At 41.8% G+C, this 144,179-nt stretch overlaps 1 protein-coding gene across 2 annotated transcripts; it reads right to left on the bottom strand.

Moving 5' to 3' along the window:
* Positions 1–97,008: 97,008 nt before the first annotated feature.
* Positions 97,009–143,478, bottom strand: PPP4R2 (protein phosphatase 4 regulatory subunit 2). Of its 2 annotated transcripts, XM_089519640.1 has the most exons (9): positions 143,177–143,477; positions 141,494–141,575; positions 111,595–111,765; positions 107,978–108,071; positions 106,587–106,624; positions 103,175–103,249; positions 101,874–102,017; positions 100,000–100,268; positions 97,009–98,688 (listed from the first exon to the last, which is right to left on the bottom strand). In XM_089519640.1, the coding sequence occupies exons 1-9, from the start codon at positions 143,208–143,210 to the stop codon at positions 98,375–98,377; spliced, it is 1,221 nt and encodes a 406-aa protein (XP_089375766.1). In that variant the 5' UTR covers positions 143,211–143,477; the 3' UTR covers positions 97,009–98,374. The 2 variants fall into 2 exon arrangements, with proteins under 2 accessions (XP_089375766.1, XP_089375776.1); XM_089519650.1 differs by lacking the exon at positions 103,175–103,249 and having other exon boundaries at positions 143,177–143,478.
* Between the last annotated feature and the right edge of the window lie 701 nt (positions 143,479–144,179).

Genomic DNA, 144,179 nt, shown 5'->3' with positions numbered 1-144,179 from the left:
AACTATCCTTTGGGGAAATTCATATATTAACTTTACCAGATAAGAGTGTGCCATTGTAGAAACCTTCCATGCTTGGAAAAGGCAGATGTGGCCACCATTTAAAGGACATTGGGGACCTTATGACCACAAATACAAATACAATCTGGTATTTGCTTTTCAGCAGCATCCTTTCACATGGACAGATGAAATTAGAATGGTATACCAAAACTGACTCTTCCTTCAGGTTCAGAAGAAGGCAGTTGCCATTTTGACATTATTAAACTGACAAAAGGCATATTTATAAAGAAACATAATTCACACGTTGTGATACAATTAAAGTTAGGCCTTTGGTTAAGCTTGACAGCAAGGTGTTCTCTGTTTCTTTGTTTGTAACAAAGAAGGGAAGAGCTGTAGCTCACTGGAATAGTCCCTGTTTTCTACGTAGAAGGCCCCAGGTTCATGCTATCAAGATAGTCATAAGGATCGGCTCACAGCTGCCCATCTACTTCAAAAGGTTTTGTACAGGTCTGAAGATAAAAGATTTAGGTCTGACTTTTTTCTTTGACTTTCTTCATTGTTTTTTCTGCTATATATATATATATATATATATAAAATGTTATTCATTTGTAATATTTTTATCCTGCCTCTCAGCCAAATAAAGGAAATCCATTGAGACCATACTTTCTGGCAGGTTTACAGTCTAAAAAGTAATGATATGAAAGGAAAAGGAAATGGGGAGGAAGGAACCAAAAAGCATAGTCTTTCAAAAGGGGGAGTGAGATGATGCTTCTACCCAGCTCATCTCCCTGTGCTTCAGCTTGCTGGATGGGCTGCCAAGAGGAGCTTAGAGGTAGTCTTTCAGCAGCGCCCCAGTTTCCATCTCATCTCTCTCTGCTGCAGCCACACTTTTTATACAATTTGGTGTTGTAATATGCATACAAGTTATTTCCGACTTATAGCTGAGAGCATGTGACTTGCTCAAAGTCAACCAGTGAATTAGTATGGCTGAGCAGGGATTCAGACCCTAGACTCCCACAATCCTAGTCCACCACTGAAACCATACACTGTGCTGACTCTCTTTTTAACCATCATTCACTTATATTCTCACAGTGCTTCATAAACGAGAGCTAGCATACATCTGCATGATTTTTGAGAGCTTATTCCACATTTATATTACTCTTGACCTCATCATTTAAAAAGCATTGAGAAAATGGCCAAAGAGGCGGGATTCTGCATTGCTGGAAAGGTCAACTATTACTGTGGGATACATGAATTAGGAACCAAAAGGTGAATCTTGCAGCCACATCTGGTAAGTGCTTAAAAGGTGAGTAGGGGAAAAAATGTAATAAATGAAGTGGCCTTTAAAAGATAAACAAAGATGTATGAGAGACATTGAGCTCAGCTGTGTAGCAATTGCTAAAGAAAAGAAGGAAGAAACAAAATATTGCAGAAAAATGGCAGCTGGTGCCTTGAAGAAGTGGAAGTTTAAAAAAAAATTGAGAAAAGCCCACAGGCTGATAAATCTACCATTCTGTTCCCAGAATAGATCTAATCAGCACATCTATGGAAACCCACAAACAGAATACAAGACTATCCCAGCAAACCATGACCCAGTTTTTTTAAAAAAAAATACTTGAAGAGTCCTAGTGCACCTCCAAGAAATCCCTATTAATAGATCACAAAAAAGGAATGGAGCCAAAGGATGACAAGGCAAGAACAACCATCAAAATCCCGCACAATCCAAACAGTTATATCACATGAACTCTCACAATGGACAATTAAAAGCTGTCCAAAACTGTCACTATATCTTTTCGTAGCAAAATAGTTCCTTTTATCTGTTCCAAATCTTCCACATTTCAGTTGCAGTGAGTGCCCCTGGATTCTGGTATTGCAGGATGAGTCTCCCTTGTCTGAAATGCCTGGGACCAGAAGTGTTTTGGATTTTGCAGTTTTTTCAGATTTTGCAATGTCTACATATACATAATGAGATATCTTGGACATGGGACCCAAATCTAAATATAAAATTTATTATCATTTCAGATACACCTTATACTCATAGCTTGAATGTAATTTTATACAATATTCTTAATAATTGTGTGCATGAAACAAAGTTTGTGTTTGGAGCAGAAAGCAAAGGTGTCACTATCTCAGCCACCCATGTGGGCAGTCTGTGGTTGTTTGGCATCACCATCATTCCTGATTTTGAATTTATATGCTACCAATAAGCAGTCATTTTCTCACACATTTTTTCACTCAGTGCTTTGGCATCTCATCTGGAGCACTGTGTTCAGTTATGAGTGCCTCGTTTTAAGACAGATATAGACAAGCTGGAGTGAGTTCAGAGAAGGGCAATGAGGGTGATAATAAATATGGAGAACAAAACCTACGAGGAATTGGGCATGTTTAGCTTGGTGAAGAGACATGACTGCACTCTTTAAATATCTAAAGAGAGGAGGTTGCAGGTTTGTTCTCTGCTGTGCCAGAAGGCAGGACCAGGTCCAATAGTTTTAAGTTACAGTAGATAGATTTTGGATTAACATTAAAAGGAACTTATTGACAGTAAGAGCAGTTTAGCACCGGAACCAGTTGGTGAGATGTCCTCAAAAAGAGACTGGACCTGCTCGAGTTTGAGTTCCTCCACTGAGTTGGGGGGTGCAGGGGAAAAGGGGTGAGATTTGATTTATGGCCTAAGGAGGCCCTTCAAATGCTATGAGGCTAAGACAAAAACACATTTGGAAACACAGAGTAAAAGTGAGTCTGTCTTGGCAGGGAGTTCCAGAAATGTAGAATTTGCAGGAAATTCTCCAAAGACTTCCCAGGGAAGCCTCACATCATGGGAATTACGGCAATCTAACCTCAAGATTATGGCCATGGACTACAGTTTACTATTTCTTGTTTACTAAAGGCTTTGAGACTAATTGATTTCCCCAAAATGTTTATGCACATCATTTCAGATTGTTGTGACCTCTTTAACCCATTTTAAATTGTTAATCTGTTTTTAGTATATTTAAATAATTTCCATTGATTTTTTTTTTTAAAAAATCTATTTATATTGATTTTATATGTATACCCTTCCAAAGATCTCATGATATAGGGCAGGATATAAATACTTTAATAAATAATAAAATAAAAATAATATGTGGATGAAATGGATTTCTTAGAACCTCCATGAAGTTGAAATAGGAGTCACCACGAATTAAGCGCCATATCACATCTAACTTCTTTCATAGGACATGATCCAGCCAAAGATAAGTACATTATTGCTATTTGAACATGTACTTAACTAATTCTCATCGAAGCCAGTGAGGCTTAAACTGCTTTATGTTGGACAGTTGCAGTAAACAAAATCTTGGATATTTTGATCCTCAGAATGCTACATATGGTAAGGAGGTAATTGTGTTCTATATTTAGAATACAGTATGATTCTTACATATGCTCCACTGCCTTTGGTTATTTATTTATTTAAGGGACAAATATGTATGCGTTTGAATGTCGACCACCCACGTTATAATATAAAGGGCCACTTGTTTGTAGAGTTTTCTAAAAGGGTAATAAAAATGGCATGGCCCATTTGCTAAAAATAAAACTAGTGTAAGTTTATTCTAGGCAATGCTTTGGAGCAAATGTTTCCCTATGAATGCTTCTATTGTGTCCTTTCCTTGCCGTCCTCCTATTGTGATATGCTTTCATAATTACATGCACTCTTTTCCAACAACACTTGGTTCTCAAAAATAGCTTTGCTTGAAAGAAATCCTAAGCCAAAAATGTGTTTCATTATACCCACTAAAGGTTTTTTATGAGCAGTCCCTTCAAAATTAAACTAGCTTTTTTATTTCCTTTTCTTCTAAATTATGTCAGAGATTTTTCCGCCTTTGATGGATGTTTTCCCTCTCAGAGACCATTATTATTACTTTTTTTATATAACAATACAGACAACAGGGACCTGTGGTTTATTAGAACCAATGCTACATCTGCCACAATTGCCTCAGGCCAGAATATGGGTGTCCAAGCCAAAACTTATTCTTTTCATTTCTGGTCTGTGGCACTAACCAGGTATACTCTCACACAATATGATTTATGCTCCATTGCTTCATACTATCTCAGAGGAAGAGTTGTCTGTCTGTGGCAGAGTTTAAGCCATACTATTGATCACCTTGATCTGGTGTATACCCTGATCCTGTGTCTCATCCTTTCCTTCTTTTCCTCCCTGAAACCTACGTCTTGTTTTCTGCACTATTCTCTTTGTGTAGTGGGAAGAATGAGAAACAGGCATCAAGAAACTCTAAACCCTTTTCTATAGAGCCCACATAGTTGAAAAGTATACCCATACCCTCCAATATTTCACATGTGGAAAATGGGGTGCATGTGGCCAAACAACATCAGAATGTGGTCAAGATGGCAAAAGTTATTAGTGAGAAAGAACACATAAGCTAGGAGAGGCTACATCAGTTTGCTATTGCTTGAGCCTGCTGGGGAGGGTAAGGTTCTGCCCCCTCCTCTTTTACCTTTCTGCTGAGTTTTTGAGTTCAAACTACTTTGTATTTTGAACTCAAGGGGGAAAGTGGGAGGAGGAGAGAGAAACACTGACATTTTAAAAGAAACTGAAAAAATGGAACACAGAGGTCTAATGGGAATTGTCCCTGCTAAATCAGGACAGTTGGAGGATATGCCATTTCAGATGCTGAAAGGACTGTCTGGTTCTTCCAACAGCGAGAGCAAAGGATGAGGTTCATTCTTTAAAGTAGCAATTTATTATTATGTTTTTCATAGTATTTTAGACATAGGTTGGTGTATAGACAGGGGTAGGCACAGTGTGGCCCTGTGGCCGCATGCAGTCCCACAAGCCTGGTTTTTGTAGTCCTCAGCCCTCCCAGGTTCCCTGCACTCTGCTGGTTCTAGTCAAAACAAGGTTGAACTGCTGTTCTCAGTAGTCTCTTGAAAGTATTTTGCTGGTTACAATCTTCTGGGCTGGTGCATGAGAGGAGCCAAATCACTCCAAATCCAAACTTTGCCCATTCCAGAAACACGGCAATTATGCTATCATGAAGGTAGACTGGCGTGAAGCTACTACTAAGAACTAAGTACCTAGAGCATTTCTAGGTAAAGATGTTTGGCTTCAGAAAAGCTTCAGTTACAATGGTACTAGCTCAGATGGCCCTTAGCCAATTGGGCCAATTAGGATTACATTCAAATCCACTAAGACTTCCACTCAGCTAGAATCTTTTAAAAGATTATAAAACCCAGCAATGTTGATTTCATGAAGCCTTCCAATTCCTTACATACCACTTGTTCAACTTCAAAATACCTGTCCATATCATAATTGTATATAGTTTTATCCACTTGCATGATTTACACAAAGCAAAGCAAAAAGTTCATGTATGATGCATGCAAGGCCAGCCCTGTCGGAGTGCGGTGGCTGCTCCAAGTCTTAAAATCATAGAATCATAGAGTTGGAAGAGACCACAAGGGTCTTCCAGTCCAACCCCCTGCAATGCAGGAACTCACAATCAAAGCACCCTCGACAGATAGCCATCCAGCCTCTGTTTAAAAGACTTCCAAAAGAAAGAGACTCCACCACACTCTGAGAATGTGTTCCAGTGTTGAACAACTCTTACTGTCAGGAAGTTCCTCCTAACATTACGGTGGAATCTCTTTTCCTGTAGTTTGTATGCAGGGCTCCGGGTCCTATTCTCTGGAACAGCAGAAAACAAGCTTGCTCCATGCTCAATAAAACATCCTTTCAAATATTTAAAACAGGGCTATCATATTGCCTCTTGCTAAACATACCCAGCTCCCTAAATTGCTACTCATAGAACCTTTCATTTTGGTTGCCCTCCTCTGGATATACAAATGTCAATATCTTATTGCAAGTCTGAGATGTACATGGTACCTGCTCTATAAACCCTCAGTTGTCAGCATAGTTGGCTTCTGTGCATAGAATAAGAGAGGCACTGTTTTGTACTTCATCTCAGGTAAACAAAGCATTGGGCTTGTCTTTGCGAAAGTACTGGCAATCTCACTGACTATGAGGGAGGAGAGGAGAGGAGAAGAAGGCGAAATCATGCTCACTCCCCCTACATGACTGCCCCATAGAGCAGAACTGCAGCACAAGAAACCTATCACACAAAGGCAGTAATGGGCTAACAGCGAGATTGAGAGCCTATTGGTGGGTTTTCCCCATCAGTGAAAAGGTGCACAACAGTAATGAATGGGATCCAATACAGCAGTCAGACAGACACAATATCATAGAATCAAAAATCATAGAATCGTAGAGATGGAAATAAGAACTGGCCAAAAAAAACATTTTATTCTGTTAAAATCCCATTTATTAGGCTCATGTGATAAAGGCCTTAGACAGAGGACATACAAACCTTCAGCAACACAATTGGTCCCAACATCGACAGGGGAAGCGTGTCCCTGTTGGTGCTCTTGGACATCTCAGCGGCTTTCGATACCATAGACCATGGTATCCTTCTGGGGCGTCTAGCAGAGGTAGGAGTCGGTGGCACTGCGCTCCAGTGGTTCCGCTCCTATCTCTCTGGAAGGTCCCAGATGGTGCAGCTGGGAGACGTGTGCTCCGATGAGAGGGCCCTTAAAACTGGGGTCCCTCAAGGAGCCATTCTGTCTCCCATGCTATTTAACATTTACATGAAACCGCTGGGAGAGATCATCCGGAGACATGGGGCGCGGGGTTATCAGTACGCTGATGACACCCAAATAATCTTCTCTATGTCTCCGACTGATGCAGTGACTGAGGATGGCGTCTCTCCTCTCATGGCCTGTCTGGAGTCAGTAATGGGCTGGATGAGGAAAAACCGACTCAAGCTGAATCCAGAGAAAACGGAGGTACTCGTGATAGGTTCCCCTGGTCCAGGAATGGCGGTGGTTCCACCTGTCCTGAACGGGTTCACGCTCCCTGTGAAGGACTCCGTGCGCAGTCTGGGGGTGCTTCTTGACTCGTCCCTTCGCCTGACTACTCAGGTGAATGCGACGGTCAAGAGCACCTGTCATCAGCTTCGGCTTATTCGCCAGCTGCGCCCATACCTGGCCCAGAGGGACCTTGAAACTGTGGTACATGCTCTGGTAACCTCGAGACTGGACTTCTGCAATGTACTCTACATGGGGCAACCCTTATACCAAACCCGGAAGCTACAAATTGTGCAGAACATGGCAGCCAGGCTGGTCACTGGTACTTCCAGGGCCAGCCATATAACACCGGTGCTAAAAGATCTCCATTGGCTGCCCATTCGCTTCCGGGCGCAATAAAAGGTGTTGGTGATGACCTATAAAGCCCTAAATGGCTTGGGCCCAGGATACCTGAAGGACCGCCTCTCCCCATACATTCCGCCCCGCACCCTCAGAACATCTGGGCAGCAATTACTTAGGGTTCCCGGGGCGAGGTTTGTCTCCACTACTAGGAGGACATTTTCCATCGCCGCCCCGGCCCTTTGGAACACGCTGCCCATAGAGCTCCGCTCAGCTACCTCCCTGGCCCAATTTAGACGGGATCTAAAGACCTTCCTGTTTGGGATTGCATTCCCTGATTAAAGTCCTTTAGGCCTCCTTCCTCCGCACTGGCAAAGGGATCGGCTAACCCAGGGCTTTTTTGTCTTTGTTTTATGGAATTGTTGTATGGTTTTACTGTTCTTGTATTGTTTTTAACCTGTTGTAAACCGCCCTGATCTGTTGGAAGGGCGGTATATAAATAAAAATTTTAATTTTAATTTTTTAATTTAACTTATTTTTATTGCCATTCTGTGATTAAGGTGAATTAATCCATGGGCTACTTAGCAGCTCTTGTTGAACATGGTTGTTAGCATTGCTACACCAGGTCTTCGAAGAGTGAAGAGAATTTTTGTTTTGTTTCTTTGCTTTTGCAGACCTGTTAATCCATCCCACCTGTATCAAAACAATAGTTCTACACAGGTGACTTTGGAAGCAGACATTCAGAATTTTCCACAATTTTCTATCAGTATAATTTTTTAAGGCTTCTTAAATGACAGGTTGTTCTAACAAGGGCATGAAGCCAAGTCATCACAAGGCATTGTTTAAAATAAACCCATGCCAGTATCAGATTATGCCATCAAAGTACCACTCATTGACTGAAGTCATTTAAATTCAAACAGTATTATTCTTGGAAGTGATCCATGATACACATTCAACACTCATCAGTCAAAGCTAACTTTTCACAGTAAGCCAAGTGGATTGGCTTTCTCCGTTGAAATGAATGGGGAAGAGATTCTGGGCAGGGATTTCTGGATCAGAGTATTAATGAGTTCTTTTCTGAGCCAACTAACAACACAAAGGACTCTTATTAAGATTAACTGGTATGTGGAATGGCCCTGCATAGACTTTTAATCCATTTGTTGTAGTTATATATTTATTTATTTTTTAAAGAATCACACCTCCAGAAAAATACTTGTTTTAAAGCGCCTGCCTTCTTAAGAAAGTGTGAAATAAACTTCTGAATAAGAAATCATGCTTTATAACTACCATCTTCCTCCCTGCTCTTTAAAAAGATATTTAAGATTTTTAGAAGCTTGGTGAATAATAACAACTATTTAATTAAATAACCCAGATGAAACCAAGGGGCCAGCAAAGATGGCTTGGAACACATAAACACACAAAAGACATGCTTCATAAATCATGATTACAACCCATAAAATCTTTGACCCTGACACACGCTACTAAGTTCAAAGGTGATGTTGCATTATGTATTTATGGCTCGCGCAAGCCATTTTTCACTCTGCTTTATTTTAAAAGATATATATAGGGAGCATGCCCATATATAAGCATTATTGGGAACAACTTTGGCTATGAAAAATGTAACACAGAATTTGCTTTTCACTATCACAGTTTCTGATTTGTAACTTGATTGGCCTTCTGGATTTAGAGTCCTCCAAATGAAAATTTACAACAGCCTAGAAAAGCAGGCCAAAAGGAAACAAAAGTGTGACACAATAAAGCGAGAGTGTCCTTTACATCCTTCAAATTGTGTATATACATAGGCAGAATGTTATAGCATTTAAGTAATAGAGTGCCATGACACTTTTAATTTAAGTGGTATTTTGGCAACATTTGAGTATAGAAAAAGAAAAGACCTAGAAAATTATTCACACATCACTTAAACAATCAGCTTTTAACAGGGCTTAGAAATGATGCCCACCACAGTTGTGAATGTCTGAACTATGGTAGGTTCAGCTGCTTAATAAATCACTGTCTTTGTTCATTAGATGCCTCATAAAAGAAGAATAGTGGTAAGGCAGGACAAAGTGTGACCCATAAACCACATGCAACTCTAAGCCCTCTTTGTGGTTTCCCAGAATTCTCATCTTTAAAAAAATATTGACATATGACATTCATAGAATCATAGAATCGTAGAGTTGGAAGAGACCGCCAGTTCAACCCCCTGCCATGCAGGAAATCACAATCAAAGCATCCCTGAGAGATGACCATCCAGCCTCTGTTTCAAGATCTCTAAGGAAGGAGACTCCACTACACTCCGAGGGAGTGAGTTCCACTGTCAAACAGCCCTTACTGTCAGGATGTTCCTCCTAATTTTGAGGCGGAATCTCTTTTGCTGCAGTTTGCATCCATTGTCCTGCGTTCTAGTCTCTGGAGCAGCAGAAAACAAGCTTGCTCCCTCCTCAACATGACATCCCTTCAAATATTTAAACAGGGCTATCATATCACCTCTTAACCTTCTCTTCTCCAGACTAAACATCCCCAGCTCCCTCAGCCGTTCCTCATAGGACATGGTTTCCAGACCCTTCACCATTCCAGTTGCCCTCCTTTGGACATGCTCCAGTTTCTCAATGTCTGCTGAAATCTGTTGGCAACCAACTAAATTTCGAATCCAGGAGCTTTACGATTTAAGAAAATGGCCGCAGGAGCGGCTCTGCAAGTGGGGACGGCCCTGGGATGTATTTGGGCAGCAATTTTGGCGGTAAAAAGTGTGTGATAAGATCAGGGTGCCTCCTGAAATAACCCTTAAACTGGATAGAGGTACACTGGTTTAATAATACATGTGATAAGCTCCATAGTGACTTAGTTCCTTTTAGTTCCTGTCTTATTAAAAAAGTCTGGAAAACCTACAAAAAACTATGTTTGCCGGCCATGATAGCCTTTGACTTCACAATTAATAGATTCCCTTAGACCTATTTTTATGAAAAAGATACATTGTTACAAAGCATCAAATTAAATGGAGTAACAAATGGTTTGCTGAGGACTGCAGTAAACTGAAAAAACAGATGACAAAATCAGTAAGCTCTTATCATAAAAGTGGTTCTTTTTCATGAAATTTTATCAAAAGCACAAAAGGTACAAAAGAGAGAAAATTTGTTATGAGGAACAGTGGAAGGAATTAGACGTTTCTCTTGGGGGTGGAATCCATGCAATTCTGGAATATACTTTCAAGGCTGTTCTACGAAGCTATATTGTTAAATCTGAAAAAGAAAGCCATTTTAGGAAGATATTTAATGAGCCAAAATTCCTAGCTCCTCTTTTGATTTCTATATTGATTGTAATTGGGAACACTGCTGAGAAATAACTTTGGTGGATAGGGCCAAGCCATTAATTTCAAGATTAAAAAATGCAAAGCTTCTTGGATGAGATGGATGTGCACTAGACCTTTTTACCACATTCTCTGGACGATATCATATGGGAAGAATGTCTCCCAATTTCAGAAAAAAAGAAAGTAGGGCCAACTCGAAAATTGACGCTATTACGTGAATGGTTGTCAAACGCACAGAAGAACACAGCGCCCACCCCAAAGCCAAAGTAGTGTGAATGCAAAAGAAGTTATGATATGAGTACATACCCTTCCTAGTCTAGAGTTCGAATTAATGTCCCTGCACATGTGCAGTGAGGGCAGAATTGGATTGTGACCTTTTTACACTTCTGACGGGGCTTGCCTCCAGTTCCCATGGTTTTGCCTTGTTTCATGTTATTTGTTCATTCATTACCCTTTATTTCACGATATTTAGGCAATTCATGTTATTTAGTTATTCTTTACCCTTTATTCCAAGTTGTTTAGGCAATGCACTTTATTTTTGCATTCATTACCCCTCATTTCACGTTATTTAGGCAATTCACCAACTCAAAATCAGTCCAAAGCAACCTTGTGCTTGTTTTGAGCATTGGACTATGACTCTGGAAGGCAGGGATGGAATCCCACTGGGTGACCTGGTGCAAGTCACATCTTCTCAGCCTCCTCAGAAAATGGCAATGGCAAACCCCATCTGAATAAACTTGCTAAGAAACCCCAAAAAGTAGGGTGGGAGGGGGTCTCCAGATGGTTGTGTGTGTGAGAGAGAGAGACTGTGTCTGTGCCTTTAAGGGGTCGTTCCCACTTACCTATAAAGTGGGTCATGATCCGAATTTAGGGTGCATCGTTCCCACTGAAGCTCGAATTTAATCTCCATTACCCCTCATTCGTTCCCACAGCATCTCGAATTAGAATTGAATTAAAATGTTTAAACTGGATTATCAGCCTATAATTTGGTGTTAAAAAATAGTAGTTTATAAAGTGAGTTATTTTTTAAAGCGGGGTACGATTCACTGTATCCGAATGGGAATGAAAGGGTGTCTGATTCAGGAACCTGGAGATGGGAGGAGCAGCGCTCAAGGGGCTGGCCTGGGGGTGTCACCCTCTTTGGTCTCTTTCTGCATCACCAGCACCATTTTCTTCAATTTGCATAGACTTTCCCCCGGTGGATTGCAACCTCCCCTCTGCTCCTCATTCATAGACCGATGTGCGAGGAGAGCCATTGAACACCATTTTAAACTTTTCTTTTTTCTTTTTTCACCTCTGCCTGAGCAGCAGATGGGCTTTGCAGTACATCCCTGCTTGATCACCCCCCAGACAGCCCAGGGAGCATTGGGGGAGGCAAAGCGATTTTGGGAAAGGAGGCTCATTCCAGAGGAACTATGGGATGGGCATTGCAGGACATCCCTGCTTGATCACCCCACAGACAGCCCAAGGAGCATTGGGGGAGGCAAAGCGATTTTAGGAAAGGAGGCTCATTCCAGAGGAAATATGGGATGGGCATTGCAGGACATCCCTGCTTGATCGCCCCCCAAACCGCCCAAGGAGCAATGGGGGAGGAAAAGCGATTTTGGGGAATGGAGAACCTGGACACCCAGGGATCTGAGGGGGGGGGATCGAGCCTTATCTTCTCTCTTCCCCAAAGATTCTCTCCCCATTAATGAAGCCCACTGCCTTCTCCTCCTTAATCCGATTTGCCAATCCTCCTTCTAGTCTGGGGGACACAACAGAAGAGCCTTGGATGCAGTCAATTTTCATTGGCTGCCCCCTCCCCCCAAAAAAAAAACAACCCCAAGACTTGTGACGTCTGGAGCCTACGCACTTGATTGACAGCTTGTGGACACAAATGGGAACGGGAAGCAAGTTAATCCGCTTTAAAATAAAGTGATTTTAATAAATGGGAAAGAAAACAAGGTTTAAATGAATCGAGGTAATTTGCCCCTTTTGGTAATGGAAATGATGGGGAAAAATCGAATTATTCCCAGAACATAATCTGAATCAGAATCGCTCCAATATAATCCATTTTATTTGCCAAGTGGGAGATATGTCTCCAGCTATGGGGAGAATGGGGAGGAGAGAAGGAGTCCCTCCCATTTGGGAGAGCCTTGCTGCAGTGAGGTTGTGGGTGGCCTGGGTCCTCTCTGGTTCTAAGCTGGCCCATTGAGAGTCACATTGAAGGCAATGGTGCTGCCTCCTTGCCATGAGTCGGAGGAGGGGGAAATGGGAGGGGAAGCTATGCAGGAGCCAGAGCTGGCGACTAAGGCTATATCCACACTGGAGAAATAACCCAGTTTGACACCGCTTTAACTCTTTGTGGCTCAAGGCTATGGAATTCTGGAAGTTGGAGTTTGTTGTGAGACCAGAGCGATGCCCCTGAGGGGAGGAAAACAGACCCCCATTCCCTAGGCTGCCCCACTCCATCCTCCCCCAAAGGAAGAGGAATGAGGAAGAAGAAGAACTCTTTGGGGCTAATCAAAAGGAGGTTTTCTCTATTTTTGAAGCCCCCTGGCCCGGGAGGGAGGGAGGGAGGGAGGCAAAAAGAGAAAGCTTGCAGGACCCCTCATGGAGAGCCACTCTTTCTTGTCAAAAACAGCTGCTTTTCCTCCCAGCTGCCAGGGAAGACCTAGGAGCCCCGGAAGCCAAAACGAAATGGAGGATCATGGGAATTGATGGGGGGGAATACCAGGGCCACAGCAGACATGCATGTCACACCAAATGACATTGCACTGAATGCAAAGTAGCCTGGGAAAAGGATTTGTGAATTCCCTAGTTCACCAAATTTACTTAAGTGTAGATTGATGCATGATTGCATTCGGAGTGCGTTCGGAATGCCAGCGAATGCATCTGATAACCTTTTGTGCAATAACGTGAATACGCATGATTGCATTCGAGATGACACTGGATTATACTTCCAATTTCAGTCATGTGATAGCAACATCTATCTGGTGGGGTCCAAGATTCACATTATTATTTTCCTTAATTAACATTTCACCCTTAATTGACATCTCACTCAGGCATTTCACCACTCTAGCTGGTCTACAACTATTGTAGTTCCAGTTTATAAAAAGGGACCTAGAAATGATCCAGCAAACTACAGAGCAATTAATCTATTAGATGTACCAGAGAAGATCTGTGCTACGTCTCTTCTTTTAAAAAATTGGAGGAGAGGATCAAAGATCATGCTCTGCTTGCTGCAGAACAGGCTCAACACCTAGGATGATCAACTCTAGAAAACTGCTTCCTGAAAAAACATATGATTGGTAAATATTTGACTGGAGTTGTAAAACCTTTATTGATTCATAAGCTGCTTTTGACTCTATGAATCAAGAACTCCTCTGGATCAAACAGCAACATCAGTCCACAACTTCTGAAATGTACTTGGACCATCCCTCCAAGTTAGAATCCATGGCAGACATATATCAGATTTGTTCTGTACCAGTAACAAAGGGAGTGAGACCAGAGGACTTACTTGCACCACTTTAGTTTAACCAATTAATTATAATTAGTTGATTAATGCTGTAGCAGAATTCTTAAAAGGCAACTGTTACTTTCCTGTTAAAGTGGGAAGTATGTTTCAAAGTATGATAGCCTCAGTTTAGTCATTTACAGGCTAAACAGACCGGCCAAAAGGGCTGGAGTGGAGTGGCTGGATTGGGGGTGTGGAGGCCACATGCCCCGACTCCACCCCCAAGCTGCCGTCATGCCAACCAACCGCATGGCAGGTGACGTTACAGCCTCCTTTCGGGTGGCATTCAGATGCCACATGCCAAAAGGAGTGTTCTCTACCACTTAGTATTTCATGAGAAGACAACTTGGGAGAATGTAATTCTTAATGATATGCTATTTTCTAGAATAGACTCAAGTTTAAAGAAAGCAGGAAAAACATGCTTACTTGAATGTAAGCTCTGCTAATATAAAAGGAATTTGCTATCAAGCAAATGAATGTTAAGCCAAAATATAAGAGAACTAATTTCTCATCTTGATTTGCTAAAGCATAATTACTTATAATATTTCTGGGAAGGAAAAAAATGTCTGAGTCTTGAAGGTGATCTATCATATTATTTTTATGCTACTCACTAGAAATTACAAGCTTGGAGTAAATTCCTACTTACCATTAAAGAATAAATGAACCATACATTAGATAAATGAAAAATTAGTCAAAACACACTGGTGTCCCTAAGGGCTTTTCTTAATGAAAACCAATAGAGTGTGTTTTCTCATTTAAAAAAAATAGTGGCATTGGAATTATTTTTTGGAGTGGAACATTATATGTCTTAGTGTCTATTATAGCCTCAGTTTAGGATTTAATGGTATTCCTTCTAAAACAGAAAGAGAATGCTTTGGTCTAGAAGTATCCATCTGGTAGAATTATTCCAGAGCAGATAAAGAAATAAAAATTGGCTGCTTCTGTTCCCTAATTTTATTTTGCATAGAATCTTTCAAAACGGGTTGACACCGGGCCAATGGTTTGATTTCATTTGTTATTTTTTCCCCTACTTGACTAATTAATTGTTCTTCTTTGCTCCGAGATTAGCAAGTAGGCAATTTAAAATGTGCACTCATTTAAATTAATGTATGTAAATTATTAAAGGCCATTTTTCCCATGAAGGATAAATGATTAGAGCAGATTCACAGATGCCCTTCCCCACTAAAATGTGCAGCAGAGGCTGAGTGCCCATCTATCAGCATTGCTATAGCTGGATCCTACACTGTACAGCCCATATTCAGCCGCTGGGTTAATTCTATCTCTTTGCTTCTTTGATTCCAGCTTTCCTGATGGATATGAAACTCTGGCTCCCTCTCATTGTGTATACCACAGTGGCTTGTGGACTGATGGTAGTGTATGAGCAGTCAGTCCATGGAGAGTTTCCAAACTATCTCTGGCCCCATACAGACAGGCCAAAATAAAGCTGCTTCGGGTCACTTTGGAGGTATGTTGTTTAAATGTTGCATGCTTCCTAAGACTCTGGAAGCCACGCCAAAGCCACAATCCAGTCCTAAGGACTGGAGCATAGCTTTGGCACAGCTTCTGGACTCTTAGGATGCATGCATCATTTAAACAGCATACCTCCAAAGTGACCTGAAGCAGCTTTATTTTGGCAGTCTGTATGGGGCCTCTGTGAATGTGATCTCAGTATTCTTCAAGCAGTCCTGTGTTTATAAGTTTTCCAAAGCCATTATCTAATTCACATAGTGAAGGAACAATGTCAAACCCATCCTAGATTATGTGGTCTTCAAGGACAGAGCACAGAATGCATGTGAGTAGATTCTGTGCATAAACCATAGTGTATGGGTGGAGGTCATGTGTAGGGCTTATTTCTATTGCTCTGTAGCTTATCTTATGACCTGTTTCCATTCATATGAACAGAGCTCTAACTCCTGTATTTGGTCTAATGTATGTATGTATGTACAGCCAGAGTGGCATAGTGGTTTGACTATGAATCTGGAAACCAGGGTTCAATTCCCAGTTTGGCCATGAAACCTACTGGGTGACCTTGGGCAAGTCACATGCTGTCAGTCTCAGAGGAAGGCAATGGCAAACCTCCTCTGAACAAATCTTGACAAGAAAACTCCATGATAGGTTTGCCTTAGGGTTGCCATAAGTCAGAAATTACTTGAAGGTACACAACAACAATTGTATGCCAGTAATATTCTGTATTATCTCAACATTTTATAATGGCTGTTCTGGCACAGACAAATAAAACTTGATTGATTGATCTCATACGATTTTAGAAGATAAGGAAGCTCAGACCCAGTTTGTATTTGGGTGGGAAGCCACAGGGAAGAAATCTCCAGATGGCCCTAAGAAAGAATCATATTTGAAACCCTGGAAAACCACTGCCTGTCAGAGTTGGCAGGACTGATCTGGATAGACCAGTGCTCTGCCTCAATAGAAGGATCCTTCGTAGGTTGGCTGGCCAACCAAGCTGACCATATAAAGTGTCCAGTGCTGCTCCTCACAGTGCAAAATGTTCAGATGATCAGATGAACAATTTCATTGGGTCTGGAGATCAAATTTGGGACATGAATAAAAATGGAGAGAAATAAAAACTGGCCCGAATGTTTCTGGTTTGAAAAACCTATTCGAAAGTGAATCACTGCTCTCAGAGGATTTGAGAGAAAGGTAATCTGCACTTCTTTTGCTAGAAAAATTGTGATCTGGGGAAAATGGACTTTGGTCCATTTTGTAGAGCCATACAGTGTGAAAGGGATGTCCTGGGAGGCCTGATCTCATGGTGTCATGCTGTTCTCCCAGGCAATTTCCTTGGACACAACTCACAATGCTTTCCTTTAAGGAACCCTCAGAACAACACATCTGAGACCTGCTCATTTCTATGCCCCCGACTGCTGTGACAGGAAAGGAGCTATGAAAAACAGTTTTCTAGAATCCACCAGTAGCCAGCTCTGCAAAGCGTCTACTTGCCTTCTCTAGACATAGGAGTTTATCGCATGAAATTTTCACGCTGACTGGGCAAGGGACAGGATTGGGTTGGAACAGATTAAAATTGACTTTACCACATGCAAAATAGCTGCTGTGCTACCACCCAACCATCACATGTCCTCCAGCAGTGCTCTGGCAGCCAATTTTGATACTACGAAAGCTTTCCATAGTACCAAAGTCAGCCGTCAGAGCACTGCTGGAGGATGGATGATGGTTAGATGGCAGCACAGCAGCAATTTTGCATGCTGTAAAATCAGTTTTAACCCATTCCAGCGCGATCCCGTTCCGTGCCCAGGTCGGCATAAAAATTATATTCGATAAACTCCATAGTATATGCCCTTCAACTATCATGATCTGATAGGGACAGTCCTGAATCATCCTTTATAACCTCACTTTCTGAGCTGCTTTTAAAATGTCCCAGTTTCTTTCTCCTCCTTCCACCTCCCTCTTTTTTATTCAGTTTATTCTACTTGCTGCAAACTGAGTTCAAAGAGCAAAAGTAGTTTGCACTCAATTAAGTGAGCAAGGAGAGGTGAGGAGGGGACAGACTCTTACCCTTTTCTGTATTTTAATTTTTTATTCATTTATATCCTGCCTTTCTCCCAGCATAGAATTCAGTAGGTTCCCATTAGATGTAGGCAAAAGCAAGCTGCTGCAACTTCTCTTACATCATATGTTCTTCCTCATACAACTTTTGTCATCTTGACCATACTGATAATGTCTGGCCACATGCATCTCGCTTTTCACCTGTAACATGTCAGAAAGTATGAGGCTGGGCCTTGCAGCCAGGTATGTTTTCCAGAATGCCAACTATATGAAGAGGAATTTAAATGGCATCCAGCTCCACCCTCCTGGTCACCCAGGACACACCCAGCAGCTTGTAAAAAAAATAACCTCAACTTGGTTAGAATCACAGAATCATAGAGTTGGAAGAGACCTCAAGGGCCACCAAGTCAAACCCCCTGCTATGCAGGAATACACAATCAAAGCACAAACCATTTGGTTAACAAACAGCAGCTTCCATTTGCTACAAAATGCAGAAGGCTCCAGTAAGCTGTACCAGTTCTGGATTTAGTTTATGTGTAAACTCTTATTTTATGCTTCAGGGTGCTGTTGACATATCTTCGCCCTTTTAAGCAATACTGACCCTATGGCATTTGTAAAGGTTCTCCCTTCTTTTCCAAGGAGCAATTAGGCCGACACTGGCTCCTGGTTAAGACATTAAATGTAAAAGAGAGAGTTCATCCTTATGGCTCCAAGCTACTTTCATGTACCTGGTATATTTCACCACTATGAAAGATGTATTTCTTGTGTATTTCAGAGAATTTACATCATCTACTTTACATCATCTACTTTGAAAAAAACTATTTTGAACACCTGTGCCAAGAGTATGAAAAAGACCAAATAAAACAGGGATTCAGATTCTGTCATCTTAGGTTGGAGAGAGGGAGCAGAGACAGAACATGGTTGACGAAAGACATTGGCTCCAATTGTTTACACACATTTACTGGCTGTGCTCCCACTGTTTTTTTTTTCTTTTTTCAGACAAATGGAAATTGGACACAAGGTAAAACCTGAAGCAGGCTGTTTTATCAGAGGTGTGAATAACTGTATACAGCACAAATTTTTTTCAGACATTTTCAGCTGTTAAATTAATCAACTGTCTCCACAGTGTTGACATCTAATAATCAAACATTCATCCCCATTTGTATATGCTGAAGTGGGCAACGTTTTGGGATGAAATGCCATATTGCCAGCTGCAGAAAACTTCAATGGTCCCATAAGTGGGCAAGGCATTTTTAAAGACCTGATTAGACTACTGCCGATGTACGCTATGTGGGGCTGCCCTTGAAGATTAAGAAGCTGAAGCTAATGCAAAATGCAGCAGCTTCTGCTGACTAGCATACCATATAGGAAGCATATAATGCTAGTCTTAAAAGAATTACATTAGATGCCAATATAGTTCCAGTCTGAATCCAAGGTGCCTGTGATGACATTTAAAGCCCCAAACAGCTTGGGACCTCAGTATTTGAGGAAGTGCTTTCCTATATGTGTGTCTGTCCAAGGACTGAGGCAAAAGGCTCCTCTGTGTCCCACTAACGAGGTGGTTTATTAGTAGTAGTAGTAGTAGTAGTAGTATTTCTTAACCACCTCTCCACGTCGATTGAGGTGGGGGATAACAACAATTCACAAACAAACAAACAACATCAGTTAAAATACATTGGTTAAAACACACATCAGTTTAAAAGGACAAATAAGCTGTGCACATATTAAAACAATCCACATCTAAAATTCATCATTTAAAATTCAAATTTAAAAATCATCTGGGCCTGCTGGAAGAGACTACACTGTATTGTATATTTTATTTATTTATTTGTTTGTTTGTTTGTTTTACACTGTGTTTTGTCAGGGGAGAAGGGGGCATCTTTTGTGATAACCTGGTCACTTTTTGCTAGGCTGCCTATCTTTAGCATAATGGGACAACAGTAAATTGTGTCTCCAGCCTCAGTGAGGCAGTGAACCTATTCTAGGTTTCTTTTATGAGGCATCCAAGCTGCTGAAAACTGTTTTCAGAAAGCACCTGGGATGGCACCTATAACCTATAATACCCAGAATGGATTCACTGCCCCACTGACCTCAGAGCCACCAGCTACCTCTGAATTGGGAGACAGAATCTAATGTTTTTACTAGACTTGTTCTGTTCATACATCAGGAAGACACAGGATGTCTGTTTAGTAAATTTCAATCCACTTGCCACCAGATTTGTCACCACAGGCTGCTTTGTGCAAGTGATTGGTGAGCAGCACCTGCCATGGCTTCAAGCCAAGGGTGTCATCAGTCCATGTTGGGCATTACCAGCTGTGTTTTGTCTGCAATCTGTACTATGAGGTCCAGTCTGCCATATGCCTCTGGCAGACAATGCACTCAGGAAAGACAGCTATCCTTATGCTTTGGCTGCTGGATAGTATCTGCAGGACCCTGGCAAGCACTGCCATGACATTGGCATAGCACTCTTTGAAGTATCCATCAAATCAAACTGTAATTCTCATTTTCTTTTACACATTCAAAAATCCAAGGCAAGATTCATCTTGCAGCAGCCTCCCACTTCCCCAGCAACTGCTGCGCAGAAGCATATTCCCTCTTATTGCTGGGGCTTTTTTTCAATTGTCACCAAGATGACATTGACTTGTGGTGACTTTATGAAGAAGAGACCTCCAAGTCACCCTCTCATCAATTGCCCTGCTCAGGTCTTGCAGACTCAGAGCTGTGCTAAATTGAATGAGTCTATCCATTTGGAATGTGGTTTTCCTCTTTCCCTACTACCTTCTACCTTTCCAAACAATATTGTCTTTTCTCCTGAGACATGTCTTGTCATGAGATGGCCAAAGTACGATTATCTCAGTTTAGCCATCTTGATTTGTAGGGAGAAATTACGCCTTATTTGCTTCAGAGCCCACAGATGACCATCTTTTAGCAGCTCATGCTATCTATAGGACTCTTCTCCATCACCACATTTTAAAGGGTTGATTTTCTTCCTATCAGCTTTCTTCAGGTTTCACAACTATGGATAGAAATTGGAAATATGATGCCATAGATAATGCTAGTATTCAGTTATATATCTTTATATTTCACAGTCTTCTCTAGTTCCTTCATTGCTATTCTTTCAAGGCCCAGTCTTCATCTGATTTTTGACTGCAGTCTCTATTCTGATTCATGACTGAGGCAAGGTATGGAAAATCTTGAGCTATTTCAGTGTTTTCATCATCTACTTAAAAGTTAAGTAAATCATTGTGGTTCTTATTTTTGTTTTTTAACGTTCACCTGTAAACTCACCCTTGCACTTTCTTCTTTGACTTTCTTCATTCATCATCATCATCATCATCATCATCATCATCATCATCATCAATTTGTATAGCACCATAAGTTTACATGGCTTTTTACAGATACAATCAATTCAAAACATTAAATCCTGCCAGAGGCATACAATCTAAGGAATAATAAAATGTATACAATAATTGTAACAAATTATACAAGTAAAGCACATTACTATAAAAGCAACCAATAGATGTAATGAAATATAAAAGTAGAAAACAGTATTGAAATAAAGATCCAAATGCTTTTGAAAACAAGAACGTTTTTAATTGAGATTTAAAACTAATAAGAGAAGAGGATGTTCAGGGAGGCAATTCCACAAGTACAGTGCAGCGAGTGAAAAAGGATGAAGATGAGCCAAGGGAGAGGAAACCCTTGGCTTGGTAAGAAGCCCAGAACTCTTGGAACGTAGATCTCAAATAGGTAAAAGGAAATAATGTTTTAAATGTTAAAACAAGTCATTACTATTTTCTTATACTGTTGATGCTCCTTCCTCCCATTTTACACCTCCTTCCCCCAAGTCTAATCCTGCTTTACACATGATATGTTCAGCATACAAGTTAAACAAATAGGGTAACAAAATCCAACCTTGTATGACTCCCCTGCTTATTGGAAACCATCCCATTTCTCCATATTCTGTCCTAAGAAAAGCCTCTTCTCCAGTATTCTTGTTAACACATCAGGGCAATCAAATGTTGTGGCACATCCATTTCTTTAAGTGATCCATAGTTTTTCCATGATTTACACAATCAAAGGCTTTGCTATAATCTATAAAGCACAAACTGATTTTCTTCTGAAATTCTTTGGTGCACTCTATTATCCAATGCATGTTTGTAATGCTACCTACATTCCTTTGCAATATGTTCCTTTGCTGAACTCAGCTTAGACACCTGGTGTATCTTGTTCCATATATGGTAAAAGTCTTTGCTGTATAATTTTGAGCACCACTTTGCTTGCATGGGGAATTAATTCAATAGTCCTGCTGTTACTGCAATACCTAGTGTTCCCTTTCTTGGGGATTAGAATGAATATTGAGCATTCCCAGTATGTAAAATTGTTGTTTTCCATGTTTGATGACAAATTTTAATTAGAATTAGAATAGATTCTTTCTCTGTAGCTTGAAGCAGCTCTTTTGGGAAGCCATCTGCATCTGCTCCTAGTGATTTATTTCTCCCAAGTACCTGAAGTGCAGGTTCCACATCACTTTCTAAAATTTTAGAGTGCATGACTTGCCCAAGTTCACCAGTAGGTTTACATGGCCAGGCTGGGATTCAAACCCAGGTCTCCAGAGTTGTAGTCCAATGTTCAAATCGCTACAGCATGCTGACAGTGATTATTTATTTATTTATTGTAGTGTTTCTGTCCTGCCCTTTATCTGAAGATCTCATTTTTTACATTAAAATCAACTTAAAATAATAAGTAATTATAAAAGTTTTAACAGATTAAAACAATGTATTAAATAGTTTCTGAATAAGATTATTTCAGAGGTAGAATATGTCAACAGAAAAGCAGCTAAGCACAAGTACACCACTCAGTTTAGAAAAAGAAAAGGCAATGAAAGCATTGGCTGAAGGATGAATACTTTTGCCCAGCAACATTCCCCCTAAGCATTAATTGCCTTTGGTCACAACAGAAGGACAAAAGTTGACTCCTCTAGTGTGCCTGTTTGGGGTTTTTTTGAAAAAAAAAATATCGATCCACACATTCCCTGTAGAGCTGTTTGCACTTTCTCCCAGACAAGTGTCAGCTAAATAAGGAAGAGTGAACACCTAAGGTCTACACTGAAATGAAATGCTACTTAGAGGGGAAATATCAGAAGCAGCTAGGAAAGGCTACATAGTGAGTTAAGTGGGTTTCTGAAAGGCCGAGAAGAAATATAAGAGATAGAGAAAGGGACATTTAAAAAGAACACAATTGTCATTTGAAATAATCAATATGTGTCAAGCCAGACTACTCTCCTATCTGCCAGAGTTACAGCCATCTTTGGAGGAGCCAAGGAAGATGTAGGCAAGCAAGGCAGATATATGCAAAAATATTGGTAGTTTTCTATGGCTGCTTTCTCTGTCTGAATTCACTTCTAGTCAGAGCTTTCCAAAACATGTTGCTTTGCATATTTTACATGCTGACTGTGCAGGGAATTAAACAAGATTTACAAATTTGGGCTAGTATGAAGCAATCATTGATGGGATGAATTTCAAAAATGAAAATGAATGTCTTGCCAAAGATGTTGTTTTTATTTCAAACTATTTTTGTTTTAGCTAGTGAATTCTCTTTTGTAAAATGGCAGAAAGTGTTACCTAAATTTATTTGGCAAGACAGGAAGCCAAGGATTAGACTGAAAGTGTTACAGGAGTCTGAATAAAAAGGAGGTCTTGGATGAAAGAAGGGATAACTCTAAAGGAAGATAAATTGTTAAACCTAGAGAGTCATGATCTGAGATTTAGCTGGCATGCCATTTCACAGTATGATAAAATTCAAGTAAATAAAGATTTTGATAACCATTTTATAAGGTGAGCTAATTTAAGAATATGGAATAAATAGAAATTAAAACTGTTGCCAAAAAAATCCACTTTGGCTCTCCATTCATGAAACTTTGTTTAGAAGAGATACAAGAGATAAAAGAAAGGAAGAAAAATTGATTACTTATAAAGATTACTTATAAAAAGTATGACCACAAAAGAGATACATAAATTCAATTTAGAGAATGAGGAAATCAAAATAGCAATAGCAATAACATTTCTATACTGCTTATCAGTGCACCTAACCACTCCCTAAGTGGTTTACAAAATGTAAGCTAATTGCCCCCAACAATCTGGATACTCATTTTAACAACCTCAGAAGGATGCAAGCCTGAGTCGAGCTTCAGCCCTTTCTCTGGTATTGAACTCACAACCTTATAGTTTTTGAGTGAGTGGGTGCAGTATAGGCATTTAACCACTGCACCACCATTCCTGTGTTCAAGATCAGGTGACTGCAGTCAAGAATTAAGAAGAAAATTAGGAATGGGAAGGGCAGCTATGAAAGAACTAGAAAAGATCCTGAAGAGTAAAGCTATACAACTGAGCACAAAAGTTAGAATTGTACAAGCCATTGTACTCCCCATCACCATGTATAGATGCAGGAGCTGGACAGTAAAGCAAGTAGACTGAAGGAAAATCAACTCATCTGAGATGTAGTGCTGGAGAAGAGTGCTTAGGATACTGTGGACAACCAAGAGAGAGAGAGAGAGAGAGTGAGAGAGAGAGAGACAGAGAGAGAGAGAGAGAGAGAGATGGGTCTTGGAACAGACCAAGCCAGAAATCTCCTTAGAAGCCAGAATGATTAAATTGAGACTGATGTACTTGGCCATATAATGAGAAGGCATGGATCACTGGAAAAGACAATAATGCTAGGAAAGGTAGTAGAAGAAGGAGAGGAAGACCGTGTGCCCCATGTATGGAATCCATCAGGGCAGACACATCTATGGGGAAGGAGGCAATTTTTACTTATTTTCTCTCCTCTCTTCAGCCTTTATAGTTTATACCATCCTCAAAATTGCTCCGGAGGGTTGGTGAGAGCAACATCTGGGAGGAAAGGAATTTGTGGGCAACACTTCAATCCTCATGTTCATCATGCTTCTTGAATCAAGGAGCCTTCTAGAAATTCAAGACCCTGGAGTGCATAAGGTCTTTTTGGAGTGTCTGATGCTGCTTCCAGGCCATCCTTGAAATAGAAGGATTGATTTTATTGTTCTGAAACAGTGGAGGCAGCATAGTTACCAAGCAAATGGGTTCTTATTCAGTCTCATTATTGTCACACAGAATTGAGGATTTATAACTAACTGAAATATCACTGAATTAAAAAGAAAAAATAGTGGCAATTTTTTTAAATCAGCGATATCCTTTTTAAAAAAAAAACTTGCATTTTTATGAAGGAATGTGAGCTTTTTGCCTTTTTATATGGTACCTAACTCCAAAAAAGAGCAGTCTTCATGGGGGAGGGGGAGGGGATAGCTATTCTTTATTATTCCTAGTGTAGTTACCAAATCTCCCTTCAGGCATTTTCTTGTAGTATTTACATTTTTTACTAAATTATCAAGTCAAAATCCAATTGTTCCTAATGGCATTCATTCTGTGTATCTTCCATTCTCGTACATAAGAAAGGGTTTATTATCCATTTGGAGTAATTAAAGTGCTGATGTTATATGGATCCATAAAAAACAACTTCATTAAAGCCAGCAGAGTGGATATGATCAAAACTACAGCTGGAAAATATTTATTTAAAAAATAAAAGCCAAATTCAGAAGAGGAGCTAAAGATGGTTTGAAGCTGCAACATGAGTAAGTGAAGTGTTTATATACAATCTGAAGGACTCTATAGTGAAAGGATGGACCAACCATCCAAAGGGGGTGCATCCCCCCACTACTATCATCAAGCGCCAACCCATCACTACACTGACAAATGACTGTTGCTGTTTCTACTCAGTTGCAACAGAAAATAAAGTGCAGTTCTACTAGAAGGCATGTGTCTTGTGTCCCAGAAGAACTATACTACCACCAGCCCAGTAAGAACACGATTCTGCTGAAAAACAAGGTGCACACTCACCATACACTTTATTTACCACTGAATTCCTTGCCACTTGTGTTCACAGTGAGCAAGAGAAGGGAGCCAATACACATATCAATATGTAAATCAATATGTACATTTAGAGCTTTTCCGTAGAGGGATCCTCCATCAAACATTCCTATTTTTAAATAATTTATCTACTAAATTAAATTAAATAATATTAAATAATATGCTTTTCAAAGGGAAAAAAAAAAACCATATCCATTCTTCCTGATGGGACTCAGAATCAGAACAAGGTAAATTACTTAAAAACCTAACCCTTAAAAAGATTTTTTAAAACCAATTACATAAACTACGATATTAACATATCAATATTTTGAAACAATACAAAATTATTTTAAAACATGACAGTAATAATAATAATGCAACACACAGAGACACCATTAAGACCTCTCTGTATAGCCACTTAGATCCAAAACATACTGCAGAAACAATCCAGTCTGAGACAGCTTTAACTGCCCTGGCTCATTCCTAGGGAATTGTTGTTGTTGTTGTTGTTATAGTTTATTTATATAGTGCTGTAAATTTGCACAGTGCTATACATACAAATAATAAAATCGATAAAAATTAAACCTGGCAATGACATACATTCTACAAAATGCATATAAGACAATAGGTAATAATACAGGATAGAATTAGACAAAATAAGCAAGCAACAATTTAAAAACATCAAATCAAATATCAGATAAATAATCACACAATGCCTGGGAACACTTCCCTGAACAGGATGGTCTTCAACTCAGTTTTAAAACTGGTTAAAGAAGTGGGGGAAGAAGGTTCCAGGAGTGAGGGGCAACAAGTAGACCACAAGTTGAACATGAGTCAACAGTGTGATGCGGCAGCTAAAAAGGCCAATGCTATTTTAGGCTGCATCAATAGAAGTATAGTGTCTAGATCAAGAGAAGTAATAGTGCCACTGTATTCTGCTTTGGTCAGGCCCCACCTAGAATATTGTGTCCAGTTCTGGGCGCCACAATTCAGAAAGGACATTGAGAAACTGGAGCGTGTCCAAATGAGGGCGACAAAAATGGTGAAGGGTCTGGAAACCATGCCCTATGAGGAACGACTTAGGGAGCTGGGGATGTTTAGCCTGGAGAAAAGAAGGTTAAGAGGTGATATGATAGCCCTGTTTAAATATTTGAAAGGATGTCATATTGAGGAGGGAGCAAGCTTGTTTTCTGCTGCTCCAGAGAACAGGACCCGGAACAATGGATGCAAGCTACAGGAAAAGAGATTCCACCTGAACATTAGGAGGAACTTCCTGACAGTAAGGGCTGTTCGACAGTGGAATGCACTTCCTTGGAAGGTGATAGAGTCTCCTTCCTTGGAGGTCTTTAAACAGAGGCTGGATGGCCATCTGTCGGGGATGCTTTGATTTGGATTTCCTGCATGGCAGGGGGTTGGACTGGATGGCCCTAGTGGTCTCTTCCAACTCTATGATTCTATGATTCTATGATTCTATGATTCTAAGTGAGAAGGGACAAATCTGGGATGGGACAGTGGAGATCCTAGGCTATCCCGTCCCGGATTTGTCCCTTCTCACTTGCTGCCCCTCATTCCTGGAACCTTCTTTCCCCACAATAAGTAAAGAGATAGTAGAGGAATACCTTGTTAATCTAAATGAATTTAAGTCTCCAGGACCAGATGAACTACATCCAAAGTATTAAAAGAACTGGCAAATGTAATATCGGAGCCATTGGCAATAATCTTTGAAAACTCCTGAAGAACAGGAGAAGTCCCAGCAGACTGGAGGAGGGCAAACGTTGTCCCCATCTTCAAAAAGGGGGAAAAAGAGGATCCCAACAATTATTGTCCAGTTAGTCTGACATCTATACCAGGAAAGATTCTAGAGCAGATCATTAAACAGAGAGTCTGTGAAAATCTAGAAGGTAATGCCGTAATAAAAAAAAGTCAACATGGGTTTCAGAGAAACAAGTCATGCCAGACAAATCTGATCTCTTTCTTTGATAAAATTATTAGCTTGGTAGATGAAGGGAATGCTGTGGATATAGTACATCTTGATTTCAGTAAGGCCTTTGACAAGGTTTCCCATGACATTCTTGCAAACAAGCTTGTAAAATGTGGTCTAGACAAAGTAACTGTTACATGGATTTGTAACTGGTTGACTGGCTGAACCCAAAGAGTGCTCAACAATGGCACTTTTTCATCCTGGAGAGAAGTGACCAGTGGGGTCCCACAGGGCTCTGTCTTGGGGCCAGTGTTATTCAACATCTTTATCAATGACTTGGATGACAGAATTGGGGGTATACTTACCAAATTTGCAGATGACACCAAATTAGGAGGAGTAGCTAATACTCCAGAGGACAGGATCAAGATTCAAAATGACCTGAATAGACTAGAAAACTGGGCCAAAGCTAACAAAATGAAATGCAACACAGAGAAATGTAAGGTACTGCACTTAGGGCAGAAAAATAAAATGCACAGATATAGGATGGGGGACACCTGGCTGAATGAAACTACATGTGAAAGGGATCTTGGAGTCCAAGTAGACCACAAGTTGAACATGAGTCAACAATGCGATGCGGCAGCTAAAAAGGCCAATGCAATTTTAGGCTGCATCAATAAAAGTATAGTGTCTAGATCAAGAGAAGTAATAGTGCCACTGTATTCTGCCTTGGTCAGGCCCCACCTAGAATATTGTGTCCAGTTCTGGGCACCACAATTCAAAAAGGACATTGAGAAACTGGAGCATGTCCAAAGGAGGGCGACTAAAATGGTGAAGGGTCTGGAAACCATGCGCTATGAGGAATGACTTAGGGAGCTGGGGATGTTTAGCCTGGAGAAAAGAAGGTTAAGAGGTGATATGATAGCCCTGTTTAAATATTTGAAGGGGTGTCACATCGAGGCGGGAACAAGCTTGTTTTCTGCTGCTCCAGAGAACAGGACCAGGAACAATGGATCCAAGCTGCAGGAAAAAGGATTCCACCTCAACATGAAGAGGAACTTCCTGACAGTAAGGGCTGTTCGACAGTGGAACAAACTCCCTCGGAGTGTAGTGGAGTCTCCTTCTTTGGAGGTCTTTAAGCAGAGGCTGGATTGCCATCTGTCAGGGATGCTTTGATATGGATTTCCTGCATGGCAGGGGGTTGGACTGGATGGCCCTTGTGGTCTCTTCCAACTCTATGATTCTATGATTCTAATTCTGGGAATTGTGGTTTTGTGTGACATTTAGCCTTTTCTGTCAGAGAGCGCTGGTGCCACAATAAACTACAATTCCCAGAATTCCATAGCACTGAGCCAGGCAGTTAAAGCAGTATCAGAATGCATTATTTCTGCAGTTTGTTTTGGACTTTAGTCATCAAATGCCTGTAACAATAAAAAGGTGTTTGTTAGTGGAAGGAGAGAGGAAGGAAAAAATTAATTTCCTGCAACAGAGTTCCACAGCCTGGGAGCATCCACTGAAGTCTCTCTCCTATGTCTTCACCAAACATGCCTGCGAAGCTGGTGAAACCAAGAGAAGGCCTTAACCCAAAGATCTTAAAACCCAGGCTGGCTCATATAGAGAAATAGTCTGGAACTATTTCTGGAACCCATACAGGGTTTTTTAGGTTGTAACCACCACTTTCAACCCCAGTCAGCTCTGAAGTTTCCAAATAATTTCTAAAGGCAGCTTTATGTTAGGTGTGCTACAGTAAACCAGACAATATGTAATCAAAGGATGTGTAACTGTAGCCAAATCTGACATCTCCAGAAACTGGCACAACGAGAGCACTAGTTTTAACTATGTAAACCCATTCTTGGCCACTGCTGAAAGCAGAGCATCCAAGCTCAAGCTGAGTCCAGAAATAAACCCAAGCTATGAACCTGAAACCCACACAACAGGGACGTAGCCAAGGGGGGGGGGGGGTTCTTGGTGTCTGGACCCCCTCTTCCATTAGAAAAATGAATGGTGCGTGCTGCTGCGCCGCCGCACCCAAGCCCCAATATAATGGTGGCACTTAGTCTGGGGCCCCCCTTCCTAAAATCCTGGCTATGCACACAGGCTGAACCCCTGTTCCTTGATTTGCCTTTTGACTGGCCAGAAGCACCTCAATCTTGTCTAGATTAAGCTTCAGTTTGAAGTCAAAGGCTTTCATGGCTGGCATCCAAAGTTTTGGGTGGGTTTTTCGGGCTATGTGGCCATGTTCTAGAAGAGTTTCTTCCTGACATTTCGCCAGCATCTGAGGCTGGCATCTTCAGAGAAAAGATGCAAGCCACAGATGCTGGTGAAACATTGGAAAGAAACTCTTCTAGAACATGGCCACATAGCCCAAAAACCCCACAAAAAAAGCTTCAGTTTGTTTACCATTACCAGTCCTTATCAAGTACCTGTTCAGGACCAAGACAGATTCTTTGAAACTAAAGAGAAAGATAGATAGATTTGGGTGTTGTCAATATACTAGTGATAATGCACTACAGAACTCCAGACAAACTTGTCCAGCAGTTTCATGTATATGTTAAACAGCATAGTGTGTACAAAACTGAAACATGGGGGAATAAACTAGAATCTCCCACCAACACCTTTTGAGTTTACCCATTCAAGAAGAACAAGAGCCTAATTCCCACTATGGTTTAAATCGGATCATGTTTTCAAATGATTCGTTTTAAACCACCATGGTTCCCACTTAATTCAGATCACTGAATCAATTTGGAAAGGGAAGGGCATGGTTTTTACCCATTTGACCCATGTTTTACCCCTTTAACCTGTGTCAAAAATACACTGGTAAAATGGGATATTTTGGGGGCTGAATCGGTTTATTTAGAAATAAATCGATTCAACCCAAGTGGTAACCAGGTGGATTCAAATCGGATTCAAATCTGCCCTGGTTCCCATTGGCAGTGGCTTTTCCCTGGTCTCTCCACCCCGGCCATGCCCCCCTTCATCTCTGACTTTCTCCCATTACTGGCCTCTTGCCTGTTCTGTCCCCAGCTTCTCTGTCCCTGGCTCCTTGCCTTCTGGTCCCCACAGCCTACTTACTGCCCCACCCCCGGCTTCTGTGCAACCTCCTTACTGACCTCCCCTTGTGGCTGTCCTGAACCGATTCCTAAAACAGGGAAACACTGTGTTTGCTGAACCAATTTCAGGAATCGTTTCAGGAATTGGATCTAAAAGTAAGTGGGAATGAGGCCCAGAACTACCATAAAACAGAGTCCCTTGGTCCCATCCCTCAGAGGCAGGTCAGAAGGACATAATGGTTTGTGGTACCAAAAGCCACCAAAAGGTCAAGAAGAATCAACAGGGAAACTCTTCTATTGCCCAGTTCCCAAGGTAAATCATCCACCAATGTGACCAAGTCTGTCTCTCTCCCATAACTAGGCATGAAGCCAGATTAAAATCAGTCTAGATAATCTGTTTCATCCTGGAGCTGGAAGGCCACAACATGCTCCAGTACATTTCTCAAAGTGGATATTGGAGATGTGCAGATAATTCTCTAGTGTACTGAGGTTCAAGAAGAGTTTTTTCAGTAACTGTCACCAAAGCCTCTTTTAGGGAGGATGGAAACCTGCCTTGCTTCAGTGAGCCATTCACTACCCCTTCCCCATTTAGCTAGTCCCCCTTTGGCTGCTTTTATAAGCCAGGAAGGGCAAGTTCAAATATACCCAAAGGTCTCATGCATGTGTTGTTGTTCTCACCTCTCAAAGGATCCTATTCACCTCCTCAGGGTTTACAAACTAAACTATATCCAATAATATGAGGCAAGCACGAGCCAGTTACATCCACTGGACCTGTATCAACTACAGCATCCAAGTCAGAGAGATCAGAGCAATGTTCTCGGCAAAGTGCTGTGCAAATTCTTCTTAATGGGATGTTTAGCATTATATAGTGCTGAACATTTACTCAGAGCCCCTGCATGTTCATGTAGCGACTGGGGATCATGACCATTGGGGTGGGTGTCTAATCAGTAGGGCCATGCCTCAGCCTTGTCTATTCTTTTTGGCTGTGGAGTGATGTCTTAACTCCCACCCAAGAAGGAGTACTACACTGTGGAGAGACAAAAGAAGGGAAACTTAACAAAGCTGTATTCAAAACAAGCAATCATGGTGAAGAGAGACAGAGATAACACACACTATGGTACATCAAGAGAAAAAGTTAGTTTATAAAGCAGTCATTTGAAAAGACAAAAATCCAGCATAAATGCACTTCTGTGTTTGATGTCACACTGAGGCTTGAGTTAGTAAAAATGTAAAAAATGTGCTGTATCCATAAGAAACTAAATTTTTTGAACTTCTGTTTTAAATCAAGTTCAGTCATCAACCTAACCAGTTCTCCACTAATTTACAGTGTGATAATTGCAGGGCAATTATACTGAAAACCACACTGACAAACAGATAGATCTTGTCTGAACCAGCTTGTAAACTCTAACGTGATATCAATTTGATAAGTTTATAGATAGTGTATAAATTCTAAATGAGAGCTTGTGCTCTTTCCCTGTTCATTTCCACAGGATCAAGTTACACCATATGCTTGTTTACCAAGATCTGTCCCATCCCTTTTCAATTTATTTTTGCCTTGACTATGGAACAATATCCGATGTTTAATGGCAAATTTCATGGTGCATATTATGCTGTCCAAATTGCATCACTAATTATCTCCTTAATTTATATGACTTTTGCTTCTATAAAGCAAATTATTTGCATATACATTAGTCGCAGCATGCATTTATACAGGACTGCTGAAAGTGGCACACATTAGCTCCCAATAATAGTGGGTCCAAGGGGAAAAGCCAGTGGGGGACTCCTCGATTATGTCTTTTTTAACAGTGCCTTGCTCAAATGGGTTCCCTCCTCTCCTCTCCCTTTCAACAGAAAAAGAACTGAGGTAATAAGCAGGTAATAGACTTAGCCATTTTTATGTGCATTGTTGTTTTGTTACATACCATTTGGCTCATCAGCTGCAGTGGTTTGAGCTCTAAGGAAATACAATTGCACTTTGTTTCTGTTTTAATTTTTGTTTTGTTTTTTAACTATTTAAAGTCATTTTCCATCTATGTTGGCCATGGTAGAAATGAGCTGCTTACTGCCTTTTCTGCTAAGGGCCAAGGTTTATTAAATCTTCAGAATGGGCCTGTGAAATGAAATGCCTAACAAGGGATGGGCAATCATGGCTCTTTCGAGGTCAAAGGACTGCAGTCCACACCAGCCCTACCCATCACAGGCAGTGTTGGAGGATGATTAAAACTGCAGTCCAGAAACATACGGAGGACCACAGTTGCTCAGCTGTTCTCCTTTAGAGCATTTGCTCTCATCATTTATTGGAAATGGCAGACATTAATTTATTTTGCCCTGCCAGAATTCTTACCATTTAACTCCATGAAATGGAGTGAGGAAAGTATAGCTGTGGACCACTTTTGCATCCCTGAGCCCCCCACTCTCGCCCACGTGATCTCCAAAGCTGTCCACCTTTTGTAAAAATTGTTTTAAATTACTACTGGGTTTTTTAGTGATTTTTGACCCAAAAACCAGCAAAATGACCCAAATCTAGTCCAAACAATCCCAGTGTGATGGTTCACTTCTTTCATCACACTCAATCTCCGCCCACTAAAAAATAAACACACACGCACACACAAATTGCAGAAAAACAGTCAAAATGCTGTTCATAACTAATACATCAATTTTTGGTGAGCCTGCAGGGGAGGAGGCACAGAAACTATGATTTCAGTCAAGGAAGGAAGACTTCAATCCCATTGTCCCCAACTACAAGGACGTAACTAGGATTTTAGGAAGGGGGGGGTCCTGACTAAGTGCAACCATTATAATGGGGCTTGGGTGTGGTGGTGCAGCAGCACATACCATTCATTTTTCTAATGGAGGGGGGGGGGGTCCGGACCCCAAGAACCCCCCCCCCTTGACTACGTCCCTGCCAACTATGGCACGGCTGTGTGGCTGTGCCACCATTGGGGGTCAATGGGACTTGAGCATCCATGGATGTTGATATCCATGAGAGGGGGGGTTCAGAACAAATCCCCCATTGATACTGAGGGCCAACTGTACTTAGGAGTCCTGTCTTCACCTAAACTCGTGCTTAGGTTGTGGTCTGCTAAGCCCCATGGAACAAGGGGTTGGCAGGTTTGATCCACTAGGGATTTGAAACTCCCATTCCCTTTAGCATTGGCTATGCTAACTGGGGTTGACAGGAGCTGCAGTCCAACAACTGGAGACTTCCCCACCTTCTTCTAAATCCTTTTCACACAGAAAGGTCTCAAGCCTGGTGTCACTCCATCCTGTATCTGCATACCTAATTTTTCCTACTTAAATGCAGAACTTCACACTCAGTTGTTACTTTTGGCCTAGATCTCCATCCTGTCAAAAGCATCATACAACCTCTGTCAGTTGCTACTGATAATGTCCAGGTGAGAAGAGCGAGAATTTTTTAAAAAAAATTCAAAGGATTGCTAATACACATGCTACCTGTATTATCTATAGGTAAGTCGGTATCAAATTATCTAGGAGGCTGTCAGAATGTTCACCTAAATGGGAGAAAACAGTAGGGTGACCAAAATGTTGTCTTCTTCCCAAGCTGAAAATACCTACTCTTAGATGCATGTGTTTTTCTCCCCCAACACATATCCCCTGCCCTGCCTGGAGGACTCAAAAGCTTGCTTATTCCAGTGATGAAGTGAGGCATGATCCTACATGATTCCAATATCATGAAGATGGTGGACCCTCCTCTGGTGACAACTATTTTAGGACAGGGAGACTTACTTTTGCAGACTGAAAACCATGATTGATTCAGGTGCTCAGTGCTAACAAAACTTTTTGCTCCTCTGTTAGAAGGATCAGTCATGCAAGCAACAGTGGTCTGATCTAGCAATTCAGCAACTGAAGTACTTTTCCTTACAGTCCACAGTTATGGAGTTTCCAGCTACTGATAGTTGCTGATTTGGGTAACATATGCATGAAGGGTAAGCTTATGAAAGACCACTCGTCAAGGATGTGCATTATCTCTAGTATCAAATGCAGTATGTCTCTGAATTCTAGCTCCTAAGGAACAAGACTGAGGGAGTGCTATTATTCATGATTGTTTGTTTATTTCTGTCCCACTTTTTTCCTAGTTCAGGATTCCAAGCATCTTACAACAAATTAAGAACATATCATTTAAAAAAAATCACAAGGTACAAAAGTTAAAACTAGAGTAAACAATAAAAAATATAGAACCATATTAATATATACATCATGAAACACACATACACAGAAGAGTCTGTCTGTGTTTGTGTGTGTGTGCACGTCTATGGAGATTATCACACAGTGAAGTCCTACGAGGATAGAAGCCGGCTGCCTACTGCCCGGCTACAGAGCAATGTGATAGGATCCGTCTTTGAGTTTTAGATCTCATGTCTATCCTGACGGGACTCTGCCGTGAAATAATCTCCTTCAAGTCACTTGTTGAGTTATGTCAGTCCCATAAATTTCATAGGGTTTTCTTAAGAAAGGCGCACTCAGTGTTCCTTCCTCTGAAATATAGCCTCCAGTTCCAGGTATTCGTTGGCAGCCTCCCATCCAGGTACTAAGCAGAACTGATCCTGCTTAGCTTCCAAGACCAGATTGGATCTGGTGCATTTAGGATATTTAGAAAAGTCTTTGGTGCAAAAACAAAGTAAGGAGGGTGCCCATCTAACTTGAGGTAGTTTCAGAGCCTAGGAGCAGCCATCGAGAAAGCCCTGTGCCTTGTTCCCATCAGATGTACCTGTGAGAGTGGTAGAACAGACTGAAGGGGCTCCTCAGCAGATCTCAAAACATAGGTGTGTAAGGGAGAATATGATCCTTCAAATAACCTGGACCTGAACTATATGAGATATTATCGGTCAAAACCAGCACTTTGAATTGTGTCCGGAAACAAACCAGTAGCTAGTGGAGGTATTACCACAAAGGGATTGTGTGTTCCCTGTAGCCAGCCCCAGTTAGCAATCTGGGTGCTGTTCTTTAGACCAGTTGAAGTATCCAAACACTCTTGAAAAGCAGCCCTACATACAGTGTGTCACAATAATCCAAAACAGTATATAACTAAAGCATGTGTTATCATGGCCTGATCTGACATTTCACAAAACTGGTGCAGCTGTGGACAAGTTGTAACTGTGAAATGCACTCCCAGCCATCACATAAACTTGAGCTAACTTGAACAGCATAAAACAATAAAAAAAAAAACCTACATCCCTGCCAACCACTTTCAGGAAAACAAAGGCCAAATACAGGGAGATATACTCAGGGCAGACATCATAGAGATAAAATTAAAACAAAGTTCCAAAATCATTGGGGGGGGGGGGGGAGTTTTAACTAAGATTGAGGGAAGGGTATGCAAGTATCTAAGAAGACAATCCCAAGAGTATGGAAAGATGAAACTGAATTAGACAGCAGGAGCTCCATGGTTGGGTTAGAAATGATGAATTCACAGAACAGAGGTCCATGCAAAGTGGTAATAACAGACAAGGGCTGAAAGGGAGGGAGGAGCCGGATCATGTAACTCTGTAAAAGTTAGGACAAGAAGTTTGTATTGAATCTTAAGGGGGAGACAGTGGGCCAGTGATGGATCTTCAAAAGTGGAATAACATGATCAAAGAAGTGAGCCAAATAAATGATCTTAGAAGCAGAATGTGGAACAGAAACCAAGGGACTAGGTATGTTAATGGAAGACCTGTCAAAAGAAAGATCACAATACTCAAGATGAGAAATGACTAAAGTGTGAATTAAAACTCTTCCCAGAACAAACAAACAAGAAAGGTCTGATTCTGACAATGTTATAAAGAAAAAAGCAACAAGACACCTCCCATTTTATTTTATTTTTTGAAGAATATACTTTTGGGGAAATTTTTTTTAAAAAAAAAATATCTCTAGGAAGTTGCAGAGAAAGCTTTGCTAGGTTTTTTGGCCCCAGGGATGCAAAAGAAGCCGTCTCTTCAGCGCCCCATGAGAAGGCCAAAAATATGACAAAAATACCTCCCCATATTCCCTAAAAAAATGTTGGGGGAGCATTTGAAGGCAAAAAAAAAATTGAAAGTGTAAAAATGTTTTCTCAGGAGCAGGGTATAGTGAGAAGGTATCCCCTGGTGTTTTCTGGAGGCGGGGGGGGGGGGGGGTATGTGATCCATTAAGCCTTACAGTTGCCCACCATCACTACTTTCTGTATTTGTATGTTCTGGTTGAGTCTCCCTTATCCAAAATGTTTGAGACTAGATTTGTTTTGAATTTTTGATGGTTTGGATTTTGGAACATATGCATTTTCATAATGAGATATACTGGAAATGGGACCCAAGGCTAAACATGAAATTCATTTATATTTTTAATACACCTTTTACACATAGCCTGTAATATTTTCAATAATTTTGTACATGAAACAAAGTTTGTGTACACCAAACCACCAGAAAGCAAAGTTGTCACTATTTTAGCCACCCATGTGGGCAACTTTGGGTTTTGGAATATTTTGGATTTTGGAATTCTGGCTAAGGGATACTCAACCTGTAATTATTGCAAACCATCTTGGGATGTATGTTCCATCCCACTGTGGGCCTTTTTGTGTGTTTTGCTAGTCATAACTTGATCCGCTTTCGGATACAGCAGGGGAGGTAAGAGACAGTATGGCTAAGTACCTCTCTGGGCCATTTGTGAGAATCTCCTCAAAGGATTTAGAGGTAATGTCTTCTGGGACATTCTTCAACATTTCACAGATGAAAACTGGGACACATGTGGACAAGCAATATTTTTTTGTTGTTAACTGCCCCCAAGTTGACCTTGACACATGGTGACCATGTGGATGAGACATCTCCAAGATTCCATGTCCTCAACTTAGGTCCTGTAGACTCAGGCCCATGGCCTCTATGATTAATCTAACCATCTGTGGATGGTCTTCCTCTCTTTTACTGCCCTCTACTTTTACCAGCATCATTGTCTTTTCTAATGAATCAGGCCTTCTCATGATCTAGCCAAAGTACGACAGTCGCAGTTTAGTCATCCTGGCTTCCAGGAAGAATTAAGGCTTGATCTGTTCAGGTTTGATAGTCCCATTTGTTTATTTTCTTGGCCATTCATAATATCCTCAGCACTCTTCTCCAGGACCACATCTGAAATGCATTGACTTTCTTTCTATAATGTTTCTTCACTGTCCAGCTCTTACATCTATCTGTACATGGTGATGGGGGGATACAATGGTTTGGATGATCCTCACATTAGTGTTCAGTTATATCTTTGCACTTATGCTCTTGTCCAGTTCTTTCACAGCTGCCAATCCCAGTCCTATTGTTCTGATTTCTTGACTGCAGCCTCCAGCCTGTTCTATGTTTGATCCAAAGTATAGGAACACTTTGACCATTTCAGTTTTCTCGCTATCTAGGATGAATGCTTGTCGATCTTCCATGGTCATTATTTTTATTTTCATAATGTTCAGCATTATGCCTACCTTGGCACTTTCCTCCTTAACCTTTTTTAGTAATTGTGCCAGGTCCTTGTTGGTTTTTGCTAGTAGTATTGTGTCTTTTGTATATCTTAGATTATTAATATTCCTTCCTCAGATCTTCACTCCTCCTGCCTCTGCATCTAAACCTGCTCTGCAAAGCATAATAATGTGGAAAAACAGATAAGCTAGGAAAGGCTGTAGCAATTTGCTTTTGCCTGAATGTACAGGGAAGAAAATGAGTCTGCTCCCTCCTCTCCTCTCTCCAATGCTGAGTTAATTCAGGATAAATTATTTTGCACTTTGAACTCAGCATCTGCAGCAATTGAAGTAAGATGAGTACAAAGGGGGTGATGGGAGGAGGAGGGAGAAATTGACATTTTAAAAGCAGCTGAGAAAGTGGGGGGACAGGACCATTCTGGTCAAATCAGGACAGTTGGGTATGATGCCCAGTTTGTGGAAAGTTTGCAGGGGAACTGTGCAGGAGCTTTTTCCCATGTGAGATATCACTTACTGTTGTTCCCTGTCTTCCCTGACAGGCAGGTGCAAGGAGAGAGAGCTGGGGGTGCATTGGACATCAGGTAGGTCATCCAGTGCTTTGACTTATATCCATGCCAGTGCTCTACAATGATGACCAATACAGCTAGGGTCATTGTTATTACAGCTAACCTTGTGCCCACTCTGCTGTTTGCACCACTAGATCTGCAAACCTTGTCATAAACACAAAGCAAGAATTCCATTGTTAGTAGTGTTATTCCACATTCATAAATGTAAAAATCAAAGCAAAATTGTCTCCTAATTCAATGACAGACACTTGTCTATACAGAATTAAAGAATCGGCAACTTTCTATTCATCTTTCTCTTTCCTGCAGGTTTTACAATTATTATTAAGTCTTCTTCTTTTTTTAAATGCATTACAATTTCTGGGCTTTGTCTTAAGATGCATCTTCTGAAAGAGGAAAGAAAAGCAAATAACCCTGTTCTTAAGGCACAAATAAAAATCACACCTGCTTTTTGCCTGAACTGCTCAGCATGGTACTTACTACTTAGGAGCATAACTGCTCAAATTATTTCCTATAATGGTACTGCTTTATGGTCCCCAATAGAATTGGAAATGCTGAATGTTGCAGTCTTCCCAAAGAAAGATATGCTGGGATGGTGCTTATGTAAAAATTCACTGTGCTTCGGCCACCAAGGGAATAGTTCCCCTCCTGTGATAATGCAAAGCATAAAGCATGTTGAATTTTAAGACTGCAAAATAAAACCTGCGTGAATAAATGATTATTTATATAAAAATGCATAGTCAGAACATCTGCTGTGAGGAGATCCATGAAACTTAACCCATTCACCACATTTGCCATCTCTACCTTTTCCCTGGTAAATTGTCAAATAGCTCAGCTGGAAGTGGAAGATTTGCTAATCAACTCTTGCTGGTCCGATCTGCTTCCCCTGAATTGGAAAAAAAAACAGTCTCAGACATGCACCAGGATTTCTACGCTCATTCCACAGCAACTAAAAAAATAATAATCATGATATCCATACAAAATTCTACTCACAACTCTTTAAATGACAGCCTTTCCTTAGCAGAGCTCAGAACGTTACTTTTAAAAAACAATTCATTTTTTGTTTATTTGTAGCCACAGCTAGATTGTTAACTGGGGCTGGCAGAAAGGAGCACACAACTCTCTTGTAGCAACATCTCCACCAACTGCTGCTATATTTCCAGGCATAATTCAAAGTGCTGGTTGTGACCTATAACACCCTATATGGCTCACATTTTAAAGGCTATATGCTCCTTTACAAACCTGACTGTGCTTTGAGATCTTTGGGGGAGTCCTTTAGATTCAGAGAATCATAAAGTTGGAAGAGATCACAAGGGCCAAGTTCAACTCCCTGCCATGCAGAAATACACAATCAAACCATTCCCAACAGATGGCCATCCAGACTCTGTTTAAAAACATCCAAAGGAGGAGACTCCACCACTCTCTGAGGCAGCATATTCCACAATGCAACAGCCCTTACTGTCAGGAAGTTCTTCTTAATGTTGAGGAGGAATCTCTTGCCCTATAGCTTGAATCTATTGCTCCATGTCTTAGAAAACAAGCTTGCTCCATCCTCAAAATGACATCCCTTCAAATATTTTCTCTTCTCAAGGCTAAACATACCCACATTCCTAAGCCACTGCTCATAGGGCATGGTTTCCAGACCTTTCACCATTCTGATCACCCTACTCTGGATATGTTACATCTTTTCAATATCCTTCTTGAATGGTGGTGCACAGAACTGGACACAATGTTCCAGGTAGGTGAAATAGCTTTGGTACCCTTCTCTCTGTTCCTCCACCCTCACAGGTACATCTACAGGTCAGTGTAGACTGACCATACATACCATTTTAAATGGGACAATATTGTTTTTCATATTTCAAAAATGTCCTGTTGCTTTAATATAAAGGTCAATTTTGTCCCATTTTCAAGGAAAATGGGCCTATGTTGCGAAGATGGTTTGAAGATCCGTATTTGAAATTGTGGTGGTCATTTGCAAGAGATCCAGTGTCTATACTCCAAACATACATTAGTTTCACTGAAAAAGATAATATTTCAGCTACTGCAGTAGCCATCAACATTGAAAATCATGTGGACAATTTAGAGTCCAGAAAAAGTGAGGTGTTTGTAACTAGCAAAACAAAATTGTGTTATGGAGTGTGAGAAGTTTTATGATAAGACTGAAATTTGCTGCCTAAGATGACTTCATTGGAGAAATATTCATGGTATGATTGTGGTGAAATACAGTCCCTCTCTATGGCTGAAAGCAGAAGGCCCTTGAGGTGCAGCGTCACACCACCCCTTTGTACACTGGATCGGGGCTGTGACAACCATGTACCATGACCCCAATCTGGCCTTTTCCCAGTGCAAAAAGGAGCATCAGAAAATCACTCTGTTTTGCGCCGGGGAAAGGGTGCCCCTTTTGCTGTTGCTGCAGCTCTTCTCCACTCTTGTGGTGTGTGGCATCTAATTGCTACACTGCAGGAGTGTTCCCACGTTGCCCACCATATGGTTGGGTGGGCGGCATGACTCCAGGTTGGGGGTGGAGTTGGGGCATGTGGCATGTGGCTGCCACCACCCCCCACATTACTTCCAAGCTGGCGTTTACTGACAGTCTGTTTTGCCCCACGTCTACCTAAATTTTTGTATAAATTCTGTCAATGAAGAATAAATGTTAGCTCAATATATCCATGTAACAAAACTTTTGTTATTGTCTTACTTTTTCATGAATATGGAATATTACATAACTCCATCCCATTTTTGCCATCCCAATGTCCCACTTTTGTCTGAAGGAAATATGGTCAGCCTAATTTGCTGAGATGACAGCAAATTGGCTGAGACTGGACATATTTCCTTGAGACAAAAAAAAGAGATGTGGTGTCTTAACGGTTAAGACACTGACTCTGACAATTGCAAGGTCAGTGGTTCGAGATCCAAGTGCTGCATGATGGAGTGAGCTTCCATCACTAGTCCCAGCTTCTGCCAGCCTAGCAGTTCAAAAGCATGTAAAAGTGCAAGTAGATAAATAGGTACCACTTCAGTGAGAAGGTAACAACGTTCTGTGCAGTCATGCTGGCCACATGACCATGGAGTCATCTTTGACAACACTGCTTAGTAATGGAGATTATCACTGCACCTACAATTGGACATGACTAGACAAACACATTAAAGGGGAAACCTTTACTTTTTTTAATCTTGCAAGATCTGGGGAGATGACCTTCCCAACAGCTGCCCCCAAGCTCTGGAACTCCCTTCCCAGAGGAACTGGAGTTGCACCCACTCTATTCTCTTATTTTTCTTTCATCAGCCCTTGGGAATTGATTGCTTAGAGGAAGGGGCCTACCATTTTGTGCTGGATTTTCTGTTTGCTGCTTTCTTTTTAATGGTTTTGTGTTTCAATAAGTTTTAAATCTTTGATAGTTTAATTACATTTTTAACTTTTGGATGCTGTGAATGTTTAGATGTTTGGTGTTGTTGTCTTAATTGCTGTAAACTTCCTTGAATCCTGAACTGGGGAGAAGACAGGAGATAAATAACAATAATAATAATAATAATAATAATAATATTTATTTACTTAAATTTATGTCCCTTCTTTATCACAACAAAGTTCAGCTGAAATTGAATTACACAAAAGTTTTTTAAAATATATAATTCTGTTAAGAGCACAAAATTAAAACACTTTAAAACTTATTTTAAAAGATGAAAACACAGTCCACCACATTAAGTGACCCTCCTGTCATGCCAGTGAAGAGACAGAGACTCTTTTAAACACTGAGTTATTCTTGTCACTCCTTGCAAGGTTTTTTTTTTTAATAAGTGACTTGTTAATGTTAACTCATGTTGCTCACTGCTTCACATTACAGTATGCCTGTGTCATACACAGATGTGATATATGCAGCTTTCAGCATACACTGAAAGCCAAGCCAAAAGAAGCCTCGGCGTGCCCCGGAAGCGGTAATGGTGTGTGCATACCCATGGCGCTCACTGGGATGCACCTCAGGCAGGAGCCCCATTATTTTTAATGGTGCTTCAGCATACATGGAATTCCCCTTATGCGAGGGGGTCCGGAACGAATACCCTGCATAATGGAAGGGTCCATTGTATTTTAGAGAAGTCCCATGGGGCTCTGAAGGGCATGAGGGGGAGAGGTCTTCAGACTTATATGGGGTAGAAGCCCCACAAGACTCTGAAGGGTGTGGGGGGGAGAGAAGCCTTCAGAGCTCCATGGGGCAGAAGCCCCACAGGACTCTGAAGGGTATGGGGGAGAGGAATCTTCAGAGTCCCATGGGGCAGCAGCGGTGGCAGCGAGGAGGAGGAGAAGGAGGAGGAGGAGGAAGAAGAAGAAGAAGAAGAAGAGCCAAAGGAGGAGGAAAGGATGCAGCCACCCATCATGGCAAGGCAGGCTTTGGAGCTGTGTGATGGGATGATGGTGGGCGTGCCCACAGAGAGGGTTTTGCATGCCTCCTGTGGCATGCGTGCCATAGGTTCTCCACCGCTGCTCTAAGGAGACCTTTCTGTCTTGGCCCCAGTCTCCCTTTCTGTCTCCCTTTCTGTCTTGGCCCCAGTCTTGTTAAACACAGTATGTTTTTAACAGGACTTGAAATTGACAGTTCTGTGGCAGGAATTGGAATTGCCAGATAGGAACAAGTAAGTGACTCACTTGACCAAGAGCACCTCCTGACTTATTCCTTCTGATCTCTACCCAGATCTGCATATATATTTTTTCGACCACTTTTTTCTCAACATGTGGTCGAAAATCACTGAAGTGATTTTCCTCCCACCCTCACCATCTCCTCTACTAACTCAAGACCACTCCAAATATTTTCATTCCCCATTGCACACATTATTTCTATATTCTACAGTATTTCTAATTTTCTAATTTTTAAAATATTTTTAAACAAGTGAAGCACTAAAGTGAAACAAAACTATACCATTTTAGCACTAGAACTCTAAAAGGAAACTGGGGAAGAAATGCTCCATCTGGGTTCCAGAACTATAATGAAGAAAGTCAGAATAAAATATCACATTACCAACTGCGGTAAAAATAAAAATAATAAAAACCCTAAGCAACACTTGGTAGGGCATGGAGCAGGAAGGCAGGGTTGTGGAAGCTGGTATGTGGAATATGATATGGGAGAATATATCACCAGAGCAATGCCTTCATGCTATTGAAAAAAAGTGTGATAATGAATGTTCCCAATGGGTATGTTTCTATTTCCTTACCTAACACAACTGCAGTGAGACAGTAGGTTGGTGTGAGAATCTCCTGGTCAGCATGATGCAAGTAATATCAAGCAATGGCTACAATCCAGCATTCCCTCAGCATAGCATAAATATCCACATGCAGAGATACACTGCACCAACACTACACTATCCCATACAGATGTGCAACATTGTGCTACATATGTCAATGACCGTGTACAGGGGCATTATTAAGGGATGTGGGGGATGCAGACCACACTGGGTGACACCCAATCAGGTCCTCCTCCCACTGAGGGAAAGAGTGCAGTGCTGCTGCCACACTTAGGCAGCAGACACATGACCCTGCCAGCTTCTCTACTGTCCTGCCTCTCTCTGATGAGAGAGTCACAGCAATGGGGAAGAAGGTGAGGGAAGGAGGAGCATGCTCTTTCCAGCTTTCTCCCTGCCCTGGCTCTCTCCAACAATGGAGCCACAGCAGGCACACTCCCACTGTCCTGGGTCTCTCTGCTGAGAAAGCCACAGCACCAAGGAAGCCCAAACTAAAAGACCCATCCTCTGTCCATCCCTCCCCCTGCTGCCTTGTTCACCTGGCCATCTGCTCCCCAGCAGCCCTTTCTGGGTCTTCCTGGAAGGAGCCAGCCAGCCTGCTAGGACACAGGTTAGTGAAGAAGTGGGTGGTGAAGAAAGAGGGTTCACCACCTCCATCCCCACGTGGCAGCCCTTTCCAGGCACTTGAACTGGGTGACATCAACCATAGTGACTGTGCTGTCTGGGTGTCATTGTACAAGGAGCAATGTGCAAGCACAACCACAATGTGCACTGTGTAAAAACAATGCATTATTTTGCTGTATGTGCAGCTCTTCTTCTGCCACTGCCAGCAAACAACATCAGCTACACCATGGTGATTCTCCCCAGAGGCATCACTACGGGGCATACAGGGGATTCAGATTGCATTCTCATAGAATGCTGAATAACCAAAAGAATGGTCACTCACTGTCCATCCCAAGACACCCCCTCAATTGACCTATCTGCCAGTTTTTAATTCTTCCCACATGTGTAGCACAAATTATGGATGCATATAGCCCAGGGGTAGGCAACCTTTTTGAGCCAGGGGCCGGGTTGCTGTCCCTCAGACAACTGGGGGGCCGAAGCCAAAAAATAAATAATAAATTTTTTAAAAAAAACCAAAATTAAATAAATAAATAAACCGGGACAAATGTGGGACAAAATTTTCAAATGGAGGACACTTTTTTTAAAAAAAATGGAGGACACCTAAAAAAATTGCTGATTTTAAAAAAAAATGTTAATATAAATGCATGTTTCGGAGGCTTCTATAGACAATTGCCCCCCTCTCCCGCTGCTTGCCTCCTTGCCTGCCACTTGCCCCCCCCTTGCCCGCCTCCTCCTGATAGGCCAAAGGCCCCACGCCCTCACATGAGAGGCCAAAGGCTCCGGCGGCAATCGGCAGCAGGACCGGGTGGGGGCCGGTCCCAAGGCCTTGGCAGGCCACATCTGGCCCACGGGCCGCAGGTTGCCTACCCCTGATATAGCCCTTACTGAATGTAGGCCAATAGTTGTTATGATTGAAATGTATGGTTTACTTTTTTAAAAAAGTTTTAAAATTTAAAAGAAAAACTGCATCAACCAGTGTTTGATCAAATGGCCCACCACTACCTCCATGCCTTGTCTTTGGCTCTTTCAAAGTCACCTGGCTAACAGCTGGAAAAACAAGAGACCATTGTCTAGTCCAGCTCTCCTTGTCATCCATTGCATTTCTCAAATATCCTATAGTAGTCTAAAATCCATTTTATACCACCATTTTAATTGAATACTAACAAATAATAGTTTGGTGAATGCAAGATTTAGTACAGCACATAAAAAATAAAGCAATAATAAAAATCTTGCACATAAACAAACAAAAAAACCCAGCAACCCTAAACTTTAGCTGTCATATTTTTCTCTTGTCAATTTCTTCTTCCTCATGCCCTTAAAAATGCAATAAATTACCATTATTGGTAAACATTTGCATTCAGTCCTGCAAAGCAGAGATACCGATAGCAAACATAACTCTCCCCTGTCAAAAAATATTCCCATTTTAAAGATGTTATTTATCATGTATGACTTTCCAGAGGTTTACAAGCAGCATCTGCAGAAGCTAATTTAGGGGAACACCTTCATTCTGACCCCAGGGGCTTTTGGTAGGGAAAAGTAAAACAAATTAGAACTCAGATATTCACAAACATACTGGATAAAATCAATAGCTTTAATTTTCACATTTAAACCCACAATTTCCATCTGACAGGCTCAGCAGGTTTTAATGGACACAATTTACTTTTACTGTTTTAATTGTTTTTAGTCAATCACTTTTATTGCTTCCCTGCATCTGACTAAACAAATTAATAGAGCTATGTTCATAAATGATTACTTTGTAAAACTGCTTGATACATGCATTTGACAATTTCACCTTCAATTACTGCCAGCATTAGTAATATTTATACCAATAGATATCCTTATCACGTTTTATAAATTATAAACAGCCCCAGAAAGCAAACAGGTAAAAAATTGGAGGAAGCAGGTATGCCTCAGTTTACAAACAGAGACCTGCTGGAAACATCTATGTGTTCACATTTTAAACAATACCAGATAGAAGATCAACCGGCAATAGAAATAAGTTGCAGCAGAATTGTTTTAACATGCAAAAGCCCCAAGAGATAATAAGAGGGCCAGGCCTATCATTAGGCAAAGTAAGGCAGCTGCCTCCAGTAGGATATGATAGTAAGGGATGTGTGTGTGGTTTATAAATAGGGTAACCAAAGTGAAAAATTGACATGGCTCTAGTACCTTTAATAGTTGTGTAGAAGAAGGACTTTCAGAAGGTGTTGCTTGTGGCACAATCAGGTAACAAGCAACCCCTGTTGAAATTCCCTCTTCTACACAACTATTAGGACTTCATCGTATGAGCTTCATTCTCACAGCAGTCACACTAGTAAAATAAAAAATGGAAACATACCACTTGTCGAGTAGTCATCATAGCACCTCTTCTCAATTGCACAATTGCAGCTGCTACCCTCATTGCAGTCTCTCCCTTAACCCTGCCTCCTTGCTATAACCCAGCATCACTTTAGGCTTTTTTTTTTTTAATTCCCATTTTTTTCACATGGATCTGGAGCTCTGCTACCACTTTCTTTTTTAAAAAAGAAAGAAAAGGAATAGATAAAATAAAGGTACTCAGGTGCTTGAGAATAGTGAGGTGGAGCAGGGACAGGGGGGATGAGGGGACACAGACGCCACATGACTGGCAATCGCACAACTGCCTCGGGAGCAACATGTGATCAAGTCCCCAGATATCCATGCAAGTATGCTAGCAAAACTTTAGGCCCTGGGATGTTCAGCTAAGATATTGGCCAAAAGTGGTGTAGAAATCTCTCTCTGGCTTTGCTTCACGAACGAAGATTCAGGAAGGACTCATTCCGCGCTTTGTACAAGCGCATTGGTGACTAAAAAGGCCAATCCGGGACAAACAAGTCCGGTTGCAGAAAGCACAGCGGAAAGTCTCCTTGGGTGATGTTTCCGGGTTGCGGTTCTTTCTGCATTGTCGTTTTTTTTCGAGACTCGTTCGCCATGAGCTTTCGAAAAAGACTGCAGCATTGTGGATAGTGTGTCTCCATGCCTCCCGATGCGAGGCCAGGGCAGACCATTGTTGGTGATCTATCTGGCCAAGCCTGAGATGTTGTTTCAGGGAGTCCTTGTATCTCTTCTTTGGGGCGCCCCTCTTACACTGACCCGTGGCGAGTTCACCGTAGAATACTATTTTGGGGAGGCGATGGTCCTTCATCCTAGAAACATGTCCTGCCCAATGCAGCTGCGTCCTCAATAGCATGGCCTCAATGCTGGTTATCCCTGCTTGCTCAAGGACAGCAACATTCGTCACATAGTCAATCCAGTGTATATTTAGAATTGTGCGTAAACAACGCTGATGAAAGCATTCAAGGAGTCGTAGGTGTTGACGATAGGTGACCCATGTTTCAGACCCACAGAGGAGAATAGACAGTACAATGGCTCTATACACACTGATTTTTGTGCTTCGCCTCAAGTGTTTGTTACTCCAGACTCTTTTGTGAAGCCTTCCGAATGCACTATATGCCTTTGCCAGTCTGTGATCGATCTCTTTATCAATCTTGGCGTCTGAGGAGATTATGCTTCCCAGGTAGGTGAACTGCTGGACGGACTTAAGCACAGATGTGCCTACGGTGATGTGGGGATGGTAGTGTTCTTCCTATGGTGCCGGCTGGTAGAAAACTTCCGTTTTCTTCAGATTGACTTCCAGTCCAAAGAGCTCTGCAGCTGTTGCAAAACAAGATGTTAGGCGCTGCAGAGCTGCTTCCGTATGGGCAACGAGGGCAGCATCGTCAGCAAAAAGCAGCTCACGGACTAGATAGTTTAGAGTCTTAGTGCGGGCCCTCAGGCGGCTTAAGTTAAACAGGCTACCATCAGTACAGTAGCGTATATAAATGCCATCTTCTTCTGTGAGATCTGCCGTAGCCCTTTGGAACATCATGCTGAAGAAGATTGTAAATAGAGTTGGAGCGAGAACACAACCTTGTTTCACACCATTAGTTATTAGAAAGGGCTCCGAGAGAGCGTCACCATATCTGACTTGACCTTGCTGGCCTTCAAGTAGCAGGATGATCATTTTGAGGAATTTGGGGGGGCATCCTAGTCGTTCCAGGATCTGCCACAGACCTTTTCTATTCACAGTGTCAAAGGCTTTGGTGAGGTCGACAAATGTTACATAGAGTCCTTTGTTCTGCTCTCTACATTTCTCTTGCACTTGTCTAAGGGCAAATACCATGTCTGTAGTGCTCCTTTTAGCAATAAAGCCGCATTGGCTTTCAGGAAGAAGTTCTTCTGCAATAGCAGGGACTAATCTGTTCAGCAGTATTCTTGCAAGGATTTTTCCAGCGATGGAGAGCAGTGTTATACCTCGATAGTTTGAGCAATCCGATTTTGCTCCTTTTTTCTTGTACAGGGTGATAATGACTGCATCTCGGAGATCTGATGGCAGTTCGCCTTTTTCCCAGCAACTCACAAGGAGCTCGTGGAGTTTAGCATGGAGTACATGACTCCATGCTTCCGAGCTTCAGGTGGAATTCCATCAATCCCGGCAGCTTTGCCATTTTTCATCTGCTGTATGGTCTTAACGGTTTCTTCCAAAGTGGGAGCTATGTCCAATTCCTTCTTCATCGGTTGTTGTGTCATATGTTGAATAGCTGAGTCTTGGACTACACGGTTGGCACTAAAGAGGCTTTAGAAATGTTCAGCCCATCGGTTCAGAATGGAAGCTTTATCTGTGATTAGTGTTTGGCCATCTGTACTGTATAGGGAGCTTTGGATCTGATATGTAGGTCCAAACACTGCTTTAAGAGCTTCATAAAATCCTCTGGAATCACCCAGATCTGCACAACGTTGTGTCTTTTCTGCTAAATTGATCCACCACTTGTTCTGAATGTCTCGGAGTTTTTGTTGGAGTTGACTACATGCGAGGCGAAAGGCTGCTTTTCTTACATGGCAGGATGGCTGGGTGAGGTGTGCCTGGTGAGCAGTTCTCTTCTTTGCCAACAGCTCCTGGATCTCTTGGTTGTTTTCATCAAACCAGTCTTGGTTTTTCTTGAGGGAGAATCCTAAGGATTCTTCCGCAGATTGAAGGATGCTGTTTTTGATATGTTGCCAAAGCACTGTAGGAGAAGAGTCTACAGGATGGTCTTCAAGTTTTGTTTGCAAATTTGCCTGGAAGTTGTCTCTCATGGTAGCTTGTTGAAGACTGTTGACTTGGAGTCTCCTCTTAAGGATGCCACCCCTCTTAGGTTTGAACTTAAAATGAAGATTTAGTTTGCATCTTACGAGGCGATGATCTGTTTGACATTCTGCACTGGGCATCACTTGGGTATGACGGACATCGCGAATATTTCTCTTGCGCACTAGGATATAGTCAATGTATATTGTAGAAATAGTCTGAAATAAAACAGACAAATATGTAAGGAAAATTGTCCCCATCTCCCCACATATTTCCACTGCTCTCCTGAAACAGAGAATAACTCTTTGAAGAAAATGTCTTCATCAATGCATGGAGGGTTGAGTGCCACCACTGAAAAGGCCCCTTCTCATACTTTCCATGCAGTTCAGAATGATGATTTTCCACCTCTGTGAATGTTCTATTTTCTCTACAAGGATTGAGCAGGCTTATGATAGTGGGCATGGATAGCTGAGAGGTAAAACACATATTTCTTTATAAGCCTGGGTAGGTAGGATAATACAACTAAAATGTAATAGAAGTGAAGCAGTAAGTTATCAAGTGGTCGTTTTACCCCTAATCTAGTGCTCTCCACATAACAGCAGTAGCGACAGATGCCAAACCTAACATGATCTCTCTCCTTGAACATTTCTTTAGCCTACATGCAGAACAGATGAAAATGGGTAAGAATGCTTCAAAACTGGGAAATTCTACTAGGTCAGGGAGAAAATCACTACTTTAAATATGTAATTTAAAGCGCTTCCATAAGCTTGTTCTTCACACACACACACACACACACACACACACGGGGTCCCATGTTTAGAGAAATCCAATGATTTTCTATGAGGATACCATGAGTTTCTTTGCCATTCAGAGTGTTCTCTTTTATAGCTCAGGATCATAAGCAGAGACAGCACACAACATAATCGAGTAAACTTAGCAAGATAAGTGACTACTATGTTCAAAGAAGCACTACAAATGGCTTTTCATATGCCTGGAAGAGTTGAAAGGTCTTCATCAAAAAGATCGTAATGTAAGTGCCTGGTGAACCTCTCTGAGGAGGGCATTCCTAGGGCTGAGTGCCACTGCTGAAAAGGCCACCTCTTCATCTTCTACAAAGGGATGGATACATGGGCTTCCTACTCTGGTATTAGCTACATGACCCAGTCATTCAGGAATAAGAGCTATAACCTTCATCAAAATGTCTATACTGTTGCCTTCTTGTCATTTCAATGCTTTCTTCAACAATGGTATTACATGTCTATTCAGCTGTTCACGTAAACATGAAACTTGGTTGGTTCCCACAGGATGAGGCACAAAAAAAAGGTAAAATAATCAATATTATGGGACCCCAACCAAAAATGCAGAGGAACAGGAACAAGAATCTCTCTCCTTTTCTTCTCTGTCTAGAAGGATCCAAAAGCTAGGTTGGTGCATGAAGTCCATCTACTCTACCAAGACATTGCCTCCTGCAGTTTAGCAGTTGTCCACATGGGACAGTTGCTGATGATAACTCATAAGTCTTATTACATAATTGTGGTTATGCCTGTTGCCTTGCATCTTATTTCATTCTCTTGACTACTGCCAGTTGGGTGTTTAGAACTTTATCACACCTTCCTTGTGTCCTGCCACAATTGCACTAGTGTAAACATGGAAGCATACCAGTTTGGCATTATTCTTATCAGTCTTTCTGCTTCCCTGATAGTGCTTTGGTGATCTATGGTCATGTGTTCTCTTTTCTGCATTGCCAAATTCCATTCTATGGGAGGAAGGGTGGGAACAAGCAATCACAGCTGCCAACCATCTCCTAAAGCCAACTGCTGTGTGAATGTGCACACAGCAGCCAAATTCAGGAAGGTGTTGGCAGCTGTGATCACTGTGGGGGAGAGCAGGGAAAGGTAGAGAGGAGCAGAATCGTGCCCATTCACACCACATGACTACCTGAGAAGTGGAAGTGCAGTGGAAGGGACCTATCACAAGAAAGCAGGAATAGAATGGCAGCAAGATTGAGCCTATTGATGGGTTTTGTCCATCAATGAAAAGGGATGCTACAATAATAAATGAAATGCAGCAGGATGGACACAACATTGTGTGATAAGTACCCGTCAAAGAAGTGTTTATCCTGTTAAAATTCTGCTTTTCTACCCTCATGTAATAAAGTCCTTAGTTGCTACACACTCCTTATGTAGGACTTAGAACTAAGAGGGGAGGAGAAAGGTACAGCTGCTGTGTCTTGGTAGATATTTGCATATGAAGGCCAGGATGAGGCAGTGGTTTGAATGTTGCAGTAGGGCTCTGGAAAATCAGGATTTGAAGCTCTGTTTGGCCACAGAAGTCCACTAAGTGACCTAGGGAAAGTCAGGCTCTCTCATTCTCAGAGGAAGACAATGCCAAACCATCTGTGAGTAAATGCAGCCAGGAAAACCCTAGGACAGTGTTTCCATATGTCAGAGTCTAGTTGAAGGCACATAATAACAACAAGAAATTGCATATTTCCATAGAACTCTGTAGAAAGAAGGGATTCCGTGGGCTCAGTGAGGAAAGCTGTGTATTAAATACACAAAGCAGTTAAGCCCCCAGCATCTAATATAAATAACTTCCCATTGGCACATTCTAGTTAGGCCTACTGTGGGAAGAATAAAATATGCTAGATTGTGGCCTGTGTGTATTTCCAATATAGATATGCAAACACCAAGATTGGTTAGAAGCAGAAGGTTTGTTTTGTAATTAAACTAGGGGCTTATGTGCACCCAAACAGCCATGTGAAACACTTTAAAGGAGAAAGAGAGCGAGGCCTGGTTCTCACATAGCATGTTGCTGCACTTTAAAATAAAATTATCTAAATATAATTGCTGCAACTTGATGTTAGACATGTCATATTACAGCAAGTTATCGGTGAGTAAATCTACATGTTATAAACAGTTTTGTCAATATGCTATTTGCTATCATACTTTCTCTGTGCAAAGCCACAGGCTAAGTATTCTAATTTTGGCATACCATAATAGAACACTTGAGTAAACCATCTATCCAAGGCAATAGCTGTGTTGGGACAGGATCGCTGCAACTGAAAAGTGGCGGGGGGAGTGGAAGGTGAGAAGAGACCAGTACCTTCCTCCAGCTTGATCAAACATTAGAGTACTGCATCCTGCTGCAAGATCTGTTGAGGATTAAAGTTTCAAGAAGTCCTGACCCAGATCTAATCTGACAACTCTACTCAGTGGGCTGCCATGCCATCCTCACCAAGTCATTCCTTAAAATGACATTCTGCTATAAATGTTCATGAGTTAAAAGACAAACAAGCAAGCCACAAGGCACAGAAAGTTACAAAGCAAAATGTAATTGCAGGTAGATACTGTACAACATGGTATTTGAAAAATGGACCATCTTCTGTCCTAATCACTTGGACAACTTCTCAATATTTGATGAGAAATGCATTTTTGTAAGTGTACAGTTCCAGTACGTGCTCAATCGAAGCTTGCAAAAAACAACAACAAATCCTAATCAACAGATACCTTAACATCATTTTACTCCATATGGATAACACCCTATCATCCTTGATAATCATTCTGGGTGGGAATGATGGAAGATGTAGTCCAAAATTTCTGGAAAGTCCTAAGTTGCTTATTACTCCTAAAGAAGTAGTCAGTTTAGAGTTTACAGAACGCTCACTTACGAGCTGAATCAGGGTCTGGCAGCAGCAAGCTCATTCTGTCTCTGTCTCCTGGTACACATTTGAGATTCCAATGACAGGGAGAAAGGAGAACTTGAAGACTAGAACCTAGTGCACAAAAGAAGCCATAGGTGACTCTCCTGTTGCATCAGAGTGGCATCTATTAGTACAATGCAGCATCCTGATTCCCCTGATATTGTCTCTCAGGTAGACAGTGATGGCTGGTTGCTTCCCTGTTAGTGAGGGCAAAGAATCGATACCAGGTTTTAGCCTGAACTTTAAATGAATTGTCAATGGTGCTAAACTTCTTGATTTCAGCACCTTGAGTGTTGTTTGAATATTGGACCAGTCCTCCCAAAATGTTTAACACTTTGGATAACTTGGGCCCGTTCCACACAGGCAAAAAGTACGCGCTCTGCACGTACTAGGCTTACAAAGGGGCATCACTTCCTGATGCCCCTAATCCTAATACGCGCAGAGCACGTAGAAAATGGCGGCGCCCTATACAGATGGGCGCTGCCATGACTATGTCACGACTGCGCCACCTCCAAATGAGGCAGCGCGGAAGTGACGTAGTTGTGCCGCCCAAGAGCACCTGGGGCGCTCTTTTGGCGGTGCAGGAAGGAGCTCCATTTCAGAGCTCCTTCCAGGATTTGCGTCACTGGCGCAGCCTCTACGTGGCTGCGCCAGCGACGCAAATGAGAAAGGGGCCGAGCAGCCCCTTTCTCTTTGTCCCCGCCATTGCCAGGTGTCCTTGGGGCTTGAAGCCCCAAGGACACCCATTTCCAGGCCGTGGGGAAGCGGCCTTTTGCTGCTTCCCCGCAGCCTGGAAAGTGGCGGATCGGGGCCTCAGAGGCTGCTGTTGTGGCAGCTGAGGCCCCGATCCAGCGGGGAAAGGGCCAGTTACAGGCTGCCTCAAATGGGCGGTCTGTAACGCACCCAAGTAAAAGTTCTAACTAAAACTCAGAGTGAATTCATCACTCAGACACTGTCACTGGTCGAAGGACAGAGTTGTGTGTATCACCCAAATCCCTAAACAATGCTGTCCCATTGCCAATGCTGTATTAAGTTTGGTTTGTTTGTATGGAAGGAGGCAAAACCATCCCATCAATCTACTATACCCTCGGCCTGTCCGCCCACCCTGAAATAGTTATGAATTGAACAGGTGTCTTGTTACTTTTCTTTAAAAGATACTCTCACAAAAACTGTCACTGAATATAAACAAATCTTCCCATTACTTAATGATATGAATTACTCTTGATTAAATGAATACTCGCTTCTGAAACATATTCCACCTTTTTTCAGTGCATGAATACACACAGCTGTTCAAAAGCAAAAACAACCTCGCCTTTTTACCATGAGATTAAGTTTGTGCTGATATGTCAAGTGTTTAGGAGCAATCTGCTTTGAAAAGCATCTCCCCTGCATATAGCTAAGCTAAGAGCCTCTCATTAATAGCTAAATCTGAGGAAAGATAGTCAACTAATAATATGTAAACCTTTGCACTTTTGGTCAAAGTCCAACTTTTCCCACTTTAGAGCTGCAGCAATAATCTGGCACCACAGTAGGCTGGTGCCTCAACAAACTACGCTTCCCAGAATTCCATAGCTTTGAGCCATGGCAGTTAACGCGGTGTCAAACCGGATTATTGCTGCAGTTCAGATGCAGCCTAGGTTAAACCGAGGGAAAGATCTAAGAACCAACACATTTAATGCAATGTGGAAGTAGACAATCTTTGGAAAGTTCCCTCCTCCCAAAAATATAGCAAGAGCAATTGCGTATTTTTCTTTTTCTAGCTTCAGAAAACCTTCTACTCAGTGGAGGATTACACTAATATAACAGGCTAGCTTGTGACAAAAAGAATCATCTGTATTTTTATAGTACCCAGTAGTATTATAATTTTGGTAGAAAGCCAGGTCTTTTCTTGGTGTGTCACTACAATGGCTGGGAAAGGTTCCCCTGCTGACTTTCTGTCTGTCATGCAGCTGTCAGAGACAAAACACTGTCAGTGTACTGAGCTCCTCCAGCTTTCAGTGTGTAGCATACTATAAGGCTGACATAATCAGTTTAGCTCCAGCAGATATTGTCTTGGTTGATGGACAGTAGCTATAGTAAAATGAGGACATAGGCCTTCCTGAATAAGGATTTTCCCCATTGAAATTTTCTTTCAACTCCCAAATTTTTACCATTGCAGTAACTTATTTTATGTATTTACTTACCGTACTTACTTACTTACTGGATTTATATCCTGCCTGTCTTCCAAAATAGGATTGAAGGCAGCTTACAATAATTTTAAAAAGTTAAAACGAAAACATTGTTTACAAAAGTTGAAATATAATTAAATAACACTAATATTAAAATGTAAGTTTAAAACAGCAGAGTTAAAGCCATTTTTTAAAAAAAATAAAAATTAAAAATCATTAAAACAACACACAGCTAAGCATTTAGAAATAGAATTTAGGCATCCAAAGAAAAGAAAAGAAAAAAGAAAAATTGCCAAAGGAATGTGAACACAACAAATCTGAGCATTTTAAAGTATGAACAACTTTCAAGGTCTCACTCTTTTCAATGCTAAAAATTTGGAGTCTGAATGAAAATTTCTTTGGGGAAAAATTCTTATTTTGGGAGAGCAATGCTTTCATTTTGTGCCCCCCCCCCCCCAACTACACTCTTGCACAGCATTGAACACTATAGTTTACTGAATCACAATAGTGTTTTTGCACTGAGGAGCAGATTGATCCTAGGGCCAGATGTTGCCAGCTATGTTTCAGCAATAATAATAATATTGCTGGGATCTAGGATCTAGGTGGGTAACAACAGTCCAATAAAACAGATATACAGACAATAATAAAATTTCCCTAATTCCCTTAACCCTCCCTCCTTCTGCAAAAATTGCACATAAACATCAAGATACAATACAATATCCCTAGTACAGTATACTTAGTTACAAATTTTGTAACTAAGGATTGACACAGATCGAATTATTCCAAGAGACCATCAGGAGAGGCGATGAAAGAGTGAATGGATCAATTTGGTTAATTCAGCTGGAGGTTAGTCTGGAAAGGCCCGCCGGAAGAGAGCCATCTGGGCATCATTCATCTAGCGTTACTAATGCATACACTGCTTAAATTCTCTTTTCCAGTCACTCAAACACCGCCTTTACATCTTGTTCACATGGAAATCACCCATTCAGACATGCATACAGGTTTAGCATTGTTCACCAAGTGTGCCCCATAAGCTGCATGTGGTCATCCAAAGGGCCCCACTGCACACCACCACAATCCCCTCTTCTCCATATTGTATTTAGATATTTCGTGCGTATATGTGTGTGTGTGTGTGTGTGTGTGTAAAGTTGTGTGTATATGTATTGTGTATGTGTGTGTATATACATATATTGTGTGTGTGTGATTTTACCATATATATATTTCTAAAGCCATTACAAACAAGTTCTTATTAGTCTTTATATTCAACCAAATTTTCTCATCATGACTTCCTACTCTTTGAATCCTTTATATAGCAGTATATATTTTTGTTGACATCCTCTCAGCTAATTATATGTTGTTTGTTTATACACTTAAATCACTTAACATTCCTTCTCTATCTTCTAAAATAATAATACAGTAAAATAACTTCTAAAATAATAATTCTGTGCCTTCAGATTCTATGAGTAAACATTGTTCTTGCATGTCTCTGCTTGTTTGTATTGAATTTTACTCCCATATTCTTTATAAACTCCTTTAATTTTCTTTGTTTTTATATTCATGTATCTGTTTTTCCCCTCTGGATATCTATTACTGTTATTTTTGTTTGATTTGCAACTTGGCCTCTCTCAACCTCTGGGAATGTAATAGGCAATTTCAGTATGTTTTCTGCCAGCCCCCATGTTTTAGGCCTGGAATTTCGAAAAAGCACTGGTGGGGTGCAGCTGGAACCCAGCTTGGACCCAGGCTGATGGCGGCTAGCGATTAGGTGGCAATTTAGCATGTGATAATACCCGCCTCCACCCCATGTCCCGACTGCAGCTTGGGAAGCTTGAGCTGGTTTTAAAGTTCATGCAATAAGCTCCGTAATACCTTTAACGGTTATGTGAAAGAAGAAATTACAGTAGGTATTGCTTGTCATGCAACCAGGTAGACAACAACACCTGCTGAAATTCCCTCCAATGTACAATCATTAAAGGCACAAGTGTGCTCTCCATCCTGGCAAGCCTATCTCAGCCCCAGCCCTCAGCTGATCCATGCAGATGAACATTTTCCCTACTCACCACTACTCACCCCTAGCACAGGAAATTACTTGTCTATGTGCTGTGTCTATAAGAGGAAACCCCTTTTCTACTGATGAGAGAGATGTGTTGGCTCTGTGCTGGAACAGAGAAAGGATGATCGCTCATCTGAAGCAGATGGGTAATAAGACATTTATTCTCATTTTGATCCTCTCTGTTTCTCTTTCTCTAAGTGATCAGTGAAGCACTATGCTTCATGGACCATATTTCTGGAAGTGAGAAATGTGCAATCACCCTTGTAAATATAACTATGCACCTACAGGAGCCACTGAAGTAGAGACAGGCATAGATAGACAGATGTATTCCCTCTGATTTATCTCATCTGATTCATGACTATAAACTGAAATTCTTAGGTATAACCTCTCTTCCTTTAGTAGTCTTAAGACCAGCACAGATTGCCCAATCCTGCATTTTTCCAGCCCAAAAAGGAGTGGCAAAATGTTGCTCCTTTTTGGGGTGGAAAAAGAGTGCCATTTGTGCCACCACCACAGTGGCTCTTCAGCGCTCCTGTGGCATGCAGCATATGAATGTTGCGCTGCCAGAGTGCTGCAATGCTGCCCACCATCTGGGAGGGTGGGCAGTGTGACACCAGCTTGGAGGTTGCATCAGGGCGTGCATCATCTGAAGGCCACACTCCCATGTTGCCATGAAGCTGGCAGAAGTTGCCAGTCTGTTTTGCTCCCTAGTCATCTACCCTAGCCAGCAGATCCCATCTTTCTCTGTCAGACACCTGGTCTCCTTAATAGAGCATGGCTTAGTAGTTTGAGCATTGGACTATGACTCTGGAGTCCAGGGTTCGATTCCCAGCTTGGCCATGGAAACTCATTGGACAAGTCACATGCTCTCAGCTTCAGGGGAAGGCAATGGCAAACTTCCTCCGAACAAATCTTGCCAACACATATCTGGCCTATGAACCCTATTTTAACATCATTCCATTCTATGGAAACTAACTACCTGGACACCCTTAACCTCTTTCACTCCACATCTGCTTAGCCCTCGAATTAGTACAATAGCGAGTACTGCCAAGACTTAATTTAAGGCCTGATTCTCAAGAGGTTTTTTTTATGTACTTGTGACACTAGAATGTGACATTTTTACTTGGTGATTAATTCTTCTAAAGACTCTTAACTTTTTTAGAAATAAGTATGAAACTAAACTAAGCCAAGGTAAACAGGGCCATCCCAAATCAATTTCCTAATGAAGTGGAACAGCACGTGGTGCTACCCACCAATCCAAGGTAAGAAGATATTGTCTAAACCTAGCCAACCTTATATTAAGCAGAGGAATCCAAAAATCCTTCAAGCACCTCTACCCATCTATAGCAGTAAAACTATAACAATTGAATAACATTGGCTGGAATTCTCTGTCGTGATCTACTCTATGTAACTTTACACATTCTTAACTTTGTAGTAAAGGCACTGTTGAACCCTTCTAGTGAATTGGTTTGAGTGCTGGACTATGATTCTGGAAGGTTTGATTCCCAGCTCAGTCATGAAACCAACTGGATGACCTTGGACAAGTCACATGCTCTCAGCCTCAGAGGAAGGCAATGACAAACCTCCTCTGAACAAATCCTGCCAAGGCAATCCCATGATAGGGTTGCCATAAGTCAGAAACAATTTGAAGGCACACAACAACAAACAACAAAGTGAATTGTGAAGATGCATATCAGGGCACAATCAAGAATGTCCTGATGTGCATTGGGCTCTACTGATGTGCTTCGGCACACGGTAGTACTTGTTCAGATGGGCATCAGGAATGCCAATGTGCATTGGTGCCCATTGTGCATCAGTCCCAATCTGCAATGGTCACTTCAATGGTTCCCCTAAGCAGTAACATCATAGGAGCCTCTTGCTGAATAAAGAGGATATGAAACCAATTCCTGCAGACGTTAAATCCGCTTATGAAGACCTAAGTCCCATAGTGAATTCTGGTCATTAACTATTTTAAAAAATAAGATTTAATAATTAATAACTAAACAATTAACAATCTGCCAATTTTTATGACTCACCAGAACTGCTGCCTGAAGGTGCTCATTTCACTCTTCCTAATGGTACAGCCAGCTCCAAATCTCAGCCCATAGAAGCAAACTGAGGAGACATGCTCCAGTAAACTACTGGAAACAGTCACCACATTACCTTTACCAGGTGAACAAGAATGAATCAGCAACAAGTAACACATTTGTTGTTATTTTAACTTTAGGATGAGTCTGTGAAATGGCATATTCAGACCTTCCTAATCCTTAGGAATTTGGGATGGCTTTTAAAGATGACCTTACAATATCTGAAAGTTCACTGTGATTACCATGCATGAAACTACTATACTAGAGAGTGCTAGTATCTGCTCTGAAGGAGCGACAGCTATCCCTGGCAGGAGGATTCCTCTATTGGTGGATCTTGGCAGGTTAACCTGGCAGTAGAATATGCAGCAATGCTGCAAACTATGCTGGGTGGCCAGGAGCTGCCATTTAACATCTCCTACAAGTAGGGCAGAGATAGATAAACTTTCAACACTACTGAAGGAGAAATTGTTGGATAACCTTTTAAAGACTCAGGCGGGTTACAGACGGGCAGGGGAAGACGTCTTGAAGGTGTCTTCCCCTGAATACGGAGCCTCCAGACTGCCCGCCCTGGGGGCGTGGTTCAGGTGTATGGGGCTTCCACACTGGGGACAGTGAAGACGCCTCACCTGGGGCCGTTTCTGACCCGTAGCTTCCATACCGCTGCCTCGCAGGACGCCGCAAAGAGAGAGGCAGCTTCCGCACGAGTGGCCAAAAATGTGGCTTTTTATTTTTCTTTTGCCGGCTGAGAAGTGCGCAACTGCGGCAGTCTAGCACCAGCCGGCAATTTCCCTTTGGCCGGCTGCGGAATGCGCATGTGCACATTTAAAGCGCCCAGGACCCTTTAAACTTTTTTCCCCGCCCTACCCAAGAACAAAGGTGGCCTCCTGCCAGCTGGTGATCAGCTGATGTTGGCATCCTTGTCCGCTTGCGCGGTGCCAGTGTCACTGGCATCATGGATGCCTCTACTCCTTTGGTCCCCACGCTCTTACTGAATATGCAATGCACAGCCACAGTTGTCGCCACTGCCGCCGCTGCCCAGTCCGCCCCCACTGCCGCAGTAATGGAGGTCCCATCATCCATTTCAACCACAGCTTTAGACTTGGCTGACAGCAGCAGTGATGATGATGATGACACAGAACAGCGAAGGGCGGCAGTGGCTGCCATAGCGGTTCATCAGGGTGCTGTTGGCTGTGCCATGGCCCTGGCCCGAGTGGCACAGCTCCGCCGCTGGTGGAAGGTCCCTAGATCGCAACAGTTCTGGGACCAGTTTGTCTCAACCATATGGTCTGACGAGCAATGGAGGTATTTCTTCCGAATGCCCCGTGCCCTCTTCCACAGACTAGTGGGCATCCTGCGCCCAGAGCTAGAGAAGTCAGACACAGTGATGAGGAGAGCCATCCCGGTGGAGAAGAGAGTGGCCATTGGTGTCTTTTCACTGGCACACAAATCCAGCTATGTTTTGACGGCGGCGCTGTTTGGGGCTGGCATTGCCACCGTGGGGGAAATTGTGGTGGAGTTTGCCCTGGCCATGGAGAAGCTGCTGCTGTCAAGGACCGTGTACCTGGGGTACGCACGTGAGGTAGGGACAGCCAGACCACCTTCCCTTTAATCTTTGGCAGCTCTGTGATATTCTGTGTCACATGTCACCCCCTCACTGTACATTTGCTCTTCTTGCTATGGTGCAGTTGCACAAGTGTAAAAGAGCTGTCATGTCAATTCCTCTGTTTCTCCCCCTTCCTTTCCCCCACAGATTATGGATGCCTTTGGTCGGCACGGCTTCCCGCAAGTGGTTGGCCTCATGGACGGGTGCCACTGCCTGATCATACCACCCTTGGGGCAGAGGAATGCGTATGTCAACAGAAAGGGCTCCTATTCTGTCATCCTGCAAGGGACATGTGACCACACAGGAAGGGTCGTGGACGTGGAGCTCGGATGGCATGGGTCAGCCCACGATGCCAGGGTGGCACGGAATTCTCTCATCTTCGAGGCCATGGAGGCTGGCATCTATGTGGAAGGGAACCCCAGCATCAACATCAGAGGCCAGCAGATTGGGCCCCTGATACTGGCTGACTGTGCCTACCCCATTCAGAAGTGGCTCATGACACCCTTCAAAGTCCCCCACACTCCCAAACAGAAGCTCTTCAGCAAGAAGTTGAATCACGTGAGGGGGGCCGTGGAGAGATTGTTTGGCAGATTGAAGGTGAGATGGCGCTGTCTCACTGCCCCACTCCTGGTGGCAAGGGAGAACGTGGTTCCCATCCTTGCCTCATGCGTCATTCTGCACAACATCTGTGAGACCAAGGGCAGGGTCCTGGATGAGGGGATGCAATATAGGTGCCGTTTTGTGCTGCCCTCCCTGGGAGCAATCACGGAGGCTGAAGAGACTGCCAAGAAGAAAGAAGGGGAGGCTGTGAGGAATGCCCTGGCAGATTTTTTTCTGACAAGGAGAATCTGAAGCATGGCTCTTGTGCCATCATCTGTGATGTTAGAGTGCATTGTAGTGTAATAGCATAAGCACCTGAATAAATGTATCCCATTATCCACAGTCTGTGTCTGCCTATCGTTCCTGCTCTGTGCTGTGGGCATGTTTTGCAATGTGCCTGAGGGGGATACACACACACACACACACACACACACACACACGCACACACACACAAAAGGTCTTCTGGCGCCTGTTTTCCTGGGTCAAAAAGATACATCAGCTCCAAGTGCCAATTGCCTCTTTGACAATGTATCAATCCCCCTCAAACTCAAGCTTTCCTAATGGCCCATTTGTAACAACAGGGCACCCAGAGGGCATCTATTGGGGGACAGATTCAAACTGCTCCTCTGAGAGCTTTCATTGGCCTGGGACCACCTTGGCCTAACGGCCCTCAGTCGCAGGTGCCCATATATACCCGTGCGCAACTGTGCAAGACCCCAGGACGGCGATCAAGATGGCAGCGCCACGCAGGAGAGTCCTGGTCCACATCGCCTATTGGACAGACGAGGAGGTCGGGATCCTCCTGGACTCCCTGATGCCACAGGCAGCCGCTCGAAGGGTGATGGCCAGCACCAACAAACCCAACCAGGGGTATTTTATCCAGGTGTCCCATGCCCTCAAAGAGCGAGGGTTTCAAAGAAAGATGCATCAGTAAACTTTAAAACTCTGAAGGCATCTTTCTTCAAAACCCTCGAAGACTTCGGGGATCACCCCCCGGTTGACAAGCGGCCACCATTCTTTGAGTGGCTGAAGGACCTGTGGATCAGGGGAGATCGGCCGAGAGTGGAAGATCGCCGTCCTCCAGGTAAGTCAGACCTCCTGCCATGCCCTGTCCTACCCTCCTTGACCCTTCCCTTGCCCTCCTCTCCTTGACCCTTCCCTTGCCCTCCCCTCCTTCCTGCCATCCCTCCTCTTCCCTTCTGCAGGCGTGTGGCCGAGGCGGAGGCGGAAGGAGGGAGGGCACCTTGCCAGGTCGCCCTCTCCACCATCCTCGGGGGACGAGGATGTCCCCGAGGGTGGGCCACAGCCAGGACCAACTGCTGTGGCCCCTCCGCAGCCAGAGCAGGCTCCTCTGGCGGCAGGTAGGTCCCCAGGGTGAGGGGTGGGGGTTGCCTGACTGCAGCCCCCAGGACACTTGTGCCCTCCTCTGCCATGCCAGCATGGTAACTTGGGCCTTTTCTTCCCCTTTGGCAGGGCTTGATGTCCTTGCTGCTGCTGCCACCACCGAGGAAGAGGAGCCTGGCCCAAGCTGCCACCTGCCTGGGGAGCCAGGGGACTTGGCCCTGGATGCCAGGGCCATGGATCGCCTCCTCCAAGCCCAGCAGCGAGGTAAGTGTAGAAGTGAACCCAGGGAAGGAAGTGTGGGCGCCCAGAAACCCTGCCTGTGGGAGTGGGTGATGGGGTGCACAGGCTACTTCTAACTATCCTCTTTCTTTTCCCCCTGCAGAGAACCAGACGGAGCAGAGGCTCTCTGCCCTGGAGGACGGGATGCAGAAGATGGAGGAGAGAGTGGAGGCCATGGAGAAGACCCTCCAAGAAATCCTCCGCCGGCTGCCCGCCCCACCCCCCCTTCCCCCTTCCTGAAGCAGCTTCCCTTCCCTGCCCCCTCTGCCTTCCCCCTTCACCATCCCCCTTCACCACCCCTTCCCTTTGTAAATATTGTATATAGTAAAAGTTTTATATTGTTATTAATAAAAAAAGTTTTTTTAAAAAAATGTGTCGTTCATTGTGTGCAAGTGCAGCAGTGTGGATGTGTGTGTGAATGTGACAGATTAGGCGTAATTGTGCACTCTAAACCTAGGCAGGGGTGTTGTGGGGTAGCAATGTCCAAACTCTGTCCTTCCAGGTGTTTGGACTTCAGCTCCCAGAATCCCAGACCACAGGGCAAGGTGGCTGGGGATTCTGGGAGATGAAGTCCAAACACCTGGAAGGACAGAGTTTGGACATTGCTGGTTTAGGGGACCAGTGAGGCAGGCGTGGTGGGAGGAGGGAACAGGAAGGGTAGAATAGAATAGATAGGGCTGGGAGGGAACACATACCCTGGGAGGCAACATGATGTCTTTATGGGACATCATGGGACCTAGTGCCTTGTCAGTGCTCCCTGCCCCTTGATCCCAGGCCCCCTCTAGTTGCCCTTTGCCTTTGGAGGCGAGTAGTGGGCGGTGGGACTGCCACTGCGTCACTGAAGAGGCTGGAGCATGGCCCAGCAAGAAGCTGCTGAGACAGCTCCACCTCCATTGCAACTCTCTGCTCCTGAGTTGGGAGGATTGCTCTTGCTGGGGGCTCCTGCTGCCCAACCCCTTCCTCCACGACCCTGGGGACAGCCCTGCCTCTTCCACTCTGCTCCCTACGTACCCTTCTGTGTCTCATGCCACCCTGCCCTCCCCTCAGGATCTCCACCATCTGCCCCATCAGAGCAGTCTGCGCTTCCAAGGTGGTGTTGAGTCGCCTCTGCTCCTGGTCTGACCTGTCTATTGATCTCTCCTGGTTCTGGATGGCCCTCTGCTGCAATTCCAGTGCCCTTTCCATGATCTCCCTGAGGGAATGTCTGCCCCTCTCCCTTTCCTCAGAGGCTCGCTGCCCCTGCTCCACCAGTGTTGTCATGTGCTCTGCTGAGCAAGCCTTGAGCTGATCCACAGCCGCCACAGTTCTTGTAGCTGCTGACGGACGCACCCTCTTCTTCTTTGTCGCAAGCCGTTCCTCTGGTGTCATGGCAGCTATGGGATTAGCTGGAGCTGCTTCTTCTTCTTCTGTTCGTCCTCCTACTATTGGACATACAACCAGAGAGTCATAGAAGCCTACAGTTAGCAGAGACCCTGAGGGCCATCTAGTCCAACCCCATTCTGCCATGCAGGAACTCTCACTCAAAGCTTCCCCAATGTGGCAAAGGGTAGTTTCAAACTGAGGGCATGGGGAAACGAGAGAGTTATGGACAAGGGAGGGGTGCCTTAGGAAAGTGGGACACATGCAGCACATGACCATGCCAGGGACACTCACAATCCTACTTCCACATGATCCCTGGCCCAGCAACCTTGCAAACATACCAGCATAGTAAGCAGTGAAAGAAACAATGCCACAATTGCGCAATTGAGCCATGCAGTTTACCCTATTGAGCTGCACTTGCACCACGATACATTTATTGTCAACATAAACATAGGGTTTACCTTGCATAGTCTCTTCGGCCTCACTGCCATCGCTAGCGGGTGCACTGGCCCGGGAGACATGTGAGTGGTCACGGTAGCTGCTGGTCATGGAAGAGGATCCAGCACAAGATGGTGGTCTGCTTCTGGAGCTCCCGGCCCCAGCAGACATTCGTCTGAGCAGGGTGCGGGGGTCCAGGGGTCGCTGGCTGCTGGAGGAATCGCCCGAGTCGGGGTGTTCCTCCTGCTGCTCATCTGTATGACAAGGGACAATGGTCATCTCTGCCCTGTGCCCACCCTGGGGCCACATCTTCCCCTTCTCCCATTTTCCCCCTCCCTTTCCCACAGGGGCCCTGGCACATCTTACCGTGGGAGACCATCAAAAGGTCCTGGGAACATTCCAGCTCTGGGGTCTCCTCCTCCTCCTCCTCCACCACCACCACAGGTTCCGCACTGGCTGGCTGGCCCACCGGGACCCTCACAAGCTGCCCACTGATGGGTAGTCTGTTGGGTCTGATGCTTCCATCACTTTTAATGAAAGCATACAGCTCCTTGTAAAAGGGCAGGGGGGTGGGAGTCTTACTACCTTTCGCCTGGGTATCTCTGTATTGTTTGTATTGAGATTTCAGCGATTTGGATTTCTGGCGGCATTCCTCCCAACTTCTGTTGTGGCCCTTGGCCCTCATGGCCTCTTCCACTTCTCGATATGTCTCAGAATTCAGGTAGGACTGGTCCTATTTCTCCAAAATCTGCGGCTGGGACCATATAGCTATGAGGTCAGCCATCTCCGCATGAGACCAAGACATCCCCCTCCCTTTTTTCGGGGTGCTGGTGGATGGCTGTGCCATCCTGCCTGGTGGCAAAGGGGAGCCGCCACACAGCTGTGCCAGGAGCAACTGAACTGTGCCCGTTCCCCAGGTGAAAATGGCGCAGGAATGTGTGTAGGGTTTCACTTTAAATTCCAAACTTTCTCTTATCACTTTCTACAACCAAAACATCTGCCGCAAAACTTACAACTTCCCGCGATTCTAGCAGGGCATGCGCACACACAGCTCTAGAGTTAGGGTTACAAGCATTAAAATAGAATGCAGCTGTGCCGCAGCTTCCACAACTGCATGGCATCTGACACTGCAATTAAAGCCTGACTGCAAACCACGCATGTCCCGGGACCCTGACTCATTATGCGACGCAGCAGACACTGAGCTTTTAGATGGGCAACTTATATTAGCGGCGTGACAATTGTGGCGTACCGGTGCAGCAGCTTATATACGGAGATGCGCACGTACGCCACTTATGAAAAAGAAGCAGAAAAAAGCGGCACCTTTTTAATGCCGCTTCTTCCCTCTTGGGGCATACAGGCGGTGCATTCATGGCAGCATTCAGGTAAGGGCCATCTAAAGGCTACACCTTCATGACGTCATGAACACACCCCTTTTTGCCCGTCTGTAACGCGCCTCAGTTCCTTTTTTGCTTCACCTGAAGAAATAAATAAAAAGATTAAACTTGCAGACTGAGATTCCTGGTGCATTTTTGATGTGGTTATATTAGAAGAGATGTGGGTTTGAAGTAGAAAAATATACTAAAGAAATTTACTCTACTTTGCTTTAATCTTCCTGGGGTGGGAGGGAAGCCAATTTTAGTTAGGTTTGTGTTTGTATTTGTTAGTTTAGCTTACTTTAGCTTGGTTTCATTTATGTAAATGTTTGGCTCAGCATTTTTAAGTGGGGGGGATTGAGGGGTGGAAATGATATTTTTTTAGACTTAGGTTTATTTATTGTTTTATTTAGTATCATTTTTAGTTGTTTTGGTCATGTTTGCTTTGTAGCTTTGTATGTTATGATTTAAAATGTAATTACTTTTAAAAAAAAAAATCCCAGAGGAGTTAGAACACTACTATGTTGTCACAAACTGAAAAATGGAAGGTAGAGCAGGAATGCAATCCCAGGGCAGGAGTGAACTTCAGGTGCCAGAAGCAGTCTCTGACCCTGGAAGTTGAACTTAGAAAGAATTGCATAACTCTCACTTATCTATAGATTTTAGTTCTATCTAAAGAGGAAAACCGTGGCTGTCACATTAGTTCATGGCTGTTTAAAAAACATACCTCATTTCTAAAAACAAGATAAATTGCTAGAACTGTTCACACCATCCGAGCCATTCTCTTGGCACGTCATAAACACAATCCCAATTTACAAGCTTTTAGAAGGATGTTTTATTGCCACCACTTTCTTCGTACAATGGCCCATCTTATTGATATATTGCAGCTGAGTCCCCCCAAATAATTTCAGTTCCACAATAACCTTTCATACCGGATAGTGACTTTACTGAAAACACTCCACCAGACCCTTGGAATAAGGTCGTGCCAGAAAATGAAAATGGCAGAGGAGGACTGGCTTCTGTAACGGGAACTAACCTTTCATTTCATATAAGGCTTAAGGCCTTCGGTTCTAACGTCAAATGTAACAATGGCTTGGAAGCCCTCAGTTCCACCATAAAGCAGCTTTTATGGGGTAGTTCGCCCTACACTCACTCCTCCAACCTAAACCATTAGAGAGAGGAAATATTAATATACCTTCCTCAAAGGCCATATGATTGCTGCTGCCTCTCTCATTGACTCTTTACCTATAGCAGTTTTTATAGAGCTCTAAAAAATATGGCATGTAAAAATACAGAGAATGCTTTGAAAATGAACCTTTGCTCTTTGCATGACTAAGGTTTAAGACATTGAAATAGTGATCAACAAGAGGTCAACTCTACATGGCAACAGAGTAATGGCAGGTGAAAAGCTAATGTCTTGTAATGCAAACACAGTAAGTGTAGTGGGGGGTCCACTGGGCACACATGCTCTCTCTCTCTCTCTCTGTTTATATTCACATGCACACATTTTCACATGAAAGATAATGGGAGAGATTGGTTGGAAGGTGGCACTGGGATCTTGGACATGTCCCACCAAGACTATTACATCTTCAGGTGAGATGTAGATGATGATGGTTGTACTGGGAAAGGAACACACTCTGACATGTCCATCAAGGGGTGTGATTCTTGCATTGGGCAAGAGAGGGTTCATTTCCAGGCAAATCCATTCTCTAGGGCAAGGTTGGGAATCATGCTGGGGGTTGTTGGACTGCAGCCAGTGGCATCACTAAAGAGGTGCTGGGGTGGTGCCTGAACCAGGTGACACCCCAGAAGAGGGATGACAAGCAGTTGGATGCTCCTCTTACTGCACCTCTCCAGGCTTTGCTGCCATGGCAGAGGCCTCCTCATGAGGAGATCTGGGCTAACATGGTGAAGGAGAGGCCTGAGTGCTCCCTTTTGGCCATTGCCATCCCCCCGCACTGTGTGATACCAAGGGTGGAGACACCACTGAGTGAAGATGCCATTTGTCATAGTGAGCATAGCCCATGGTGAGGAATTCTGGGAGCAGCAGTCCAACAACATCTGGAGCTACCATAGTGGGATGGTAGGTGTGCAGGTGATGTTTGTGCTTGTTCAGTCTACTGTCCAGGTGCTATTACTCTTGATGAGAATCCAGCTCGTGGCTCTCCCTTCCTACAGTTTTTCATTTTCAGTCCAGACTTGGACTTGAGGGCCCTTGAAATACAGGATGTACTCTGTAAAGCACCTTATCTTGAGGTTTTGTTTCTTCGCCTTTTCACTTAAAAGAATCTTGGATAACACAACTGAGAAGTACTAAGTTGGAGATTTCACAGAACCATCACTGATCAGAGTAGATAACTCTGGGCTGGATGGACCAATAAGTTGACTACAAGCCAAAGGAGATGATACACTCCACGCATATCACAAAGCATTTCCCAGAATTGATGAAAGATGTCAGTTTGCCATAGCATCTCTTCCTCCTCCTCTTGCATTTCCTGTAATTTTTAATCCATGGAGTAAGAAATAAATATTATATTATATTATATTATATTATATTATATTAACCTATATGGTCCTATGTATAGCTTGTTAATGTGTAGCTAAACAATAAAGCATCCAACTCCCACTTACACAGCTTTCTTGTTTTTCTCTACTAGGATTAGTTTACCACTCTATTTCATATCTTGTCCCAGAGACAAGGAAAATACTGATATAAGGAGTTATGAACTGGATGGTGAAGTTGAATGATGAATAGGTGATTTGGGGAGACATATCTCTTAACATGTGCAAAGACCAGTTAGGGACACACTAGACATGGCATCTGTCCTTGGAGTGGAGGGAAAGTTAAATCTTGATTCTTCCACTTTCCCTTATCTGCAAGATTATGTTATTATAAGGCAAACTACAAAACAACAACAATAACAACAACCCTTCTAAAATAGCCCTGCAATTATATTAAGATTGAAACTCTTGTTCTGCTCCTAAATTGTGCATATAGAGCCACAGAAAACAATATTATTATTATTATTATTATTATTATTATTAACCTTTATTTATAAAGCGCCGTAAATTTACACAGCGCTGTACATACAATCTTTTTAATTGGACGGTTCCCTGCCCTCAGGCTTACAATCTAAAAAGACACGACACAAAAGGAGAAGGGAAAGGTGGTGGGGAAGGGGCCTCTCTAGTAGAATAATACATAAAATACATCACAATACAGGAAATGATTCAATAAAACAGACAACAAAACAACAACAAAAAGCAAGTGACAATTATGCAATGCCTGGGAATGCTTCTCTGAAGAGGATGGTCTTCAGCTCCGTTTTGAAGCTGGTTAAAGAAGAGATGGCTCTTGTTTGCGGGGGAAGAACGTTCCAGGAGTGAGGGGCAGCAAGTGAACAGGGGCAAATCTGAGATGGGGCAGAGGAAATCCTGGGCTGGTGGGTCAGAGCGGTGGGTGGATGTGATAGTGCATGCAGCTGAATGCTGGACAGAAATTTAAGGAGGGAGGTGATAAAGAGGAAGCCCAGCCAGGAGGACGTTACAGTAATCGAGTCGTGAGACCACTAGGGCATGGACCAGGATCTTGGCAGTAGAGGCGGAGAGATATGGTCGGATTTTGGCAATGTTGTATAAAAAGAATCTACAAGATAGACAGAAAGAGGACAGAATGATGGGATACCAAGATGACCTTACCAGCAAAAGCATGATTACTTATTGAAAAATAAACACAGATTCCATTTGCAATTCCCATTGCAGAGTCATGTATTTCTCAGGAAAGCCTGTTGTTGAAATGAAAACGCTGCTAATTGCACAGCATACACATTTCCTAATTTGGCCCTAGCTGGCTTTACATCATGGAAGATCTCCCAAATTAAATGGAAAGAAAAGACACACAAATATTAGCTCCACAGTTTTTTATATACATGGTTCTGGATATATAGACACAGAAAACATCATCACAAAGGAATAAGGAGTGCAAACATTTTGGAGTAATAAAACTCTATGGTGACTGTCACTGGAAATTTGGTTGACACTAGCATTGCCAGATGAAAGAGGTGACAGGGTTCCTGAACCTTTAATACTTCTGTAGACAAGGGAATTTCAGCAGGTGTTGCTTGTCATGCAAGCTCTACAGACTAAAATTCCCCTTTCCACACTTCCATTAAAGATACAGGAGCCCTGTCTTGTTTTTCACTTGGCAACCTTGGTTGCCACTCAGAATTTTCAGCTCATGGGTAGCAGGTGCACAGAATCTGACAAAAAAAATTTCATTAATTTCTCTGCACATCTGGGATCTATGCTCTTTTAATTTCATCATCTTAAATATTTTGGCCTATGTGAAGATAAAATGGTATAGTGTTGGGTGAATACAATCCCAGATGGTTTCAAGCCTGCATGTTTAAGCATTAAGGCGTGCTGCACAACAATTTAATATTCTTGTACACATGCTGAACATTTAAATATTTCATAGGTAAATAAGTATATGCTATGCTTCCAAAAAAATTGGCTTAAAGAGAATAGTTAAGCAAAGACTAAGGGTATGGAATCTAAACTGTTAGCAAATATAATACACAGTGCAAATTCTTTTCTTCTTTCATAGCCCACAGGTTATGGCTGGAGTCTCAGCTAAATCATTTTCATGTTATTTGTAGCATGAGTGAATTTGTAAGAGTTTTTACTCTCACCCTAAACAAAAGATTTTATTATCCATAAATGTCAATATTTTCCACAAAGGTAATGTGCCTAACCTTTATTTCATTCCCCAAATATCCAAGTATTCTTCCTTTTGCACTCTGACATTCCCATTTGTAATAGGGAACCAACTCTTGCAGATAACCTGTAATTAAAAATTATCTCAATCTTCCTTCCTTTCCATCTTTTTCAAACAATTAAATCCATACCATAAAAGTGCTGAGAGTAATATACTGGCACTATTTGAAATGGTTATCACCACCTTTCTTCTGTCAGGATAATCTTACACATACACCCCCAACCTACAACCCTAACTAGGGTTTCTGCATGTACCTGTAACCTGTAGAAATAATGCAGTTTGACACCTCCTTTAACTGCCATGCCACCATGCTACAGATCCCACGGATTTGTAGTTTTCTGAAGCATGTCCACTTATAGGTACCAGAAGCTTTAAGACCTTGTAAAGCTACAGATCCTAGCATTCCGTAGGATGGAACTACAACACTTAAAGTGGTGTCAAACTGCATTATTTCTATAGTGTGGATCAGGACTTGCCAGATGTTAGTCCTCCAGACTCTTTCCTCTTCATTTACATGCTGGCTCTATCCATTCCTCCACCAACTATTAGGCAGCCCAAGATGGGAGAAGTGCTGTGGGTCTGTGGCAGAGCACACACTTGGCATGGGAAAAAAATGCCTGGTTCTGACCCTGGTATTTTCAGCAAAGCCTGGTAAAACCCTTTTGTCTGAAAGCTTGGACAGACTCAGGCCTCACTACACTTTGAACAGGTTTGGAAACCAGTTTAAAAAGAGGTAGTTCACATTTGCACCAGTTTTTCCTGATCTGAATGGGGGGGGGGGCAAATCCCCCTTAACGCAGTTCTTTTGAAACCAAGACATTTGCTGTATCTTTTCAAAAGAACTGGGTTGTTTTAGGGAGCCGCCAATGGGAATATACTGCTGATTTAGAGCACCCAGGAGGGAGGGGCAATGGGCAGAGGGTGGGCAGTGGGGTGGAACATACCAATACCACAGGTTTAGGAAAACTGCCATTGTTTTAGTGGACAGTTATGGCAACCCTACCCTTTCGGCACTTGTGGGCAAAGATACCAGCTCTTTAAATCCTGTGAATTCAAATTTCTGTCAAGTAGTCACTTTGAATCACCATGGGGAAGTTGGAGAGGGGGTTCTTGGGGGGCAAGATGTGGCATGATTATTTTTTAAAAAAAAGTTTTGATGGTTTCTGTGCACCATTGCAGTTGCGTCACTTTGCAGGGGGTTCATGGGTGCCATGGGGGATTCTTCCCTGGCATGAATGGATTTGGTATGATAGTGCTTTTACAAAACTGTGCAATTGCTGTTTATTGTTGACAAGATCTGTGATATGTCACAGTGACAAAAATGTGCATCGCTTGATTGATAGTTTTAAAAAATGCCAGCTCCAATTGCCATTCTAAATCGGTTCCAAATTAAATGTGAACATGAAGTGAATTAAATTGCCATGGAGACCTTCAGTTACGGCAAGTATAGTCTGAACTATTCAGTGTCTATTCAGTGAATCTATTTACTGAATCTATTCAGTGTCGAATCGATGAGGTGATTCAAACCAATCCAGCGCAAAAAAATGTGAATGTGAATGAGACCTCAGTCAGTCAGTAAAGACCATAGGAATAGGTGATGCATGGCTCTCAAGTGCCATTGGACCAGTTGTAGACAACATAGCCAATGGAGAGGACTGATGAGAGTTGCAGCTCAACAACACCTGGTGTAGTACAGTCCGCCCTTCCCTTACGCGGGGGATCCATTCCGGACACACACACCCCAAATAAGGGGAAAACGCAGATGCTTAAATGAATGAGGCTCATGCCCGCGGAGGCATGGCGGCAGCATGCGGGGCACATGCCACGGGAGCACGCGCCATTGTTTCCTTTGGGCGCGCACCTCTCTTCATTCCATCACGGCTTCCAGCATATGCTGGAAGCCGCATATAACACGGGTGCACTGTACACACATCAATGGACTCATTGGTTATGTTCCTGGGAGCCCCCTTATCGTTACTTACCCTCTTGACAAACTATAGTAGGGCCTTGGTATCCACTGAGCTTTGGTTTCAGGACCTTTCCTAGCATTATTGTTTTTTCTAGTGACCCATGCCTTCTCATGATGTGGCTAAAGTACAATAGTCTCAACTTGATCATCTTTGCTTCCAAGGAGAGATCTCGTCTGATCTGTTCAAGAACTCATTTGTTTGTCCTCTTGGCTGTCCACAATATCCTAAGAACTCTTCTCCATCACCAAACCTTGAATGAGTTTATTTTCTTTATGTCCGCTTCCTTCATTGTCCAGCTCTCACATCCATACATGGTAATTGGGAATACAATGGCATTCTGACTTAAGTGCTCAGTTGTATCTTTTTGCTCTTCAGTATTTTTTTCTAGTTCTTTCATAGCTGTCCTACCAATTCCTATTCTTCTTCTTATTTTCTGACTGCAGTCTCCATTCTGGTCAATGTTTCATACTAGATATTGGAATTCTTTAACTATTTCAGTTTCCTCATTGTCTAGATTGAATTTGTGTATTTCTTTTGTGGTCATTATTTTTGTTTTCTTTATGTTCAGGAAACTACCTTTGCACTTTCATCTTTGACCTTCTTTATTAACTGTTCCAATTCCTTGATGTCTTCTGCTAATATTATGGTGTTGTCCACATATCTTAGGTTGTTGATGTTCCTTTCTCCTGTCTTCACTCTTCCTTTTTCTGATTCTAATTCTGCTTTACTTATGATGTTTTCAGCATATAAATTAAACAGGTAGGGTGACAGGATGCAGCCTTGCCTGACCCCTTCATCCATTGGGAACCACTCTGATATGCCGAATTGTGTTTTGACAGTGGCCTCTTATCCTTGGTACAGATTCCTCATCAGGACTGTCAAATGTTGTGGGATTCCCATGTCTTTGAGTATGTTCCATAGCTTTTCATAATCTATACAGTCAAATGCTGGAGATTATCACATGGGGGATAGGATGTCATTATCATGTCCTTGTCCCATCCTTCCCACATGATTGCAGGAAGGACTTGCATACGATGTCGTCCTTATCCAGACCTTATCCTGTCCAGAAAGCATGAGCAACAGCGATAGCGCAAAAGCCTTTCAAATGATGTCACACTAATCCTGTCATTGAAATGGCATTGCTCTGGCATTTTGCATTAACAGGAGTTTGTGTTAATGCAGTGCTGCTTCAATAATGACAGGATCCTTGCTACGATATGAAAGGCTTTCATGCAATCCCCCTATGGATGAAATAAGGATGGGAGAGAAATCCCTTCCCTATCCTGTTTGAGTGTGATAATCTCCTATGAAACACGTTTGCTTTTGGGATTTTAAAAAATATATACAGTGGGACCTCAGTATCTGTGGGGATCCATTTTGGACCTCCCTTATGGATACCAAAATTCACAGATGCTCAAGTCCTGTTGTCCCCAGTGGCAGCACATGTATGCCCCTGCACTGCCATTAGGGACAACAAGACTTCAGGTGAAGTCCTGTTCTCCCTGATGGTGGTGTGGCTACTTTCATACACTGCCACTGGGGATGGGGGCTGTCCGTAATGGTGGTGTGTACACTGCCATTGGGAACAATGTGGTCTTGCCATCTGCAGATGCTTAAATCCACAGATGGCAAATCCATGGATATCAAGGCCCAACTGTATATTCAAACTGTGGATGGTTGAATCTGTGAATGCAGAGTCTGGGGGCAAACTGTATCAAAGCTTTCTTCAAAATACATCCCTTATAAGGCAGATTGCAAATTTCTTATGATTGACAAATCATCTTTATTGTTGATAAATAGCATTTTTAGGCTTCAAATCAGAAGTGGACATAGAATCATAGAATCATAGAATCGTAGAGTTGGAAGAGACCACTAGGACCATCCAGTCCAACCCCCTGCCATGCAGGAAATCCAAATCAAAGCATCCCTGACAGATGGCCATCCAGTCTCTGTTTAAAGACCTCCAAGGAAGGAGACTCTATCACCTTCCGAGGAAGTGCATTCCACTGTCGAACAGCCCTTACTGTCAGGAAGTTCCTCCTAATGTTCAGGTGGAATCTCTTTTCCTGTAGCTTGCATCCATTGTTCCGGGTCCTGTTCTCTGGAGCAGCAGAAAACAAGCTTGCTCCCTCCTCAATATGACATCCTTGCAAATATTTAAACAGGGCTATCATATCACCTCTTAACCTTCTTTTCTCCAGGCTAAACATCCCCAGCTCCCTAAGTCGTTCCTCATAGGGCATGGTTTCCAGACCCTTCACCATTTTTGTCGCCCTCCTTTGGACACGCTCCAGTTTCTCAATGTCCTTTTTGAATTGTGGCGCCCAGAACTGGACACAATATTCTAGGTGGGGCCTGACCAGAGCAGAATACAGTGGCACTATTACTTCTCTTGATCTAGACACTATACTTCTATTGATGCAGCCTAAAATTGCATTGGCCTTTTTAGCTGCCGCATCACACTGTTCACTCATGTTCAACTTGTGGTCTACTTGGACTCCTAGATCCCTTTCACACGTAGTTTCATTCAGCCAGGTGTCACCCATCCTATATCTGTGCATTTTATTTTTCCGCCCTAAGTGCAATACCTTACATTTCTCTGTGTTGAATTTCATTTTGTTAGCTTTGGCCCAGCTTTCTAGTCTATTCAGGTCATTTTGAATCTTGATCCTGTCCTCTGGGGTATTAGCTATTCCCCCTAATTTGGTGTCATCTGCAAATTTGATAAGTATGCTCCCAATTCTGTCATCCAGGTCATTGATAAAGATGTTGAATAGCACTGGGCCCAGGACAGAGCCCTGTGGGACCCCACTGGTCACTTCTCTCCAGGATGAAAAGGAGCCATTGTTGAGCACCCTTTGGGTTCAGCCGGTCAACCAATTACATATCCATTTAACAGTTCCTTTGTCTAGCCCACATTTTACAAGCTTGTTTGCAAGAATGTCATGGGAAACCTTGTCAAAGGCCTTACTGAAATCAAGATATACTATATCCAAAGCATTCCCTTCATCTACCAAGCTGGTAATTTTATCAAAGAAAGAGATCAGATTTGTCTGGCATGACTTGTTTCTCTGAAACCCATGTTGACTTTTTGTGATTATGGCATTGCCTTCTAGATGTTCACAGACTCTCTGTTTAATGATCTGCTCCAGAATCTTTCCTAGAACTGATGTCAGACTAACTGGACGATAATTGTTGGGATCCTCTTTTTTCCCCTTTTTGAAGATGGGGACAACGTTTGCCCTCCTCCAGTCTGCTGGGATCTCTCCTGTTTTCCAGGAGTTTTCAAAGATTATTGCCAATGGCTCCGATATTACTTTTGCCAGTTCTTTTAATACCCTTGGATGGAGTTCATCTGGTCCCGGAGACTTAAATTCATTTAGATTAACAAGGTGTTCCTCTACTATCTCTTTACTTATTCTGTGCTGAAATTCCCCTATTCTGTCCTCTGCTCCATTACCCTCAGGTTGAGCACCCTTTGCCTTTTCTGAGAAGACTGAGGCAAAGAAGGTGTTGAGTAATTCTGCCTTTTCTCTATCTCCTGTTAGCATTTTGCCATCTTCTCCACGCAGTGGCCCAACCGTTTCCTTCTTCTTCCTCTTGCTGCGGACATATCCAAAAAAGCCCTTTTTATTGTTCTTAACCTCTCTAGCAAGCCTGAGTTCATTCTGCGCTTTAGCTTTTCTGACTTTACCCCTACACATGCCTGCTATTTCTTTGAATTCCTTTTTCGTGATTTCCCCCTTTTTCCATTTCTTATACATGTTCCGTTTCAAACTTAGCTCGGTTGAAAGTTCCTTAGTCATCCATCCTGGTTTCTTGAGACACCTTGGCTTTCTTCCATGTAGTCGCCACTGTCTGACATTCCATGACATATTGACCTCCATCTTCTCCTCAGGGCATACTCCAGAAGTAATGAGTTACAGCAAAGCTATTTGTAACAAAGTATTGAGAAGACAGAGAATGATGGTATTACAAAGTTGCATTTTAGATAACAAGTGGAAATGGTGGTACCTGTTTTTTTGGGTGGGTGTAACGAGTTTCTAGTTACTTTTAAAGTCAATTTTAAAGAGAGATCTTAAAATATGTTTTCAGCAGGATTTTTCAAGTTTTATAACATTTACTAACTAATCCTAACATTTCTATAAGTGACAAAACAATTTAATCCCCCACCCCAAAAAAAGAAAGCCTGAAGTGTTTCATGATAATGAATTATATTTGTTGGGCTCTTTAACAATACGATTTATTAAATTACTTTTGTAAACTCTGTGTGAAGGAGAAGAAGAGAGAGACTACCAGAAGGGTATGTAGAATTCATGGATATGGATGATGGTGTAGAAATATAGGGACAAATGGTGTGCGTGTGTGTGATGATCTTAAGACTGTCACACACCCCTCTTATTACCACTCACAGCTTCAGCCTCTTTCCTTCTTTAGATGAGAGAAACCATGAGGAGTGGAAATGCATTTAAGTGAGAAATTTAGGTCAAGTTTTTGTGCACCCACTGTATAGCACAGATACACTACAGTACAAGATCATGCCATTTCACAGTTGAGTGGTATGGTTCTGCCTTCTTCTGTTACACAACAGTCAGTCCAGATCCTCTACCCGCCACTAAGGACCACACCTATAGGATCTCCTAGGCTTATGCAATGCTTTATGTTGGCATCACAGGGCTTGCAAGACTCTGAACAGGACATTACATTTGCACAACTCTGAATGCCACCATTTGTGCCATGGCATTTACTTCTGCAACCAGCCACCACAACATTTTGACCAGAGTATGTAAGATGACCCTCTTCCTGTCTGCTGCTTCCTCTGCTTTCCCCCATTTGCATAGGAGATTACTCCCAGAGTAGGAGTCTTTCAATAGAAAGAAAAGATTGACCATTTCTGTTTGGTATCGCTAAAGGGCTCGCATACACCACTGCTCCTGAAGCTATGGAACACCATCACAAATTGCCCCAGTATCCATTTGTATATAAACTCTCATAGGATGCATCTGCACTGCAGAAATAATCCATCTTGACACCAGTTTAACTCCCATGGTTCAATGCTATGGAATTCTGGAATTTGTAGTTTTGAGAGCTATTTAACTTTCTCTGTCAGAGATCTCTGGTGGCACAACAGACTACAAATCACAGAATTCCATAGCACTGATCCATGGCAGTTAAAGTAGTGTCAAGTGTAAAGTAGTGCATTATTTCTGCAGTGCAGTTGCCGCCATAGTCTCTTACCTAAGGAAGTCGTTCACCCGTGCTTTGTGTATAATCTACTGAAAATACAAGATGTAAGACAAGCTCAAATGTTATTTTTGCAGCATAGCTTTAGTCTTCCTCACACCTGCTGGATGTTCTCTCTTTGAAAGTGGTTCTTAACCCACACCTCTAACAGATACCTTGCACTTTCAGTCAAGGGCTGGCCCTCTGTTAGTCCCAGAATGGCCATGAAAAATAGATGGGAGCAATGATCAGATGGAAACACCACATGTTAAATGGTTATTAATTGATATTTGTTTACAATACTTTTCACGACACATTAACCACCAGCAAGACCTGTGAAGCAAGAGAGTTATTTATTCATTAAGCAATAAGTATGCATCTCAACGCTGAACAATTAAGGATCTGCTTACCTTACTCATATAGTTATACTCTGCCTATTAATTATTCAAAGAAGCTAATGTATGCATATTAGTTGTGTTTATGCTTAAAATTCTCCAAAGTACTGGAGAAGGGCCCTTAAGGTTTATCTCATTAGCTGCTCTGCATAGACATGAGTCAGTGATTGAATACACCTTTTACATTATTCAGGAGGAGGGGCGGCATATTTCTGTGCCTTTCTAAAGATAGTTCACTGGCATGACAAGTGAGGCAGGTATTTCCAAAAGTTGAAAGATGGAGACATTGTACACTGAAGGCTTTGGATACAGAATTATTGCTGCTTGTTATTCACTTCTAGTTCAACGTTTTCTCAAAATGAAGGCCCAAGGTAGTTTACAAAAATTAAAAACAAATAGAGGTTTTAAAAACACAGTAAGACCTACATTATTTGCTGTGCCTCCAAGTCACAACCCTCAGATAAACCTAGCACAAGGTTTTGTTGGCAGGATTTGCTCAGATGGGGGTTGTTATTGCTCTCCTCTGAAGCTGAGAAAGTGTGACTTGCCCATGGTCACCCACTGAATTTCCATGGCTTCACAGGAATTTGAACCCTGTTTCCCTGGAGTCCTAGTTCAGCACTAAACCACTACACCATGCTGGCTCTCAAGTAAAAACATATAAAAACCTCGAAGTGAAATATGATTCTAGTAGAATTAAACTACTTAAAGCCACGAAAAAGACAAAGAATATTAATCTATAGGACTGCACGTTCTTATGTCAGTTCCCCAAGACTTGGTAGAATAGAAAAATGTTCACCTACCGACAGAAGAACAACAAGGAAAGGCCTGTCCTCCTAGACTTCCTAGGGAAGGAGTTTCAAAGCCTGAGAGCAGTTCCCAAAAAGGTTCTCTCCAACAACAGGCAGAAGAAGCGGATCCATTTGGGCAAATGTGGCAGTGCTGGACCATGTTCATACTGTAGTCCAGCCAATCTTCTTTGGAGGTCTTTAAGCATAGGCTGGATGGCCATCTGTCAAGGATGCTTTGATTGTGAGTTCCTGCATGGCAGGGAGCTGGACTGGATGGCCCTTGGTCTCTTCCAACTCTATGTTTCTATAATTCTATGATTCAGTTCCTCCCACACACCTTGTCTGTCTCTTAACCTCTTAACCGGGCACAGTACAAGGTGTTGGTTATCACCTTTAAAGCCCTACATGGCTTGGGCCCAACCTGTCTAAGGGATCGCCTGCTTCCATATAATCCGCCCCGTCAGGTCCTCTGGGAGGAATTTATTACAGCCCTTAAAGACCAGGCTGACGGCGACCTCCAAGAGGACATTCTCTGCAGCCGCTCCCAACTTATGGAATGGCCTGCCAGATGACATCCGTCAAATTACCAATCTAGAGAGCTTTACAAAGGCCATTAAGACGGATCTCTTCCGGCAAGCCTTCCCGGAAAAAAATGCTCGGCCACAAATAAGACTTCCCATCCAGCGAACTCTGCCCATGATGATTTTTATTTTGCTTAGTCGGTTTTAATATGTAGTTTTTAATCTTACATTGTTTAATCTTGTTTTAAGGGGGGTATTATGTATATATGGATGTATTTTAACCTGTTGTGCGCCGCTTTGATTGCCTGGCAAAAAGCGGGAAAGAAATAAATTTTTTATTAATTTTATTATTTATTATTAACCTCATAGCACTCCACCCTGTCAATCTCACCCCTCCCTATCAGTTTCTCACGTTTGTCTGAGAATCAACAAGGAAATCCCTCCGTACAAAAACTAAAGGGCATACAGCACCCTCCTCACAATGCAAGAGCCTTAAGAGACAAAATTTATCTCCATCTATGATGTAGCATAGCATGTGTGTAGTGGTTTGAGCATTGATTGCACTATGACTCTGGAGACTAGGGTTCAAATCCTGGCTCAGGCACGTAAACCTACTGGGTGACCCTAAGCAAGTCACACTCTCTTAGTCTCACAGGATGGCAATGGCAAACCTCTCTGAAGAAACATGCCCCCCCCAAAAAAAACACCCCATTATAGGTTTGCCTTGGACGTCGCCATAAGTCGGAAATGACTTGAAGGCATACAATGACAATGGCATAGCAATGGGAACAGGAAAACCAAAAGAGGAAGCAATTACCAAGCCTTGTCAATGAGTTCTTATGAGAGCAAATATGGGCATATGATCCTTCACTCTCCAGCCAATGAGTTATCCCACTGGTTGCTCAGGTACCTATCTTAGTCTAGAATGGGAGGGCATGGGTAGAATCATAGAATTGTAGAGTTGGAAGAGACCACTAGGGCCATCCAGTCCAACCCCCTGCCATGCATCCCCAACAGATGGCCATCCAGCCTCTGTTTAAAGACCTCCAGGGAAGGAGACTCGTAGGTTTACTCTACCCCTAGTGCTGCTTTTCTTTTGGTCTTTTCTTTCAGTTTTGATTGCTGCTTCAAAGAGAGAGGGGTGATATACAAGGAGAGAGAAAGAAGAGGTGCTCATTCAAAACTAATCAGCAGCAAGGAATCTAATTCACTATTGTGGATCCTTACCCATGTTGTAAACATGTCAATGTGCTTTGACACATTTTGCTTTACCACTTTGTAAGCAACTTCTGGCTCAGTTAATTAAACCATTCTGGAGAAACTATCAAAAAAGAGGGAATATAGGGCAAAATTAGATGATATGTTTAGAATATTGCAGCTGTGCTTTCCTGAAATGATGAAAGACATCTGTCTTTGCAAATGATTTTCCTCACATATGTACCTTGTTTGGCATGCTCTGTTTTGTGATTGACTATTTAAAATTAAAGGGTTAATTTGCAACTCTGATTGCTGAGGCTTCAACTTCTGAGTTAATCATAATGAATATGATAAGCATTCCCTTTAATACCTAATACAATCCAAAGATAGCATTGAATGGAAGGGCAATACTAAATTATCCATGTCCTTTTTTGATGGCTCACTGAATCATTTAAATATACCAGACTTTTACATGCAGGATGAGTCTTCCTTATCCAGAATTCTGAAACTCAAAATACTCCAAAAACCATTTTTTTCCCCATGGGTGGCTGAGACAGTGACATCCTTTGCTTTCTGATGGTTCGGTGTTTAATTTTTTTAAAATGTAGGCTACTCTGAGAACCTTTGTGGCTGAAGAGTGGGGTATAAATACTCCAAATAAATAAATTAATTAAATAAGTGTATAAGATGTATGTAAAATATAAATCAATTTTATGTTAAGACTGGGGTCCCATCTCATTATGTAAGTCTATACAAATACAGGTAGTCCAAAATCAAAAACAAAATCTGAAATCCAAAACACTTCAAGTCCCAGGTATTTCAGGTAAGGGACACTGAACCTGTATTTCAAAAATAGTTTTAAATGTACTCTGAAGGCTTAAGGCACCTAAAGCAATTACTTCAAAACATATATACAGTGTACCTGTGTCATACGCAGACGCACCTTACACAGCTTTCAGCATACGCTGGAAGCCACGCTGGAAAAAAAAATCTCACACCCCAGAAGAAGTAATGGGGTGCATACCTGGCTGAATGAAACTACGTGTGAAAGGGATCTAGGAGTCCAAGTAGACCACAAGTTGAACATGAGTCAACAGTGCGATGCGGCAACTAACAAGGCCAATGCAATTTTAGGCTGCATCAATAGAAGTATAGTGTCTAGATCAAGGGAAGTAATAGTGCCGATCTATTCTGCTTTGGTCAGGCCTCACCTGGAATATTGTGTCCAGTTCTGGGCACCACAATTCAAAGAGGATATGGAGAAACTGGAGCATGTCCAAAGGAGGGCGACTAAAATGGTGAAGGGTCTGGAAACCATATCCTGTGAGGAATGACTTAGGGAGCTGGGTACGTTTAGTCTGGGGAAGAGAAGGTTAAGAGGTGATATGATAGCCCTGTTTAAATGTTTGAAGGGATGTCATATTGAGGAGGGAGCAAGCTTGTTTTCTGCTGCTCCAGAGAACAGGACCAGGAACAATGGATCCAAGCTGCAGGAAAAGAGATTCCACCTCAACATTAGGAGGAACTTCCTGACAGTAAGGGCTGTTCAATAGTGGAACACACTTCCTCGGAGTGTAGTGGAGTCTCCTTTCTTGGAGGTCTTCAAACAGAGGCTGGATGGCCATCTGTCGGGGATGCTTTGATTTAGATTTCCTGCATGGCAGGGGGTTGGACTGGATGGCCCTTGCGGTCTCTTCCAACTCTATGATTCTATGTTTCTATGAAAGTTCTAAAATAAAACAAAACACACTGACAAAAAGAGAAGGTATTCTGTTGGAGAAGAAAAGGTTAAGAGATGATTTGATAGCCCTGGTTAAATATCTGAAGGGATGTTATACTGAAGATGGAACAAATTTGTTTTCTGCTGCTCCAGAGAATAGGACATGGAACAATGGATGCAAGCTACACAAAAGAGATTCCACCTCAACATTAGGAGGAACTTTCTGACAGTAAGGGCTGTTTGACAGTGGAACACACTCCCTCGGAGTGTAGTGGAGTCTCCTTCCTTGGAAGTCTTTAAGCAGAGGCTGGATGGTCATCTGCTGGGTATGCTTTGATGCCATGAGTTCCTGCATGGCAGGGGCTTGGACCGGATGGCCCTTGCGGTGTCTTCCAACTCTATGATTCTATGATGGTATGACCAAAGACCCACAGGTGAATGCACAATGCAGAATTATAGCAGGTGGATCTGGGAAACCAAGCCTTACAGAGCTGGGTGTGTCTGGCTTGGAGAAGAGGTCTCTAGCTAGGGTAAGCAAAATTAGTTAGTGCACGCACACCCCACCATATAAGAACATCACAAATGAGAAACGTCTTATGAGTAAATCCTGGAATACTTAAAATTTAGGGGGCATTGTGGGAAGAGAATGTTAAGGGGTGAGATGATAAGCCATGTTTAAATAACTGAAGACATGTCATTAAGAGATGGAGAAGCTTGTTTTCTTCTGCTCTGGAGACTAGGGCTTGTACCTAAACATTAAGAACGTTTTTACTATAAGAGTGGAATAGATAGTGGAATAGATTGCCTCAAGGGTGATGGACTGTCCATCCTTGTGCATATGTTGAGTGCCTTCAAGTCATTTCCAACTTATGGCAACCCTAAGGTGACCCTATCGTGGGGTTTTCCTGGCAAGATTTGTTCAGAAGAAGTTTGCCATTGTCTTTCCCTGAGGCTGAGAGAGTGTAACTTGGCCAAGGTCACCCAGTGGGTTTCATGGCGGAGAGGGAATAAAACCCTAGTCTCCAGAGTCGTGGTCCAACACTCAAACCACTACTCCATGCTGGCTTGCTGGTTCTCCATCTTTAAAGGTCTTTAAATAGAGTTTGGATGGACATCTTTCAGGAGTGCTTTAGGTGTGTAATTCCTGCATAGCAGAGAGTTGGACTAGGTGGCTCTTGTGGCCTGTTCTGACTCAGTGGTTCTACTTTTAACTGCCATGATTCCATCCGACAGAATCCTGGGAATTAGACTTTGGAGAAGCATTTCAAATTCCCTGGAGGGTTCTTTATGTACAGAGAATTCCAATTCCCTTACCAAATTACAAAGCATAGGATTCTATAGGATGGACCCATGTCAGTTAAAGTGGTTTCAAAATGCTATGGCTTGTGTGGTGTGGATAAATCCCAGAACAGAGGCACAAAAATGAGCCTGGATCCCACTGGCATGTGGGCTATTGTGAACAGGTTTTCTGAAAACCAATAGAATGGTGTGGAGAAAGCTCATATATAAATACTTTTACATATCTCCTTGTGTTCTGGGCAAGAAAAGGGAATAAAAGCCTCTCAGTCTCTCATGTTCCACTGGTTCCAGATAATATTCCTTTAATAAATGCCTATCTGTTGCCAATTTACAAACATAGTGTTCCCTCTACTGGTCATTTGGCAATCCTGCCTAGCAAGATCCATTTTTCAGGCAACAAAGTGCTTTGCAGAAGTCTTCACTATACTATATATAGTGAATTCACAGGGGCTGTTACCAATGTGATGTACACAAGATACTCAACACTGGGAAGGTGCATTATGGCATAAAAGTTAAGTAAACAAAAAGGAACTGGTACTTTAATTTTTTCTGGGTTTTTTGGGCTATGTGACCATGTCCTAGAAGAGTTTATTCCTTATCCCTTTTCTTTGATTTATACAAAGAATGTGATAGTGTGTAGATATGTAAATGTATGTAATGTATATATGTGTATGTGTATATGTATATGAACATGTTTGTTTATAATGATTGTTATAGTATAAAGTTGTTTTTTATTATTAATAAAATTTATATTTAAAAATAATAATAATAAAAGTATTTACAGTCACACACACATCCAAGTCAATACTTGGTAGAACCAAGATAGCTGCAAGACTTCTTTGGTAAATCTGTATCTCAACTCAAGCTTTCCAATATGCCGTGCTCTTAGAGATTCAAGTGTATAATACAAAAATAATAATTTATTAAACAGAGATAGAATCATAGAATCATAGAATCATAGAATCATAGAATCGTAGAGTTTGAAGAGACCACTATGGCCATACAGTCCAACCCCCTGCCATGCAGGAAATCCAAATCAAAGCATCCCTGACAGATGGCCATCCAGCCTCTGTTTAAAGACCTCCAAGGAAGGAGACTCTATCACCCTCCGAGGGAGTGCATTCCATTGTCGAACAGCCCTTACTGTCAGGAAGTTCCTCCTAATGTTCAGGTGGAATCTCTTTTCCTGTAGCTTGCATCTATTGTTCCGGGTCCTGTTTTCTGATTGAACATAACATCACACATTACCTATTTAGCTTATTAGCTTACAGTTGTAAACTCCTTAGACACTGCTTAGGTGGTATGAAGCGGTATATAAATGAAGCTTGTTTTATTTTTGTTTTGATCTAATACATATAAATCCCAATGCTAACGCTAACGTCTCTCTCACTCACTGTAACTCGTATCCAAACTAACTCTAACCCTGACTCTAGCTATTCTCTATCTGTGACCCTAACTCTTCCAACCACTCAATCTCCTAAACCCCACTAAATAATCCCTAACTTGACAGACTCCTTCTCAATCTTGACCAATTGTTATATACCAGCCTTTTCAAAATCTCATACATTCCAATCACCATTGCACGGCACCCATCATTCCCCTCCTGACAGATCCTTACCCTATTACATCTACTACACGGTGCACACATCACCTTACCTCTCCCAGGATTTTAGAAAGGAAATCTGAAGGGAACCCATACACACACCAAATGACTGAGCATGTTTGGTGTCCATGCAATGGTGGCTGAGGGCAGGTGAATAGGATAGAGTATCCTGGAAGAAGGCATGGATGACAGATGGAAGAGTGAACAGGAGCACTTTGTGCTGCAACATTATGTTGTCAATATCATTCACATGCATTATTTTCAGCTCCCATGTGATTAATGGTATGTAAAAGCAGGATATCCAGCATGCCCATACTTTTAGCAGTTTGCTTTATGGGCGGTGGGGTGGATGTATTTTACTTATTCATAATAAACATTTCTGTCAGTCACGTGAAATAAAGAAAAGGGCTCTGGGTTTATGTACCAAGCAGAGAGACAAAAATACAGTGGTTTGGTTCCAGGACTCTCACTATATACAATAGTGTAATGAAATGGTGTCCCAAATGGCAAAATCAAGGTTTGCTTTTTGGAAATTCATTTGGGGAGGGGGGAGTCATATTTTGAAGACTTACTCTGTGGTTGCAGAATCCATGGATTCAGGGGGCCAGTTGTAGTTATAAATGCATTTCATCATCATATCCGTATGTGATAATAACCCCAGCCTGAGTGTAAGATTAACTTAATGATTAATCCATACCTACTTATTGGTTCCAGTCAAACCTGTAACTTTCAGAATTCTTCAACCACCATAGCCAATGCTCATGCTGGCAGGAGCCACACAGTTTGGGGATTTATAGTCCAAAAAGAGTATATTATATTTCCTAGATCAGGGTATAACTCTAAAGTTATACACAAGTAAATTACATTGATTTCAGTGGAATTTACAATCACGACTTCAGGCAGAGAATTGCCAAGTTAATGGCATTAAACCTAGTGAAATCCAAATATTTTTAGCTTCCTCTGAACTGTTAAATAGGCCCTAAATCACTGGTGCTGTAAAACTGTAGGGTGGGTGGTGAGGTTGGATAGAGATCATAATCTGACTGTTACAGGGGGCCCTTGGTATCGACTGGGGTTTGGTTCCAGGGTCCCCGATGGATGCCAAAATCTGTGGATGCTCAAGTCCCACAATACACAATGGCGTAGTAAAATGATGCCCCTTACAAATGGCAAAATCAAGGCTTGCTTTTTCGAATTTTTATATATATTTATATATTTTCAAGCCATGGATGGTTGAATCTGTGGATAAGGAGGGCTGACTGTACATCAAGCAAGCTTAAGCAGTGGTTTCCTAGAAATACTCACAAATTTGCACAGAGGCTGCTCAGCCATTTCCAGAATAGCAATGCTCCCATAACAAAGTCCTTGCTTAATGCTTAGCTTAGTTTTAGTTTATAATAGTAGCAGTAGTAATAATAATAGCTTTACTAATACTATTATTGTTATTGTTACTGCTTCTACTACTATGGCATCTTTTACAAAGTGCCACAACCATCCCTCTATTTCAGTGAGTAAGGGGCAAGCTTTTTTGGTACATTGCAGAACCATCCTCTGTGTCAGCAAAATCCAATCAACCTTTTCCTTGGCTGTCAAACAGATCTCTCTGGAGAATTATTCAGTGACACCAAACACCAGGCTGATACTATCAGACAATTACAGACATCAAACTTCTTCTCCAGTTAAAGCAGCTAATAATTAGCCACTTCTGAGCTATCCAGTTGTCACACTGGGGAATGTGCTAACGCTCAAACACTAGACAGGTTATTTCTAAAATGAGAAAAGACAGTCTTGATTTATGGAATGTTTCATGTCAATCTGTCTTTGCCTTTGTTGAATAGGTCTCACCAGATGTCGCATTACACTCTGCCACCATTGCCAGGATGAGACCCATTGTGTGTTTCTGGGTCTCAGTTGCACTCTACTTCTTTCTTTTGCTGCCCTAACGTTTCACCTCTTTCCTGTAGAGTTAGCAATTCTTTCAGTCAAGGAACCAGAACCCAGAGATTGGAGAGTTTGCTTGTTTTGGACTCCAGTTCCTAGAATTTTATAGCAACCATAACAGTTCAATAAAGTAATTTTCCCCAACCCTGACATAGCATAATGGTAGGGAACATGTCTTGCATGTATAAAATTATAAGCATCTAAGGTTCCAGAATATTCAGTTAAAACTGGGATGGGCAACTGTGGAGGGTCCAGTGGCCTGGAACTTCCTAGGAGGCACGTGGATTGCCAAAAAAGTACAAAAAAGAAAGAAAAACAAAACAAGAAGTGACTGGAGGGCCACCACAAAATGTCCTTCCTTCCCAGAGTTTATGTTGGATAGCAGGGACTAGAATAGAGTGTCAGATTGTCAAGGGTTAAAGTCAGCACTCTGGGAAATGCTTAGATGTGTGTATGTGGCTGACCATGAGCATCAAGCCTGGGAAGGACAAGGCTGATCAAGCACAGGTGACGCTCATAACTTCAAGGACACTTTGGTGCCTGTGTGCACTTGTACCTGGATGATGAAACATCTGACTGGATTGCACAGGAACTCACTGAGTTTGGGAGACCACATGGTCTGAAGGGTATATAAACTCAGGGGCTTCCAGTAATTGCTTGTGGGTTGTAGTAGGAGTTTGGTATTCGTTTGTGATCTGTATTATAGCACTGTAAATAAAGCACTTCGGGAGACTTGGCTTGTCTGGTCGTTTATCAGCTGAAGCCTGGCATCGGTTGCTGAGAGTCCCCGGAGGTTCCTGCATTTCTTCAGTTCCTGGAAGACATCCAGCTGCTGTTATCTCTACTGGGAATTGGAACCACGTTTCTGAATTTGCCAGCTTACTCTGCCATACAGCCAACATTGGCTACGGGGCTCAAATGAGTTGCTGACATAGAGCCACTATAGTTTACCAAAATAAACAGATTGATTGATGTGAGAATAGACCTTCCTTCAAGAACCCAGTGATATTGTGATCTGAATGCTGGAATGCTTCAGGGGACCAGGGTTCAAATCCACATGCAAATCTGAATAAATCTTGCCAAGAAAAACTTAGGATAGGGTTGCCCTAAGTGAGCGTCAAGAGCTCCAGCATGGTGTAGTGGTTTAAGTGTTGGATCAGGACTGAAGGACCATGATTTTAATTGCTTTATTGATCATGGAAACCCACTGGGTGACCTTGGGCAAATCACATATTCTCTGTAATACAGCAGAGCCTTGCCTTACACAAGGATTTGTTCCAGACCCCCCCCACATATAAGGTAAATACCACATAAGCTCGAGCCCCATTCAATAGAATGGGCTCGTGCTCATGGTGGCATGGTGCGCACATGCACCATGGGCACACACACCATTCAATTAATTGCAGTGCGGTTTCCACGTAAACAGGAAGCCGTGTATGGCGCTCCTGTGTATGGAGCGGGCACGCTGTATTTCACCTCAGTCTTAGTGTTGCCATAAGTCAGAAAAGACTTGAAGGAACACAAGACAACAAATCAGAGTTGAACTGAAAGTACAGTCACCCCTCCATTCCCGTGGACTTGAGATCCGTGGTTTTCAATATTCACGGAGGGGCGATCTCTATTAATTTCAATGGGGCATGGTCCCATGGCAAGCACTCTATGGGTGTTCATGGGCATGCACCCCATTCAAGCCTATGGGGCTTGAATATCGGCGAGTCTCCATTTTCACGGGGGGGTGGGTGTCAGGAACAGATCCCCTGTGAAAACGGAGGGCCGACTGTATATAACAATAAGAAGAACCCATGTCCCCCAGCAGATGTTGTGCACCCACAGTTTAAATTATGCTTGGAGACAAGCTGGAAGTCAGTGGAGCTGTTTCCAGTAGTCTGTCCCAATTAGCAGACTACTGTCTGTATTTTGGTACTCATTATTTACCAAGCAATCTTCAAAGTTAAGCCCCATTCACATATCTATTACATTTTTCTTTCCTTTTTGGACACCCAGTACAGTGCACATGAACACAAAAGAACAATACGATCGATTTTGCTGATTTGAATTCCCACTATCACACCCCAGTCTTATCACACAATCAACATTTTCAAATCAGTAAGAAATCTCAACTGAGGCTGTCATACTTTGGCCACATCACGTGAAAGCATGGCTCACTAGAAAAGCCAATAATGCCTGAAGGGCAGTAGAGAGAGGAAGATCACATACCAGATGGATAGAGGCAAGATTGTATAAAGGCAGCTTCTCCTATTACAGCAGGATTCAGGAATTTGTGGGGTTGCAGTTGTCACTGGATACAAGCCCACTGGTCAGTGGTGGAAGACTGGATGATGGGAAGATTCCATTGTGATGATGGGAATTTCATGAACATTGGATGAGACGCAGACTCCCTGGCCCTATATGGCAGGAGAATGGAGTTTCTCTGTTTGTTGCAGTGAGTATTAATATAGGGAAGATGAGGATCTGGAAAACATAAAGTAAATGTATTAAAATGGCACACAAGCTGAATTCTCCTTACATTTTGATAAGAATAAGAAGCTGTTGCTCCTTTTTGCAAAGACAGCTAGCCACCTAGATCTATTTCCTGACATTTTCATCTAGCATGTTCCTTTTTGTCCTGAAATGGTGGACATCTGAACAGCTCTTATTTTACCACATTTTATTTTCCATAATTTTCTTTATCCAGCATATTTTTTTCTCTCTCTCCCCTTCCAAAATATTTTGGCTCCTTTGGTAGTCAAGCATTATTTACACTGAAAACCTGAAGCATCTGCATGGCTTCTCTATTGCGGTTCCTTTGAAATCTCTTGAATTAAATTGTTTGGACTGAACTGCCAAGATTTCAAAACTTGTTGCTGACAGAAAACATATGCAGTACCAAAAATGGCAAAAGAAAGTCTCTCTCTGGTTGTAAAGAGCCTCGCATCCACTAGGGGGCAGAGCCTACCTATCTGAATTGTGTACAGATGGTTTTGCAGTCAGCATTCAGACATAGCCAGAAATCCTTGTACAGTACTTTCAACCACCAATAGAGCTGTTGTTCTTTAATTCCAGCAAATAATCCCTGTAAGGTTAATTTTAATTTCTTGCTCTTTCTAATCTGATGCTGTTTTAGGGAAACTAATGATCAATAACTCAAGCTGGATTTATTATTATTATTATTATTATTATTATTATTATTATTATTCCACCATTCTCCCAAGATGGGGAGTCAGGGCTGCTTACAATACTAAAAAACAATACAATTTAAAGCATATAAAACAGTACATTAAAACAGAATTAAATTAATGCAACAATTAAAATAAATTACATATTAAAATATCAAATAGTTTTAAAAGATTAAAATGTTCGAAACACATTAGAACAACATTTTATGGACACTTATTGACTCTCCTGTGCTCCACACTTACTCTTTCTTTATCAAGATGACCAGGATGTTTCTTGTATATTCCATGCTGTTGTTGTTGTTGTGTGCCTTCACATCATTTCCAACTTATGACAACCCTATCATGGGGTTTTCTTGGTAAGATTTGTTCTGGAGGTTTAGTATTGCTTTCCCCTGAGGCTAAGAGCATGTGACTTGCCCAGTGGGTTTCACGTCTGAGCTCCAGAGTCATAGTCCAGCATTTACACCACTACGCCACACATATACCAGTGTCAATATGGAAGGAAACCATGTACAATCCAAGGGCTGCACCATGAGGATGTGGTTATATAATGAACACCTTCAAATGGAAGGAGGGAAGCTTAAGTATTTGTGCGCTCTAACCCATTTCGTTAGATAGATAACGTAGACGGTAGTCCACAAAGGTTTACAACAGATGATACATGTCCATCTTTAAGGTGCCACAAAACACTTTGGTTTTTTATGCCAGACAAAACGAAATGAAATGAAACATAAATTAGTCTGTTTGCAACAGTAGCTGTAGGCCAATAGTTCATATTTAAGTTCCCATGTTATTACGACTTATGTGTGCTGAAATTTGATAAATTGTTTTTTCCATTTTTCCCTGGGGTGGAAGGAGAGGTTGTAGCCATGTTAGTCAGTGTGGATTTCAGCACACATGAGTAGTAGTAATATTTAAATACGGACTAGTGGCTTATAGCCAAACATGTGGTTGCCAAATTCCACCTGATATTAACATTTTCTGTACAAAGACTGAAATATGGATACAATTGAGGATTATTATTATTATTATTATTAACCTTTATTTATAAAGCGCTGTAAATTTACACACGCTGTACATACAATCTTTTTGAGTGGTGTAAATTGGCTCACAAGGGGATAACAAATAGCCCGAAGCAGGGAGAGCATTTAGTAAATAATTAAAATTACACAGTCTCCACAGTGATGGCAGAATTCAGAGACATAGCCACGTTCGCCTGGAATATCAGTATGCAAAGGGATCTTGTAGCACCTTTGAGACTGTGAAAAAAGAAGTAGCATAAGCTTTCATAGACTTGGTTTTACTTCTCAGATACATGTAATGGTTTGCTACTCTGAGCATGTACATCACTCCATAATGATGTGCACATCTACATAGCAAGGGAAGAGCTTGTCATCTCCTCCATTTCTCTAGCACAGTGTGCTTTGGCTACTGGGCTTTGCAAAAGGCTCTGGTCTGCCTGAGTAAAAACCTGACATCAGTGATAAAGTTTCAGTGAAGACATCCTTGTTCATGTGAACTAAAGGATCCCCAATTCTCCTGGCTTGACTAAGGGCAAGAAAACCTCTACGACAGCTCTGTAAAACTGGAGACCTTTTGCAATGTTCTGTTGCAAATTCTACATGTAGAAATAGAAGAGGATGGAAGAAGTGACATGGCATAAGATTGTTTAACTATGCTGGAGAAATATTAATGAAATCTTAAGTATGAGAGAACCCAAAAATGAATCATATGTTGGCCTTCTTAAAAACACTATAAGCACAACATCCTTTGTTATCAGAATAATTCAGTGTTCACTTCTAAAATAAACTGCATTTCAGTTTAATGCAGTGCACCTATGAAGATGCAACAATACATGGGATAAGAAAAGACAGTATTGGAAGGTAGTTGCATGTTATTTAGTGCTCTATTTATACATTTGTCTACATGAGCTTTGTAGTATGAGTTTTATGTTTGTATTTAGTGTGAATTCTACACTATCAAGGTACAAAGAACAGGTATAAAGCTTTAGTTTTTTTGGCATAAGTCTCTCAAGTCTTTATTCCCTTTTCACTTGTTAACTGCCCTTGAGTTGACTTCAAATCATGGTGACCCTGTGGATGAGACCTTTCCAAGTCCCCATCCTCCACTGCTCTGTTTACTTCTTGTAGATTTAGGCCCGTGAACTCACTAATAGTCAATCCACCTGGCATGAGGTCTTCCTTTCTACTGCCTTCTACCTTTCCTACCATTACTGTCTTTACTATGAGTCATCCCTTCTCATGATATGGCCAAAGTACAACAGACTCAGTTTCATCATCTTGGCTTCCAGGAAAAGTTCAAGCTTGATGTGTTCCAGGACCCATTTGTTTGTCTTTTTGACTGTCCATCATCCACAACCCACACTGTGACTTGAGGCACACCCTTTTTATAGCCAGGGCTCCATGTGGCCTTTTTCGCCGTGCCTCTTCCTCCTGTGTCACAATGATCTCTGTCCCTTGTCCAGGGTGACTTTACACTTTTGCAGCCTTTTGCAGCACTTTACTGCACTTGGTGACCATAATCTCTAATGTCACTTCCCATGACTCAGCACTGGTGGAAAAATGCCTTGTCATCATGGCTGAGCGACTCTTTGTTGTCCAGTTACTATTTAATACCACAGTGTGCATTTTCTCAGGACTCTATATCCCAACACCTTCTTTGAATCACTTTGAAGTCGGTTTCCCAAGGTGGTAACATTGTGCCATGAAAGTGAGTGATGGGCGCACATTTCTGAGGCAAGGATTAGTACGCAGGGCTACCTGAACTCTTTGGCGTCAGCGCATTGTTGGCATTTTTCACTTCCTCCAGAGTGTTTGGGAAAACAGAGCCCAAGCGACTCCTTTTGTGTGATGGGGGAATCCTAGTAATGGCGTCCACAGCAGGGTAATAGAAGGGCCATTTAGCTTGTATTTTATTGAACTCTGATATCAAAAGAGGTCTATCCAGTGCTAACAAAATGGACTCAATTTATATAGCAACTTCACCCTTTTCCTGGCAAGTTTTATTCAGTGGTTTGTCATTATTTTATTTATTTATATCCCACCTTTCTCCCGATATAGAGACTCAAGTCAGCTCACGGCAGATTTAAAACCATACAAACTAAAAACAAGACAAAAACATTTTTAAAAATTAGGAAAAAAATAAACAATTTATAAAGTTAAAAACATTAAATATTTAAAAAGTAAAAGACATTTTAAAAACTGTATACAAGCCTTAAGATCAGAATTGTACAGCACTTAATAGCCCAACCCTTATCAGTATGAAAAGGCCTGATGGCACAAAAATGGCTTCTCTCAGGAGGGAATTCCAAAGCCTGGGAGCAGCCACCGAGAAGACCCTCTCCCCTAATCCCACCAAACAAGCCTGAGAGGGTGGTGCGATAGTGAAAAGGATCTCTCTGGATAATCTTACACTTCAAATTGCTCATAAAGATATGTTCCTTTAAACAAGCTAGACCCAAGCCATATTTATGGTTCAAAACTAGCACTTTGAATTGTACCTCAAAATGGACTGGCAGCCAACAGAGCCATTGCAACATGGGTGTTGTGTGATCCCTACAGCCAGCATCAGTTAACAACCTGATTGCAGATGTTTGGATCAGCTGAAATTTCTGAGCACTTTTTGAAGGCAGCCTTCCTCTTGAGTGTCAAAGCCATCCAGTGGGATAATCCTAATCCAACAAAGGATCACACCTGTGCCTGTTTTTGCTTGTTTAAAGATTTCCCCAACCAAAAAACAAAACAAAACCATCCACCTTTCACATAGTTGTTTCAGTTCACAATGATGTGAACTATTTTGCTGATTAAATATGGGAAATTCTTACTCACCTGCAGACCTCTTTCCCAAGGGTCAGCTCCTCTCTTTCTAAACTTTTAAAATCCAAGTGAAAATGCTCATGTATGGGACTGCACAGAAACCATGAAGAATGCAAGGCATTTTAAAATGCCAACTCGGAGAACACACAGAGAACTTTCACATCGCCATTTTTAATATCTATTTTGAAATACATTTCAATTTTAAATTGCCCTCCAAACCTCGATGACAAATAGAAATTAACAGAGTCCCATTCTAGCATAAGCAAGAACACAAGAAAACAAAGTGTGTATCTAAAATATGATGACTAGAAAAAAACACATTGGAAAGAATGTAATCTGTCAACCACAAAAGAAATCAAGTTGTAGTACAGGTCTATCCTCAATATTTATAGGCATGATGGTAGTCAATGGTCATCACATAGGACTAATAGCCTTGAAATATTGATTCACTCCTAAATTCTGTTTTCAGAATCTGAACAGTGTTTGGGTGAAAGTTACCACCTGTCTTTTGTATATGCATTGTATATAACTTAAGGCAGGTTATACAGGTTGTCTCCTTTATCCAAAATGCTTGGGACCTTAAGTGTTTGGGATTTTGGAATATACGTATTTGCGTGTAGACACAAAATGATTTATCTTGGAGATGGGATCCAAGTTTAAACAGAATATTCATGTTTCATATGCACCATATATACCTAGCCTCAAGTTAATTTTATGTAATAGTTTAAATAATTTTGTACATGAAGCAAAGTTTGTGTATATTAAACCATCAGAAAGCAAAGGGGCCAGTGAGGATCTCAGCCACCCATGAAAAATGTTTTGGTTTTAAGAATATTTCAGATTTCAGCGTTCAGATAAAGAAGACTCAATATGTATGACCATCTCTGGCTGAAACAAGTTAATTGCATCCATGTGTTATTAGAAGGCAATTGCCTTGCAACTTGGCAGTGTCTCAGAGTATGCACTGTGTGGTTAGATTTCTTTTTAGGTAGCACAGAATAAAGTCATATCCAAACATTAAACATTTCAATGTGGAGATAACTTATGTTCCAGATGCTAAACACATTTACTTGGAAGCAAGTCCCCTTGATTTCAATGAAACTGTTTACTTAAATAATGGCACCATTTTTGTAAAGCAGCTAGCATTCAAAATCCTCTTTATGCCAAGGCAACTTGTCCTGAGCAGTAGGACAGTTGCCGGCAGCCATCCCAAAAATAAATCACACAATCCTCATCACTTTCAGCATAATCCTCATCCTTTCCAACTGGACAATAAGCAATAATGAAAGCTGGCTTACATGTTGCCAGCAGCTAAATTGTGCCTACAAAACCAGTTTTCTACAGTAATGCCCTCCCTCCTAAAGTAGGCATTGTATTATTCATTGATAATTAGCTGCCACCAAAATCGCTATTTAATTCAAACTGCTGTATTGGATTTAGGCTGCAATCCTATGCCTAATTGCCCAGCAATTAAATCCCATCGGATTCAACAGGAAATAGATTTAAGTGGATCTATGTGTAGTGAGTTCATTTTTCAGTTTCCTGGTGCCATTAGATAAGTAACTTTACAATTTATAAATCCATTGTTCTACAGAGAAATCAGGGATCATTAGATATGGTTAAAATAAACATGTCAAAAGATCACAACTGCTTAAAGAATAGGTTTATTAACAATATTTTCACAAACATTCTAAAGAAAATGTCAGAAATCTTGGAACTTAAAATTTGTTCTCACTGCCAAATATCCCTGAATGAAAAGGGGGGAAAAGGAGTGAAGGGAAAAGAAATGTGTTATTATTTTGCATTTCTGGAAACATTTTTCTAATTCCTATGTGTTGGTTTTAGTGCTCCCCCAAATGCTTATTGTATACACCCAACCTTCCTGTTCTGAGAACAACTGAACTTTCCATTCTGTGTAGAATAGCAGGACTTCTCCTAAGCATCTACTTGTCTGCTTTGAACCTGAAGATAGCACAGTTTAGTTATCACCTCATAGAGATGCAAACCCAGTCAAATTAATCTGGAATACAAATTGAATTCAAAATCCACCCTTCTCCAAAATGAAACACCATGCAGTACAAGAATTGTTAGCATGCATTTTGATGGTTATTTTTGTACTCCAAGGTATGCAGTCTCACCTCTAAAAAGAGAGATTCCTACTGTGTTTTGATTAAAATGTACTCAAGCATTTGATAACATTAATATTTATTGCTTTATATGAATACTGTATTGAAAGCCCAAGCATCCAGTTTACACACAAATTATACAATTATATACCGTTTCACAATGGCAGTGAGCACTCTTTACAATCTACAAAAATCTACTTTACAGAAATTTAAAAATTCTAAATATCAAAAAGGTACAGTTGAAGAAACAGGTATAAATTTGGCAGCCAGGAAATGCGACTGGGAGGTTGCATCTTGATGTCTTTAAATGTCGATGTCTGAAAAATATAACGTGAAGAATTTAAAGCAGTAGTTGTGCTTTGAGCTGGTTTCGGGAAAGAAAGAATTGATGCTGGCTGTCAAAGTAGCATGTTTGAAAATATTCAGTTCAGTTTGAAAATGATGTACAAATAATGGTAGTTTCTATGCACATCTACAACTGCTAGCCCACCATTCAACTCAGGTACATAACTAAGATGTATAATGCAGCAGCATCTCACACCAATCTGATCTGCCTACTTTGAAACAATTATCCAAGGCCAAACATTGCATCTGTTCAGAGAAATGGTCTCAGGTTTGCAAACATTCCCTTCTTTTAAAAACGCTGAAGCTATTGTGTTGAAGTCTGTTCTCAACATAAAAACATTTTCTTGGGAATAAAATGGAAACCTTTCATTCAGGCACCTCAGAAATGTACAAAAGTGTGTTGTTAAAACAGATTTCTTGGAATGTATTTAACCTGGTACTTTCAACAGTGTTTGGATCTTCATGATCTCAGGTGGGCCAAATATTATTTGGTTTCTCCAGAGGTGAAAATGTTGTGTTGTGTAAATGAATTCAGTTGTTTCCAGGGGGGAAAAGCATAAACCTCGGAGTGCAAACATAGGTTTTCTTTAGATCTGCATGTTTTCAAGTATTGTATTCCAACAGTGTAGCTTTTTAAAGCCCACAAAGCAGTCAAATGAAAACCTGGAAACCAAAAAAGAAACCTTATAATTCAGATGCTAATAAAACTGTAACCAAAACCAGAATAAAAACTACTATAGCATTGGGGAAATGAAGACAGAAAATAATTAAACGTGGTAATCTCCAAAAAGTTGTCAAAATTATAATTACTTTCCAGTTTAAAAACTTTAATTCTAAATAAAAAAAACTATACATAGACCACTGATTTGACCATAGAGAAATTTCAGCGGTAAGCAGGACCTGAAGATGTTGATATTTCACAGTAACAAGGACAACTCCTTCAGGATTTAACGTATTGAGAAGTTCAATTTACAGCCTGCTTCTCTTGTAAAACTAAAGGTCCACTTTTATTACATAAAATTATTTATACAGTGTAAAACCAGAGCCTTATGGAAAATACTGCCTCTAAGTATATTTAAATAATTAGTCTTGTTCCATAGGTTCTTCTGGAGCTTCTGTGGCTTCATCGCAGTTTTCCATTGGGGTCTCTGATGTTGTTTCAGGAGTTTCACTGACATAAGAACCCAATTCTTCTGTGTCACTGCAGTCAGCTCTGCTACTAACAGATCCACTGTTTTCACTGTCTTCAGAAGGCAAGTCCTTCTCTGCTTGAGTCTGGTCAGATTCCTCCATTTGATTATTCTCCTCAGAAAGATCTTCTTTCACAGTTAAGGATGTACTGTCTTTATCTTGCTCTTTCCTTTCTGGAATAATTTCTCTTGGTGTCATGAGGGATTCTGGAACAAAGATTGAATTTAGAATGAAATGCAGGACCTAAAACAAGATAGCATTCTAAAAAGAGCTATATAAATAGCTACATAATTCCTTATATTGCCACTTTTCTATTATTATTATTATTATTATTATTATTATTATTATTAACCTTTATTTATATAGCGCTGTAAATTTTTCTAGCAGCAAATTAGAAGCCTGACTAATCTGCATTATGTTCAGTAAACACAAGACAGTATTTACTCCTCTACATATATTCTTTGCCATTTACTTTGCTATAAAGGAGCTGTTTAGCAGTAACTAAAGTACCTTGATTGGGCGGGCTAGAAATAAATATTATTATTATATTATTATTAAAGATGCATGTCAAGTCATAGGTGCAAGAAAAAGAAAGAAAATTCAAACCGCAATCCTGCCCTGTCCCTCAGTGATATAATAAAATCTTTGGTACCCTTAATGCTAGGGTGGGCAACCTGTAAACTTCCAGAAGCTACTGGAGTGCAGCTTCCATTATTCCTTTCTACTGGCAGTCAGAAGGGTAAAGAATGATTAGTTTCAACAATACAACCATGAGGTGCACAAATCTTGCTTTAACAGCACCCTAAAATCAGTTGCCTGAGTTAGTTCTCCTCTCCCTACTTAACAGCAGGGCTAGGGCTGATGTCATTAAAAACAGGAATCAGCACAGCCAAGAATTGTCAAGTAGAGCAGCCTTACTGAGAGCCTACATTCTCACTGGCCTGAGGAGGGAAAGGCATGGTAGACTACGTAAGGTAAATTCAAGGTTGCACCATTGTAAGGAGACACATGTTCGCAACAGACAGACCAAACACAGACAGACCTTCAAATATGGGTGCTGATTTAAATTTGAACTAGCTTTAGCTCTAGATCTTACTTGGATCCATTTGACTCACCAATTTGTCTATTAAAAAACTCTGATATTTATACCTTGTAATCCCAGTTCATTTTCAGATTTAAGTCTACATGAAAACTGCCAATCCAGGACCATTTAATACCACCAGCATTTAAGCTGTTTCCAACTTAAATTGTTTTCTGCCTGCCCATATTAATGTGAATTAGTTCAATTAGTTTGATATAAGGTCAGAACCCTGACTTACGTACCTTAAAGCTGACCCACTCATATCAATGAAACTTGCATAACTAGGTAGTGTGTAACTGATTTCAGTGAGCATGCTTTTATTAATTCTGGATCTGAACCATGGAGTTTTAGATAGAAAATTTAAAGTTAACTAATATTCTAAGCACACAAACAGAAAAGACAAAAAGTGACTCAAATAGTGACAGTGAAGCACTACCTTCCTCCTCTTCTTCTTTACAGTGCTGCCTCTCACAAATAGTTTCTTTTTCTTTGTCCTGAGATGTAGAGGTTGTTTCAGTCTCTTCCACCATTGCTGTACAAGCTTCACTGGAACTACTCTGACTGGAAGTTTCTGTGACTTCCTCCTCTTTGTCAAATTTAAGTCTTTTAACCTCACGGCCCTCAATTTCTGCTGGATCTTCTTCAACATGCTTATTTTTTACTGGGCTGCTTTGGATTCTTTCAGGCTCTGATGCTGCCGATTCACTGAAAGACAAAAATGGTGTTGATATAAAACGTTATATTCACATGTAGAGATCACCATCACATTGTAGTTTACAGAGATGACTTCAAGCAAAGACAATTTCTCTAATTTGGCCACTTGTTTGTGTTAATTAAACTTTCAAGAAACAATCCAAAAGGCCAATCTTGTATCACAAGAAATGAAAAAAGGACATAAAATTGTTTTTGATGTTACTCACAGATGAATGACTGACTCCACCAGCGACAAAACAGCTCTGTTACCATTCACATTAAACTGGGTTCTCAGTAACCAATGCAATTAGTTCTTCAATTAACACTACAAATTTCTTCAGTATTTTCAGCCTCACTGATGTTAACAGTAACAATCAAATCACTCTGAGGCAGACCATTTGTAAACAGCAACCTAGTGTCCCAAGGCAATGATTATTTATGAAACAGGTCCATCTATTAAAATAGAGGGACAGCCTATGCCAGCAAGAAATCTGTGTCTCTATCAGTGTACATTGTCAATAGGTCAATGACCAAAGCACTATCAAAAAGTGGTAATTGTAAAAATGCAGAACCATTTCGTGCTCTCGTCCACTGCATGACCCGGGGGGGGGGGGGGGGGGGGGGAGGAAAAGGACAAACTTTTCCCAGAAAAGAAAAGGCTCCATACACAAAAACCCTTCCCTTGAACCCAGGAGGTGGTATTTTCCTCTCTCCACCACTCCCCAATGGTTCAGGCTGACTACTCACACTGCCCTCATGCTGGCTGGGCAGGAAAGGGGCAATACCAAGCCAGCTCTAGTCACTCTATGTGCGTTTGCATGTGTGATTCTGATGGTCCTGTCAGCCTCTCTGCCCCCCACCCTGGCCAATCTGTCCCATCACTAGGCTGCTGCAACACCGCTGTGCTTACTGCTGCTGCTTCTGCTGCTTTCCTTCATGGCAGCTGATTGAAGGGAGCAGACTGGCTAGGGGGAGACAGAGGCTGACAGGATAGGCTGAAGCATCCATGCACATGTGCACACATACACACACATACACAGGGCAAGCAGAACTGGGGTAGTATCTATCCCACCCCTGGCTCAGCCAGCATAACAGATGGGGGAAGACAGGCTGAAGTGAAGGAAAGCACAGAAGCAGTAACCACAGCCACCCTGGGGGAAGGGGGGGGGGCAGTGAGGAAATTACATCAGGTGTGATTACATTTCCCTTTTTTAATTTCCCGACTTTAACTTGGCCTTAGCGCCTGTAAGAGGATGGTACTGTAGGCTGTTAGCCCCACAACATCTCTTTAATGTGCCCATCTTTCACATCCCAGACCCCAGCTCCATTCTTTCAGCCCTTTTTGATGACTTGCTCTTTCATTCTAAATTATAACCAAAACCCATTAATTCGACACAAAGTCAATAGAGCAGACCATCTGTCAAATATATGGGCTCTGCATATAGTTTAGAATACTTGAAAAAGTGAGTTGTCAGAATGCAAGTGACACATGTACTCAGCAGAAAGAAAGTAGTTTCTCTAGGTGTTGGTGGAGTATACACTACAAAAGAAGTCTTTGTGAAACAAACAAACAAAAAGCTGAGGAAATCTACTTCTACATATACACCTCTTACAAACCTGTTAATTTTGTCCTCTGCTTGTGGGTGTCCTGACTCTTTATTTTCTGGACTGTCTGGTAAACCGTTTGTTGTCATAGGAGGTGACAAAGAAACTTTTGGTCGATTTACAGGTCGGGGAGTTCCAGGACCATTTATGTTGGATCTGCAAAGGACAAGAAAATTCTTACATTTGATTAATCCAGTTTTGAATGTCAGTCTTCCACTGGCTCTTTTATTTGACACAAAATTGAAAAAAAGATTATTAAACTATATGTGACTGAAATGAATAAGATCATTTACTACAGCAAAGAGAATCTGACAGTAAAATCCTAAACATGGCTAGTTGAAAATAACTTCCAATGTATTTAATGAGACTGTTATATGACAAGTGAATTTTGGACCTCAGCCCAAATCTATTAAGTCTAGGAAAGAATGAAATTGTTTTAGGAAATTTAGAACACCAAACAAAATGCTATTCAATGAAATCTGTTACATTTGTTGTGATTTCATTGCTGTTGTCCCAAATTTTTAAGTTTTTCTATCTGTTTAACTGAATATTGTTGTTCAACAAGTTTATTTTAAAAGATAATGTTTTACATTTCTTGTAATCTAACAGAATACAAATAATTTACTTTGGCTTCAATCCCAAATCCCCCCAGTATAGAGTAAACATCCATATGCAGACCTATACTATGCTGAGCCATATGCCCCCCCCCCCTACTGAAAAGCCTCATAAGCCGGCCTGCACAGTCATTCTGTGCTTCACGGCTGAATTGAAGAAGCATCTGGCTCCCTCCCCATAGACAGATATGAAATGATTAAAGCAGGACTGAGACCCTTGGAGGGCATCAGTGGATCTCAGCAATGATGTCACCATTTTTCATCTGACTATGGGGACATAGCCAGATACTTATCTGATTGTGCCAGCTTGCCTGTGCAGGGAGGCCTCAGGGACCTTTCAGTAAGCAGGAGGGGGCTTTGGCACTCCGGATGGAGGGAGAGAATGCCAACACTTTCAGTGAGCACCTGCAAAAGGACATCTGCATGCATAAGGAAAATCTCCGGGTGTGTAGATCACTAACAGAATTTGGCCTGTCTGAAAAAACATAAATCATGCTTCATTTCCACATGGATGCCAAAAATAATGCATATACCTAGCTGTCCACAAAGGTTATCTTTTTGAAAAGAGGGCTCATCCAAAGTATTTGACATTGTGTTTAAATACCCTAAGTTAAAAAGATTTAGGTACACAAATGTTAAAGCCATCATCTTACATTTTCCATTGCAGTTATACTCTGTTTAAGAACACTCTTCTCTTACCTTTCAGAATAACTTGGTGAGTTTCCAGGAAACATTACACCATTCATCCTGTTTAAACTGTTGGAATTATTTTTTCTACAAGAAATAAAATTGCTGTAAGATTTCTACAGTACTCTTCTTGCTTTCAGCTAAAAATGTCCAGACTTCCAAAACCCCATTAAGTATTCTTTATCTTTGAAATTAGTACTTTTGTAAGGCTATTATTTATCTTCTGCCCTGAGACATAATGCCTACCATGTTTAACTAGTAAAACAAACAATAATTTAGAAACAAAACTGTACTTTTTATTGGGAAACACCACACACTGTTTTGTTTTAATCAGCTGTCATTTCTTATTCCCATTGCTCCCAACATTCCAGTATCATAAGATCAATTAGGCCCTGGCAAATACAGGACAACAGCAAGATCTTATCCATTTAAATATGTATACAGTTCCTCATGGCGTTCTGCTCATGTGCAAATGGCTCACTACGCTGACCAAGCACTTTCCTCCATATCACTGCAAACTGTGTACCTCAATAAAGTAACATTTTAAGCAGCCACACAGTTGGCTCTTTCTCTTTATGTACAGGGCTTTAACCAAATGCATGCTAACCAATATAAGTGGACAATCATGTACTCTGCAAATTTTATAAACTGGGGTAATGGAGCTTGTGCCTCTGCAGTGCTACACTCAACAAACTCACTTATCTCGTTAGTTCATTGACTAATCCTTCAAAAAACCCACTTCTAAGTATGTTCATAACTAGATAAGGGCAAAGTGTGCCTTCCATAAACAGAATGGCTTCTTCCACTGCCAGAAAGGCTCTCAGTTCAGCAGAGAACTAAGCAGAGAGAAGAGGGAGAACCCAGTTCCTACTGCCCAGTTATCCCAGTCCTCTGGGGCAGACTTTCTGGGTAGTAATGGGTTGCATGTTGAAGGTAAAAATCAATGAAAACTGTTTCCCTCCACTTTTCATTTGCAAATGTGTTTACACCAGAGGATTTTACTCACAAAATGCTCTCACCAGCAGAAGGAAATTCAGTTCCAGGTATATGCATGCAAGTACTCAGAGATTTTAAACGTCAGTGACTTATTTTAATTAATTATGTAGCATAATTTGTTCTGGGAAATAGCATACAATGGTCTAATCTGCACTGCAGAAATAATGCAGTTTGATACTGCTTTAACTGTCATGCCTTAGTGCTATGGAATTCTGGGGGGTGCAGTTTTGTGAGATATTTAGCCTTCTCTGTCAGAGGGCTCTGGTGCCACAAGGAACTACAAATCCCAGGGTATTGAGCTATGGCAGTTAAAGTGATGCCAAACTGCATTATTTCTGCAATGCATGCAATTCCTCGGAACAAATAATGCTACATAATAAATTAAAATAAGTCACTGACATTTAAAGTCTCTGACTACTTGCATGTATATATCTGGACCTGAATTTCCTTCTGCTGGTGAGAGCACTTTGTGAATAAAATGCAGTGCAGTGCAGATTAGACCAATTAGAAACTGTACAGATCATCATCAAGATATTAATCTGCCCTTGTCTCCCTTAGAGCAAAACTGTAATAACAATGCAAGTATAAAATGAAGATGACCACTGTGTGTAAAAAAAACTATTATGCAATGCCATGGTAATACCAGAGAATCACAGCTTTAAACATTGCCACATTTAATTCTTTAGATGCAATTCAAGCTCTTTCCTTATTTGTGTTTCCTGGTCTTTTCAAGAACATTCAATTTTTTTTTGGTTCCTCAGATACTATTCCAATTTTCCTTTGCTATCAAGCATGACCTTGCAAAATGTTCATTGTTTTATTCATTCTAGCATTTGCTTCCCTAGCCTGTTCCTCAGCCAATTCCAAAACTCGATCCTTAAATGTCACGCCAATGCCTTTTTTAATATTACACATATATTCCATTGTAACTACAGTGGGACCCTGTTATCCATTAGAGTTTGGTTCCAGAATCGCCTGTGGATAACAAAATTCATGGGTGCTCAAGTCCCATTAAATATAATGGCATAGCAAAATGGTGTCCCTTATATAAAATAGAAAACCAAGGTTTACTATTTGGAATTTATACTTTTTAAAATAAAATATTTTCAAGTCATGGGTGCTTGAATCCATGGATAAAAAAATCCATGGATAAGGAGAGCCGATTGTACATTCCATTTTAACTGTTATGGCAACATCCTATGGAATGCTGGTGTCTGTAGTTTGGTAAGGAACTAGAGCACTCTGGCTGAGTAGTCTAAATGCCCGTCCCTAAACTACAAATTGCAGGATTCCAAAGGATGATGCTTTGGCAGTTAAACTGAAATCATAGCACTGTAACTATGTAGTGTGAAAGAGCCTAGTTCTAGGTTATATGGAAAGAAAACATCTACCTCTAAAGTACAACCTTGGTTCTTATTAGGTTCTTCCAGTTTCAAGTTAGCATTTTAACCAGCTCTGCAGTTACCAGTTAGGCTTATGAACTAATAACAACTCCACTCCTATAAAGTTTGCTGAAAAACAGAAACTTCAAACTTCTTCCATTTCCATGGGCGCCACTTCATTGTGAAAGGTGACATGGTGTTTCATAGCTTCACACTGGCCATCAAGATAAAAGTTAGGTTTCAGCAGAACAGAAGGGAATAATCTTGTCCTATCTTTTCAATATTTATAATATATGTGCTTGTTTCCAGACACTGAAGAAGGCCTTTTCTCATTGTGGCTGAAACGTGTTGGGCTTTTTAACACTGAATAAACAGTTGACCATCCTAGAACACATGGAGCTTGTCTCCTCACTGTTTTCCGCTTTACAACGTGCTTTTCAGTACTCTTTTCATTACTATAATTAGCTCAGAAGGCACAAACATAACTGCATCTATTTCCCATTTATGCCATCTGACATTAATGCTTTTCTAGCAGTAAAGCCTGCTGGAAAGCTATTCTACTGTCCCTCACTATTTAAACCCTGTCAGGATCACCATGACAAGAGCCAACTAGTGGTCTCCTGCAGGCTACCAGCTAGCTGGATTCTATTACTTTAGTATTCCTGAATTACAATTTGTTTGGGCCTGATCTCAATCTTTCCAGCCTACTCTTCCCAGTCTCTTCCCAGACTGATCTTATGCAGCATCCTTTCAACAACAATTACTTAAAATTATTAACTTTAAACTCATTATAGCATGCAGCCATGTTGGCTATAAATCAATATCAAATTGTTCTAGCAAGACCCCATATTATATGCCAGCAGGACAATTTCTTACACAGCTAGGAGTCCTAGTGAGAATATGATGATTGCTTATCCCTTTCAAAGAAAGGAAAGAGCACTGCTAAGTCACTACTAACTTTATAGAGTGTGGTGATCTCAAACATGGAAGAAAATTCCCATGAGCTTTGTTTGAAAAACTGCAAGAAAAGCAAAGATTGTACTCACTCTGAAGATGGATACACACAACTGACAACCATGACATTCTGTAGAACAAATGAAAAGAGAACGAAAGAATATAAATATACCTGGAGTTTTCAAAACTGAAAGACTGACAATTGGGTTTTCTGCAACACATACAAACAAACTGACCTCTTGGCCCTGTGTAAGGTGCTAACCAGCATTTTCTGGTGACAAATTATTTTAAAAGTTCTTGAATAATACCAACAAAGTAACAGAACTTCAGAATACAAAATGTCTGAAGTGCCTGAAGTGTTATTAAATGTCTGCAAACATTTCATGGCACCACAGCTAATCAACCAGCAGCTGGAGAAAAGAGAAGAACCTTAACAGGAAATAAAGAATTTCCATGTATTCCATAAAAAGAATCTGAAATTATACTATTTTTCCTGTTCAAAACACATTCCATGTGCAGGAATACAAAAACCCAATTTACAAACACAGTATCATGGAAGTAACAACATCCAACCTGAGAGAATCACATGGTCAATAGTCACTTCAAACACAAACTTAGTCTTTTTCCCTGTACATTTTCACAAATTCTTGTTGGAGAGCCACAGCTATCAAATTTGGTCATGCCTGGACATGTATCAACATCCCCTATGCCACTGTGTATATAGAACAGTAAGAATGGAAGAACATGAAAGGAAAAAAGAGAAGGCAGATAATTTTAAACTCTAAATCTCTACTCAAGATATATCCCCAACTAAAGGAGAATGGCTACTCCAACTGCTCTCCTTATGGGGCATTCAAGAGAATAAAATTTAGCCATTGATAATGTCCTCCAACAGATTATCTGTTTTGATTTTTAAAATCTCAATTACAAGATATGTATCCCTTATCCAAAATGCTTGGGAAGTGTTCAGTATTTTGGATTTTTTTTTCACATTTTGGAATATCAGTATTTGCATACATATAAAGATAGATGATGAGGCTGGGGAGAGACTGCGGATCTGTGAAATGGTGGGAAGCATTTATTCCTGCCATTTCAGAGATCCTCACATTGCCTCTCTCCATCCTTGAAAATAGAATATGGGTACATAAAATGCTACTTGTGTCGTAGTTCAAAAAGCTTTGGATTTCAGAGTACAGTCCTCCCTCCATTTGCGCGGTCTTGACTTGCATCCCTCGCTTATGCACGAGGGATGAACGGGGGAGAACGAATGGGGCATGTGCCTATATTCAAGCTTATGGGGCTTGAATATAAGCGACACTCCATTTTCACGAGGGCGTCTGGAACGAACCCCCCATGAAAAAGATGGGGAGACTGTACTTTTGATATTCAAATTCCAGGTAAGGGATACTCAACTTGTTATTTGTTATACAGTGTAACTGCAGTTTAAGTCGAAACAAAAATTCAGCTAGCAGGCAGCTGTTACCTTTTCAACTCCTCTAAGAAATTTGTCTGTTCCTGTGTAATTCCTCCTTGGATCAGTCAGCAGCTCACAGAGTCGCTGTATAGTAAAGGGGATACTGTAACAAAATGCAAAGATGTTACATTTTGCTTTGACAGAATGAGGGGAGTTTTTTACTATCTTACACAATGTCTTGTGAGTGTACATGAGTACTGTAACTACACAGTTACTGGACACTCCTGTTTAGTACCACTAAAAATGTACCAAAATAAATAAGCAGTAGATGGTGCTGCAGTATCATAGACTCACTTATGACCATGAATTCACTCCCAAATGCCGCAGGATGTTGAAAGAAATCCAGAAGGTTCACACAAACTTAGTTATCAATGTGCCATTAGTATGGTCAGAGAAGCAAACTACTGAGGATCTGCATCATACAATAGATAGCTTTGCTCACTGGCTTCCCTGAGCAGTTATTTCCCCCATATCTAAAGGAATGTGGATGAAAAAGTGGTATGGCTAACATTCTAACACTACTAAACATTCATTTTTGTACAGCAATATATATCAAAATAGTCCTGGGGGGAAATGAACTGAAGTGCAATTTTCCAAAGGGAGAGTAAGATGAGCATTTTCAACACATTTTTTTTTTTAAAAAAAACTGGAGATTAAATTGATTCTCAGTGAATTGAGGGAATATTGTAGTAAGAGTTTAAAGCAGGGATGAGAACTTTGGAGCCATCCAAGCTGCAGTTGTTGGACTACAACTCATAGCATTCCACACCATACGCAGGCTCGTTATAGACAGCTTTGAGCTTATGCAGAAGCCGCCGGGAGAATGGGAGAGTGGTGTGCGCGTGAGGCAAGCACAAGCCCCATTATGTTTAGGGGATGTTTAGCCTGGATAAAAGAAGGTTAAGAGGTGATATGATAGCTCTGTTTAAATATTTGAAGGGATGTCATGTTGAAGAGGGAGCAAGCTTATTTTCTGCTGCTCCAGAGAACAGAACCCGGAACAATGGATGCAAGCTACAGGAAAAGAGATTCCACCTCAACATTAGGAGGAACTTCCTGACAGTAAGGGCTGTTCGACAGTGGAACAAACTCCCTCGGAGGGTGATAGAGTCTCCTTCCTTGGAGGTCTTTAAACAGAGGCTGGATGGCCATCTGTCGGGGATGCTTTGATTTGGATTTCCTGCATGGCAGGGGGTTGGACTGTATGGCCATAGTGGTCTCTTCAAACTCTACGATTCTATGCTTCTATGACTAATGGGGCTTGAGCATACATGCTTTTTGCCTTACAGGGGGGAGTCCAGAACAGATCCCCCGCATAAGGCAAGGGCGAACTGTATACATTTATATAATTAAAATCCCAGCACAATAATGTATTAATGTATGATTTCTAAAACTAGAGAAGAGTGAATGGGAAGCATAGCTGAACTTGACTTCAACTGCCACGAACACCTGCCTGTATAAGGGAGCATTTAATGTCTTGCAGCTGAGCTAGTACAAACTGAACACTAGATCCATGCTAACTATGGCCCGTTACAGACGGGCTAAAAAGTACGCGCAGAGCGCGTACTAGGGTTAAGAGCTTCTGCACCGCCCTAACCCTAGTCCGCGCTCCGCACGCACAAAATGGTGGCGGCCATTCCGCACGGCCGCCGCCATCGATACGTGATGACCGCGCCGCCTCCAAACGATGCGGCGCGGTTGTGACGTATTGGGGTCGCGGCAGGGCACCTAGGGTGCCCTTTCCGTGACTCCGGAAGGAGCTCCGTTTTGGAGCTCCTTCCTGGTTTGGTCCGCTGGGCCTTCAGACAGCTGCGCCCAGCGGACTAAAGGAGAAAGGGGCCAAACGGCCCCTTTCTCCTTCTCCCCGCCGCTGCGGGGTGTCCTTGGGGCTTGAAGCCCCAAGGACACCCCTTTCCAGGCTGCGGGGAAGGAGCCTTTTGCCGCTTCCCCGCAGCCCGGAAAGCGGCGGATCGGGGCCTCAGCGGCTGCCGCTCTAGACACTGAGGCCCCGATCCTGCAGGGAAAGGTGTGCCTACAGGCCGCCCCAAAGGGGCCATCTGTAACACGCCTATATTAACAATTGTGAGCTAGCTTCAGAAATGCCCATAGAACATAAAGAAAACGCCATACCTAAGGTGATGATGGGTCTTTATTTGAATAGCATCATAAACCAAGATTTGAAGTTGGTTTCAGACAGTAGAATACAAGATTTACTACTAATACTTAACTGTGCTTAAAGGTGGTATTAACCACGATTAAAGGGAAGAGACATACAGTCCAGACTGGCTCCTGATTTCTAGCCACATTAAAACATAGCCAACTATGAGCAGATGGGGAAGGATAGCCCGTGTTCACCCAGCTTCTCCCTGGGTTGGAGTGAGGATGGGCAGGTGTTCACACACTCGTTCACGTACCTAACCAGGACCTAGAGGCCCTCTCTACCTTTCCAGCAGCCAATCCATCTGAGAAGCCCCAGTTGCCCTGTCTGGTGTGGAAACAGGGCACACAGCTACACATACATTGCCAGGCACTCTGTTTCCACATCAGATGTGGCAAGTGGGAGGGGGGCTTCTCAGATGGATTGCCTGCCGGAGAGGTAAGGAGCATGACGGGGGGGAGGCTGTCTGAACAGCCCGGTTTTGGCACGAGTTTCTTAGAAACTGTGGAAAATCAGAGCTATTTTACTCTGGGATCAGACCAGATCCATGTCTGCACAGGCAGGATCAAGGCCAATCCTGCCACGAGTGTGGCCATTATGTCACCATTATGTCTGCTTGAATATACAAGTATTTAAAAAAACTTCTTCTTAACCATTAAAACTAAGAGTCACTGTGTTTTAGAACATTCATATTTTTGAACTGCATGAAACAAAGGTGGGGTACAGACCGCCAAAAAGATGCACCTCCTCGGCGCCTCTCTTTGCTGCACAGGAGCGCTGCTGCCTACATACGGCACTGCGCAGCTGCGCAGCAAAGAAGGAGCTGTAAAAAGCGGCTCCTTTTTGTGGCACTGCAAAGCGCCAGAGACAGCTCCGTTACGTCGCAGCTGCGCAGCGCCGTCTGTAGGCGGCGCAGCTACGACGTAATCATTGCACGTGCTGTTTGTATGGCGCTGCGCAACTGTAGCGCGCTGATGATGTGTTAGGGTTGCGGGGCGTGTGCATGCGCTGCCCCGAGGCAACCCTAGCACGTCGTGGATGCACTGCAAACGGCCTGTCTAGAGAGGGCCAAAGAAACCAAAAAAACCCAATTACTTTCCAACTTAAAGTAGTTCCAGCAAAATTAGTAGTTAAAATAAATATTCTGTGCTTACATCATGTTCCCTTGAAATTTAATCATCCAGTAAACTGTTGAAAAGCTGTCATGCAAAATAGAAAATACAATCTTTAAAGAGTATCAGCTCATCAATTCTTCTCAAACTGAGCTGAGAGGAGGTAAGTAAGTGATTTTTGTACGAGGAGAATTCAGATAGTTTCCTACAGTACTTTGAACTTTGCCAATAAACATTTATTAATAGCAGTGATTCATTTTGTTGCACATATGGTTGAAAATTACTACAATATGAAGGTAAGAATAATAAATCATGCATTCCAAAAAACAAGTAGGGATTGATGTAAGATTGCATACCCATTAAAGCCAGTGACTATTTTCAGAATACGTTCTTTCATCTCCTCAAAGGGAATATACTCCACATTGGGGTTAGGAGGGCCTCTTGGCTCAGGAGCAGAAGTTCTGAAGTCATCCATCACTTTCTCCAATTTGAAAATAAAATAGCCTTTGAACTGCGACCACTGAATCCTAAAAAAGAAACACACAGAGCTTGCTTAACAGCATACCAAAAAAAAAAAAAAATCACATGGTTGCCATATTTATATTAAAGCAATAAAGCAAGCACAGCTGAGTTAGCTTTAAAATTACCTGCAGGCAAGCAAGACAAAACAGAGATCTAACCATTTATATTATGTATTTTATGTTATGCCTGCGAGCCAAAACACAAAATCTAAATCACTAACTAAACAGGGCACTTTCTGCCATGACACCCCCAAAACTGGAACTAGAGATGCAAATGTGAGAAGAATAAACAAAACACCACTTAAAGAGAGGGACGACTAAATGGATTAATGGCATCTGAAAATAAAGATAAAAAAAGACTGCTGAGCAGGGATGCAAAAACCACAGAGAAAGTGGCTAATGGTACTTTCTGTTCTCTAACAAAATCCGTGCCCACCACCCATTGCTTTGGAGTTGAGTTTGGTGTACTTTTACATCCTACTGTGAACCCCAAGGACTAGGGAAACATTTCCCATTCCTGCAGCTGTAGTGGTAGAATAGGTCTAATGGACTGGGGTTAAGGGCAACTAGTTTGTGGAAGAGCACAGCCAGCCTGTCAGTGAAAGATAGGAGAGAAAGTGAGATTAGCGTGGCAGAAAGTGCGTTCATTGCATTGAAAACTAACCTGAATTAATTTAAGAGATCTACACATTTTTGCAAAAAGCACTATAGTTTCAGGGGCTAGGGATAGAGCTGCTGCAACTACTGCATTATTTTGCCTCTTCTTGTTCCCTAGTCACTTCTACTGGCTGTTTTCCTGTATCACCGTCACAACAGGGAACCAATCAGTTCTTCCTTGATACAGAAGATGTATAAGTAAGTGATAGAAAATCTAGTCTCCTGTGCCTGAAACAGCCTAAATTAGATTTATGTTGTCTTTCTAGTATAATATGTCATAGGGTCCTCCAGTACTGACTGTTCCATATCATCACAAAGTATCCTCCCTATCAAAGAAAAGGCATCCAAAATTCCTACCTACTATTATATTCTAATCAAGACTTAAACATATACACACACAAAATACCAAGATCACTGTTGTCCAAAGATTTTCTATTCATTCCTAAATAAGCCTAGCTTCTAGATTACTAAATCACAGCCATGAGATTCAAAACAGTTCCAGAGAGTATCCATCTATCTTTCAATACCGTCCTTACCCCATGTCATCACATCCTTTTATTATGTACTTCAGCCATTTTATTCCAAACAGGTTAGTCTACCGACAAAGAGCTCTTTAAAACCTCCCTTTGTGGTGGGCAGCAAGAGATTTCAAGAGTTCTTCTTGCACCACTTGCTGTGTCTGATTCAGGTTTGCATGAGTGAGTAGATGAAAGATATAATAAGAAAAGAGGTCTGACAAAGCTCATGTTGTCATTCACACTATAGTCAAGGCTTGTTTATAAAATGCTTCAGATCTACTCATGCATAAACTAAACCTGCATGGACTTTTACTCTGTACTGTACACACCCATGCAATTTCAGGCATTATACATTCAATGAATCTGTAATAACCAAAGCTTAAAATTATAACACTTTTAAAAACTAGAAGTGGAGCTGATATTGGGGCTGGAGGTTTTGGGAGAATACACTGTGAGTTGAGAATTGTCACAGCTTTCCTCAGCTGTTCAATGAAACTTTCTCTTTCTCTATGCAAATACTAAAGAAGTATGTCTCAGAGCTCATTTCTTGCTGTTTTTTTAAATATCGAAAGTGGAAGCTATTAGAGATACCTATAAATTCTTCACAGCCTATAACTTATTATATAAAACACAGGCCTTTAATACAGTGTGTCCTTGCTATACACTAGGGGTTGGTTCCAGGAAACTGCCCCCTACCCTGATGCAAAAGCCCAGTCATGCTCAAATATAATTAAAAGATGAAAAAGGTGTTCTGGACCCCAAAAAAACCATAGATTTGGCACTAGCTTAGTTTGGCACTGCAGCATGTGGTAAAATGATGATATTATCAGAGCACTTATCCAGTAGAAGCAAATTAGAATGGTTAAGGTCTGCAAATGGATACAGTGGACACTCTCCTTATGCGGGGAATCCGTTCTGGCTCCCCCTGCGTAAGAGAAAATCCTATGCTCGAGCCCCATAGGAAATAAAGGGGCACACGCCATTGTTTTTTCCGCATAGGCTGGAGGCCACGTAAAATGTGTCCATACATGGCTTGGGCACACTGTATCTTGATATTGTGCAAAATGTGAAAGACACCTTTCAATACCTCCTGAAACATCCTCTTGTGACAAACTGGCAGTCCACTGCAAAAGCTTAACCAGACAAAATAAATCTAAATCCAGTAGCACACCATCCTGAATAGTGTATAGTTACAGTCGCCAAAAATAAAGGAAAAAGCAACACACAACTTTAAAATGCTGGATAGGATCCAAAGAACTATGAGTAAAGGGGGAAAAATGTGTTACTGCTCTTCTGTAAAATTTTACACATGAGCTAGTAGAAGACTTTTCACAGTACAGTACAACTAAAGAGTTTGCACTGGAATATAAGAAAAGATTGAGCAAGGAAAGCACGGTTTGTACTATACAAATTCTATAAACCAAAAAAAAATGAGAGCTGGCGGCTCCAAGTCTTGCTAAGTTCACACATATGGAATCCCTTTGGATTTGGAATTTCTTTTCTAGTATAACACTCTTCTACCAAGATAAAGCCAGCCCTTCTACAAGAGGAAGATGTTTTGTGCTAACAAAGGACATTTCTGGACCCAATCCAATTACATTGTCCATTTCCTTTTTCTTAAACGAAGCTCTCCGAGTGTGATTATTTCAGATAAAATGTGAAAGAAAAAACTGCATGAATTCAGTATGTTAAGAAGGGATCCATAGTTTAAGACTAGAAGGTTCTACAATAACCAGTCAATTAAAAAAAAACACACTAAATCTGAAGTGCTTATTTAATACAGTATTTAGAAAGCTGCACATTATCAAACTTGGATAATAAGAATGCGAAAGCCATATTCAGAAAAGTTAAATCAGAATACAAAGTACAGTACCTGCCAGATTTAGTAAAGCAAATTCAGGGCAAAGAAACTGAACACTATCAGGATGTACCAACTGCATCTTTTGAGAACTCAAAACCAACAATTGCAATTTTAACATGTTGCTGGAAAGCTGCAAATCTTATGTTAACAAACTCAGATTTAAGTGGAATAAAGAATCAGAATTTCTTATACAGCCGGCCCTCCTTACCTACAGATTTTTTATGCACAGATTCAAGCATCCACGGCTTGAAAATATATTTTTTAAACCCTATAAATTCTAAATAGCAAACCTTGATTCTTCCATTTTATATAAGGAACACCATTTTACTCTGCCATTATATTTAATGGGACTTCAGTGCCCACGGATTTTGTTATCCATGGGGGATCCTGGAACCAAACCCCAGCGGATAACAAGGTCCAACAGTACAAGTTAATCAATAGCTTTAGCTTCTATAGCTGGTGTTTCACTATTTAACATTGTGGTTGGTTCAACAAAAATTAACATTTGTGTGTACAGAACACTATAGTCAGCCCTCCTTATCCACAGATATTTTATCCACAGATTCAGGCATCCACAGATGGAAAATATTCCAAAAAAGTATAAATTCCAAAAAGCAAACCTTAATTTTCCATTTTATATAAGGGACACCATTTCGCTCTGCCATTATATTTAATGGGACCTGAGCATCCACGGATTTTGTTATCCACGGGGGATTCTGGAACCAAACCCCAGCAGGTAACAATGCCCCACTCTACATATTTTTAGGAAAATGTTGGCTAGCCCAGGTAAATATAGACTAGCTAAAGAAATAAATTCCTCTTTGAAGTACAGTGTGTCCTTGTCTTACGCAGCTGAAAGCTGCGTATAGGGCGCCGGCATATGACGGAGGTGCACTGGATATGATATGATCTGGACTAGCCTGAAGGAAGGAGACTCCGCCCTCCATAACTGCCATCCACTGGCCAGAGAGGGAGGTCACCAGGCAGGTCCAGCTCCATCAGGACTAGCCTGAAGGAAAGAGACTCTGCCCTCCATAACTGCCATCTGCTGGCCTGAGAGGGAGGTCACCAGGCAGGTCCAGCTCCATCAGGACTAGCCTGAAGGAAGGAGACTCTGCCCTCCATAACTGCCATCCGCCGGCCTGAGAGGGAGGTCACCAGGCAGGTCCAGCTCCATCAGGGCTAGCCTGAAGGAAGGAGACTCCGCCCTCCATAACTGCCATCCGCCGGCCTGAGAGAGAGGTCACCAGGCAGGTCCAACTCCAACAGGGCTAGCCTGGAAGAAGGAAGAGCCCTCCCTCCAATTCATCTGCCTTGGTCCAGGCCTCAGAGGGAGAGAAGAACCACTGGACCTCATCCCCTTTCCCTCCACCATCCCCTTCTCCTTTTGTTTCGTGTCTTTTAGAGTGTAAGCCTGAGGGCAGGGAACTGTCTGATTAAAAATAATAATTGTAAGCCGCTCTGAGAGCCATTAGGGCTGAAGGGCAGGGTATAAATACCTAAATAAATAAAAAATAAATAAATGATATGGATATGTCCAACAGCAGCTCTTTGGGGGCTAAACGTTTTACAACATAACAATTTTGCATTAGGAAAATATTTTTATTTTTAAATCTTCACTTACATTTAATTATACCTATAATTTTGTGTTTAACTGATGCTTAACAAGACTGAATCCTTTAGCTAAAGTATCCCAGGGTAAAAAAACCAACTTTCACCATCCATTGTTCAATGACATCAGGATCTTACTGCCCTATATACACTGGAAAATGGATATTAACTGATGTCAACCTGGCTTAAATATTTTCTGGATATATGATAAACTTATACTAATCCTTATGATTAACATATTATTAGGTCCTATGCTTTCTCTCACTCTCTTTGTATTTGCAGGGAAAAAATCAATTAAAGAACCTATTTGAACCTGGATACCACACTTACCAGGGGCTGGTCAAGACTGGCATGAAAAGCTGGCTTCCAGCCCACTGGGAGGGGGGAGGCATGGCATATGCACAACAAACACCCCATGATGCCCGGAAGCTGGCTTCACGCTGCCTGGCTGCCCACACAGCAGCTGGCTTCTGGAACTTTGGCGACACAGCATTTAGATGCTGCTGGAGCAGCTTTTTGCCAGCATTTGAATTGATGTACATACTGACCAACCCACTTTAACAATTCTGTATCATGCAATTAAACTAATTTCATATTATGTGAAAAACAGTTGCCAGGATCAATACCTCGAATGGAGAAAATAATGAGTGAAACATAAATAATCTTGCTGCTATAAATATTCTTTTAAATCTAAATGATAAACACCACATCTATATAGATGACAATACTGATCATCATCATCACTATCATCATCTAGTATCTTGCCTTTAATCCCAAACCTGGGAGACATTATTGTCATTACTATTTTTTATCTACTACAGTATCACTCAAATATCTTTCTGGCACTTCTATTAGTACTGCAGCTGCATTTGGTAAAATAAAATAAAATAAAAGTTCCCAAATAATGAACGAAAGTTTCCATGACAATATATGAGGTTCAGTAAACAAATAAACATTGTAAGATTGTAAGACGCAGCCCACTACATCACACCAAAGGCAAACCTAGCCCAGCAGTATATTCACTCCAGTTGTCTACTATGGGAAGCCCAGTCCTCTCCTGTTTCTGTCCCATGGCTGTGGCCTCTGAGGAAGAGAAAGCCAGACAGGTACAGCTCCACCATGCCTAGGCCCAGCAGCTGATGAAAGGCTCTACCTCATCACAAGTGCTACTGCCTTGGCCTCGGAGAAAGAGAACAGGAGCCAGTATACACTGGACTTAATCTCACTGCCAACCTCTTTTCCTTGAGTGTCCCATCCTTTCAATTTGTAAGGCCGGGGGGGGGGGGGGGGGGGACTGTCAAATTAATAATTATAAATCACTCATATAAAGCACCAACAGCACGGATGGTACAATATAAATAATATAGAGATGATGATGAGGATGATAGCAGCAGCAGCAGCAGCAACACAACAGTTAAATATTATTTGCTATTTATTCACACTGCCTCTTATACTGGACTAATATATAGCCATTATGCTTGCTAGCACGTTGTTGTTCTTGTTCTTGTTGTTGTGTGCCTTCAAGCCATTTCTGACTTATGGTGACCTTACCATGGGGTATCATAGCAAGATTTGTTCAGAGGAGTTTTCTATTGTCTGGTCCTGATGCTGAGAGCATGACTTTCCTGAGGTCGTCCAGTGGGTTTCATGGTTGAGTGGGGAATTGAACCCTGGTCTCCAAAGTCTAAGTCCAAAACTCAAACTACTATGCCAGGGGTAGGCAACCTTTTTGAGTCGGGGGCCAGGTTGCTGTCCCTCAGACAACTGGGGGGCTGAAGCCGGGGGGTGGAGCTTCCACCCTCCAGGGGCGGAGCCACATGCCGGGGTGGAGCTTCCACCTTCTGGGGGCGGAGCCACATGCCAGGGTGGAGCTTCCACCCTCCAGGGGCGGAGCCACACACTGGGGGTGGAGCTTCCACCGAAGCATCATCATCATCATCATCATCATCACCACCACCACTACTATCATTGTTACAGTAGACCTTTGTTACAGCACTTTGGAAAGTCACACTGTCTCACCTTCATAAATAATAAAAATAATGAAATGAAATAAAAAGCAATAATAAAAATAATGAAATAAAAAAACAAAAATAAGTGTTATATATTTTTTAAAATTAATGGAAAAAACCCAAGGCAGACCTGAAATGACTCACCTTTCCACCTCCTCCCCCTCTTTCTCCTCCTCCTCCTCCTCCTCCTCCTCTTTCTCATTGAGAGGGGATTTTGCAGAAAGAACACCCAGGGCAAGTAGTAATAATAATAATACTAATAAAGTTACAAGCAAGGAAATTACTAAAATGCAATTGAAAATAAACTGCAGCAAGCATGCACACTGTGTCAACCCAGAAAAGCCACAAGTTGGTGAGAGAGCATTTTGCAGAAAGAACACCCAGGGCAAGTAGTAGTAGTAGTAGTAGTAATAATAATAATACTAATAAAGTTACAAGCAAGGAAATTACTAAAATGCAATTGAAAATAAACTGCAGCAAGCATGCACACTGTGTCAACCCAGAAAAGCCACAAGTTGGTGAGAGAGCATTTTGCAGAAAGAACACCCAGGGCAAGTAGTAGTAGTAGTAGTAGTAGTAGTAATAATAATAATACTAATGAAGTTACAAGCAAGGAAATTACTAAAATGCAATTGAAAATAAACTGCAGCAAGCATGCACACTGTGTCAACCCAGAAAAGCCACAAGTTGGTGAGAGGGCATTTTGCAGAAAGAACACCCAGGGCAAGTAGTAGTAGTAGTAGTAGTAGTAATAATAATAATACTAATGAAGTTACAAGCAAGGAAATTACTAAAATGCAATTGAAAATAAACTGCAGCAAGCATGCACACTGTGTCAACTTTTTTTACTTTTTTCAACTTTTTTTCTTCAACTGTTTTTACTTCAGCTCACCCCCTCCCCCAATGAACCTTACCAACCTCTCGCCTTGCTGTGGCTGCAGCTGCCGCTCTGGCTAGCTTTCTACCTGGCTCTGCACTCCTTCTGCCTCTCCTCCTTTCCCTGCTCTTAGGGAGGAGGAGGAGGAGGAGGAGGGTGGAGGGCAAGGTGGAGCCTGCTGCAGGCCCAGTGCAGCCCCTGGAGCCCTGTTGGAGTGCTCCAGGGGCTGCACCAGGCCTCCTAGATGGGCGCCGCCATTTTGTTTTTCAAAATGGCGGCCGAAGTCTCACGTGACCTTTGCCATCCTGAGGTCACGTGAGACTCTGGCCGCCATTTTGAAAAACAAAATGGCGGCCGGAGCGGTGCGAAAACGGGGCAATCGGCGGCAGGACTGCGCAGGGGCTGGCAGGAAGGCCTTGGCGGGCCGCATCCGGCCCACGGGCTGCAGGTTGCTGACCCCTGTACTATGCCATGCTAGCTTATTAGCCTTCTCTATTAATTTGTCAAAACCTTTTAAAACATCCATTTACTGAACTTGATATTTTGTCAGGAGAAGTTGTATTCCTTATTTGAAAACTATTTTCACCAAATGCAACTACAGTACTATTCGAAGTGCTGGTAAGGCATCTGGATGAAAATTGATAGTACTGCTAATGCAGTGGCAACACCTATGATGCCGAAACTGTACAACAGTATTGGATCCTACCATGTTTTGAATCTTGTGCAGTAGTACTGAGCTACCCAAACAAATAAAAATGCACCAATACTTTTCAAAAGCAAGGAAAATATCTCAAAATAAGCATACCTTTTTAAGCCACAGTGGTATGACTTCTACTGCATGACAGTTTACAAAAGATTAATTATTATAAGAAGGCAAACTCTAAAGCACTGCCATTTTCTGTCTGAGCTTCAAGTGAGCTTAGCAGTTTTATCAGTTTGATTGCAAAACTGTTTTCCTTGCTGGCAACTTTCACCCATAACTTGATTCTGCCTACTGACGTTTTCATTCTTCTTGTTACCATGGCTTCAACACAACAATGCTGCATCAAGTCTCACAAAGGAATGTACAGAATACAGCACAGTAGCTTATTCAGCAACTGAGGGCTATACTTTAACGAAAGAAAAATTAGCACAAATTATTTCTCTACCACATTGGCTTTTCAACCTTAACCCAAAATTTGGCCACATCCTGCATAATGCATGACTTTATTCTAAATGGTCATATATAGCACCCAAGATGCATGCCACATACAATGCGCCAAATATTCCTGCTACTTACCTATTCTTTAGGCAACTGAGGGTAGGAGGCAGCAGTTTGGGGAGTGCATGTGGGCACAGCCTCTACCTCCAAGCTGCATGGAGGCTTCTCAGCTTTACAATAAAATTTCACAGGAAGAAAAACAGTTCCTTCCCATTTTCCTTGCGGGGGGGGGGGGGGGGCAATGATTAGCCTACGGCATAACTTGAAATAAGTATATAACAAATAGGAAAATGACTAGGAATGGGAAGGACAGCTACGGGAGATTTGAAAAGATTCTAAAAAGTAAAGACATACAACTGATCTCTAAAGTAAGTATTGTCCAAGCCATACTATTCCCTATCACCATGTATGGATGTGACATCTGAAGAAGATGGACAGAAAAAAGATCAATTCATTTAAGATGTGGTGCTGGAGAGGATACCTTGGACAACAAAGAAAAGAAATAACTGGGTTCAAGGGTGAATAACAACAACAACAACAACAAAAGAACAGATCAAGCCAGAACTCTCCAGAAGCCAAGAAAACAAAACTATGGCTGCCATGCTTTGGCCACATCATGAGACAGCATGAGTCACTCAAAAAAACAAAACAAAAACAAAACAAAAAACTCAATACTGCTAGGAAATGTGGAAGGCAGCAGAAAGAGAGTGAGACCACCCACCAGATGGCTAGACTCAATGAGATCACAAGCATAAACGTGTAAGACTTAAGCAGAGCAGTGGAAGAAAGGGCGGCTTGGAGACATCTCATCCACAAGGCTGCTATGAGTTGGAGCCGAGTTGGAGCCAACTCAAGGGCAGCTAACAACAACAACAACAACAAACTGTTGTCTCTCCATTTTCGTGGAGGATTCATTCCACCTCCCCCTCAAAAACTGAAATGTGCATATATTCAAGTCCCATTGGCTTGACTGGCCATGTGAGTCAAAGGGGCTCACCCCTCCATGAATAATTGAGAACACAGACTTCAAGTCTGCGAAAACGGAGGGGCAACTGTACTTGACTATAGGTCGAAAGATTTAAGGCTAAAAATTTAAAACACTGGGTTGACTTATCCACAGGTCAATGTTGAAACAAGAGTTTAATCTGGCCCACCCATCTTAGGGGGGAAAGGAGGAGGATGCTAAGACTGTTAAAAAGGCCCCAAGGTTTGCCTCTGAGTCTCAGGCCGGGAGGCGTTTCCAATGTCACTTTTGAACAATTTGCTTCCTTGACCTCTCCCCACAGCAGCACAGGCTCCCCAGATGTCTCTGAGAAGCCATTTAGAGTGATCACCCCCAACTGGGTGGCAGAGGTGGGTGGGTAATGAAGTAGATCATCCAAAAGCAAGCCAGAACACCCCCCCTCCAGTTTGAGTCATAGTCTGTCCGAGAAAAATTGTACTACCTCACTTCTCCAAGTGCCTTCTCTCCCCTCACTTTACCACCGTAGCCAGCACCAATCTTCCATACTCTTCTTCAACCTCCTTTCTGAGTCTAATACATAGTCGGCCATCAACTTTTGTAAGGGCTAGGGGTGCAAAATCCCCACAGAAGTGTTAAAGCTGGAAAAATCTTTAGTCCACCCCAACATACATGCTGCACACTTCTTTCCTGCCAATAACTCCACTATGTACACTTCCCTTTCCTGCCTTTGCACCAGGACACTTCTGCCTTGCTTGGTGGCTAAGTCTGCCTGATCTCAAACCCTCTCTTCTTCGCCTCTTTTCTACTTCCCAGTTCATTTCAGATCAGATCCCATCAAAACATTCTGGGGCTACAATAGAAACATAAATTCACAAAATCTTAAGAGGGTCAATCGGGCAAACTGGGGGATCTGGAAGCACTCTCCAAAAAAGGGCTTGTGCACATGGAAGTCTCTCTGTTATTTGTTACTCTCTGTTCCTGTTGCACCCCCTTCTGGCTCTCAGATTGTGACTGTATCATACCCCTCAGAATACTTGGAGGAAACGAACTGGGAAGTTAAAAAGAGGCAGAGGTGGTTGCGATCCGGCGGAGGCTTCTCAACTACCTGTCCACTGACACATGTCTTCCCCTGTCTCTCTCTGCACACTTTCCAAGTCAGGTTCTGTCTCCATTATCGAGCTGGGTTTCCCTCACGGTGAGGAGGGGGGAGAGAAAGAGCCCAGCTGCTGGCTGTTCCCCCCTGCTGATGCCTTTCACTGCCACTTTTCCTTCATGTTCTTTGCCGCCACCACCACCACTTCCTCCTCCACCACCACCACTTTCTCCCAAGCTCCATATGATGCCTTAACTGCTCCATCCCTGGGCCCACGCAGCATCCCTTCCGTATGGTTCCCATTAAGCACTCAACATCCCCTCCATTCTTATTTTTTTTCCCCCTACTACTACCACTACTGCCTCTGACCACCACTATTCGTACTCTCCAGTCCTGCCCAGGTTTGGACAGGGCTTTTCTCCACCCTCGGCTCCCATTCTCTCTCCAAATCCCTGATATGGACCTACCCCAATGCTGCCCCCAGTTAACCCTGAACACCCTTCCCCTTGCACGCACACACACATTTTGACTGACTTCGTGGTCCTCTGCTATTATTTCTACACTATTTGCATCAGCATCCCCCTAGCCAACTCCACAGAGACCCCTACACCATCCTCCTCTTCTTCCTAAAACTTTCCAAGAATCCCCTCCCTTCATTACACAGACTGACCTACCTTAATCCCCAACCCAGGCCACCACACACTCTTTAAATCTTCCCTAGTGTATTTCCACACCAAAGAACAGTTCCACCTTTTATTCAGTTATTCCCGTGATGAGGAATTGGGCTTTGAAGGTTTTGAATAAGATAGTTGGGCATGTTTTTCAGCATTTGCAGCATCTGGGCTAAAATCAGGCAAAATTATCAAATTTAATAGGCTGGAATTTACTTCATTCTTTACATACTTTGTTACATATCCCTATGTTTTACCCTTCACTTATCCATAATCATAGCAAATTGAATAACTGTTGGCCCAAATCCTGCTTCTGACTCATACATGAGGTCAATTTATAAACATGAATACAGTGCGCCTGCGCTATAGGCAGGTGCCCCCACATGCAGCCTCTTCCTTACGCAGAAGCCACACAATGGGAGAGTGAGTGGCGTACACGCCCACGGCGCACACACTTTCCCGCGCCACGAGCACAAGCCCCATTCAATCAAATGGGACTCAAGCTTATGCGTTTTTTGGTTTGCGGGGGGGGGGGGTCTGGAACAGATCCCCCACATAAGCCAAAGGACCACTGTATAGATGGTATTTAAATAAATAAAAAATTAAAACTTTATATACCACCTTTCCTATAGATCAAAGCGGTTTACAATACAACAGTTGTGTGACACATGTCACAGTACAGAACAATCAATATTATGTTAATTACAAATCACAATTTCATACAGATTGCATAAAAACCTGAGCCATATACATACCATTAAAACCATCAGTTATTGGGGGGGCGGGGGGACTTCCTAATCTAAACAGAGTTGGGAGGGAAGGCTACTTGAAAGAGGTGGGTTTTTAATGCCCTCTTAAAGGCTTCTACTGTGGAACAGAGTCGGATCTTTTCTGGGAGTGCATTCCAGAGGGTAGGGGCTGTTGCCGTATAGGCCCTCCGATGAGTTGCTGCTAGTTTTACCTTGAGGCAGTCCAGTAAAATTTTCCCCGTTGTTCTGAGGGTGTGGGGCAGATTATGTAGGGAGAGGCGCTCCCTTAAGTAACTCGGGCCCAAGCCATATAGGGCTTTATAGGTGACGACCAACACTCTGTATTGCGCCCGGAAGCTGATAGGTAGCCAGTGGAGAGATTTTAATATAGGTGTTATATGGTCCAATCTAGGGGTACCTGTGATCAATCTGGCTGGAGCATTCTGAACTAGTTGTAGCTTCCGAACCTGGTACAAAGGTAGCCCCATGTAGAGTGCATTACAGAAATCCAAGCGAGAGGTTACCAGTGCATGTACTATAGTTTCTAGGTCCTTTCTGTCCAGACAGGGACGCAGTTGGCGTATCAGCTGCAGCTGGTACCAAGCACTCCTGGCCATCGCATCTACTTGAGATGATAATTGTAGAGATGAGTCCAGGAGTACCCCCAGACTGCGAACTTTATCCTTTAGGGGAAGAGTAACCCCATCCAGGATAGGGTGGCAAATTTCCCTGTCTGGGCTTGGGGTACCTATCACGAGTACCTCTGTTTTCTCTGGATTCAACTTGAGTTTGTTTTCCCTCATCCAGCCCATTACTGACCCCAGGCAGGCATCCAGAGGGGAGGTGCCATCCTTAGTCACTGTATTAGTCGGAGACATGGAGAGATAAATCTGGGTGTCATCAGCATACTGATAACACCGTGCTCCATGCTTCCGCATGATCTCTCCCAGCGGCTTCATGTAAATGTTAAACAGCGTGGGGGATAGAATGGCACCCTGAGGAACGCCAGATGTCCGCTCCCTTTTACAGGAGCAACTATCCCCCAGCCTCACCGACTGGAACCTTCCCGAGAGGTAGGATCGGAACCACTGGAGCGCAGTGCCCTCGATACCCAACTCTCCCAGGCGTTCCAGAAGGATACCATGGTCGATGGTATCGAAGGCCACTAAGATGTCCAAGAGCACCGACAGGGTCACTTGTCCCCTGTCAATCCCCAGACGGAGATCATCGACTAAGGCGACCATGGCAGTCTCCACTCTGTGTCCCGTTCTGAAGCCAGTTTGAAATGGGTCTAGATAATCGGCTTCAACCAAAACTGCTTGGAGTTGAAAGGCGACTGCCCTCTCGATCACCTTGCCCAAGAATGGTAGTAGGGAGATCGGTCTATAACTGCTCATTAGCAGGGGGTCAAGGGAAGGTTTCTTCAGAAAAGGTTTTACTATAGCCTGTTTCAAAGGCGATGGAAATATACCTTCCCGACGAGATGTGTTAACTATAAGATCTAAAGCAGTTTTTATGACATCTCCTCCCTGGACGGTCAACCAAGAAGGGCAGGGATCCAGAGGACAAGTCGTCCTTTTCACCTGACCAAGCAGTTTGTCCACGTCCTCGGTATTAACAAAACGATCCAGAATAACCTTGTTTCCAGAGTCACTGGAAGCCTCTGCTATAGGTTCTGTCAAAAGACTGGCATCGACATCGGCCCTTACCTGAGAGATTTTATCAGCAAAAAAGTCATTAAAAGCGTCACAGCAGGCTGTAGTTGGTTCTAATAAAGGGTTCAGGGTGGTCAGTACTTGTGTTAATTCCTTGACCACCCTGAACAGCTCTGCTGTGCGAGACTCTGCCGATGCAATCAGTGCAGCACAGAACAAAGTCTTTGCTGCATCAATTGTCACTCCGTAGGAACGTAACATGTTCTCATGGAGTGTCTTGTCGGATAAGTTCTGATGTTTCCGCCAGTAGCGCTCTAGTCATTGCACAGCCCGCTTCATCTGGCGAAGATCTTTAGTATACCAGGATCTTTTATTAGGAGCGGGCTGGTATGGACGCTCGGGAGTGATACTGTTTATTACCCCGGTAAGATTTGTATTCCAAGTATCAACCAGGGTGTCAACAGAATCGCCATCGTTCCGAAACATAATTCCTTCTAAGGCTTCTTGGAACCTTTTGGGTTCCATCAGCCTTCGAGGGCGGGCCATTATGGTAGGTCCTCCACCCCCGAGGGGTTTCTGGATCGTGGCTTTCAGTCCTACTTTGACCAGGTAGTGATCCGTCCATGACAAGGGGGAAATATCATTTATTTCCACCCACGGATTATCTCAGTCCGTACTGAAGACTACAACAAGTGTGTTACCTACACAATGTATTGGACCCGAGACCAGTTGGGACAGGCCCATGGCTGAATCCTCACAACTAGTTATAACACCATTTGTGAAGCTTTTTTCACATGATTAATTCTTGCAAGGGGCATTGATGACACTATTTTCCAGCACAGAATCAGCAAGAAATGGCTGGTATAGCCATCACAATTATACAAACAATCTAGTTTACATTGATATGCTTCATGGAAAACTGCAGTGATTTACAAACAGTTAAAATTCAAACGCAAATTGTTACTATCCAGGAAAAATGTCTCAGGCTGCAGATCTAGAAACACTTTCCCAAGAGTTAATTCTACTTCATTAAGCAACTGTTACTTCTCAGTAAACATATATTTATGGCTGTTAAATAATGTAAACTTTATAATTAGCATTATCACGAGAGAGAGCACAATCCAACAGGGTAGAGTAAAGCTTCCATCTGGGATATGTGATTTGAAATCTACTACTTTCATGATAGAAACACTGAACTATATGCAACTTTCTCCCTTCTTGGCAAGTCGTACTCTGTTATTTCTCCTTTTATATTTAACAATGGTGTGCAACTTAGCTAACTGTCAAATGTCAACATATATTTGCTTTCAGTTTTTTAAAAAGCAGGAATATCCATAATCAAGTATTAAATATTACTAAGTGAACAATATTACTAACTTTTGGGAGCATAGAGGACAGCAGTCTAGATGCAGATGGCAATTCAATAGATGGGTAATTTTAATCTCCATCTGGAAACACATACTGAAACCTAGAGGAAAGACTGCATGTGAAATGTTATAAACATTGTTTTTTAGTTGTATGAGAAGAAAGGTGAGGAATGTAGTAAAGAAGCCAAGCCTACTCCTTAGTTTATCCTATACATTATTTGAACTAACTGGAAATTGTCACATTGCAATTGCACTATTTGATCAAGACATAACCATGTTTTAATTTTTTCCACCTTAGAAAACCAACATGGAAAAACTTGCAAAACTTACTTACTATTGCTGTGTTTACAACTAAGGCATTTTGCTAGAGAACCCAAGCAAAATCTATGATAAGGTCTTCAAATAATTAAGCCATTACATACTTATTAAGGCAAACAAGTTCAATGAGAAGTTAAGGGAAAGGGATTTCCCCTAGCAGATAAAGCAAAACTTTTTTTTTTATGTGTTGTAATGGTAGTAGGAGAGTTTAAAGTTGCACAACTCTACAAAGTAGGCATGAGACTTTCATGTTAAACAATTCTACATTTTAAAACAGTTGATATTCGCTTACATTTTCACTCTAACCAGGGATTCCCAAATGTCAGTACTTTACGGTAGCTCATCATTACAGTGAGAGTAATGCTTGGGACCAAAACTGTTTTGTAATTTTTTGGGAATATTTGCATATATGTAATGAGATATGATGGAGATGGGACCCATGTCTAAACACAAATTTTATTTGTGAAATCGGAGGCTTTCATGGCTGGCATCCATAGTTTTTTGAGGGTTTTTCGGGCTATGTGGCCATGTTCTAGCAGAATTTCTTCCTGACGTTTCACCAGCATATGTGGCTGGCATCTTTCTCTAAAACATCAGGAAGAAACTTTGCTAGAACATGGCCACATAGCCCAAAAAAACCACAAAAAACTACAAATTTTATTTGTTTTATATATATCTTATACACACAGCCTGAAGGTCATTTTGTACAATATTTTAATATTCTGTGCATGAAACAAAGTTTGTTCACACTGAACCACCAGAAAGCAAAAGTGTCACTATCTCAGACATCCATGAAAATACTGTATATATTTGACTACAAGTCGATCTCATGTATAAGTTGAGGGCAGGTTGTGGGGCCAAAATTATGGATTTTGATATGACCCATGGATACGTCAAGGGTAAAACTTAGCAGCATGTTACAAAGGATGTAAAGGATGAAGCCAAGGAAAACGATGCCAAAGATCTTTTTTAAAAATTGACAGGCATAACTGTTTGTGCTCACCCTAAAGGCTGGATGGATGAGACAATAGAGGTGCTTTTAGGTGCTCTGAGAAGAGACTGAGCTCTCATCTCTATTCACAAAGTACAAACAGAAATAATGGAATATGTTTTTACAAGACATGGTAATGATCATTAACCTTATCTTAAAATGGGATATTATTCATGGTTAAAGCTACTCATGGCTACCTGATGTGATGGCTTGTTAAGGTATCTCCAGGACCATTGGCAACATCCCTCTTAATATCGCATGCCTGAAAACAATAGCAGGAAAGGACTACTGTCCTCTTGCTTTGCCTGCTGGTGTATCTGGCTGGCCACAGCAGAACAGGATGCTAGACAGATAGGCATTAGGTGCCAGCAGAGCACTTTTGTTCTTAATTATGGTCTGTGCACAAAAGTGGGGGAGAACTGAGACCAAGTCTTTAAAGGCAGTATCTCAGTCAGATGAGGGTGCAAGACTGTGACATTACCAAGTTGCTTCATCCTCTAACTGAATGTTTATGCCTAAATAGGAAATTCTATTCCTGAGGAGTTACTTGAATGTTGGGGCTTCATGAAAGGCAAATAAATACTGACTGCCAATGTGCCATAGTGGTTTGAGTGTTTGACTATGACTCTGGAGACCAGGGTTAAATTTCTAGTTTGACCATGAAACCCAGTGAGTGACCTTGGGCAAGTCTCATGCTCTCAGCCTCAGGGAAGGCAATACCAAACCTCTTTTGGACAAATCTTACCAAGAAAACCCCATGATAGGGTTGCTATAAGTCAGAAACAACTGAAAGGCACACAACAATAACAGAGATGTACTGCATCGTATGTCCAGACAGGAACATGTTGAGAGCTGAACATAAGAGCAACTACTTAGGAGTAGAACTTCCCATTTAGGATCTGAACTGAATATTGGAGGTTGGGGATCGTGGTAGCTCAGAAGCATGGAGAAGAAACAGTGTCCTGCTTCTACAGCTAGTGAATGCTTAACAGGCAAAATACCAACAGCAATATTAACTATTGCACCATCTGAAGCTGAAGAAAAATGTGTGGAAAAGATCTGCCTCTTGCTGGTAGCCTTCAGTGAGAAGTTTTATAAATCTTTGACAAAAAGATACTAACAATACCAGAGTAAATCCATAATTAGTATTAGTTCATTCACTCCAATAAGTTAACATTCGCATATACTAACATAGGAGATACAATGTGTACGGGCTCCTATACAAGGAATGGTTTCCAAATTACATCTGTTACAGACAGCTATGAAGGCACAGAAACTAAAATCCATAAAATACAAGAAAAGCAGCCCACAATAAAGGCTTCATGAACTGTTCCATTCCCAGAGCACACGCTGGATGTGATTTTTACAAGATGCACAGTATGTTATTTTAATGTATTTATATCATTTAACAAACTGGATAAAGCTTGACTTCCACAAGTAATTTTACAGGCATTTAAAAACCATTTATTTATAATGTGGAGACCCTAATCATTCTTGCAGATACTGAGACAGGCCCCATTCAGAGGGTCTATGAGCTTGGTGCTCATTTTATTTTAAAATGTAACTATTATAACAGTGAAAAACAATAAAATACAAAATACACAAGCAACGAATCCTTTATTAGGCCTATTCCCCAAAGCATAAAATACATTACACAAGCTTTTGAAATTTCGCTGGCTTCCTCATCAGGCAAGGATGTTAAAATCATACAGGAGTAAAATGGTGATGACATTAGAATCACATATCTACTTTCTGTCTGAGATGTTATTAGTTAAGATGTTACTGAGTGATTTTCAATGTCATGACTAGACAATCTTGTCAAAGGAAAACCTTTACTTTTTACTTTAGGGGCGACAAAGAGCAGTGAAAAACAGGTATAAAATTTCAACTCCATTTGCAGCAGAAAAGTAACTTCTACTGAGATCCAGTGAAGCATACTAAACATCTTCTACTTGAACTGACTTTTTAAAAATAATCTTATTTAATTTTTACTTTTAAAGAATATTCTCTATGTCATCAGTATCAAATTCTTGCATAAAAACACTGATGGCCCCTGATGACTGAACTGATTAAATCTTCCCTTCAGTCATTCAATCCTCTGGTGTTGCAAAATGGTCACTTTCACCATCAGTCATGACTCAAGTGATACTATTAATGAGCATGGTAAACTATTCTTTTCTCAAACAATACTGCATTGTTTCAACTGTGATTGAATCCCAGAGGTCTCTGCTTCTAATGTCTGCAAGAAGAGGGGCAACTTTTGCTAAATAGCTCTTAGCTAGCTTGCAAACAAAATAATGACTGATGACATTACTGAGAAATCATCAGCTTACAGAAGATGTTACATATTTGATTACAAATGGAAACTTGCAAGACTAGTCACTAAATGCAGTTATCCAAGTAAAATATGTATATCAAGTAGCACACACAGCATTAAATTAAATCAAATGCGACTGGTACAAAACATTTGAAATACATTATACTGTATACATTTCCAAGGCACATGCCATTGCTATAGCTTAGCTGCTTGTGATCAGAATGAAATAGCAGGATCGGCCTAAACTATTATTTTTGCCAGGCCCATCTAAGCACATTGTATTAATTTATATAAGCAATTCCAACCTGAAAGCATATCCAAACCCCTCACAATGCCTGGCATTGAGCTTTGCCTAAGAAAGGTCCATTCTATATTATGGATTAATGAGGAATCGCAGTATAAAAAGTACTGGTAGTGTTTACTGAAAACATCAGGGGTATCTGCTATTTCTGGAACACCAATCTTAGACTAGAGGTCAGGACACAGACATCCAAGTGCCGATTGTTACAAGGGTGAACAAACCTCTGCAAAGAAAATTTGCCTTTCATGGACAGTCAAAGTAAGACTATGGGGACACCATTTGCTATCGATACCACCAATTTTACTATTAATTTCAATAATACTTTTACCATGTAAGGATGAATAAGGATATTCATTCTTATTAAAGCCATACATAGTAAGTTACCTTGGAATTACTTCAGCTGTTTAAAGCTTCATTCAAATTATGGATAAAATCAAACAGATGAAACTATACAGTAAGTGAACTAGAACCTCACTGGGCTCAAGAATGCTGTACTCCACTCCCTAGTTAATGTATACAGCAGCTATGAGAGATATGCATGCACTTCCTCCAATCCCTTGAAATCTGTTTCAACTTTAATTATATGTTCTCTGAGCTCATAAGAAATAGAAAAAGGGAAGAACGTAATGGGGATATGAGAAGCATATGCTGATTTCCCAATCTTCAAAACAACCTGTGGTGTTGTTTGTGCAAGTTCACACCTTTTGCTCATGTGTGCTCTATACACAGAACTGTTTCTAACAGCTGCTATTTGTTACAGATGTTTAAAGCTAGATTTTGTAATGTTACCAGAAATGTTTTTGTTGGGCATTATGGATAAAGTACTGGATAATAAATATGGATTGCTTCTTCGATATATGACAACAGCAGCAAGAATATTGTTTCCTCAAACATGGAAAGGGACTGAAGCACTGGTGATGGATTTGGTTTGCTGACTTATCCCAAATGGACAAATTAACATGGGTTCTAAAGGATAAGCCAACTGAAGACTTTGAAAGACTGGTATCCATTTATGTCCTTTTTGAGCAGTAAGAAATTTAACAATATAATAATCTGTGGCTATGGCTATTAGTAATTTTAGGTGATTAGGATTATTTAGATGGATCTATAATGGTAGAGTAATTTTTTTCTCTTTTTATTTTTATTTTACCTTTTCACTACAGTCAGGATGGAGAGCCAGCATGGTGTAATGATTTGAACATAGTACTTGGACTGTGGAGATAGAGGTTCGATTTCCTGCTCTGCTATGGAAACCCACTGGGTGAGTCACATACTCTCAGCCCAGAAAACCCTGTGATACTAGCTCATGACTTCAAGGGACTCAATAACAAACAACAGCCAAGATGGGGCCAGAGCCGAATTGTGTATTAGATGCATGTCTTTTTTCAACTTCATCCCTCTTTTTTCCGCTTTCATTTTTCTTTCTTTTTTCCCTTCTCCTTTTTCTTCCTTCTCTGGGTTATTTATCTTTGTTTGTATATTATTTTGATTGGAGATTAGACTGCTTGTTAAAAATAAATCACAAAAAATGAAAAAGAAACAGATGTATAGAAAAGCACTAAACATACATTATTTACATTCTAGAATATTATGAAAGAAGAACACTCACTTGCCTTTTCAAAGAAAGGCAAAACATGTTTTCACATTATTTACACTCTGTAATATTGAGAGTATCCACTGATGGATAAATTTGACTCATCTAAGAGATTCTAACATTATAAATTCTGATGATGAGATTGCAAGAGTAGCAATGGATGGAGGAGGCATAAACCAGAAAGCTGACACTTATACAATTGCTAGATTCATGTACAGGTAAGATAAGTATAGAAAAATTAAAGTGAATGAGTCAGTCGCTTAACTAGGTTAACCAGTGCAAAAGGGAAAATAAAGAGATGCTTTGATAGTGGCGTACTCTGTAGTCACATGCTGCCCCAAAATTCGTAATTCAGATCAGACACACATATGTAAGATACACACAACAAAGGGAAACAACTTTATTTCCAGTACAAACCAAACTGTGGAAATGTCTTAACACTAAACCAACTCTAACTGTAAGTACAAACTAGTGCAGACATACTGAATCCATATAACTTATTCAGGTGTTGACTAACCATTTAGCATGTGATACAATGGGTGACTCTAGCTGGAACTAGAAATTGTATTTAAACCATTAACAATGTCAAACAGAAATCAGAACTGAGAGGTTATTTCTGGATTCCCTAATTCAAATTGTTTTAATTTTTGTAAGCCTCCCTTAGTCCCAGCATTGAGGAAAGGGACCGCAACTATAAATTTCACAGCACCAAGTGTTCAGCAACCAGTTCTGAAATAGCAATGAAAGTTTCTCATCTGCCTCATTAATCAGAATGAAAGTACCCTAGTGAAACCACCCCATAACATAAAAGCAGCATACCTTTTGCACAGTTCCTTGAATAGTATGATGGCTTATAACACAATGCAGAAATAACAAAACACAATGCAGAAATAAAGCAGTTTGAGACCACTTTAACTGCCCTGGCTCAGTGCTATGGAATTCTGGGAATTGTAGTTTATTGTGGCACCAGAGCTCTCTAACAGAGAAGACTAAATATCTCAGCAAACTATAGTTCCCAGGATTCCTTAGCACTAAGCAGTCTCACACTGGATTATTTCTGCAGTGTGTTTTGGTCCCTAAATTCATGGCATTTCTTGTACCAGATTTCCCCAACCTTCGTTCAGTAGGTTTTTGTGGGTTTGAACTCTTCTAGAACATGGCCACATAGCCTGAAAAACCCACAAAAAGCTATGGATACCAGCCATGAAAGCCTTCAACTTCACTTCATTCCTGACTCACTAAGAATTGTACTGATGCTTCTGTAATAGCTATCCTGGTACATGTTTTAGTTTTAAAAATTGTCATGAAAAAATATGTTCAATCCTGAATCCAAGAATTTGCTAATGGAAGTTTAAAATTGGATGTTTTTCTACAGAACAGGTGAAGCAAATTACACAGTAAGACAAAAATACACCTCCAAGATGGTTAGAAAAATATGAAATATATCAGAATTTTAAAAGAGAATTACAACCTTCACCTTTTCTGTCCCTGTCATCCATCCATCACTATACACTCAGCCCTTGACTTCTGTGGGTTTTTTCTTTTGCGGATTTGATTATTTGTGAATGTATAGCTGCCTTCATCGCTGGTCTGCAAGCCTTCCCCCCTCCACTTCCTAGGGTGATGACACTGCTGCAAATATCTCCTGCACTGTCATCCTCCTTCTCCTCACGCCTCTCCTTCTCTTTTCCCAGCCCATACCTCCCTCCCCCACATCAGCATCTCAACACCTCCATCTCACTCCCTGGCCTCTGCTGCTTCCACATTTCAGATGTCCTCTTCCTCCCTGATTTGAAGCTGAGTGTGGAGTTCCAGTACCATTGTGGCTTTCCCATGGTGGTATCACTTGCTGGCTAAGCCATGAAGCACGGAAGGGAGCACATAGATGCCTGGTGAGAAACCATGGTGGTGGTTGAATTACAGAAGGATCAGGAGATCTGCACCTGCTTACCAGGAGGCAGATGCAACCCTCACCACCACTGGGGCTCCTCTCCAGGCTTCTGCACATGTGTGTGCAAGCTCCCTTCCATGCCTTCCCAGCCAGCCTGTTCAGCAAGGGAGGATACTCATGGGAAAGTCACGTAGAAATGGGAGCTCCACATTTGTTTCTAAATTAGGGAAGAAGAGGGGGGTGGCTGAGATGTGGGAGTGGTGAAGAAGTAGGGAGGCAATGGAGGCATCATGATGCCAGGGGAGGGAGGGAGGGAGGTGTGAGCCAGGAAAAGAAATGGGGAGGAAGAGGAAGGAGAAGGGAAGGACAACAACACTACAGGAGATTTTTGCAGCAGTGTTGTCATCTAACCTCAGAACAAGGCAGATTTTTTGCAGTAGCAGTGTCTGTAGCATTCATGTGGGGAGAGGGCTTAAAACATTTGTGGTTTCTCCACTTTTGAAAGTAACCTGTACCCCTAACCCACTCATTTATTAAATAGTGTGATAAAGTCTGACTATCGTTTCTGGACCTTGAGCCAAGCTGTAGCCCAACACCTGAAAGCCACAAGTTCCCCATTCCTGCCTTAAATCAAAAAAGTATAAGCCAAAGTAAATCTTTATATACTGTCAGCAACGGGGTTCAGATAAATTTGTTCTTGACTGAAGAGTCATCATTTTCTCACACTTTCCATAGAAATTAATGAAAAATAATCTAAAATATCAAAATATAATCACAAAGACACAAGTCTTAAATATAAATTAGACTGGAGTGAGCAGCTATCTAAGATCAGGGAACGACACATACCTTCACCAGACTTAATGTCCACAGACAACAAGAATCATATCTTGCCTTCAAATCCCCTTCTTAATTTTGTTATGTTTAACAAAAATCCTCAAATGCCTCCCTGCATGCTATGAGGATGTAGAGGAAATGTCACCTTTAGAGGGAGGGGCCAAGTTTCTTTAGAGCCAGAAAATGACTTATGCAAACTAGGAGATAAACTAGAAGCCATTATAAAATGTTACGTTCATAGTTACATGTATTTGACAAGAATCATTTCTCAGCCTAAAACAAAAGCATTCACTTACATGCCCTAGATGGCAAGGAGGGGGAAATTCTGAATAAAAAATAAAAATAAACTGAGGTTGAGAGCCCTGAGAGCCTCAAATATGGACTGGGGCTATACACAGCCCACAAGCCATACTGTGATCACTCAAGCTAAACAGTTTTCTGCTTACAACTAGAAAAACCTGGCTAAAAACTAGTGAAAACCAGAATCCAAAGACATACTATGAGTGCACAAGGGAAGGCCACATACTTACAATGAGTAACATTGGCCTGTTGTTCCAACAGCAATAGTGCTTCCTTTGCCAAAGAAGTCAAGCAGCATTTTATGTTTCTTCAAGAACAGACTTCTACAACTTATTTTGGGGCTCCCTTGACACAGGCATCCACAACTTCCAGACATTCAGTGTCTTTTCACTTCCAGACAATCACTGCCTTTTCACTTCAAAAGAACTGTTGAAAGTTTGCATGTGATATATATAAATAGTAAATATCAGAGAGGTACAAGTACCAATTATCTCCCACCCCAAATCCTTGTCTAGATTTCCTTTTCAACAAGATATCTCATTACCTGTGGTAATACAGAAGGTGCACACCTATACTTCTGAAGTGAGGCCAAAATGCTGAATGAAATATCTGTAGGTAGTTATAAGCAATTAAAGAGTGTTATACAATACCAGGTAGCTCAAGTCTAGTTTATCTACTTTTTTATGTGAGGCACAGAAGGGAGATTATTGTGAAAATCACAATTCTAAACTGTTCAGCTACTTGGTTACAGGCAGGTATTATTTTAGTTACAGCACTATTACGCTTCCATAACTGAGGGAGATTTACAAAATCTAGTGATCTAATTTGAACCCGAAATACACAGGCCAAAAGAAGCAGCTTCCGGCCACACTGGAGGCACACCGTTTATATGATGCTTGTTTCTAATGTGGCTGGAAGCTGAACGAGGCTGCTCCAGTCCTTTAAACCAGAGCAAAAAAGGAGCCAGAATAATCCAGCTCCTGGCTTGGGGCCAGCAGCTGCAGCCCACTGTCGGAGCAGGCCGTGTGGTTGCCACAGACCTGATCCGCTTGTAGCTGGAGCAGCCTCAAGCCACACTTTCCTGGCTGTCTGCTTAACTCCATAGACACACATGCTTGCTTTTTATGTAGACATCACACCTTTAAGCAATATGGGGAAACCCATAGGCATTCAAATTCTGCTGGTCTGCAGTGTCTTCCAGCCTATTCAACAGTGTGATGGGAGCTGTAGCCCAACACCTAAAAGCCACAAGTTCCCCATTCCTGCCTTAAATCAAAAAAGTATAAGCCAGACTAAACCTTTATATACTGTCAGCAACGGGGTTCAGATAAATTTGGTTTTGACTGAAGAGTCATTATTTTCTCACACTTTCCATAGAAATTAATGAAAAATAATACAACTACAGCAGTTAACAAAGAAGATACATTCCTGGGCATTACTTCTTTAACAGAAAACCTGGTACCAGATGCAGAAATGATACAGAAAGAATAGGGATAGGTCCCTACACCACAAAAATGTTTAAACAAGCTTTTTCTTCAAGCCTAACAATATGCACATGTGAAAAGAAACAAACACTCCAGGCAAGTCTTGCAGAAGTAGACAAGTTGATCTTTCTAGAGACCACTTGAAAGATCCTTCCAAAATGCATCCAGGGATTACTGTTTTTCTTTCAGCAGCCTCCAGTTTTCTTGATTTTCATTATGGTGTCCAAGCATACAGATCTACACTCTTTAAAAATGGTCTCTATTTTGCTGTTTTGTTTTGCTGTTCATGCATGTTCAGTAAGGAACTCTGGAGGTATCCACTGTTTGCCTTGTCTGCCATAGGCACATGCATTACAACAACATTGGCTATAGCAGAATTCCATTCTTTATCAGCTCAAATTGTGTTGCACTGTTTACTGCAGATACACTGCTGCAACCTGATACCAAAACTGTGTTCTCTACCCCATCATCACTCTGAAAATGCATTAAAAAAAACTTCTAGCTACATGAAGGGCAATAATGAGAAGGGGGCTACGTGGACATAAAATGACTTTGTGAAAAGATGCATCTTTGTCAGAAGCTTTGTTAAGCCATATATGGAATGAAACAGAATGCCTGGAATGGGCAGCTTAATGCCACCCCTTTGAATAGCCATCCAGCCTCTGTTTAAAGACCTCCAAGGAGGGAGATTCCACTACACTCCGAGGGAGTGTGTTCCACTGTTGGACAGACCTTACTATTAGGAAGAACTTCCTGATAGTAAGGGCTGTCCAACAGTGGAACACACTCCCTTGGAGTGAAGTGGAATCTCCCTCCTTGGAGGTCTTCAAACAGAGGCTGGATGGACATCTGTCGGGGATGCTTTGATTTGGATTTCCTGCACGGCAGGGGGTTGGACTGGATGGCCCTTGCAGTCTCTTCCAACTCTATTATTCTATGATTCTAATGCTGGATTGGGGCCGCAGCAACCGCATGCCAAGCCCCCAACCCAAAATGCCGCTTCTTTTTGAGCCTACAAAATTCTGGCTTTTTTGCCACTGCCGTAGATTTGTAGAATACAAACACTGCACCACTGGAGCGCCACAAAACTGCCCATGTGGTCAGGCGTGCAGCGTGACACTGGCTTGGGGTGGCATCAGAGCATGCACATCTAAACGCCACGCTCTGCCGCCACCCCCAAGCTGGCACAAAGGGGCAGTCTGTTCCGCCCATATGCCTATATTAAGTAAGAGAGCTCATAGTATTTTTAATAAAATGTTTTTGAAAACTATGTACCTAGAAAAGAAATGTATCTTTTTAAGGATATGACACACTGATCTGCTATTCAGTGGACTATAATAAAGTAAATGTGTGCTTCGCTGTTCACAATTGTAACCAAGTGTACTATAAAGCCCTTTTCCATGTTTAGAACTTGTATGTATGCATGCATATGTCTTCAAGTTACATGTCAACATATGGTGTCCCCAAGAATTTCCTAGAGTTTTCTTAGGCAAGGAATACTCAGAGGTGGGTTTTCAAGTTCCTTCCTCTGAAATACAGCCTACAGCATCTGGTACTCATTGACAGTCTCTCATCCAAGTACAAGTCAGCCCTGACCCTGCTTAACTTCCAGGATCTGGTGTCTTTAGGCTATTTAGGCAGGCGGTTGGAACTTACACATTGCAATAAACTGTCTCCAAACTGAAAGGTTGTTTTATAATTTTCTCCAGCAAATTCCTATGTGCTTTTTGGAAATTTAAGTATTTAACTTCTACATTTGGGGACACTCACCTCACATAAAAACTACAATTATTTTTTAAATGCTTCACTAACTATTCTCTTTAAACAGGGGAAGGAAACAGAAGTGAGCCTAGGGGCATTTTTACAGCTTTGCAACTCTTCAGGGACCACAAAAACTGCCCCTCTCCAAAAACTCAATGGCCAGAAGTCCCTTCTGATTTTCAAAAATCAGTTTTTGGGAGGTTTTTTTAAAAAATATAAGTAGTATGGGGGGGAATGCAACCTATTTATAAAAGGTGAACCAACACTCCTGGGCATTTCTAAGAGAGATTATATACCTTTTGCAGGTGGGGCAGAAAAACAGGTCACCTAAGACATCTAGAAACAGCCTTGGGAGGCCAGATACAGCCTCAGGGCACCACTGTACCCACTCATGCTTAAAACCAATGTGCTTGCAGTTATTAAAAATTATCTGCTATAATCCTGACATCCTAATGGACACTAAAAAATACCAAATATGTATCACTTAAACACGTATTTTCAAAAGCCAAAAACACTGGGGATCAATACTGGTAGTAAAGCAACAAGAACGTTTATGTAACATAAAGGATTAGACTGTCCACACTATGATAAAGAATACAAAGGGTAGATCTGCAGAAGACATATATAGAAATTTTTACAATAGCTGGTCCATTATGAGCTTTGCTAGGCCCTAAATTTTCCAATTCCAAAACTGTAATGAAGGGCCAAAAATGTAATGAGGTTTATCATTTATAATGGAAAATTGAAAGGAAACTCTTTTCTTAATCAACTGAACTTTTTGTTTCAAAGAATCGACAAGATTACAGGGCTTTGCTTTTCCCTTATATCCAGAGTCACGCAATAAAGCACAGCTGTATTTTGTATGCTAATGCTCAGTGAAACAAACATTTGTTCCTGAAGCACAGGGGAGCAAAAACAAAGAGAAAGAAAGAGAGGGACGGAAGGAGGGAGGGAGCGCACTCACTGTTAACACCCACTGGAGAACTTTGTGCTAAATGGCAAGGCAATAAGGAAGTCAGAGCAGCATGAGTAGAGTATAATTCAGATACAAAAACACACATGTTTACATGTTTCTTTTCTTGACTTCTGCAATCTGAGGCCACCAGAGGAAACCTGGGACAACAATGTAGGAAGTAAATAAATTTAGTGTTAAAAGATTTATTTTTCATGCAAATTGATTCAACTCTTCCATCTCTATGCAGAGCAAGGCAAGCTTTCCCTGGGAAATACTGGAAAACCATCACCAGCCACACAACACCAGGCTAAATGAACCAATGGATCAACTCAGTATAGGGAAGCTTTTTATGTCCCTAACACTGTTCTCTCTTACACTCCAGCCTCACCTTTATCCCTGCATCCTTTTCTTCAGTGACCGCTATACCCCCCAATCCCTACACTGACCACCCATTTGTTCCCGGATCAAGCACAAACTCCTCACCCTTAACGCCAAAAACTAACATATAACATAGCCTTCCTCCCACCAATAAGCTACACCATATCCATGAGTAGGGAAAGAGGAAGGGTTCTCTCTCCTTGCCTCCACAATCACACAGCTAGTCATTCTAGTAAAAACCAACATCCCTTCAAAATAGCTAGCTAGATGAGCACTAATTGAAACCCTTGATGAAGTAAAGGAACTCCTACACAAAATAAGAACCATGTGCCCAACAAAGGACTGTTAGTCATCTAAGAAAGCATATTCTGGTTCTCTCTTTTTATACGTTTCAGATATGGTTGTCCACATCTGATGAAAGAGGAAAGTGGTGTGAAAAAGAAAGGAAAATCAACACAGAACAAAATAAGAGAATGTGGCTCCTTATAATTTATTCCCTGTATCTAAAAGTGGTCCTGAACAGGACCAACAGTACTTTGAACTTAAGGATATTTCTACATGAGGTATTATTTCTGCATGAAGAAGCACATACACACAAAAGAGGGTGTTTTGTGAATACAGTCCTCCCTCCATTCTCACATCCCTCGCTTATGTGTAAGGGACAAACGGAGGGGGAATTAATGGGGCATGACTCGCGGCACACACCTGTGCGCCCCTGCGCCTATGTTCAAGCCAACATCCCCCGTGAAAAAGGAGAGGCGACTGTAGTTCCAATAACTAATTATTAAGCATGGTAGTTGCAAACTTTGAATATTTGTGCACCTATTTATCCAATGCTACCAAATGAATGTTCCTAAATAAACATGGAACTACATTTCCCTCAGAAAACTAGTACGTGCTAATTTGTAAGTCAAAAGCTAAGAAGACACACCACTTTTTTACACTAGTAACAGTAAAGTGTAGAAGCAGCCTGTCTCAATGTCTGTAATCCAATTTAACTCACAACTCTGAAAACTAATTGCGAAACACACAATGGCTGACCATTTTTGCCAGCGAAAACAGGGCCATAAAATGTGTAAAACAAAAAAGAAAGCATCCAGTTTATGGTATTCAGTAGAATCTATTAAAGTTGACAAGCAATTCTAGAAAGAGCAAATGGCACTCAGAAAGATACTTTTCAATCTTTGATGAACAGCTTTTATGTCTAGAAGAAAGTTGCCTAATTAGAGAAGCTTGAGAAATGCTTATACTGCAGAACTGTCCATAGGGAAGTGTATACACATTCAAATGATCAGCACATGAAAGGTGCTTGGCTGCTAACTTTCTTTCTCGCCTATCCAGGAGTACAGAAAGAAACCATCAGTCAATTAAACTCACATTGTTTCTCCAGTCTTGGCAACATGACAAAGAAATTGATCCAATATTGGGCACACTTCCTTCTTCCCCCTCTTTTCAAAATCTGAAGAGGACAGAAAAACAAGGTAATGGTTATTAAAAACATACTTTGTTTGTTAAACACCTTATTTCCCCCCCCCACACACACACACACACCACCAAACTCACTCTCTCACACAGACATACACTCAGACCTGCTCTTTAACAGGCCTCTGAAGGGACTTCAAATATAACTTAATGTCTGGTCAGTCGATACTGAACGTCTTTCAAAGCTAGTTCCTAATACTAGGCCTCTGGATGGAAAGCAAGGTGAATGAAGAGTGCAGTCCAGTGGATGAGAAGAAAGAGAAGCAAGATTAGAAGGCAGCACAGACACAGTGGCGTGAGCATTGGACTACAGCTCCGGAGACCAGGTTTCAAATCCCTGCCCATGGAAACCCACCTTGGGCAAGTCACACTCTTCCGGCCTCAGAGGCAGGCAATGACAAGCCTCCTCTGAACAAATCTTGTCAAGAAACCCCCATGATAGGTTCGCCTTAGAGAGGCCACAAGTCGGAATTGACTTATGGGTGGCCAAAGGTCCTCCTCCTTTTCCCGGACATGTCCTACATTTCCATCTTCTGTCCAGGAGGAATTCCAAAAGACCCTCCGTTCTGACCATGACTAAGAAGGATGAAGGTACTGTGTATCTATATGAGTGTTTTTGGTTTTTCTTTGGTCACGTCCGACACTATTCTTCAATTCTGAGCATAACTTAGAAGCATGGATTTACATTTCCTTTCTATGAAGTATTTTGCCTTTCTCTTTAGTCATGCCCTCCCTTTCTCTTTAACGTCCTCCATTTTGAGCCTGACCAAGAAGCATGAGTTCACATTTCTGAGTGTGCTTTGTAAGCTTTTATTTGGCCCTGTCTTTCCTTTCTCTTTAATGTCCTTGTTTTGAGCATAACTAAGAAGCATGGATTTACATGTCTATGAAGTGCTCTGAGCTTTTCTTTGGTCATGTCCTACATTATCCTTGGACGTCCTCCACTCTGAGCCTAACTAAGCAGCGTGGGTTTTCATTTCTACGAAGTGTTTTGACTTTTTTTAGTCATGTCCTCCCTTTCTTAATGTCCTCCTTTCTGATCATGACTAAGAAGCATGGATTTACATTTCTGCGAAGCGTTCTTGGGCTTTCATTTGGTCACGTCCTACGCTGTCCTCCATTTTGACCAGGAAGCATGGGTTTACGCTGAGAGGATGAAGCCTTTCGGCCTTTTTATTCTTTCATTTAGCCATGTCCTCCCTTTCCTCTGGAACGTCCTCCATTCCTGATCTTGACCAGGAAGCATGAGTTTACATTTCTGTGAGTGGTTTCTGCTCAGGTCCTCCATTCACTTTCTCTCGAATGCCCTCCCTTTTGAGGTCCCTTGTCCTCCTCTGCATGTCTGTGTATGTATATACACACATATAGATCCATATCCATACACAGACACCTATATATATACATATATATATATACATACACAGACATGCATATAGATACACACACATATATACATAACCATACATATATACATATATATATATATACACACATATACATACACACACCCCCCCAAACAGAAGCCCAGAAGGCCTGCCCCATTCCCCTTCCCCCTTCCAGGCCCCCCAAATCCTCCACCTTTCAGCGCCTCCTGGAGCCTCTCGACGTCCATGGTCTTCCTCCTCCTCCTGGGGCCCTCTCAGGGAAGAAGCCCTCCAGGTGCCCCTGCGCCTCAGCCACCCGCGAGGGCCAGCAAGGGCGACCCAGGAGCCTGTGGGAGACGGAGAGAGAGACGGCGGAGGGAAGCAGAGAGAGACTGGGAGACACAAACACAGAGAGAGAAAAAACCGAGCGGCCGGGCTCAGCAACCTTCCAACATGGCGCCCAAGCCGTCGCCGTGCGCGCCCCCGAGGCCGCCTGGCTCGAGCCTCTCTACTAAGCCTCGCCTCTTCCCGCCGGCCGCGGGGAGGGGGCGCGCACGCACGCAGAATCGGGAGGTGACGTCACGGCCCGAGGAGGAGTCGCTGCTCTGGATTGGGCGACAGGCTCCGCCTCTTTCCTTCCTCGGTTCGCTTCGCCCACTCCCAGTGACGTCATGGCCCGGCGGCTGAAGGAGTCGTTGCTCTGGATTGGGCGGCAGGCTCCGCCTCTTTCTTTCCCCTCGGTTCGCCCCGCCCACTCCCGCTGACGTCACGGCGTGGCTGAAGGAGGGGTTCAACCCGGCTTCTCCATTTCCCCCTCATTCGGTCTGAGGGGAAGGAAGGGAGAGGTTGGGTGCTACAGCTCATCCCTCCATAATTAGGGCTTTGATATTTGCGTATTTGATTATATGTTCTCTCTAGGAATATCTGGGTCCTCCTAGATTGCAACTCTATGGTCAACTTCAACTAAAAGTTACTCTAAAAGACCTAGAGAGAACACTGCTAGGCCTTTGTAGCTCCTCCAGTGCAGTTCTATGGTCAGTGTCTGTCAGACATTGAACATAGAGTTGCACTGGAGGACCTACAGACTCCTAGAGGGGCGTCCTCTCAGGTTAAAAACATGTCTTAGTTATTTGCGGTTTTTGCATATTCGCAGGGGTCCCATAGCCCTAGCCAATATGGAAGGACAAGTCTAACCCAGTTTGACACCACTTTAACTG

Source organism: Sceloporus occidentalis, unplaced genomic scaffold (assembly GCF_023333645.1).
Source record: "Sceloporus occidentalis isolate IW3139 unplaced genomic scaffold, rSceOcc1.0.p SCAF_1, whole genome shotgun sequence".
NCBI lineage: Eukaryota > Metazoa > Chordata > Lepidosauria > Squamata > Phrynosomatidae > Sceloporus > Sceloporus occidentalis.
Note: the sequence above shows the minus strand (reverse complement) of the source record. Positions and strands in the feature narration are given on the sequence as shown.

What these genes read in the sequence shown, in the direction of transcription:
- PPP4R2 (XM_089519640.1), bottom strand. Translation starts at nt 143,210, where the DNA reads ATGGACGTCGAGAGGCTCCAGGAGGCGCTGAAAG. An exon ending in GCTCCAGGAGGCGCTGAAAG is followed by an intron (nt 141,576 to 143,176) that starts GTGGAGGATTTG and finishes TGTCCTCTTCAG; the next exon opens with ATTTTGAAAAGAGGGGGAAG. An exon ending in ATAGTCACTGGCTTTAATGG is followed by an intron (nt 108,072 to 111,594) that starts GTATGCAATCTT and finishes ATTTTGTTACAG; the next exon opens with TATCCCCTTTACTATACAGC.